At 43.8% G+C, this 143,422-nt stretch overlaps 8 protein-coding genes across 16 annotated transcripts in view; 3 read left to right on the plus strand and 5 right to left on the minus strand.

Moving 5' to 3' along the window:
• The first annotated feature begins 20,177 nt into the window (after positions 1-20,177).
• On the plus strand, positions 20,178-45,818 carry LOC110527410 (heparan-sulfate 6-O-sulfotransferase 3-B). The gene is made up of 2 exons (XM_021608660.2): positions 20,178-21,291; positions 44,800-45,818. The coding sequence occupies exons 1-2, from the start codon at positions 20,723-20,725 to the stop codon at positions 45,569-45,571; spliced, it is 1,341 nt and encodes a 446-aa protein (XP_021464335.2). The 5' UTR covers positions 20,178-20,722; the 3' UTR covers positions 45,572-45,818.
• An 8,897-nt stretch (positions 45,819-54,715) lies between these two features.
• LOC110527411 (2-oxoglutarate receptor 1-like) lies at positions 54,716-72,811 on the minus strand. Of its 2 annotated transcripts, none has more exons than XM_036982834.1 (2): positions 72,581-72,811; positions 54,716-56,044 (listed from the first exon to the last, which is right to left on the minus strand). In XM_036982834.1, the coding sequence occupies exon 2, from the start codon at positions 56,015-56,017 to the stop codon at positions 54,977-54,979; it is 1,041 nt and encodes a 346-aa protein (XP_036838729.1). In that variant the 5' UTR covers positions 56,018-56,044; positions 72,581-72,811; the 3' UTR covers positions 54,716-54,976. The 2 variants fall into 2 exon arrangements, with proteins under 2 accessions (XP_036838729.1, XP_021464337.1); XM_021608662.2 differs by lacking the exon at positions 72,581-72,811 and adding an exon at positions 58,101-58,339.
• On the minus strand, positions 60,980-64,283 carry LOC110527412 (2-oxoglutarate receptor 1-like). Its single transcript, XM_036984414.1, has 2 exons — positions 63,105-64,283; positions 60,980-61,091 (listed from the first exon to the last, which is right to left on the minus strand). Exons 1-2 carry the CDS (start codon positions 64,118-64,120, stop codon positions 60,980-60,982), a joined length of 1,128 nt encoding a protein of 375 aa, XP_036840309.1. The 5' UTR covers positions 64,121-64,283.
• Positions 72,812-74,339: 1,528 nt separating the features above from the next.
• LOC110527414 (kelch-like protein 41b) lies at positions 74,340-77,888 on the minus strand. Its single transcript, XM_021608667.2, has 6 exons — positions 76,641-77,888; positions 76,262-76,419; positions 76,026-76,133; positions 75,483-75,668; positions 75,154-75,300; positions 74,340-74,764 (listed from the first exon to the last, which is right to left on the minus strand). Exons 1-6 carry the CDS (start codon positions 77,748-77,750, stop codon positions 74,653-74,655), a joined length of 1,821 nt encoding a protein of 606 aa, XP_021464342.1. The 5' UTR covers positions 77,751-77,888; the 3' UTR covers positions 74,340-74,652.
• Positions 77,889-79,693: 1,805 nt separating this feature from the next.
• LOC110527413 (collagen alpha-1(XXVIII) chain) lies at positions 79,694-110,012 on the minus strand. 6 transcript variants are annotated; one of them, XM_021608665.2, is made up of 36 exons: positions 109,671-110,010; positions 109,347-109,494; positions 107,786-108,360; positions 105,109-105,129; positions 104,933-104,992; positions 104,113-104,166; positions 103,980-104,024; positions 103,773-103,799; positions 103,638-103,682; positions 103,086-103,130; positions 102,829-102,882; positions 92,398-92,466; positions 92,229-92,297; positions 92,002-92,070; positions 89,798-89,866; positions 86,726-86,794; positions 86,549-86,617; positions 86,366-86,434; positions 86,183-86,254; positions 86,000-86,068; positions 85,795-85,866; positions 85,633-85,701; positions 85,453-85,521; positions 85,236-85,304; positions 85,083-85,151; positions 84,886-84,954; positions 84,054-84,122; positions 83,878-83,946; positions 83,709-83,789; positions 83,542-83,577; positions 83,413-83,449; positions 82,719-83,276; positions 81,904-82,157; positions 81,387-81,624; positions 80,899-81,090; positions 79,694-80,799 (listed from the first exon to the last, which is right to left on the minus strand). In XM_021608665.2, the coding sequence occupies exons 2-36, from the start codon at positions 109,486-109,488 to the stop codon at positions 80,795-80,797; spliced, it is 3,648 nt and encodes a 1,215-aa protein (XP_021464340.2). In that variant the 5' UTR covers positions 109,489-109,494; positions 109,671-110,010; the 3' UTR covers positions 79,694-80,794. The 6 variants fall into 6 exon arrangements, with proteins under 6 accessions (XP_021464340.2, XP_021464339.2, XP_021464341.2 ...); XM_021608664.2 differs by having other exon boundaries at positions 109,347-109,502; XM_021608666.2 differs by having other exon boundaries at positions 109,347-109,502; positions 109,667-110,010.
• A 6,134-nt stretch (positions 110,013-116,146) lies between these two features.
• Positions 116,147-121,738, plus strand: LOC100136600 (ATP synthase subunit beta, mitochondrial). Its single transcript, XM_021608668.2, has 9 exons — positions 116,147-116,364; positions 117,260-117,433; positions 117,658-117,832; positions 118,015-118,136; positions 118,225-118,409; positions 119,803-120,084; positions 120,217-120,429; positions 120,777-120,978; positions 121,294-121,738. The coding sequence occupies exons 1-9, from the start codon at positions 116,262-116,264 to the stop codon at positions 121,389-121,391; spliced, it is 1,554 nt and encodes a 517-aa protein (XP_021464343.1). The 5' UTR covers positions 116,147-116,261; the 3' UTR covers positions 121,392-121,738.
• A 326-nt stretch (positions 121,739-122,064) lies between these two features.
• LOC110527417 (retinol dehydrogenase 7) lies at positions 122,065-129,768 on the minus strand. Of its 2 annotated transcripts, none has more exons than XM_021608678.2 (5): positions 129,620-129,768; positions 123,663-123,977; positions 123,199-123,457; positions 122,854-123,017; positions 122,065-122,613 (listed from the first exon to the last, which is right to left on the minus strand). In XM_021608678.2, the coding sequence occupies exons 2-5, from the start codon at positions 123,973-123,975 to the stop codon at positions 122,390-122,392; spliced, it is 960 nt and encodes a 319-aa protein (XP_021464353.1). In that variant the 5' UTR covers positions 123,976-123,977; positions 129,620-129,768; the 3' UTR covers positions 122,065-122,389. The 2 variants fall into 2 exon arrangements, with proteins under 2 accessions (XP_021464353.1, XP_021464354.1); XM_021608679.2 differs by lacking the exon at positions 129,620-129,768 and adding an exon at positions 124,314-124,463.
• A 2,406-nt stretch (positions 129,769-132,174) lies between these two features.
• abcb11b (ATP-binding cassette, sub-family B (MDR/TAP), member 11b) overlaps positions 132,175-143,422 on the plus strand; it is an 11,831-nt gene continuing 583 nt past the window's right edge. Inside the window, 35 exon segments of one of the 2 annotated variants that reach the window (NM_001124656.1) lie at positions 132,377-132,541; positions 132,643-132,722; positions 132,830-132,848; positions 133,266-133,295; positions 133,374-133,381; positions 133,383-133,394; positions 133,397-133,425; positions 133,909-133,952; positions 133,954-133,980; positions 133,982-133,987; positions 133,989-134,001; positions 134,003-134,005; positions 134,008-134,171; positions 134,590-134,677; positions 134,773-134,906; positions 135,411-135,582; positions 135,904-136,028; positions 136,480-136,654; positions 136,837-136,950; positions 137,073-137,183; positions 137,284-137,409; positions 137,610-137,813; positions 138,204-138,374; positions 138,610-138,811; positions 138,989-139,055; positions 139,247-139,334; positions 139,675-139,848; positions 139,938-140,042; positions 140,250-140,411; positions 140,625-140,828; positions 141,293-141,534; positions 141,695-141,851; positions 141,957-142,154; positions 142,297-142,503; positions 143,011-143,157. In NM_001124656.1, the coding sequence (NP_001118128.1) occupies positions 132,653-132,722; positions 132,830-132,848; positions 133,266-133,295; positions 133,374-133,381; positions 133,383-133,394; positions 133,397-133,425; positions 133,909-133,952; positions 133,954-133,980; positions 133,982-133,987; positions 133,989-134,001; positions 134,003-134,005; positions 134,008-134,171; positions 134,590-134,677; positions 134,773-134,906; positions 135,411-135,582; positions 135,904-136,028; positions 136,480-136,654; positions 136,837-136,950; positions 137,073-137,183; positions 137,284-137,409; positions 137,610-137,813; positions 138,204-138,374; positions 138,610-138,811; positions 138,989-139,055; positions 139,247-139,334; positions 139,675-139,848; positions 139,938-140,042; positions 140,250-140,411; positions 140,625-140,828; positions 141,293-141,534; positions 141,695-141,851; positions 141,957-142,154; positions 142,297-142,503; positions 143,011-143,157 (3,798 nt within the window). In that variant the 5' untranslated portion in view covers positions 132,377-132,541; positions 132,643-132,652. 2 annotated transcript variants of the gene reach the window in all.

Genomic DNA, 143,422 nt, shown 5'->3' on the forward strand with positions numbered 1-143,422 from the left:
GGCATCCCAATGAAGCCTCCCACAGTTCAGCAAAAGGACAACATGTTGAAGATGATGTGTAGAGGTCCAAGTTTCACCCAAAGGCGCCTGACCAGAGGCCCATTAGATGCTTACTCCAAAGGTCGATATTGGTGATGTCTGGGGCCCTTTGGAAGGTGAAACCATCAGAGCCACTTCAGCAACTATCAAGCTGAGTGACAAGGAAAATTGCAAGACAATTGAGTGCTACACTGTCGTCACTATTCATCTTATACTCCAATTTTCTTCATATCTGGAGCCTAGTGAACGTGGTATAACAATTGTGCAGTATCTCAGAGCTGACATTTCTATAGAAATGGTCATTTTCCTTTCATCCAAGCCACTTTGTTGTCTATTTTTGACAGGCGAGCCAAGGAGTGTTTAGATACAGTGTAGCGAGGTGACTTGGCCTCGTAGGAAGAGAACATGAAAGGAAATAGTGACGAGGACAGAGGCAACCCACGGATCCTTTTATTGTCTACCCACAAACACATGTTGCTAAGTTCACTGGGAACCGAGGACTCTGTGTTCACAGGTTGTACTTGATTTGTTGCTGGAGCTAGGAAGAAGGAGGCTCTAAGAGTGTGAGAGAGAAGGAGTTAGAAGTAGAGAGATTACCAAGAATCTCAAAAGTAATAAGAGGTAAGAGTCAGGGAGAGGTACCTGTATGCTGCATGTGGACTAGGACTGTGCTTTAGTGCTCTAAAATCAAATCACATTTATTTATATAGCCCTTCTTACATCAGCTGATATCTCAAAGTGCTATACAGAAACTCAGCCTAAAACCCCAAACAGCAAGCAATGCAGGTGTAGAAGCACGTGGCTAGGAAAAACTCCCTAGAAAGGCCAAAACCTAGGAAGAAACCTAGAGAGGAACCAGGCTATGTGGGGTGGCCAGTCCTCTTCTGGCTGTGCCGGGTGGAGATTATAACAGAACATGGCCAAGATGTTCAAATGTTCATAAATGACCAGCATGGTCAAATAATAATAATCACAGTAGTTGTCGAGGGTGCAACAAGTCAGCACCTCAGGAGTAAATGTCAGTTGGCTTTTCATAGCCGATCATTAAGAGTATCTCTACCGCTCCTGCTGTCTCTAGAGAGTTGAAAACATCAGGTCTGGGACAAGTAGCACGTCCGGTGAACAGGTCAAGGTTCCATAGCCGCAGGCAGAACAGTTGAAACTGAAGCAGCAGCACGGCCAGGTGGATTGGGACAGCAAGGAGTCATCATGCCAGGTAGTCCTGAGGCATGGTCCTAGGGCTCAGGTCCTCAGAGAGAGAGAAAGAAAGAAAGAGAGAAAGAGAGAATTAGAGAGAGCATACTTAAATTCACACAGGACACCGGATAAGACAGGAGAAGTACTCCAGATATAACAGACTCAAATCAAATCAAATTTTATTTGTCACATACTCATGGTTAGCAGATGTTAATGCGAGTGTAGCGAAATGCTTGTGCTTCTAGTTTCGACAATGTAGTAATAACCGACGAGTAATCTAACCTAACAATTCCAAAACTACTACCTTATACACACAAGTGTAAAGGGATAAAGGATATGTACATAAATATATATGAATGAGTGATGGTACAGAACGGCATAGACAAGATGCAGTAGATGGTATCGAGTACAGCATATACATATGAGATGAGTAATGTAGGGTTGTAAACAAAGTGGCATAGTTTAAAGTGGCTAGTGATACATGTATTACATAAAGATGCAGTAGATGATATAGAGTATAGTATATACATATACATATGAGATGAGTATTGTAGGGTATGTAAACATTATATTAAGTAGCATTGTTTAAAGTGGCTGGAGTAGTAGTGATAAAGTAGTGATATATTTTTACATCAATTTCAATCAATTTTCATTATTAAAGTGGCTGGAGTTGAGTCAGTGTGTTGGCAGCAGCCACTCAGTGTTAGTGGTGGCTGTTTAACAGTCTGATGGCCTTGAGATAGAAGCTGTTTTTCAGTCTCTCGGTCCCTGCTTTGATGCACAGGTACTGACCTTGCCTTCTGGATGATAGCGGGGTGAACAGGCAGTGGCTCGGGTGGCTGTTGTCCTTGATGATCTTTATGGCCTTCCTGTGACATCGGGTGGTGTAGGTGTCCTGGAGGGCAGATAGTTTGCCCCCGGTGATGCGTTGTGCAGACCTCACTAACCTCTGGAGAGCCTTACGGTTGTGGGCGGAGCAGTTGCCGTACCAGGCGGTGATACAGCCCGACAGGATGCTCTCGATTGTGCATCTGTAGAAGTTTGTGAGTGCTTTTGGTGACAAGCCAAATTTCTTCAGCCCCCTGAGGTTGAGGAGGCGCAGCTGCGCCTTCTTCACGACTCTTTCTGTGTGGGTGGACCAATTCAGTTTGTCCGTGATGTGTACGCCGAGGAACTTAAAACTTACTACCCTCTCCACTACTGTCCCGTCGATGTGGATAAGGGGGTGCTCCCTCTGCTGTTTCCTGACGTCCACAATCATCTCCTTAGTTTTGTTGACGTTGAGTGTGAGGTTATTTCCCTGACACCACACTCCGAAGGCCCTCACTTCCTCCCTGTAGGCCGTCCCGTCGTTGTTGGTAATCAAGCCTACCACTGTCGTGTCGTCCGCAAACTTGATGATTGAGTTGGAGGCGTGCATGGCCACGCAGTCGTGGGTGATCAGGGAGTACAGGAGAGGGCTCAGAACGCACCCTTGTGGGGCCCCAGTGTTGAGGATCAGCGGGGTGGAGATGTTGTTACCTACCCTCACCACCTGGGGGTGGCCCGTCAGGAAGTCCAGTACCCAGTTGCACAGGGCGGGGTTGTGACCCAGGGACGAGTTTGGAGGGTACTAAGGTGTTAAATGCTGAGCTGTAGTCGATGAACAACATTCTCACATAGGCATTCCTCTTGTCCAGATGGGTTAGGGCAGTGTGCAGTGTGGTTGCGATTGCGTCATCTGTGGACCTATTTGGACAGTAAAGCAAATTGGAGTGGGTCTAGGGTGTCAGGTAGGGTGGAGGTGATATGGTCCTTGACTAGTCTCTCAAAGCACTTCATGATGACGGCAGTGAGTGCTACGGGGTGGTAGTCGTTTAGCTCAGTTACCTTAGCTTTCTTGGGAATAGGGACAATGGTGGCCCTCTTGAAGCATGTGGGAACAGCAAACTGGGATAAGGATTGATTGAATATGTCCGTAAACACACCAGCCAGCTGGTCTGCGCATGCTCTGAGGACGTGGCTGGGGATGCCGTCTGGGACTGCAGCCTTGCGAGGGTTAATACGTTTAAATGTTTTACTCATGTCTGCTGCAGTGAAGGAGAGTCCGCAGGTTTTGGTTGCGGGCCGTGTCAGTGGGACTGTATTGTCCTCAAAGCGGGCAAAAAAGGTATTTAGTCTGTCTGGGAGCAAGACATCCTGGTCCGCGATGGTGCTGGTTTTCTTTTTCTAATCCGTGATTGACTGTAGACCCTGCCACATACCTCTTGTGTTTGAGCCGTTGAATTGCGACTCTACTTTGTCTCTATACTGACTCTTAGCTTGTTTGAGTGCCTTGCGGAGGGAATAGCTACACTGTTTGTATTCGGTCATGCTTCCAGGCACCTTGCCCTGGTTAAAAGCAGTGGTCCACGCTTTCAGTTTCACATGAATGCAGCCATCAATCCACGGTTTCTGGTATGGGAATGTTTTAATCTTTGCTATGGGTACGACATCGTCAATGCACTTTCTAATGAACTCGCTCACCGAATCAGCGTATTCGTCAATGTTGTTGTTGAACACAATGCAGAACATATCCCAATCCACGTGATCGAAGCAGTCTTGAAGCGTGGAATCAGATTGGTCGGACCAGCGTTGAACAGACCTGAGCGCGGGAGCTTCTTGTTTTAGTTTCTGTCTGTAGGCTGGGAGCAACAAAATGGAGTCGTGGTCAGCTTTTCTTAAAGAGGAGGGCCTTATATGCGTCGCGGAAGTTAGAATAACAATTATCCAGGGTTTTACCAGCCTTGGTTGCACAATCGATATGCTGATACAATTTAGGGAGTCTTGTTTTCAGATTAGCCTTGTTAAAATCCCCAGCTACAATGAATGCAGCCTCAGAATATGTCATTTCCAGTTTGCATAGAGTCAAATAAAGTTTGTTCAGGGCCATCGATATGTACGGCTGTGATTATAATCGAAGAGAATTCCCTTGGCCGACATTTGATTGTGAGGAATTCTGAAGTCAGGTGAACAGATGGACTTGAGTTCCTGTATGTTGTTATGATCACACCACGTCTCGTTAATCATAAGGCATTCCCCCCCGCCCCTCTTCTTACCAGAAAGATGGTTGTTTTTGTCAGTGCGATGTGTGAAGAAACCAGCTGGCTGCACCGACTCCGATAGAGTCTCTCGAGTGAGCCATGTTTCCGTGAAGCAAAGAACGTTACAGTCTCTGATGTCTCTCTGGTTTTCAGTCAAGAGACTGGACTGACCCTAGCCCCCCGACACATAAACACTTCAGCATAAATACAGGAGGCTGAGACAGGAGGGGTCAGGAGACACTGTGGCCCCATCCGATGATACCCCCGGACAGGGCCAAACAGGCAGGATATAACCCCACCCACTTTGCCAAAGCACAGCCGCCACACCACTAGAGGGATATCTTCAACCACCAACTTACCATCCTGAGACAAGGCGAGTATAGCCCACAAAGATCTCCGCCACAGCACAACCCAAGGGAGGGCCGCCAACCCAGACAGGAAGATCACGTCAGTGACTCAACCCACTCAAGTGACACTCCCCTACTAGGAACGGCATGGAAGAGCACCAGTAAGCCAGTGACTCAGCCCCTTAGAGGCAGAGAATCCCAGTAGAGAGAGGGGAACCGGCCAGGCAGAGACAGCAAGGGCGGTTCGTTGCTCCAGAGCCTTTCCATTCACCTTCACACTCCTGGGCCAGACTACACTCAATCATATGACCTACTGAAGAGATGAGTCTTCAGTAAAGACTTTAAGGTTGAGACCGAGTCTGCGTCTCTCACATGGGTAGGCAGACCATTCCATAAAGATTGAGCTCTATAGGAGAAAGCCCTGTCTCCAGCTGTTTGCTTAGAAATTCTAGGGACAATTAGGAGGCTTGCGTCTTGTGACCGTAGCGTACGTGTAGGTATGTACGGCAGGACCAAATCAGAAAGATAGGTAGGAGCAAGCCCGTGTAATGCTTTGTAGGTTAGCAGTAAAACCTTGAAATCAGCCCTTGCCTTAACAGGATACCAGTGTAGGGAGGCTAGCACTGGAGTTATATGATCACATTTTTTGGTTCTAGTCAGGATTCTAGCAGCCGTATTTAGCACTAACTGAAGTTTATTTAGTGCTTTATCTGGGTAGCCGGAAAGTAGAGCATTGCAGTAGTCTAACCTAGAAGTAACAAAAGCATGAATTAATATTTCGCCATCATTTTTGGACAGAAAGTTTCTGATTTTTGCAATGTTACGTAGATGGAAAAAAGCTGTCCTTGAAACAGTCTTGATATGTTCGTCAAAAGAGAGATCAAGGTCCAGAGTAATGCCGAGGTCCATCACAGTTTTATTTGAGATGACTGTACAACCATCAAGAGAAGATCTCTTTGTTTCTTGGGAAAATATATAGTGAATACAATAGTGGTCCTAAAACGGATCCTCGAGGAACACCGAAATTTACAGTTGATTTGTTTGAGGACAAACCATTCACAGAGACAAACTGATATCTTTCCGACAGATAAGATCTAAACCAGGCCAGAACTTTTCCGTGTAGACCAATTTGGGTTTCCAATCTCTCCAAAAGAATGTGGTGATCGATGGTATCAAAAGCAGCACTAAGGTCTAGGAGCACGAGGACAGATGCAGAGCCTCGGTCTGACGCCATTAAAAGGTAATTTACCACTTCACAAGTGCAGTCTCAGTGCTATGGTGGGGTCTAAAACCAGACTGAAGCATTTCGTATACATTGTTTGTCTTCAGGAAGGCAGTGAGTTGCTTCCAAACAGGAAGGTTATATCCTATATTGGCCCTCTCCGGGGGTGCCCTAGGACCATGCCTCAGGACTACCTGACATGATGACTCCTTGCTGTCCCCAGTACACCTGGCCGTGCTGCTGCTCCAGTTTCAACTGTTCTGCCTTATTATTATTGGACCATGCTGGTCATTTATGAACATTTGAACATCTTGGCCATGTTCTGTTATAATCTCCACCTGGCTCAGCCAGAAGAGGACTGGCCACCCCACATAGCCTGGTTCCTCTCTAGGTTTCTTCCTAGGTTTTGGCCTTTCTAGGGAGTTTTTCCTAGCCACCGTGCTTCTACACCTGCATTGCTTGCTGTTTGGGGTTTTAGGCTGGGTTTCTGTGCAGCACTTTGAGATATCAGCTGATGTACGAAGGGCTATATAATATAAATACATTTGATTTGATTTTGATTTGATTTGAGTTGCTACGCAACAGCTGTTTCTCAAATTTTTGAGAGGAATGGAAGATTCGATATAGGCCGATAGTTTTTTATATTTTCTGGGTCAAGGTTTGGCTTTTTCAAGAGAGGCTTTATTACTGCCACTTTTAGTGAGTTTGGTACGCATCCGGTGGATACAGAGCCATTTATTATGTTCAACATAGGAGGGCCAAGCACAGGAAGCAGCTCTTTCAGTCATTAAGTTGGAATAGGGTCCAGTATGCAGCTTGAAGGTTTAGAGGCCATGATTATTTTCATGATTTTGTCAAGAGATATAGTACTAAAACACTTGAGTGTCTCTCTTGATCCTAGGTCCTGGCGGAGTTGTGCAGACTCAGGACAACTGAGCTTTGGAGGGATACGCAGATTTAAATTAGCTTTCTAATGATCATGATCTTTTCCTCAAAGAAGTTCATGAATTTAGTACTGCTGAAGTGAAAGCCATCCTCTCTTGGGGAATGCTGCTTTGCAACAGCATCAAAAATACATTTCGGATTGTTCTTATTTTCCTCAATTAAGTTGGAAAAATAGGATGATCGAGCAACAGTGAGGGCTCTTCGATACTGCACGGTACTGTCTTTCCAAGCTAGTCGGAAGACTTCCAGTTTGGTGTGGTGCCATTGGTGCCATTTTCTGGAAGCTTGCTTCAGAGCTCTGGTATTTTCTGTATACCAGGGAGCTAGTATCTTATGACAGATATTTTTAGTTTTTAGGGGTGCAACTGCATCTAGGGTATTGCACAAGTTTAAATTGAGTTCCTCAGTTAGGTGGTTAACTGATTTTTGTCCTCTGACATCCTTGGGTAGGCAGAGGGAGTCTAGAAGGGCATCAAGGAATCTTTGTGTTGTCTAAGAATTTATAGCATGACTTTTGATGTTCCTTGGTTGGGGTCTGAGCAGATTATTTGTTGCGATTGAAAATGTAATAAAATGGTGGTCCGATAGTCCAGGATTATGAGGAAAAACATTAAGATCCACAACATTTATTCCATGGGACAAAACTAGGTCCAGAGTATGACTGTGACAGTGAGTGGTTCCAGAGACATGTTGGACAAAACCCACTGAGTCGATGATGGCTCCGAAATCCTTTTGGAGTGGATCTGTGGACTTTTCCATGTGAATTTTAAAGTCACCAAAAATTTGAATATTATCTGCTATGACTACAAGGTCCGATAGGAATCCAGGGAACTCAGTGAGGAACGCGGTATACGGCCCAGGACGCCTGCAAACAGTAGCTATAAAAAAGTGATTGAGTAGGCTGCATAGATTTCATGACTAGAAGCTCAAAAGACAAAAACATCGGGGAGGGGGGGCGGGGGGGGAGGGGGGGGGGGGGGTTGTAAATGTAAATTGAAATTTGGTATCATAAATGTTAGCAACACCTCCGCCTTTGCGGGATGCATGGGGGATATGGTCTCTAGCGTAACCAGGAGGAGAGGCCTCATTTAACACAGTAAATTCATCAGGCTTAAGCCATGTTTCTGTCAGGCCAATCACATCAAGATTATGATCAGTGATTAGTTCATTGACTATAACTGCCTTTGAAGTGAGGGATCTAACATTAAGAAGCCCTATTTTGAGATGTGATTTATCATGATCTCTTTCAATAATGGCAGGAATGGAGGATGTCTTTATTCTAGTGAGATTGCTAAGGCGAACACCGCCATGTTTAGTTTTGCCCAACCTAGGTCGAGGTACAGACACGGTCTCAATGGGGATAGCTGAGCTGACTACACTGACTGTGCTAGTGGCAGACTCCACTAAGCTGGCAGGCTGGCTAACAGCCTGCTGCCTGGCCTGCACCCTATTTCATTGTGGAGCTAGAGGAGTTAGAGCCCTGTCTATGTTGGTAGATAAGATGAGGGCACCCCTCCAGGTAGGATGGAATCCATCACCCCTCAACAGGTCAGGCTTGGTCCTGTTTGCGGGTGAGTCCCAGAAAGAGGGCCAATTACCTAATTAGTCTAATACTGTGGGTAATGGAGTCGCCAATGACTAGGGTTTTCAATTTGTCAGAGCCAATGGTGGGAAGCGTCTCAGACCCCGTAACGGGAGGAGTAGAGACCAGAGAAGGCTCGGCCTCAGACTCGCTGCGTAATGGGGAAAACCGGTTGAAAGTTTCTGTTGGCTGAATGAGCAACACCGGTTGAGCATTCATACAGCATTTCCCTCCAGAAGCCATGAGAAAGTTGTCCGGAAAGTTGCGACGGGATTTGTACTAACGTTACTATCTGTACTTACTGGTGGCACAGACGCTGTTTCATCCTTTCCTACACTGAAATTACCCTTGCCTAACAATTGCGTCTGAAGCTGGGCATGCAGCACAGCTATCCTCGCCGTAAGGCGATCGTTCTACTGTATAGTATGAGTACAGGGACTGCAATTAGAAGGCATCATGTTAATGTTACTACTTAGCTTCGGCTGTTGGAGGTCCTGACGAACCATGTCCAGATAAAACGTCCGGAGTGAAAAAGTTGCATGAAAAAATGTTGAGTGAGGGAAAACAAAAAATATAAACGTAAATAAAAAGTAAAAACTGTAGCAAAGTAAGGTTGGCAACAAAACGCACAGCAACACGTAAACAAGTCTGCAAGTTGTACCAGTCAAAAAATGGCTGCTTCTTCTTCTATTTTTTCCTGGAAGGTGAAAGGTCTTGTTGTTTTCACGCATCTCCAACCTGGTTCTATATCACAGGTCATCAAACCAAAGGTCAGATAGGGGGTGCTTATATTTGTCCTGTTTCACACATGTACAAGCGTGTAACCTGTATAAGTGTGTGGTGTGAATTGGAAATGTGATTTTTGCATATCCCACTCCCCCTGAGAAACCCTCGGAGAGTGGGGGCCGCGGTCAGGGATCAGCCATTATTGACAGCGACCCTGGAGAAATTAGGGTTAAGTGCCTTGCTCAGGGGCAAATCGACCGCTTTTTTTTTCACCTAATCAACTCGGTGATTCGAGCAAGTGAAGTAGCAACTTTTCAGTTATTGGCCCAATTCTGGTCAGCAATAAGGAAGGGAAGATAGTTCACAAGTCACAGCTTAAGAGTGTAGGTGGGCTCCGACAGTCATGGAGGAACTGTGAGACATGAGAACTTCTCACCATCTTCCAAGATAGTGCTACACCGAATAGTATGTTAGTGAGTAGCACTCACCGGTTCTGATGGTTATTTTTTACATCAGAGCAATATGCATCTCAAGGTTGCTGCTTACAGCCCTGTGTTCACTAGTTGTAAATCTGGGATGGGGCACGTCTTCTTAATGACGATAGATCCATGTGCTTTATGTCATGTGACATCACATCAAGCTGTGTTTCACTCCCTTTGGCCTGGCTCCAGCACACAAAAAAGTAATGATCTCATTATAACACTACTTATAAGCAGTGGTCATTTCTAAATGGCTCCTCCCCACTTGTCTTCCCGGAATATTCAGTTATACAGCTTTTAATCAATATGTTTGGGTGTCTTCTTGACTTCTGTGATGCAACGCTTTCAGACTTCCAGTCTCTCTACGTAACTCACTGTGTAAAGTCTGTACAGTATCACTCTGGTGTTGGAGGTAGAGAGTTCACACAACTGCAGTGAGCCAAGCATGGCAAGAGGGGAAGTGTTTGAGTACTGGCTGTTGCTATCCAATAGGGAGACGGGAAGTTGACATCGACATATATTAACAGAGATCATAGTGCATATCGATGTACCTTGTTAGGAATGTTAGCAAATACATTGGTTATGGCTCCACTTTCTATTCAATTGAAATACTGGAGTTCTCTATCTCAGTGTGCAGGTGGAGAGCATCAGTAGCTATCTTAATTTGACAGGTTGAAAGACAATAAAGGGCGTAGATCTGAAAGGGCGATATCCGACCTGGTCCCTGGCAACTCTTAGCCTGATTCTCTTCCAATTCTGAGAAGGGATCTCATTCCTGTCAAGCCAGGACAAGAGAAGCACTTAACTTGACATTTAGAAAGGCTCAGAGATTTTCTCTAGAGGCCAGGGGAAAAAGAAAAGAAGAGGATGTTATCGCAGACATGTGTTTAAATGCCAAATGGGCTGGTAGCTCTGTGACCACGGAGATAGCAAAAACCTGTCCTCTGGCCTATTTGGAGTTCACATATTAAGCTTTCTCTACACATTCTCTTGTTTTTATCAAACATTATCTTCCAAGGCTTAGTGCTTAGCGAAAGGTCATCATCACAGAACAATCTTCTTACATAGCATATTAATGCTGCTTCGGCCCTTTCAGATACTACTGCAATACAAATGGATTTGAAACTGTCCACACATTTGGGCCGGATGAGATTTCACTGATCTTCATGACTCACAATTGCAAACATAATAACAGACATATATAGCTGAACAAGGTTAATATACTGCTCTGTTCCAAATGGGACCCCATGCCCAATAGAGTGCACTACATAGGGAGATAGGATGCCATTTGGAACGTATCCTACATCTACTTCAGGTGTCCTTTTGAAGCACTGCTCTTGAAAAATAGAGCACTAGCTGCATCATTCTTTTCATCATTCCAACTGCTGCTTGTTGAAAGAATCCTTACAATGTTATTTAAAATGGTGTTCCTTTATGTTGATATACACTACCAGTCAAAAGTTTGGACACACCTACTCATTCAAGGGTTTTTCTTTATTTTTACAATTTTCTACATTGTAGAATAGTGAAGACATCACAACTATGAAATAACACATCTGGAATCATGTAGTAACCAAATAAGTGTTAAACAAATTAAAATATATGTATTATAAGCCCCGCTTTGTCTTGATGACTGCTTTGCACACTCTTGGCATTCTCTCAACCAGCATCACCTGGAATGTTTTTCCAACAGTCTTGAAGGAGTTTCTACATATGCTGAGCACTTGTTAGCTACTTTTCCTTCACTCTGCGGTCCAACTCATCACAAACCATCTCGATTGGGTTGAGGTCAGGTGATTGTGGAGGCCAGGTCATCTGATGCAGCACTCCATCACTCTCCTTCTTGGTCAAATAGCCCTTACACAGCCTGGAAGTGTGTTGGGTCATTGTCCTTTTGAAAAACAAATGATAGCCCCCACTAAGCGCAAACCAGATGGGATGGTGTATCGCTGCAGAATGCTGTGGTAGCCATGCTGGTTAAGTGTGCCTTGAATTATAAATTGATCACTGACAGTGTCACCAGCAAAGCACCCACACAATCACAGCTCCTCCTCCATGCTTTACGGTGGGAACCACACATGCAGAGATCATCTGTTCGCCTGTTCTGTGTCTCAGAAACACATGCGGTTGGAACCAAAAATCGGACATTTTGACCCATCAGACCAAAGGATAGATTTCTACCGGTCTAATGTACATTGCTTTTATTTCTTGGCCCAGGCAAGTCTCTTCTTCTTATTGGTGTCCTTTAGTAGTGGTCTCTTTGTAGCAATTCGACCATGAAGGCTTGATTCACACAGTCTACTCTGAACAGTTGATGTTGAGATGTGTCTGTTACTTGAATTTTGTGAAGCATTTATTTGGGCTGCAATTTCTGAGGCTGGTAACTCTAATGAACTTATCCTCTGCAGCAGAGGTAACTCTGGGTCTTCCTTTCCTGTGGCGGTCCTCATGAGAGTCAGTTTCATCATAGCTCTTGATGGTTGTTGTTACTTCACTTGAAGAAACGTTCAAAGTTCATTCAATTTTCTGATTGACTGACCTTCATGTCTTAAAGTAATGATGGACTGTTGTTTCTCTTTGCTTATTTGAGCTGTTCTTGCGATAATATCAACTTGGTATTTTACCAAATAGGGCTATCTTCTGTTTACCAACCCTACCTTGTCACAACACAACTGATTGGCTCAAACCCATTAAGAAGGAGAGAAATTACACAAATGAACTTTTAACAAGGCACACCTGTTAATTTATATTCATTCCAGGTGACTACCTCATGAAGCTGGATGAGAGAATACCAAGTGTGCAAAGCTATCATTAGTCAAAGGGTGGCTACTTTTAAGAATCTCAATCTCAATCTCATTTGTTTAACACTTTTTTGGTTACTGCATGTTTCCATGTGTGTTATTTCATAGTTTGATGTCTTTGCTATTATTCTACAATTGTAAATTAAAGAAAAACCCTGGAATGAGTAGGTGTGTCCAAACTTTTGACTGGTACTGTAATTGGCTTCATTAATAATTTAAAGGTCAACAAATGTTTGTTTTGAAGTATTGTTTCTGCTAACCAACAATATATTCTACTAAGGGTTGTTGAGGACACAATGTCACGGATTCCACCGGTACTGCTGCTCATTCTGTGTACCAGTTCCGGAGGTCTACGTCACCGGCCTTCTAGGTGTCGCTGAACTGTCTCATTACGCACACCTGATTCCAATTCCCCTGATTAGTAATTGTATATATGTGCCCTCTGTTCACCATTGTCTTGTGGGTTATTGTTCCCATGTCCGTTGGTCTTATGAGTACCTGTGCTTTGTTGTTTCGGCTTTCGTGCTGCATGTATTGTGTACTCGTTATTACGAATCTTGTCCCGTGTAGTGTATTGTGGGTCTTGTCCTGTGTATTTATTAGAGGTTTTACCTCGCTCTTTTGTTTGGGTTACATCCCTGTGTTTTTGTATACATGTTTGCTTTGGGCTTCGTCCCCATACCTTTTCATGGCATGTTGTATATTTTGGTGGAGTATTAAACCCCCCTATTACAAATTCCTGCGCCTGTCTCCAATCATTTATACTATGTGACACACAACATTCTCTATCTTCTATTTCTGTCAGCTCTCACCATTCTGCATCCCAAATGGCACCATATTCCCTAAAAGTGCCCTACTTTTAACCAGAGCCCTATGGACCCTGCTCAAGGGTAATGCACTATATGGGTAATAGGGTGCTTTTTGGGACGCATACCATGTCACTGTGGAACATGTCACTCAGGGAATGTACTATAAAAGATTCCCTGTTGGCTGCCTTATGGAATGTGCCAAGATGAGATTCACTATATTTACGCCCGGAGGGAGATGACTAATCCATTAGTATATTTTTCTTACCATTTCTGCTCTGCTCACTGAATATTTTGAGGCTTTGATGTACAGTTGTCCAATGCACTTACCTAAGCAGCCCAGGCATATCAAGCTTTCACAGATTTCCCAGTGCAATTCTCCTAGTTTTGTGCAATGTGCATTCTAATATTAAGATATCCGTTTGAAGCTTCCTTGCTCCTCCTCTGGGGAAGGTGTTTTCAGTAGATAATGACTTTCTGTGATTCAGACTGGATCCACAGGCTGTTCACCTTGTTTTCTTCCCCAAGTTGCTTGTGAAAGTCCTGAATACCCACACATATTACTGCATGAATTCCACCATGATTCATTGACATTATTACACATACTGCCTTGGGAAAAACAACAGCAATAACAGCTGTATTAACATAAAATAATTTCAGACAAATACACATTTTGTTTTTATATATACTGTAGTTGGGATATGACTTTAACAACATATAAATACATATTTTGAGATTATATTGAGATTTGAAGCACTATGGAATGATTGAATGTCGGCCCTGGTCTTTAGTGGTGGAGTAATACATTGGCTGGTGAGGGCTAGTCTGGTGCCAGGGTCTGTGTGGCACAGCTCCCACTTCCTCCTTGACTCAGGTGGTACACTGGGTTAACTCAGCACCCACGCACGCACACCCGCAAGCACCCACCCACCCATGCACGCACGCACGCGCGCGCACACACACACACACACACACACACACACACACACACACACACACACACACACACACACACACACACACACACACACACACACACACACACACACACACACACAGATGAAGGTATTTAGCCCTACCATTACCAAGAAAGGCCAGTGAGTCTAGTCTCTATCCTATTCTGCATCCTATGAATGTCCTTCCCTATAGATGGGTTAGCTGATTGTTAGCTGATTGCTAGCCAGCATGACAAGAAACTGCCATGCAGGGAATCGTAAGTGACTCATTTCAGATGTTTTTGTCATGTTCTTCATAACATGTCTTGTTTTGACTTGTTTTGACTGTTTTCATGTCAATTCTATGGCAAAAATGTGTTAGCTAGCAAACCAACAACTGGAACGAAGTATTTAAGAGAAAGTGCACATTGTGAAAATGTATTTGTTTTCAATAAATATTGGAGACGAAATATAGTTTACATGTTGTCAACAATCTAAGCCTGTCTGTTTTTCCCCATAGTTAGTTGCACATGTGTCGGTTTTGTTGCTAAACAACCAACCCGTCTATGCATCCTTCCTATTTACCAGACCTGGGTTCAAATACTATTTGAAATCATTTCAAAGACCAAAACTGCAAACCCAGCCATTTGGCACTCCAGACAGACTCAAATGTTTATATTTGAAAGATTTAAAAAAGTACACATCTATCGGAATCCTATGCTAATCCAAAATACTTTTATGTATACCCAATTCACCCATTACTGAGTCATCTATGGTTTGACTTGAGACCTTCTTTTCAGTGCATCCATTACACAACTATAGCACGATTTCTAATGAACACTGACATATCTTTTAAAGAATTCTATCAGGGCCAAGGAAAAAGGACACCTGAGAATTCACTCTCACAGCTTCACACTTTTGACTCACTTTAAATGGATCCTTTGAAATGTGACATATACAGTAATATACAGTACATGGCTGAAATTCTAAAGAATATGATTAAAATCACTTGTAAGTGGTTGAGTTTTTTTCACACTTTTTTTTCACACTGTTTTTATTTTCTTCTTGAAATCTTTCATCTCCTTCAATTATGTCCATAACTCAATCAATGTAACAGCACCTCACAGTCAAGGAATTACTACAATGGCCCTTGCTGCAATGGATCATTTCCCCTCTGCCCGGAGACTGCCTGCAGAGAGGAGACTGTCTGCAGAGAGGAGACTGTCTGCAGAGAGGAGACTGCCTGTAGAGAGGAGACTGTCTGCAGAGAGGAGACTGCCTGCAGAGAGGAGACTGTCTGCAGAGAGGAGACTGCCTGTAGAGAGGAGACTGTCTGTAGAGAGGAGACTGTCTGCAGAGAGGAGACTGTCTGCAGAGAGGAGACTGTCTGCAGAGAGGAGACTGCCTGTAGAGAGGAGACTGTCTGCAGAGAGGAGACTGCCTGCAGAGAGGAGACTGCCTGCAGAGAGGAGACTGCCTGCAGAGAGGAGATTGTCTGCAGAGAGGAGACTGCCTGCAGAGAGGAGACTGTCTGCAGAGAGGAGATTGTCTGCAGAGAGGAGACTGCCTGCAGAGAGGAGACTGTCTGCAGAGAGGAGACTGCCTGCAGAGAGGAGACTGCCTGCAGAGAGGAGACTGCCTGCAGAGAGGAGATTGTCTGCAGAGAGGAGACTGCCTGCAGAGAGGAGACTGCCTGTAGAGAGGAGATTGTCTGCAGAGAGGAGACTGCCTGCAGAGAGGAGACTGCCTGCAGAGAGGAGATTGTCTGCAGAGAGGAGACTGCCTGCAGAGAGGAGACTGCCTGCAGAGAGGAGACTGCCTGCAGAGAGGAGACTGACTGCAGAGAGGAGATTGTCTGCAGAGAGGAGACTGCCTGCAGAGAGGAGATTGTCTGCAGAGAGGAGACTGCCTGCAGAGAGGAGACTGCCTGCAGAGAGGAGATTGTCTGCAGAGAGGAGACTGCCTGCAGAGAGGAGATTGTCTGCAGAGAGGAGACTGCCTGCAGAGAGGAGACTGCCTGTAGAGAGGAGATTGTCTGCAGAGAGGAGACTGCCTGCAGAGAGGAGACTGCCTGCAGAGAGGAGATTGTCTGCAGAGAGGAGACTGCCTGCAGAGAGGAGACTGACTGCAGAGAGGAGATTGTCTGCAGAGAGGAGACTGCCTGCAGAGAGGAGATTGTCTGCAGAGAGGAGACTGCCTGCAGAGAGGAGACTGCCTGCAGAGAGGAGATTGTCTGCAGAGAGGAGACTGCCTGCAGAGAGGAGACTGCCTGCAGAGAGGAGATTGTCTGCAGAGAGGAGACTGCCTGCAGAGAGGAGACTGCCTGCAGAGAGGAGATTGTCTGCAGAGAGGAGACTGCCTGCAGAGAGGAGACTGCCTGCAGAGAGGAGATTGTCTGCAGAGAGGACACCCCAGCACTGGATCACTCCTGTGAAATCAACAGCAGGAGACAGAGGGAGGTAAAACACCGTCGGAAACACTTGATGACACATCTAAGCTCTTTATCTCACACAGCAGCACTTGTAATTATCATATTTTGAGGTAAAAAAAACATGGATGCATTAATTCACAGGAAGGATTCTGATGCTTGTGCGTTCATGGATTGCACCATACAGTATGTCAAAGCTGCCAGTACATGTGTTTCAACTAGTTTAATTCTAGCTTTAAGTAGACAGGTAGGACAGCAATTACTTGTGGGCCTTTTCACGTGTGATTTTTCCTCTGCAGAGAGGTAGAGAGGCCTTACCCTGGGATGTTGCAGCGGTGAGTACTTCCTCCCCCAGCACTGGCCCGATGGCAAAGCGCTGGTAGGCTGAGGTGACAGACTCCTGTCGGAACCCAACAGTCCTCCTCCAACGCCCCAATTTCCTTCCAAATCACGGAGACAGGTTCTGTATATTTCCTGTTTGGACAGGAAAGTGGGTAATGGCCCTCCTGGCACACAGAGCAATCATAGCTGCCATGGTAACCTTGGTGGGCAGAGCATGAGCGAGAAGGCTTTTATACAGGCCCAAGAGGAAGACATGGGAGCTTTACCATTGTGTAGTTGGACCATGGGGGACAGTGGGGGGCGGAAGCTTGGCACTGGAGCTCCACAGGGCAGTGGGTCTCTACAGAAGCAAGGGCTTCTATCTAACTCATTTATGTGTTGGACACACACGCACACACACACACACACACACACACACACACACACACACACACACACACACACACACACACACACAGCCAGTTATATGCAGTCAAGGCGAATGGCACAGTGTGTGATTCATGCACCTATGGAGTTAGATGTCACTTCCTGTCCAGAAAGTGTATTGATTTGGAGGGCCATCTCAGCTCTCCAATGAGGAGTTCTCTTGGACCTCTTCAACCAGAACTACTTCTACCTATTGAAACTGAGAGGAGATGTTATGTACCCCTTCAATGTGATCCAGTTCTAGGACAGAAATACAACACATACACAGAGCATGAACGCAAACAGTCACATGATCTGTCCTCACATCTCAGGACTCCAGGGAATGTTTAAAAAAAGGTTACGTATAAAAAATATCTAATTTCCTGTAGTCACCTGTGTCCGTCGGGGCTGTATATCAGCGGTGAGGTGCTGAGTCTGCACTCGGAGGGGTTGTTCCTCATACCGCTGCCTGTTTGTCTGAGTCTCAGTCCCTATAAACATCACAGCCACAGGATTACAAGACTCTTTACCACACCTCACTAACTGGGACTGGTGCCAAGGGGGTAGCCAGCTAGCACAGAAGATTCCCATAACGATTCTGAGAACCAACATTTGTTGGCCGGGACGGCTGATGTTGATGTTTACAGTCACCAGGACTGGAATTTTTTATTCTGTTCCTGATTAGACTGGATTCAATTGAATAATAAGACCCCAACCTTATTGAGTAATGTACATTAGCTCAATCGTATGGCTGTAATCAATGATTGTAGTATTGGGAATGGCTCCAACTACCAAACATCTTTTCAAAGGTGTCCATGTGACCATCAAACAGTTTGGCAAGTGCGATCATGTTCAACCAACGAGGAGAGGAAAATGGAGAGAACTTATCTGTATAGTTTTTTTACGGTGTTATGTTTGAACTTATTCAACTGCGTGTGGTCCCTTGACAGTGGAAAGCTTGAGGACACAGCTGTTGTCTTCATCCCTTTCCACAACACAACTTCTGCTGTATTATCCACAGTCTCTCACCACTGAAGCTCTAACACTCACAGCTTATGGCTTTGTTCTCCTGGCTGCAGTGACACAAACCACAATGTCACATTTTCCGATGCTGATCAAAGCTGTGATTATGTTACCGCAGAACAGGACAGGGCAGGAGTCATGTGCTGGAGCAGTCACGGCAAAAAGACGATGGAATACTAAAGCGTTTCACCACATCGTTATAAAAGCCTTTGATGGTGAGGGTTTCAGGCAAATCTCAACAAAAGCTTGAGATCTATATAAAAGCTTAAGAAACATGCATTTGTTAAAAAGCTTAGTGGAAGCACTTACAGTCTTTATGATACAGATTGAGAACAGCATGAGAGTGGACTATATTCATGCACACTGTCCTGCAAGGCCATGCAGGTTATGGTGTAATTTTGGAAAAGGCAGTAATGTTGGAGGTGCATTGCAATGAAAATCCTCAGCAAATGATTACACACATGCACTTGCGCTCGCACGCACACGCACACGCACACGCACACACACACACACACACACACACACACACACACACACACACACACACACACACACACACACACACACACACACACACAAGGCTGCTGGCCCAGACGGCATCCCTAGCCGGGGCCTCAGAGCATGTGCAGACCAGCTGGCTGGAGTGTTTACGGACATATTCAATCTCTCCCTATCCCAGTCTGCTGCCTCACTTGCTTCAAGATGTCCACCATTGTTCCTGTACCCAAGAAAGCAAAGGTAACTGAACTAAATGACTATCGCCCCGTAGCACTCACTTCTGTCATCATGAAGTGCTTTGAGAGGCTAGTTAAGGATCATATTACCTCTACCTTAACTGACAACTTAGACCCTTAGACCCGCTACCTTCCAGAAGGCGAGGTCAGTACAGGTGCATCAAAGCTGGGACCGAGAGACTGAAAAACAGCTTCTATCTCAAGGCCATCAGACTGTTAAGTAGCCATCACTAGCCGGTACCACCCGGTTACTCAACCCTGCACCTTAGAGGCTGCTGCCCTATGTACATAGATATGGAATCACCAGTGACTTTAATAATTGAACACAAGTCACGTTAATAATGTTTACTTGCTGCTTTACTCCTTTCATATGTATATACTGTATTCTATTCTACTGTATTCTAGTCAATGCCACGCAACATTGCTCATCCTAATATTTATATATTTCTTAACTCCATTCTTTTACTTTAGATTTGTGTATATTGTTGTGAATTGTTAGATATTACTGCACTGTTGGAGCTAGGAACAGAAGCAATTTGCTACACCCACAATAACATCTGCTAAATATGTGTTTGTGACCAATAACATTTGATTTGATTTGATTTGACACACATACACACACTAATGCACTGGTTACAAAGGTGCTTTGCTTTCCTATAATCTAGGTACTATCTGTCGCTATTGGACCTGTCCAAGGTTCTGAAACGCTATAGCCTAGTATAGACCGTTCAGGTCAGCACAGGGCTCACTTTAAAACCAAGAAGACATACGACATTTGTATAAAAGTAATGCAGTTACTATTGGAAATTTGATGAACCAGAAGTTTGACATCAGAAACTCATTTGCAAGCTGCCCGCGAAGGAATTTGATTTCCATTAATGGGGATGGCCGGTGTAGGTCTGTAGGCATAATCAAGTATCCCCTGTTTGGATTGGCTTAAAAAGTAATGTTTTACTGCGAACATTGGTATGGTGGCCAATGGGTATTTCACGTAGGCTATGTTCATGGATTGGTTGATTTTGCAGCAAGTGATAATAAATAATTGGTTCATATGCAGAGGGTTCTCTATCCTCCGCTTTCAATGTACTGCCCTGCGCACAGAAGAACAATTGTTGTTGAGATGCTGACTTGAAGAGCCGGCCTTAAGCGACACACAATTATTATTTAAAAACATTGTCGCGGTGACGCAAAGGTTTCAAATGAACAGTGGACTGGTTAGGTTATAGAGAGATGCATGAGTAGTGCGTGTGCGCCTGGTGGTTATGCTACTAATGACAGCGTGATGCATTTATGCGAGCTTGCAGTCGCCGCCTCCGGACAGAGCCGTTGTAGAAGAAGATGCTGAATCAGCTGCGCGCTCGTGAGATAGACTACCCCGGATAGGCTATGTCTCCTTTTCCAATTTCACAAATTTCTCCCTTGCTTCTGACAATAGAAGACGATACATTGGCACAGCGTTGGGAACAGTTTATTATTACATTTTGCTGCTGGAAATAAATAGGCTGCCTGTCTAGAGAGATGTGCATCGCTCCAAAGGAGACATCAAGTTTGACAACTGTAACCATCTAGGCTACGATGAAGCAGGTTGCACGAGGAGTTAGAGCATTTGGTTTGGCTGGAGACTTTATGTTACCGCTTATATCAATGGCATGACTATTTCACCACGCACAATGGAGGATAAATCCAACAAACTAATTTTGATTCCGATACTGGCCGTGGTCTTCTTGATGATAGGCTATCAGTACATTTGTTCAGCCGGCAGTAACTCTTGTCGCTTTCTAACTGGGGACAAGTTGAGTGGAATGTTCCGCCAATATCACTCGGGGGACGACATTTACGCGTACCAAGATGGGCTGGACGAGGAGGGTTCCTCAAAAATTCTGTCTAAATTCAATTTTACTGACCGAGACCTTGAGCGACACGTGGATTTCAACATCAAAGGAGATGACGTTATAGTGTTCCTCCACATCCAGAAAACCGGTGGGACTACTTTCGGACGGCACCTTGTCCGAAACATTCACCTCGAACAGCCCTGTGATTGTATGCCCGGACAGAAGAAATGTACCTGTCACCGCCCGGGCAAAGCGGAGTCCTGGCTTTTCTCCAGGTTCTCTACTGGCTGGAGTTGTGGTCTCCATGCGGACTGGACCGAGCTCACTAACTGCGTGCCTGCAGTGATGAACAAGAAAAGCAAGAAGGATGCTCAGAGGAACGGACGGTAAGGGGTCTCAATTTGATTATTGCTCCTGTACCTAATCAGTAGACCCTAAACTGTTTGTGGCCAGGAGAAACAGTGTGATGTGCAAGTGTACATTGACAGAATTCAATTCAGTGATCAGATAGGTTTGAAAGAATAATGTAGCCTATACTACATTTCTATAACAGGAACAATAGCATGCAAAGGGTGGAAAACCCCGACTCTCAGGGGCTGCAGTGGGCAGGCTTTTCTTCCAACTCAGCATGAACACTGATTAAAGTCGTTATGGTTTGTATTAAAATACTATGATTAGCCTCTCTTTTGAATAGAGCTAAAAGCTTGATTAAAAGAATAGAAGGCAAGGAGCTTGACTAAAGATGTGAAAAATGTCCCCCCTTGCACTCATGTTCCCGTTGAAAATGAATTTGCACTTTTCTGAAGGCTTTAACAGGCAATAGTTATCCTCACAGAGGGCTACTTACTGTACATGACGCCTTTATACATGGCTATAAACACATTATAAACACCTTATAAACTGCATCTATGTCAGGGTTATTCCACTCTGGGGTAGAAAGGCTGAAACACTTCTAGTTAAAACATTTTAAAAAAAAACTTGTTCCCTTTTTACTTTTTGGGTTCTGCTTGACATTACAATCATTTAATCTTCTTGTATTTTGGTTGGTGCATTTGTCCTCTTGTTGGTCCTGATCCCATACTTCTTACTGTAGATTTAGGATGTACTGTAACCATAGGGATAATACAAGAAGAGCACTGTAGATTATCCCCATGGTTTTTATTGGTATCAAGAGTTCAAAGATAATCAATGATTATGAGGGTGTTATAAAATACCATATAGACTGAGATAGTAAAACCTGAAACAGTAAATCTGGTAACAATGCAGGTAAGTATCCAGAAATATGATCTGCTTGTATAGGAACAATAAGCATGGAAATGAAACGGATCAAACGGTCAGACCAGAACCATGGCACTGGTTTGTTAAAGTTCCAATGCAGTCATTTTAATCTCAATATCAACTCATTTCTGGGTAGCAATTAATTACCTTCATTTGAGAAAAAAATCTAAATGGGAAAATATAAACAAAAATAGCTTGTCAGCAAAGAGCAATTTCTCAACAAAGATATTTGCTAAGCCTGTCTGGGCGTCATCTGAGTGGGGAGGGGGAAACTGAAAACAAGCTGTTATTGGCAGAGAGGTTTGGAACTTTCTTTCTTATTGGTCTAGGCAAGCCAGGCAAGCCAAAATTCCATCCCACCAAAACAGACTGAAATTTCAGGCGGCCTTTTCAAACAGCTCTTACTATAAAGGGCACTATCATCATTTTCACAATTTTACAGTATTATTCCAAACTCATAGTGGGGAAATATATAAAACACATGAAAAACATGTTTTTAACTGCACTGGGCCTTGACATTGGAAATTGAGAGGTTGTCACTGAGAGTCTCCGTGCCTATAGGCTAGTATGGAGCATCTATGTGGACATGTTGGTCTTTAGTGGAGCCAAAGCTGCCATCTGTCTATTGTTGCCCTCGGGTCAACTCACAGACACCCCATCATCTGGTCTCCCCTGGTCGAGGCTGTGTCAGGGCTGGTGCCAGAGCTCTGACAGCGTTGGCATTTCCAGGCAGTCCCCATGCAACTCCAGAGCATGGGACGCTTCAGTCAGGCTAACGCATGAAAGGTCACATCCATCCCAGCAGATCCTGTCACATCAGACTACTTTCATTGGAATGCCTACCGTGGGTGAATGTGGATGTATCTCCTGTTCCTAACCAACATGATCAGGATTAGGCTCTGCACTAATGCTAAAATGCCTCCCTCCCTCCCTCCCTCCCTCCCTCCCTCCCTCCCTCCCTCCCTCCCTCCCTCCCTTCTTGACTTCCGTCCTACTTTCCACATCATTTACCTTCACTTGACCAACCCCATCAGTGAGTCATGCGAGGTTACTGCCAATTACTAATAAGAGCACCGTGCCACAGAGTCCAGCATGGCGTGCTCCTCACAACAGCAACACACTGCTCCAACCTTAGAACCTCCTTAATTTGTCACTTCTGCTCTTCCACGGTCAGCTGCAATGGTAGGAAAGAGAGAGAGAGAGAGCGAGAGAGAGAGAGTGAGAGTGAGAGAGAGAGAGAGAGAGGAGGCAAACCTCACTGTCTCACCCAAGTAGAAAGATAACATAATTAATGACCTGTTCTGGGGTCAATTCCATCTCAGAACAATCAAATTTGAATGGCATTGAATCACCGGCTATGAACTGGAAAACTGACCATTATCTTTGACAGTTTTTTTTTCTTCAATTCATTGAAAATGAAAGTCAAACCCTGAGGCTGACGGACAGGGCTTTTACTCAGAGCCTGTGAACATTGGCTAATGTGTTTCTTCCGCAAAGAGACACCACTACTAGAATAGACAAATATATTATTAACATTAACACAGAGATAAAACATCCTACCCAGGACCCACAGCAGTCTAGTAGTCTAATAATATGGGTTTTGTGCACAAAATCCAGTACACTGATGATTCAGCGTTGTCTTCCTCCTCCACGTTTCACTGGCACTGGGACCCAAAGCACACCATGAGAAAATGAGAAAAAACCCATCTGGTGGTAAATTTCTGACATTAATCTTGTCCTGCACTTAAGTCAATTTCTCATCCGTTAAATCCCTCAGCTCAAGATTCCCATCTGAGGAGAAGGCTGTTTTATGTAAGCTCCTCTCACAGTCAGTTCAGAGGGTAGATTGAATTTCTAACTGTATTTACAGTGAATTTCACATGATTGTCACAACCCATTTCACACACACACATATAACAAGGAAGTCACATCAGATAGGACCAAAATGAATAAGAACATGTCAATAAAATGAAATAAAACGGATAATATATGATCAGAAGGTGATTATCAGTGGAGGTGTAGCCCAGGTGTATTCATGTACAGCAGATGTCTCACACTCCGAGGTGTGTGTGTGTTCCAGACACTCTGTGTAGATCAACCACACGCACGCACGCACACAAGCACGCACACACACATGCACACAGAGCTCGGAGCATGCTCTTCACACATCATTAGGACACAGCATCCCGGTTCTGACACTCATTACCCTTTTTTTCTTCACAGAAGGCAGGAGAGAGAGAGACGTATGATTTCCGACCTTAATTAGCCAAGTTGGTATAAGGTAATTCTGTCATTAGTGTGTTCCCTCTGTGTAGTTTCTATAGACCTGGAATTAACTGGACCAGGGCTTCCCAAACTCAGTCCTGGGGCCTCCCAGTGGTGTACATTTGGGGTTTTGCTCTAGCACAACACAGCTGATTCAAATAGTCCAAGCTTGATGAAGAGTTGGCTATTTGAATCAGCTGTGTAGTGCTAGAGCAAAAACCAAAACCTGCACCCGGGGGGGGGGGGGGGGGGGGGCCCAGAACCGAGTTTGGGAAACCCTGAACTAGACCAAAGGTCCATTCAGTTATTATTTCCCATAGAAGTTGGTGAATGGATCATATGCCTTAATAAAGTCTTGTGTCAGCAACACCTTCTCCCAGCAATTGCCTGGGAAGTCTCTCAAAAAACCGAATGTGTCGTTGGTTTGGATCATATTCCCAAAATGTATCAGTCCCTAATCAGAACGTAACATGTTCCATTGTAACGTAATATCATGTATTCTGCAGAGGCATTCAGAGGATAGTAGTAATCTCCACACTCCTTTACAGGAGATTAGAGATTACATTGTTTTATCATCTGGAGGCAGATTAAGGAGCAGATCCCGATTTATACACAAACTTGTCGCTCTTCACGTGCATACAGCACGTCACTAAAGCCCCGGATACAAGCCTCTTTCTACTTGTGCCTTTCCCCTCTCATTTTCTGTCTTATCGAGAAGTGTTTTGAGTACACAGGTTTCACGACAGAGAATCTGTGTGAGTGGTATTACAGTAACAGCTGTGTGTGTGTGTGTGTGTGTGTGTGTGTGTAGCTCACCCAAGACAACCCAGAGGATTGGAAGTGACTTATTTAGAAGAAAACAACTGCTAAGATGAACATGTCAAGATCAATTCATGACTAATACCTCAAAGCTACTGTAAATACTAACACTCCAGGTTTGAGTATTAGAGTAGTAGCTGTGTCAAAGAATTTCAAAATACTTTTGTTTGACTCTGAATTTCTCTAATATAAGGTCATTTGAAACAGTGACATAACTTGACTGTTTTCATGTCGCCATGCCAAGTTATTTTCTGAGAAACAATCAGGACATGCTCATGAGTGACATGTGATTGCATCATTACCTGTTTGGCCATCTGTGTCTGTAGGCCATTGATGTGGTTCCATGTATTACTGTATGTAGTTCCATAAGCAGTACATGGTCTTTCTGATAACTGTGTTAAAGAGAAAGGTGACATGCTAACTACAATCCTGACAGGCTGCTGTGCTCCTGACTTGTATAGTTTATCTTTAGGAAATGTACAAATCTTTGCAACAAAAGCAGGTTTCTGTCAATTGAGAAATATGCGCTGCTCTGTGCTGGGGGGAAAGTGAAGGCTGAAATACATTGTGGTCCAAGTAACTCACTGGAGAGTCCATTATTCTTTGGTGTCTCCCCCCCCACCCACCGTCCCTCTCCCCCGCCCTCTCACGCTCGCCCTCGCCCTCCTTCTCCCACTCCCCTCTCTCTCTCTCTCTCTCTCTCTCTCTCTCTCTCTCTCTCTCTCTCTCTCTCTCTCTCTCAATCCAAGATCTACCCAGTAAATCTCTCATTTTATTCCACTGTCTCTGCACCAGTATGTATCCCTAGGGCTTTCCTGTAGCTCCCGAAATAGCATCCCAGATCTGAGACCATCAGAGAACCACAGTTAGCCCCCCCTCTCTCTTTGTCTACTCAATCTGAAATGGATCTGTGCCGTATCGAGTAACATTCCTTCTCTGCCTATTCTCCCGTGGTCTTGTAATGGACTGCACGTTGTACTGTGTGTGTGTGTGTGTGTGTGTGTTGGCACGTGGGCGTGTACGTGCGAGCACTGTAGGAAGGTATTCTATTATCACCTCATGTAACAACTGGCAGAGAACTCCAGTAGAGGAAGTGATCTGTTCAGTCACATCAACTAATTGCTCAATTAATATGCACAACTCTATTTAATCCAACAGCATCAGCCAAACAAGTGGTGTTAAGTAATCACAGCATCTCTAAAGGAAAAAAGGATTTCACACACAGCTGTTCATGCTTGGCTAGCGCGTAGCATCTTTCCCTTCTTTAAATGAGTGTTGCATCAGCATTCACGCTTCATCTGCGGAGAGAGACTATACACGCTGTCGAACAGACGCCGTTGAACAGGAGAGAGTGCAGAAGTGATCTGATTGGTCCCTAATACATGGTGACAGTCATATACATCCAGGAAGAGAAACAGTGGTTCTGTCCCAAATGTATCTCTAATCCCTATATAGTGCACCACTTTTGACCAGGGCCCATAGTGCTCTGGTTAAAACTAGTGAACTTTAGGGAATAGGATGACATTTGGGACTCACCCACTGAGAGAGATACAGTGACAGTCCCATTCTGCCCAGTGTGAGCTCTGATGTTACTTGCTCTGTATCAAACGTTCTCAGTGAGGACTTAGTGAGCTCAGTTGTCATAATTGGGGCTAGTTCCATTTTTTTTACCTGACCATGATGATCTCTGAGTGCGAGTCATTACAAGTTAATTACCCCAACAACACCTTAATATCCTGGAACTGGCTTGAGCAGCAATCAGTCAATTAACAAAATCAATCACACACTAGAGTGAATGGGTCTGTCCACTCCCACACTTGGTTGTACGGGCCGGAGACAGTGCTGAGAGTGTGAATGGACAAGAGGTCAGTCTGACCCATAGAACTGGAATTAGTTTCAATCTATTTCTAGGATCTGAGCTTACTCTACAGACAGCTCTCGCAGGTCTTTCAACTCTTGTGGAGTTGTCCTCCCTGCAGTCTCTAAGAAGGGGCTTTGTATATGTAGTATCTATGCTCTTTTTATCTTACCATATCATTCCCTGCCTCTTTTTTGTCACTTCTCCATCTCACCCTCTGTTTGTATTTTTCTGAGACCATGTGGTGCAGCTAGGGTTTATAATGCAGAGCTCCAGCTCTTTGTTTTGTTCTCTCTCTCTCTCTCTCTCTCTCTCTCTCTCTCTCTCTCTCTCTCTCTCTCTCTCTCTCTCTCTCTCTCTCTCTCTCTCTCTCTCTCTCTCTCTCTCTCTCTCTCTCTCTCTCTCTCTCTCTCTCTCTCTCTCTCTCTCTCTCTCTCTCTCTCTCTCTCTCTCTCTCTCTCTCTCTCTCTCTCTCTCTCTCTCTCTCTCTCTCTCTCTCTCTCTCTCTCTTCTCTCTCTCTCTCTCTCTCTCTCTCTCTCTCTCTCTCTCTCTCTCTCTCTCTCTCTCTCTCTCTCTCTCTCTCTCTCTCTCTCTCTCTCTCTCTCTCTCTCTCTCTCTCTCTCTCTCTCTCTCTCTCTCTCTCTCTCTCTCTCTCTCTCTCAGTGAGGATTCATTAAGTAGATCTCTAGACCAGACTGGGGAGGATATCTCCCACAGTCTGGCTGTTGGCAGTAGTCACACAGCTCCACATGGCTCTGGCTCAATAGACACACTGATGATCCAACTCCCATCTGATCGTTTCCCACACTAATATAACTCCCATACTGACATTCTAATATTCGGAAAGAAATGTTTAGGTGATTTGTTATGTTCAGTTCCCTGTTTTGACAATCTTTCAGGCCCCTACAGTAAGTATTGAATGAATCTGCCACTAAGTATAGTAACATTACCAGTGGTTGGTTGGTTAATGGTTTATGGTGAATGTTTAATTGCCGGTTAGTGATCATTTAGTTAGTGGTTAGCTCTGATATGTCTTTATTTTGGGCTCCCGAGTGGCGCAGTGGTCTAAGGCACTGCATCTCAGTGCTAGCGACATCATAGCAGTCCCTGGTTCAAATACAGGCTACATCATTTCTAGCTATGACTGGGAGTCCCTTAGGGAGGTGCCCAGCATTGGCTGGGGAAGGCTGTCATTGTAAATAAGCATTATTTTCTTAACTGATTTGCCTAGTTAAATAATATATATTTTTAAAAATTGCATCTCTCACTATCTTTCTATTTCTTGTCTAACTGCACGGTTCAAGGACACAACCTCCATTCCCAGCAGGAAATTCCACCTCCTGTAGGGGGCCGGGGAGCAGGAGGTCACAAACTCACACCCTCTGTGTCTCCTGCAGGGAAGCTAATTCACACACCAGAAAGGGGTGTCGGAGAGTGTTTGAGGGTGTTAAGTTTGGGAATAGGACAACCGATTGGGTTATTGTGAAGATGAAAGAGTATGATAGAAAATGGTACGCCTCGTGTAGCCTATGTGGGTGAATGTTGCTTCAGTGTGGTGTTAGTGACACCTTTGAATTGGATTTGCACTGGTTGTGTGGTTCACTCCCCAAGAATCATCAACACCCTAGCTTCAGTGTGAAGTAGAAACATCCACAACTTTCAAACCTCTTATCTACCAGTATCACACAATATGGCGGAAGTAAGGGTAGGGTAGGAATGCTAGTACACAAGTACCAGGTCAGGCAACCGTGATTTATTGAAATGTCTGATGGACTTATTCACCTCATTCGATTGGAATCACAGACAGTAGTCTCAGTTTGGCCAAACTTCCTATGGGGGGACTTCGTGCACAGACTTAGAACAGTCAACACAGCAGAAGAGTAAGAGATGGTGCTGCAGTGGATAGCAGCCATTTTACGGGCCCCGGACCAATTCTGCTTTTTGAGAACGTGTTCGTGTTCGCCATAATTTCCTATGAACGAAAACAGCTTCCGGACAGAACAGCGACCACTAACCTTGATTTGGATGACAATTTATACTTCAATGATTCAACAGCTCTGGACTTGCTGCTTACTCCAGACCAGGCGCTAATCCCCGGGACTCGAAAAGAGGAAGCGTCAGCCCAGGAAAGGCAGAAGAGCCGCCATCCTGACAAGGTTATGCTGATGAGCAAATAAACCGCCTCTACCCTCTGTTCTGTTGGCGAACATACAATCACTAGAGAACAAACTGAAGAACTGTAATGTTCTATGTTTCTCCATAAAATATTACAGGCCTTTATGGTTGAGTGGCCAAGCGGAAGCCATTCCACAGTAAAAGGCACAGAACTGCCCACTTGGAGTTTGACAAAAGGCATCTAAAGGACTCTCAGACCACGATAAACAAGATTCTCTGGACTGATGACACCAAGATTGAACTCTTTGGCCTGAGTGCCAAGTGTCACATCTGGAGGAAACCTGGTACCATCCCTTCGGTGAAGCATGGTGGTGGCAGCATCATACTGTGGGGATTGTTTTCAGTGGCAGGGACTGGGAGACTAGTTGGGACTCTAAGATAAAGTCTCTGAATGTCCTTGAGTGGCCCAGCCAGAGCCCGGACTTGAACCCAATCGAACATCTCTGGAGAGACCTGAAAATAGCTGTGCAGCAACGCTCCCCATCCAACCTGACAGAGCTTGAGAGGATCTCCAGAGAAGAATGGAAGAATCTACCCAGATACAGGTGCGCCAAGCATGTAGCGTCATACCCAAGAAGACTCGAGGCTGTAATCACTGCCAAAGGTGCTTCAACAAAGTACTGAGTAAAGGGTCCACACCTCTCTGATTCACAGGGCTTAAATGCGGAAGACACATTCAGTTAAATACATTCAGTTGTACAACTGGCTAGGTATCCCCCTTTCCCTTTCCTTTCCTAATACATATTTAAATGTGATATTTCCGTTTTTTTATACATTTGCAAAAATGTCTAAGAACTTGTTTTTGCTTTGTCATTATGGGGTATTGTGTGTACATTAATGAGGGGGAAAAAAACTATTTAATACATTTTAGAATAAGGCTGTAACGTAACAAAATGTGGAAAAAGTCAAGGGGTCTGAATACATTCCGAATGCACTGTACATCTCGCTGGTTTTTCCATGCAGCCTCAGGTAGGACAAAATGTCTCTTTGGTAACAACAGCTGGTGCATGATCTTTAATGTTAAGGAAGTCTCAAGTTTTTGTTTGCCTGAGTTAGAATACCTCATGATAATCTGCAGACTATACTATTTACCAAGAGTTTTCATCTATATTTTTCTAATCTATTTTCCACCACAATCCGATGCTGGCACTAAGACTGCACTCAATGAGCTGTATAGGGCCATAAGCAAACAGGAACATGTATAGACAGTACATACTGCGGTGCTTCTCATGGCTGGTGATTTTAATGCAGGGAAACGGAAATTAGTTTTACTTCATTTTTACCAGCATATCACCTGTACTAAATGCAATAAAACTCAACATCACGTTTACTCCACACACCTAAACTCATACAAGGCTCTCCCCTGCCCTCCCTTTGGCAAGTAGGACCAAAACTCTATACCTGCTTACAAGCAAAAATTCAAACAGGAAGTACCAGTACCAGTACCATACATTTTTCCATTATTAAAGTGGCTGGAGTTGAGTCAGTATGTTGGCAGTAGCCACTCAATGTTAGTGGTGGCTGTTTGATGGCCTTGAGATAGAAGCTGTTTTTCAGGCTCTCGGTCCCTAATTTGATGCACCTGTACTGACCTCGCCTTCAGGATGATAGCGGGGTGAACAGGCAGTGGCTTGGGTGGTTGTTGTCCTTGATGATCTTTATGGCCTTCCTGTGACATCGGGTGGTGTAGGTGTCCTGGAGGGCAGGTAGTTTGCCCCCGGTGATGCGTTGTGCAGACCTCACTACCCTCTGGAGAGCCTTACGGTTGTGGGCGGAGCAGTTGCCGTACCAGGCGGTGATACAGCCTGACAGGATGCTCTCGATTGTGCATCTGTAAAAGTTTGTGAGTGCTATTGGTGACAAGCCGAATTTCTTCAGCCTCGTGAGGTTAAAGAGGCGCTGCTGCGCCTTCTTCACCACGCTGTCTGCGTGGGTGGACCAATTCAGTTTGTCCGTGATGTGTACGCCGAGGAACTTAAAACTTACTACCCTTTTATGGGATATTGTTTTGAGTTAGTGCACGTAGCACCTCTGTAGTCACGGTTTGTTGTTTGTTTCGTTCTTTCTTTGTTGTTTTGTGCGTTTTTAAATAAATATTAAGTGGAAACCATATCGCGCTGCAGTTTGGTCCGATAATTATTCCAGCGAACGTGACAGAATATCCCATCAAATCAGGACCAAGCAGCGTGCCCAAAGAGGGAAGGATTTCCGGACAAGGGAAGAAGTGATGGGGAGATGCGAAATCCTTCCTTGGCGACAGACGGAAGGAGATTATGGAGGACAGCGATGACGAAAAGGTTTGCGGCTACAGAACGCCTAAGGACAACACCAAGTTTTTATTTGGGGGGTGGCACATGGAGCTTGCGGCTGAGCAGAGGGAAGAGCAAGAGACTGTCAGGGAGGCAATGACAAAGTTGGGAGAGAGTGAGATGAGAGAGATGTTGTGCAAGTGTGTTCTGCTCAACGTCTGACCAGAGGATCCGGTTAGCAGCCTGGTGCAACCTGTGCCGGTTCCACACTTCTGGCCTCAAGTGCACCTCTCCAGTCCGGTACGTCATGTTTCTCCTCCTCGCACTCTCCCTGAAGTGCGTGTCCCCAGTCCGGTAATTCCTGTACCTGCTCCTCGCACTCTCCCTCAAGTGCGCCTTCCCAGTCAGGTACGTCCTGTGTCTGCTCCCAGCACTCGCCCGAAGTGCGTGTCACCAGTCTGGCGCCACCTATGCCGGCTCCAGGTACTAGGCCTCCAGTGCGCCTTCCCAGTCCGGTGCGTCCTGTGCCTGCTCCTCGCACTCGCCCTGAGGTGCCTGCCACCAGTCCGGTGCCACCTGTGCCGGCCCCACGCATCAGGCCTCCAGTTCTCTTCCCCCGTCCAGAGCTTCAGGCGACGGTCCCCAATCCAGAGCTTCATGCGATGGTTCACAATCCAGAGCTTCCGGCGACGATTCACAGACCATAGCTTCCGGCGACATTTCACAGTCCGGAACCTCAAACGGCGATCCACAGTCCAGAACCTTGAACGACGGTCCACAGTCCGGAACCTCCAACGACGGTCCACAGTCCGGAACCTCCTGAGACGGTCCACTGTCCGGAACCTCCTGAGACGGTCAACGGTCTGGAACCTTCCTGTGATGGTCAACGGTACAAAACCTCCAGCTCCATGGCCGGAGCCTTCCCCTGCGCAGATGCCCAGTCTTAGCATGGCGTCCAGTCCAGCTCCAAGGCCAGAGTCTTCTTCTGCGTTGGTGCCCAGTCCAGGCACAGCGTCCAGTCCCGCTCCATGGCTGGAGCCTTCCCCTGCGCCGGTGCTCAGTCCAGGCACGGCGTCTGGTCCAGCTCCATGGCCGGAGCCTTCCTCTGCACTGACATCCAGTCCAGATCTGGTGTCCAGTCCTGCTCCATGGCAGGAGCCTTCCTTGACACCGATGTCCAGTCCAGGCACAGTGTTCAGCCCGGGTCCATGGCTGGATCCACGGCATGAGCGGGTTCTTCGTCCTGCACCAGAGCTGCCCCCGATGCTGGCGGATCCGCGGGATGAGCGTTTTCTTCGTCCCGCACCAGAGCCGCCACCGATACTAATCACCCCCCCTATCCTCCCCATTTGGTTTCAGGTTTTGCGGGGGGGGGGGGGGGGGGGGGTACTATCATGCCCTGACCATAGAGAGCCTTTGTTTTTCAATGGTATAGTAGGTCAGGACGTGACTGGGGGTATTCTAGTTATTATTTTCTATGTGGGGTTCTAGTTTCGTTTTTCTATGTAGGTGTTTGGGTATGATTCCCAATTAGAGACAGCTGGCTATTGTTGTCCCCATAATTTTTTTCCACCTGTATTTTATGGGATATTGTTTTGAGTTAGTGCACGTAGCACCTCTGTAGTCACGGTTTGTTGTTTGTTTCGTTCTTTCGTTTGTTGTTTTGTGCGTTTTCAAATCAATATTATGTGGAAACCATATCGTGCTGCAGTTTGGTCCGATAATTATTCCAGCAAACATCACAACTAGTGTTGTCACGATACCAGCATTTTGACTTCAATACCAGACTTAGTATCACAATACTCAATAACATCACAACACTCAATACCAAAACAATTCCAAAACGATACCACAGCAAAAAATAAGGCATATTAGCCAATGCCACAGAATGGCACCTCATCCAGACAGATTAACTCAGCTACTGCTCTGTTAAATTGTTGGGCATCTTTTGAGCGCATTTTATTACATCAACATATTTCAGAGACAGTCATGTATACATTAATGAATCAATTAGACATGAATGAATCAATTAGACAATAATCAATCATTTATTTGAATGGTAAATCTCTGTCGAAAAACTGGGTAAATCAACATGTAGGCTTATCCACAATACAGGTGAATACATATTCAATAGGAGTGTGTACATGCATTGAGTTATTGAGCTTGTTTTGGCAGATTTCACGGGACTACAGATGACAAACAATCTGTTTCCCTTCCATTTTGGACTTATTTAATTGTACTGATCTATCACGTTTCAGTTATGCCCCAGATGCAGACAGTGTCGAAGAAACAAAAGTTTATTTCTAATACAGGGGCAGGCAAACGACAGGTCAAAGGCAGGCAGGGGTCAATAATCCAGAGAGGGTAATAATTTATGGTAAAGGGTCCAGAACAGCAGGCAGTCTCAGGGTCAGGACAGGCAGGGGTCAATAATCCAGTAAGGTGGGGTCAGGTACAGAACGACAGACAGTCTCAGGGTCAGGGTAGACAGAATGGTGAAAACCCGGGAAGAATTAGAAAACAGGAGCAAGAAACAGGCAGGAGCAGGGGAACAAACGCTGGTAGGTTTCACAAACAAAAGAAAGTGGCAACAGACAAACAAAGAACACAGGTATAAATACACAGGGGATAATGGGGAAGATGAGTGACACCTGGAGGGGGAGACAAGCACAAAGACAGGTGAAACAGATCAGGTTGTGACAGTACCCCCCCCCCCCCCTCTAGAAGCGCCACCTGGAGTCCTACCTGGGTGCCAGGTGGCGGAAACAGGAGACAAAGGACTGTGAGACATGGGTTTAATTCTGGACACATGAAAGGTGGGATGTATGCGAAGGGTACAGGAGCCGGGGTCCGGTGGCAATCCGCTTGTCGTCGATACCTGGAGGTGGTCTTGAGAAGGGCCGACCGGGCTCTCCTCCAGGTACGCCGATAGCGGCGGATAAACATCTGGGCAGAAGGTATGACGACCTCTTCTTCCTGCTCAGGCAAGAGCGGGCTGATACCCCAGGGAACTCTCAAAAGGTGATAGGCCCATGGCAGAGCAGGGAAAGGTGTTGTGGGCGTATTCGACCCACACAAGCTGCTGGCTCCAGGTGGTGGGGTTGGCGGAGACCAGGCAGCGCAGAGTAGTCTCTAGGTCTTGGTTGGCTCACATCGACTGGCCTTTGGACTGGGGGTGGAACCCGGAGGACAGGCTGGCCGACGACCCAATGAAGGTGCAGAATGCCTTCCAGATCCGGGACGAGAATTGAGGACCCAGGTCGGAGACCATGTCAATGTGCAGTCTATGGATCCGGACATGCTGACATGCTGCACCATGAGTTGGGCCGTCTCCTTGGCAGAGGGTAGCTTGGGGAGAGGAATGAAGTATGCGGCTTTGGAAAACCGATCCACAAGGGTCAGGATGGCGGTGTTGCCATCAGACAGGAGGAGACCCATGACAAAATCTAGGGAGATGTGGAACCAGGGACGGTGAGGGACAGGCAGAGGTTGGAGGAGACCAGCCGGAGCTTGCCGAGGAGCCTTATTCAGTGCACAGACCATGTAAGCGGCGACAAATGCGGAGACGTCAGGAACCATGGTAGGCCACCAAAAGCATTGTTGCACAATAAGCCAGGGTCCGCTGGGAGCCCAGGTGGCAGGCAAGCCTGGAGGAGTGGGCCCACTCCAGGACCTTCGAGCGGACTGCGTCAGGAACGAACATCCGGTTTGGCTGGGAACGCTATGCCTCCCAAACCTGCTTCGCTATTCCCCAGCTGGGTGCTGTCGCCAGGCATGAGGTGGGTAGGATGGTCTCAGGTTCTGCGGTACAGCCCCTCTGAAGTCAGCGCAGCCTGCCCCAGGACGTCTTCCTGGGGCCTGGGAAGTTGCCCCGGACCTCTCCGCCATTCCCGTGGAGTACCAGGACCTCCAGGAGGTGTTCAGTAAGGCCCGGGCCACTTCGCTGCCGCCGTACCAACCATTTGACTATGGGAATTATCTTTTCCCAGGCACCACTCCGCCCCGGGGGACGACTGTACTCTCTTTCGGTTCCGGAGACCAAGGCTATGGAGACCTACATTGAGGACTCCCTAGCAGCTTAAATTTAGAGAGGGAGATATAAAACTCCAGCTTCAGAGATTTTTGCAATTCGCTCCAGTTATTGGCAGCAGAGAACTGGAAGGAAGGGCGGCCAAAGTAAGTGTTGGCTTTGGGGATGACCAGTGCAGTATACCTGCTGGAGCGCGTGGGTGTTGCTATGGTGACCAGTGAGCTGAGATAAGGCAAGGTTTTACCTAGCAAAGACTTGTAGATGACCTGGAGCCAGTGGGTTTGGCGACGGATATGTAGTGAACCAGACACCTAGGTATTTGTAGTTGTCCACATATTCTAGGTCAGAACCGTCCAGAGTAGTGATGCTAGTCGGGCAGGAGGGTGCGGGCAGCAATCTGTTGAAGAGCATGCACTTAGTTTTACTTGCATTTAAAAGCAGTTGGAGGCTACGGAATGAGTGTTGTATGTCTTTGAAGCTCGTTTGGAGGTTTGTTAACACAGTGTCCAAAGAAGGGCCAGATGTATACAGAATGGTTTAGTCTGCGTGGAGGTGGATCAGAGAATCACCAGCAGCAAGAGCGACATCATTGATATATACAGAGAAAAGAGTCTGCCTGAGAATTGAACCCTGTTGCACCCCCATAGAGACTGCCAGAGGTCCGGACAACAGGCCCTCCGATTTGACACACTGAACACTATCTGAGAAGTAGTTGGTGAACCAGGCGAGGTAGTCATTTGAGAAGCCAAGGCTATTGAGTCTGCCGATAAGGAAGTGCTGATTGACAGAGTTGATAGCCTTGGCCAGGCCGATGAAGACGGCTGCACAGTACTGTCTTTTATCGATGTCGGTTATGATATTGTTTAGGACATTGAGCGTGGTTGAGGTGCACCCATGACCAGCTCAGAAACCAGATTGGATAGTGAAGAAAGTGCGATGAGATTCGAAATGTTCGGTGATCTGTTTATTAACTTGGTTTTTGAGGATTTTAGAATGTCAGGGCAGGATGGATATATGTCTATAACAGTTTGGGTCTAGAGTGTCTCCCCCTTTGAAGAGGGGAATGACCGCGGCAGCTTTCCAATCTTTGGGAATCTCAGACGATACGAAAGAGATGTTGAATAGGCTAATAATAAGAGTCTTAACAATTTCGGCGGATAATTTTAGAGAGAGGGTCCAGATGAGAGGGTCCAGTGCTGAGATGTTGGCCGGGGTAGGGGTAGCCAGGTGGAAAAGCATGGCCAGCCATGAAAAAATGCTTATTGAAATGATCGATTATCGTAGATTTATTGGTGGTGACAGTTTTTCCTATCCTCAGTGCAGTGGGCAACTAGGAGGAGGTGCTCTTATTCTCCATGGACTTTACAGTGTCCCAAAACGTTTTGGAATCAGTGCTACAGGAAGCAAATTTCTGTTTGAAAAAGCTAGCCTTAGCTTTCCTAACTGACTGAGTATATTGGTTCCTGACTTCCCTGAAAGTTGCATATCGCGGGGGCTAGTTTATGCTAATGCAGAACGCCACAGGATGTTTTTGTGCTGGTCAAGGGCTGTCAAGTCTGGGGTGAACCAAGGGCTATATCTGTTCTTAGTTCTACAATTCTTGAATGGGTCATGCTTATTTAAGATGGAGAGGAAAGCACTTTTGATGAGCAACCAGGCTTCCTCTACTGACGGGATGAGGTCAATATCCTTCCAGGATACCTGAGCCAGGTCAATTAGAAAGGCCTGCTCGCTGAAGTGTTTTAGGGAGTGTTTGACAGTGATGAGGGGTCGTTTGACCGCGGACCCATGGCGCATGCAGGTAATGAGGCAGTGATCGCTGAGATCCTGCTTGAAGACAGCAGAGGTGTATTTAGAGGGCAAGTTGGTAAGGATGATATCTAAGAGGGTTCCCATGGTTACGGATTTAGGGTTGTACCTGGTAGGTTCCTTGATAATTTGTGTGAGATTGAGGGCATCTAGCTTAGAATGTAGGACGTCCGGGGTGATAAGCATGTCCCAGTTTGTGTCACATATGGTGTCTAGGGCACAGCTGGGGGTTGATGGGGGTCTATAACAAGTGGAGAGAGAGAGACGTGTTCCTGGAAAGGTGGATTTTTAAAAGTAGAAGCTCGAATTGTTTGGCACAGACCTGAATAGTATGACAGAACTCTGCAGGCTATCTCTGCAGTAGATTGCAGCTCCGCCCCCTTTGGCAGTTCTATCTTGACGGAAAATGTTATAGTTAGGGATGGAATTTTCAGGATTTTTGGTTGCCTTCCTTTTTGGCGGAGTGTGCATAAGCAGTGAATTAAACAAACTTAGGGAGGAGGCTTCTAATCTTAACATGCATGAAACCAATGCTTTTACGGTTACAGAAGTCAACAAATGAGAGCGCCTGGGGAATGGGAGTAATGCTGGGGGCTGAAGGGCCTGGGTTAACCTCTACATCACCAGAGGAACAGAGGAGCAGGATAAGAGTACGGCTTAAGGCTAAAAGAACTGCTCGTCTAGTACATTTGGAACAGAGAGTAAAAGGAGCAGGTTTTTGGGTGCGGAAGAATAGATTCAAGGCATAATGTACAGACAAGGGTATGGTAGCATGTGAGTACAGTGGAGGTAAGCCTAGGCATTGAGTGACGATGAGAGAGGTTTTGTTTCTAGAGGCACCATTTAAACCAGGTGCGGTCACCGCATGTGTGGGGGGTGGAACATAAGGGCTAGCTAAGGCATATTGAGCAGGGCTGGAGGCTCTACAGTGAAATAGACAAAAAATTACTAACCAAAACAGCAATAGACAAGGCATATTGATATTAGGGAGAGGCATGTGTAGCCGAGTGATCATAGGATCCAGTGAGTGAAGCCCAGGAATTATCTGATGGATTTCTTTGGCTAAGTTGGGAGATGGGCCTAGCTTGAGGCTAGCTCCAGGCTAACTGGTGCTTGCTTCGGGACAGAATCCCCCTGGGAATCCCCCTGGGACGGTTACGTCGGTAGACCAGTCGAGATGGATCGGCGGGGCTCCGTGTCGGCAGCAAAGGATCCAGGCTAATTGGCAAAAGAGGTATTGAAGCCCGGGAATTATCTGATGGATTTCTTCGGCTAGCCCAGAGATGGGCCTAGCTCCAGGCTAGCTCCAGGCTAACTGCATCACGGCTTGGTATGGCAACTGCTTGGCATCAGACCACAAAGCACTACAGAGGGAAGTGCATACTGGGACGAGCTCCCTGCCATCCAGGACCTCTATACCAGGTGGTGCCAGAGAAAGGCCCTAAACATTGTCAAAGACTCCAGCCACCCAAGTCATAGACTGTTCTCTCTGCTACCGCACGTCAAGTGGTATCAGTGCATGAAGTCTGGAACCAGCAGGACCCTGAATAGCTTCTAACCCCAAGCCATAAGACCGCAAAATAGTTACCCAAATAGCTACCTGCACTATCTGCATTGTCCCTTTTTGAACTAACTCTTTTGACTCATTACATACACTGCTGCTACTATCAACCCTGTTGCCTAGTCACTTTACCCCTACCTATATGTACATATCTACCTCAATTTCCCCTGTGCATCAACAGTATTTATTCCTCTTGTTGTTCTTTTTTATTGTTAAAAAAATGATATCTTTCCTTTGTTGGGAAGGGCCCGTAAGTAAGTATTTCACTGTCAGTCTACACCTGTTGTTTATGAAGCATGTGACAAATACAATTGTATTTGATTTGAGCCATTTTCCACGAAGTGACTCAATTCCACCTCATCAAGCCAGTGTGTGTCCTTAATAGTAATGAATGAGAATTGTCTTGGCTAATATTGATCCCATGTTCCACATTTCCTCTACGGCGTGAGTTCCTTTAAAGCCTAAGCAAGCGAGGGGAAGGTGAGGGGAGGCAAGGGGGAGACAGCAATAGCGTCAAGTTCGCCCCACACACTCCGGGAAATCAATGAGAGGCTGTCTGCACTGCAGATGAAGGAGACTTGGAGATCAGGCCATAAGAGGGGCATAGACATAGAAATTCTAGGTCTATGGCAATACAAGGTGTTTCAACAACAATTGCTCCTGTTTTGAGTATCCCGTCCATTCATTTAAGTTAGTCATTGAGTGCTTTGTCTGTTATAGCAGCATACTGTTTTCTTAGAGTTGTATTTTTTTTATCATATGAGTTTGTGTCCAAGTATCTTCCCGACTACCATGGGTCCGAGTACCCATAACACCCTCTGTTCCCCTCAGACATTTCTAAACCAGAGAACTATGTCTAAAAGGTCAGCAGACACTGTATAGCTTACTGAAGGCCAGTGGATACAACTCCAGTCGTGTTAAATGCCATAAGCCAACTTCGCCCATTTAGTTAAAAAAAAAAAATCTTTGACCAATTATCTTTATTCAACCATCCATCAGACAGACACTGGGAGTCGTGGCAGGGCAGTATTGATTGCTTGTCCAGAGTGCTCCTATGCACTGTTGAAATGGTCAGTTATGAATGATTGAGAGGCACTCATCTTATTAGGGTGGATAGAGGCCTCTCTGCCACTGGGTCAGATGCATCTGAAATGGCACCCTATTTCCTATAACAATTCACTACTTTTGTCAAAATAAGTGCACTACATGGAATAGGGTGCCATTTTAGACACAACCATTGCATTGACCGTGCCAGGAGATGAGGAGGGGTGTTCCTCTGAATGAAAATGATTATGTAGTAGTGAATTACGTTGTTGCTCATTTACTTACTTTCCCTATATTGCTTGGTTTGCTATTTTATCTCAATAAATATTAGTGACTTCGTGGTTATGAATATTAAGTTATTTCGGCTTCTTACAGTACATGTTCATATTCCTTGTTGTAACACAACTTGAATTGAAGTTACACATGGATTTTGTGAGAGCAACACAGAGAGGAGCTGGGCTCATTTCAATCAATCAATCAATCAATCAAGTGTATTTACCTGAACCTCTCTGATTGAGCTCTGTGCGAATAGTAGTTTGTTTCTCAATGAAGTCATCAGACAGGATCAGTCCTCCAGCCACGCTAATAGAATCCGAGCTGTCTCATTCCATTATGGAAACCCAGTAGAATTCACACATATTTATTAGAGGAGTAGCAGCCCGCTACAGCTGTTGAAACAGTGGGAGGGAGTTGTAGTGTAGACGGTCATCTAAGGTCAGGGTTAAAGTACCGGTTTGAGGATGGTAAGCTAGATCTGTCCATGTACCTGCAGCATTTAACCTTTTACTGCAGTGGGCTGAACAAGGGTCCCACACAGAGTGTTTCTTGGTAGTCTTAAACAAATCTTCTTTGAAACTAAATTATACACACATGGTTATGGGCTTCAAAAATAGAAGACACATGTACCATGTCAGTTATAGAGTTGAAATGGATTACATTTTGAGTTTGCATCCCGATATTACACTTTATGTACATTTACATACAAAAATATAAAAACCATTTGACATAAACCCACCAGATATTCTGTGATAAAAAAAATAATTTATATCAATTATGAAATGATGAAAAATATGATGGACCCTAAGCATTGTTTGAGTGTCATTTATAAGGGATTGTAATATATGTATAAGCACACAGAGTATATACGATTTGCCGTTAGAAAGTTTGGTGTACAGTTTCACAGCTTGTTTTATTTAGATTTCATCCCATTTTATAGATGACTGGCACTAACACAGTAAAACAAGCCCTCAGGCTCTGGTCAGCTTCAAGTGATTGGAGTTCTTTCTGTGCTGTAGAAATGAAACTAGTATAATGAACAAAAAATATAAACACAACATGCAACAATTTACAGTTCATATAAGGAAATCAGTCAATTGAAATAAATTCATTAGGCCCTAATCTATGGATTTCACATGACCACCCACTGGGGAGCCAGGCCTAGCCAATCAGAAGGGCTTTGTTTTATCAGCTGTCCGGGGGGCTGGTCTCAGATGATCCCACAGGTGAAGAAGCCGGATGTGGAGGTCCTGGGCTGGCGTGATTACCCGTGGTCTGCGGTTGTGAAGCGGGTTGGATGTACTGCCAAATTCTCTAAAACGACATTGGAGATGGCTTATGGTAGAGAAATTAACATTCAATTCTCTGACAACAGCTCTGGTGGACATTCCTGCAGTCAGCATGCCAATTGCACGCTCCCGCAAAACTTGAGACATTTGTGGCATTGTGTTGTGTGACAAAACTGCACATTTTAGAGTGGCCTTTTATTGTCCCCAGCACAAGGTACACCTGTGTAATGATCATGCTGTTTAATCAGCTTATTGATATGCCACACCTGTCAGGTCGATGGATTATCTTGGCAAAGGAGAAATGCTTACTAACCGGGATGTAAACAAGTTTGTGCACAAAATGTGAGAGAAATAAGCTTTTTGTGCATATGGAAAATGTCTGAGATCTTTTATTTCAGCTCATGAAACATGGAACCAACACTTTACATGTTGCATTTATATTTTGGTTCAGTATATATGTAAATGCATGGAGTGTAGCCAGTCTGTAAGTCAACATCCATCCTGTTACAGAATATGATGTTGTCCCAGGTCAATTACATGCCAAACGTGTGCATGTTGAAACAATGTGTGTGTGCACTGTTGTTTTGCACAGTAAGATAAAGCTGAACACTCCATTGTTTGATGACGGACTCTATTAACTGTTGATTGATGCCCTGACCTTCCCAACCACTCTGTCGCTCGAACACACACACACACACACACACACACACACACACACACACACACACACACACACACACACACACACACACACACACACACACAGACGAGTAATCGGAGTGCTTTGACGTTCGCCCATTCATGTCAATAGGTCACTATTGAAGAATAGGAGGATGGAGCTAGAATGTCTGGATTGTGTGGAGACGTATTGATGGGCCTGTCCTGTGGTTAGCGGCCCAGATGTAGGATCTTAATTGGGCCTCTAACCAGGTAGCCTGCTGGTTAGAGCGCTGAGCCAGTAAACGAAAGGTTCCTAGATCGAATCCCCGAGCTGACAAGTTAAAAGTCTGTCCCTGAACAAGGCAGTTAACCCACTGTTCCTAGGCCGTCATTGTAAATAAGAATTTGTTTCTTAACTGACTTGCCTCGTTAAATAAATTATATTGTCACAGCAAAATAATCCTGCAGCAACAGGATTTGAACATTTAGTCAATAATGTCGCTTGAACAGTGGTTAGGCTATTAGCTGGTCAAAATGTAGTAACATGAAAAGTAATATACTCTTAATAGAACTGTGGGTTTTCAGTGAATTTATGCAAATCATTCTTGCGCTGAAGGAAAATGCTCAGCAACAAAAGGGTGATCAAATAAAGGTCCTACATCTGTAGGTAATGGAGGTCTAAAATGCCCCCTTCCCTGAAACACTGTGTAGGCAGCAGCTGTGGGAGTGTGTCCATCTCTATGTACAGCTCTGGGAGTGTGTGTCCATCTCTCTGTACAGCTGTGGGTGTGTGTCCATCTCTCTGTACAGCTCTGGGAGTGTGTGTCCATCTCTCTGTACAGCGGTGGGAGTGTGTGCGTGTGTATCATGAGAAAAAACTTTGTTAGGATCTATTTCTGCTGACACATTAAAATCTCGGTCGATGGTAGTCTGCCACCTCACAAATAATCTCCTAATTACCTTTGAGGGTGGTGTGTGTGTCCCCTGCACCAAAAGGTCAACAGTCAGGTGGTTCTTTAAATGGCAGTCACAGAGCCATTATTACCACTTCAGTGGTGCAGACTGACATTTCACTTTTCTCAATTACCCCTAAGAGGTTTGGTAGAAATCAATATTTGTTCATCAGAATAGAGACAACATCAGACATACTCTGACTACTCAACGCCATTGCTCACCGTTGAGAAAATCCTGTTCAAGCAATTCAGTTTCTGATCAGGCAAAATGTTAAGCAACTCAAGTTTCCTTTCCGGCAAAATGTTAGCAACTCAGTGTTGACTATGGCATCTATCTTATAAAGTGTCTGTTCCTTCTCCATCAGAATGTACAAGTGAATGCTTCGTGAAGCTCCGTCTCCTCTGACAGTCTACTCTTTTCCTACCCGCTCCTCATAGATCTCTAGCAGCTCGCCGTTAGGAATCTCAAAGTGGAAACAAGCAGCGCTCTATGTTTGACACAGTCTGACTCCATGTAGCTGCAGCTTTCAATTCTCAAACTCCCGTCACTACCTGTCAAGGGGGGTGCTACTATTTTTTCCCAGTGCCCAAAACGGTTCCCTTACTTTATTTGACTATGTAGAAAACGAATGTAGAAAATACTGCAATGCGAGTTGATCTGTGTTAGAAGAAGTGATTCTATATACATAGAAGGGGATCTCTCTGACTACACGCTCATCTTTAGCCTATATTCCCTTTTTTGATTTATGAGAAATCCTCTAGGGATTGGATGTTCGATAAATTGATAATCTTCCTGAAAAAGTACAGTAGAGCACAATGAAAAAGTACAGTAGAGCACAATGAAAAAGTACAGTAGAGCACAATGAAAAAGTACATTAGAGCACAATGAAAAAGTACAGTAGAGCACAATGAAAAAGTACAGTAGAGCACAATGAAAAAGTACAGTAGAGCACAATGAAAAAGTACAGTAGAGCACAATGAAAAAGTACATTAGAGCACAATGAAAAAGTACATTAGAGCACAATGAAAAAGTACAGTAGAGCACAATGAAAAGGTACAGTAGAGCACAATGAAAAAGTACAGTAGAGCACAATGAAAAAGTACAGTAGAGCACAATGAAAAAGGCTTCTTAAATGTAGCTATTTGTTATGTAGTGAAAGGAAGGTACCAAGTTATGCATATTCAGGAGCTAGGGAGGCCTAGCAATAAGATGAGAGATATCTCTTATTCCGTATTAAAAATGAGATAGCCCACTGTGCTCTCAGCTCATTAGGATCACTGTTTAGAGAGAGCGTTATCAGAGTTCTAGTGCTGGCTATTTTTAAATGTGAGAAATATAATATTTTCTTCACTCTTTTCATCGCCCCATTTCCACCTTTTTTTCTCTCTCACATGGTCAAATAATTATAGCTCATTGCCACCCTCTAGCTCATCAGTGAGTGTTAGATAGAGGGAGGGAAAGTGAAAGACGTGTGCCAGTCTCACTCTCTCTAACTCTCCCACTTCTCCCTCTTCCAAGTTCTGTCATTACAGATTGGAGAGCGCGGAGGAAAAAAGATAAGGACAGGAGACATGGAAAGGAAGCAAGTATTGAAACTAATGTCTCTTTCTGTCTTTTCTGCTGCAGGAACTTCTACTACATCACCATGCTAAGGGACCCTGTCTCCCGCTACCTGAGCGAGTGGAAGCACGTGCAGCGCGGCGCCACCTGGAAGACAGCCCTGCACATGTGTGACGGCCGCTCTCCCACCCAGGACGAACTGCCCGCCTGCTACAGTGGCGACGACTGGACCGGGGTCACGCTGACCAACTTCATGGACTGTCCTTCCAACCTGGCCAACAACCGGCAGGTCCGCATGCTGGCCGACCTCAGCCTGGTGGGCTGCTACAACGTCTCCACCTTCACCGCCGGCGCCGAACGGGAGCGCGGCCGCGTCCTACTAGCCAGTGCCAAGAACAACCTCCGCAACATGGCCTTCTACGGCCTGACCGAGTTCCAGCGCAAGACGCAGTACCTGTTTGAGCGGACGTTCGGCCTGCGCTTCATCCAGGCTTTCACGCAGATCAACAGCACGCGGGCGGCCAGCGTGGGGGTGGGGGAGGGGGCTCTGCGGCGGCGCATCGAGGGGCTCAACGCCCTGGACGTGGAGCTGTACGAGTACGCCAAGGAGCTGTTCCTCCGGAGGTACCAGTACAGCCGCCAGACACAGCACCGGGAGCAGAGGCTGAGGAGGAGGCAGGAGAGGCAGGAGGAGAGGCAGCGGCTACACCAGCACACAGCCTCTATCTCCAAAGCCAGGAGGGAGGAGGAGGAGAGGGAGATAGAGGGGGTGGAAGGGGAAGAGGTGAGAGGTGTAGCCACCACAGAGGACTACAGCAGCCAGGTGGTGAGATGGTGAGGCCGTAACATCCATGTAAGGACTAGTACTTCCTGTCAGTTTCTCTCTCTCTCTGCCTTGGGCTGCCCAATGGTGTCTTAATCTTTCAGATGGATGTATTTATTATTACTATGTATTATGATGTGGTAAACTTTAGTTTCTCCTCTCATGCAGAGTTTATTGTGTGTTCATTTTCTAATGCTTGTCTGTTCTTCAAAGTTGCTGAACAACTCTAGGACTGTACGTAAATAAAATGAGCGCCTCAGGATTCTTGAAAAGTAATGTGGTTCGCTTAGGGTTGCAAAGGGAGGGTGCAGTACTGTGCAAACATTTTAGGCAGGTAAGCTAACAAGGTGAGGTTGCTGAAGACAGTTTACTGTCAAAAGTCATACACCATGGCAAGACTGAGCCCAGCAACAAGACACAAGGTAGTTATACTGCATCAACAAGGTCTCTCCCAGGCAGAAATATCAAGGCAGACAGGGGTTTCCAGATGTTTTTTGAAGAAGCACAAAGAAACGGACAATGTTGAGGACCGTAGATTCAGTGGTCGGCCAAGGAAACTTACTGCAGCAGATGAAAGACACATCATGCTTACTTCCCTTCACAATCAGAATTGGCAGAAAACAGAGGGACACTGGTACACCCATCTACTGTCCGTAGATGTATGCTCAGAAGTGCCCTTCCTGGAAGACTTGCGGCCAAAAAGCCATACCTCCAGGCCTCCCGGGTGCCACCAGAGACTCTGGGTTCGCGCACACCGGGAGGTCCGTGGGGCGACGTACAATTGGCCTAGCGTCGTCCGGGATAGGGAGGGTTTGGCCGTTAGGGATGTCCTTGTCCTTGTCTCATCGCACACCAGCGACTCCTGTGGCGGGCCGGGCGCAGTGCACGCTAACCAAGGTCGCCAGGTGCACAGTGTTTCCTCCGACACATTGGTGCGGCTGGCTTCCGGGTTGGATGCGCGCTGTGTTAAGAAGCAGTGCGACTTGGTTGGGTTGTGTATCGGAGGACGCATGACTTTCGACCTTCGTCGAGCCCGTACGGGAGTTGATGAGATAAGATAGTAGCTACTAACAATTGGATACCACGAAATTGGGGAGAAAAAGGGGCTACATTTTTTAAATAAAAATAAAAGCCATACCTCTGACGTGGAAACAAGGCCAAGCGACTCAACTATGCACGAAAACACAGGAACTGGGGTACAGAAAAATGGCAGCAGGTGCTCTGGACTGATGAGTCAAAATGTGAAATATTTGGCTGTAGCAGAAGGCAGTTTGTTCACCGAAGTGCTGAGAGCGGATCACGAATGTGTGTCTGCAGGCAACAGTGAAGCATGGTGGAGGTTTGGGGCTGCATTTCTGCAAATGGAGTTGGGGATTGGGTCAGAATTAATGGTCTCCTCAATGCTGAGAAGGACATGCAGATACTTATCTATCATGCAATACCATCAGGGAGGCATCTGATTGGCCCCAAATGTATTCTACAGCATGACAACGACCCCAAACATGCTGTGAAAGTCATTAAGAACTATCTTCAGCGTAAAGAAGAACAAGGAGTCATGGAAGTGATGGTACAGAGCCCTGATCTCAACATCATCATGTCTGTCTGGGATTACATGAAGAGAGAAGCACCTGAGGCTGCCTAAATCCACAGAAGAACTGTGGTTAGTTCTCCAAGATGTTTGGGCCAACCACCTGCTGAGCTCCTTCAAACTGTGTGCAAATGTACCTAGAGGAATTGATGCTGTTTTGAAGGCAAAGGGTGGTCACACCAAATATTGATTTGATGTAGATTTTTCTTCTGTTCACTCACTTTGCATTTTTGTTAATTGATAAATATAATCTATTAACATGTCTATTTTTGAAAGCATTCTTACTTTACAGAATTTTTCACACCTGCCTAAAACGTTTGCACAGTACTGTATAATACTGGAAACTTTCAAAGTTTACCAGTAAACTACCAGAATTTTGTTAGCTTTTTTTTTGTATTTTATCAGATGACATCTACAGGTCATTTTGGGTACTTCAGTTTATCACAGGTGTCTGTAAGTATATATGGCCCTCTATGTGGCCTTATCACATGTAAAATTTATAAAATAATCACATAAGATTTTAAAATAAGAAATTGAATGAAAAATCTGTAAAATATTATCCAAATATAAACCATCAACTTAGTGAATGCCATTGGTGTTTAATATGAGGGTTTCAGCATAAAACACCTTTATATTTTTTTTACACACTTTTCTGTCTTTGTTGTAACTGTTTTGGCGCCAAACTGGTAGCAGTTGTGAAAAAAGTCAATAGTTGGAAGAGTTGCAGAGTTAAATGAAAATAATGCCATTCTTGATTAGATGCTTTTTTTCATTAATTAGGCTATTTATTTCCTCTTGAACGATATGGTCTATACACTAGAAAGTCATGGACAATATGGACACAGATATAAAAAATGTATACATATATGAATATATATTTTTTAAGTTATTCGAGTAAATGACCATATTTACCAAAGATTACATTTTAATTACCAAAATGACTGAAAATTCCAGTAACTTTGGTGAATTAGCGGTAGCTTTGCAACCTAGGACTTGCTCATGATATCTAAAGTAAGATACGATAGTAAATAACACAATAAAGGATTCATTAACCACCCTCCCATACTTTGGTTATTTAGGACAGGACTTGTATTAGTTTACCTTGTAAGTTTGCTTTCCAACTATGAGTTAGTATGTTCAGTATGATGGTATTCAAGACGTTCACCTGTAGGAAAGCTGTTCATTAAATGTACGCAGCATACCACTGATTTCCAAGCTTTCCAAAATCTGTCTTTTTTTCTGCTTCTGTTCACATTGTTATTCATGACAAAGAGAAGTCTTGATGACATCCAGTTCTCTTCGCACGCCTTCCCTGTCAAATCCACAAACGCGCACACACAAACACTCACACAAACACTCACACAAACACGTAGACACACTCACACAAACACTCACACAAACACACACACAAACACACACACACACACACACAAACACTCACACAAACACGTAGACACACTCACACAAACACTCACACAAACACTCACACAAACATGTAGACACACTCACACAAACACTCACACAAACACACACACAAACACTCACACAAACACGTAGACACACTCACACAAACACTCACACAAACACACACACAAACACACACACAAACACTCACACAAACACACACACAAACACACACACAAACGCGCACACACAAACACACACACACACACACACACACAAACACTCACACAAACACACACACAAACACACACACACACACACAAACACTCACACAAACACGTAGACACACTCACACACACACACACACAAACACTCACACAAACACGTAGACACACTCACACAAACACTCACACAAACACTCACACAAACACTCACACAAACACTCACACAAACACTCACACAAACACACACACAAACACACACACACACACACAAACACTCACACAAACACGTAGACACACTCACACAAACACTCACACAAACACTCACACAAACATGTAGACACACTCACACAAACACTCACACAAACACACACACAAACACTCACACAAACACGTAGACACACTCACACAAACACTCACACAAACACACACACAAACACACACACAAACACTCACACAAACACACACACAAACACACACACAAACGCGCACACACAAACACACACACAAACACGTAGACACACTCACACAAACACTCACAGAAACACTCACACAAACACTCACACAAACACACACACAAACACTCACACAAACACACACACAAACACACACACAAACACTCACACAAACACTCACACAAACACGTAGACACACTCACACAAACACTCACACAAACACTCACACAAACACTCACACAAACACATAGACACACTCACACAAACACGTAGACACACTCACACAAACACTCACACAAACACGTAGACACACAAACACTCACACAAACACGTAGACACACAAACACTCACACAAACACGTAGACACACTCACACACTGTGTGATGGAACTCTGTTTAAGATGTTAGAAATAAACACCGGGGGGGGGGGCACAATAGGCTGGCTGTCTGAACCAATTAGAGCCTTCTTACGTCATGGTGGTGTAGAGCAGCTGTTAGCCATTAGTTTTGGTTACAGGCAGTTCAGGGTGAAATGAAGTGTTTAAAGTGCCATTGAGCTTGACTCCAACACAGCACAATAAAGAGTAGGCTGTCTGAATACCGTTCTCCTTCATCTGGGTACATAGTCACCCTGGGGATTTCTACACACCAGAGAGGCTGGTGTGATGTGATGAAGAGAGAACAGAACCAGTGATCTACAGTTGAAGTCGGAGGTTTACATACACTTAGGTTGGAGTCATTAAAAGCCATTTTTCAACCACTCCACAAATGTATTGTTAACAAACTATAGTTTAGGTAAGTCGGTTAGGACACCTACTTTGTGCATGACGCAAGTAATTTTTTCAACAAATGTTTACAAACAGATCATTTCACTTATAATTCACTGTATCACAATTCCAATGGGTCAGAAGTTTACATACGCTAAATTGACTGTGCCTTTAAACAGGTTGGAAAATTCCAGAAAATGATGTCATGGCTTTAGAAGCTTTTGATGAATTTCAAGGCCGACCTTCAAACTCAGTGCCTCTTTGCTTGACATCATGGGAAAATCAAAAGAAATCAGCCAAGACCTTGAAAATAATTCTAGACCTCCACAAGTATGGCTCAACCTTGGGAGCAATTTCCAAATGCCTGAAGGTACCGTGTTCATCTGTACAAACAATAGTACGCAAGTATAAACACCATGGGACCACGGAGCCGCCATACCGCTCAGGAAGGAGACACGTTCTGTCTCCTAGAGATGAACGTACTTTGGTGCAAAAAGTGCAAATTAATTCCAAATCAAATCAAATTTTATTTGTCACATACACATGGTTAGCAGATGTTAATGCGAGTGTAGCGAAATGCTTGTGCTTCTAGTTCCGACAATGCAGTAATAACAAGTAATCTAACTAACAATTCCAAAACTACTGTCTTGTACACAGTGTAAGGGGATAAAGAATATGTACATAAGGATATATGAATGAGTGATGGTACAGAGCAGCATAGGCAAGATACAGTAGATGGTATCGAGTACAGTATGTACAAATGAGATGAGTATGTAAACAAAGTGGCATAGTTTAAAGTGGCTAGTGATACATGTATTACATAAGGATACAGTCGATGATATAGAGTACAGTATATACGTATGCATATGAGATGAATAATGTAGGGTATGTAACATTATATAAGGTAGCATTGTTTAAAGTGGCTAGTGATATATTTACATCATTTCCCATCAATTCCCATTATTAAAGTGGCTGGAGTTGAGTCAGTGTCAGTGTGTTGGCAGCAGCCACTCAGTGTTAGTGATGGCTGTTTAACAGTCTGATGGCCTTGAGATAGAAGCTGTTTTTCAGTCTCTCGGTCCCAGCTTTGATGCACCTGTACTGACCTCGCCTTCTGGATGATAGCGGGGTGAACAGGCAGTGGCTCGGGTGGTTGATGTCCTTGATGATCTTTATGGCCTTCCTGTGACATCGGGTGGTGTAGGTGTCCTGGAGGGCAGGTAGTTTGCCCCCGGTGATGCGTTGTGCAGACCTCACTACCCTCCAGAACAACAACAAAGGACTTTGTGAAGATGGTGGAGGAAACAGGTACAAGAGTATCTATATCCAGAGTAAAACGAGTCCTATATCGACATAACCTGAAAGGCCGCTCAGCAAGGAAGAAGCCACTGCTCCAAAACTGCCATAAAAAAGCCAGACGACAGTTTGTAACCGTACATGGGGACAAAGATCGTACTTTTTGGAGAAATGTCCTCTGGTCTGATGAAACAAAAATAGAATTGTTTGGCCATAATGACCAGTGTTATGTTTGGAGGACAAAGGGGGAGGCTTGCAAGCCGAAGAACACCATCCCAACTGTGAAGCATGGTCGTGGTAGCATCATGTTGTGGGGGTGCTTTGCTACAGGAGGGACTGGTGCACTTCACAAAATAGATGGCATCATGAGGAAGGAAAATTATGTGGATATATTGAAGCAACATCTCAAGACATCAGTCAGGAAGTTAAAGCTTGGTCGCTAATGGGTCTTCCAAATGGACAATGACCCCAAGCATACTTCCAAAGTTGTGGCAAAATGGCTTAAGGACAACAAAGTCAAGGTATTGGAGTGGCCATCACAAATCCCTGATCTCAATCCCATAGAAAATGTGTGGGCAGAACGGAAAAAGTGTGGAGCAAGGAGGTCTACAAACCTGACTCACCAGCTCTGTCAGGAGGAATGGGCCAAAATTCACCCAACTTATTGTAGGAAGCTTGTGGAAGGCTACCCGAAACGTTTGACCCAAGTTAAACAATTTAAAGGCAATGCTACCAAATAAGTATATGTAAACTTCTGACCCACTGGGAATGTGATGAAAGAAATAAAAGCTGAAGTAAATCCTTCTCTACTATTGTTCTGACATTTCACATTCTTAAAATAAAGTGGTTGTAACGGTTTTCCTACTTTTCTGAGGAGGAGTAGGATAGAAATGCAGCGTGGTACGTGTCCATGTTTAATTTATTACAACGTGAACCAACAGTTTTGTAAGGTGAAGAAACACAAAACAACTACCCACAACCCATAGTAGGAAAACAGGCTGCCTAAGTATGGTTCTCAATCAGAGACGACGATAAACAGCTGCCTCTGATTGGGAGGCATACCAGGCCAAACACAGAAATACAAAAACATAGAACAACACATAGAATGCCCACCCCAACTCACGCCCTGACCAAACTAAAATAGAGACATAAAAAGGAACTAAGATTAGGACGTGACAGTGGTGATCCTAACTGACCTTAGACAGGGAATTTTTACTAGGATTAAATGTCGGGAATTGTGAAAACTGAGTTTAAATGTATTTGGCTAAGGTGTATGTAAACTTCTGACTTCAACTGTATGTATGGAGAAGTAGGAGGGAGGGGAGGAAGAGGAGGAGGAGGAGGAGGAGGAGGAGGAAGTCCGTGTGTTCTTACTCCCATAATTGTACAACCATCATTATGTCTTATCAAGGGAACCCAGCAACAGTGAGATAAGTTGTTTTTCTCCATAACTAATACCATGCACTACTGTGAATAACACTTAGGATGTGAAGCTTTTTTTGAAAAGCAGTGTGATCCCAGTAGAAATCCATTGTTGCAAGAATTCAGACCAAAATTAACCTCAGTGTCAAGTCCATTGCTTCCCCAAATGGCACTTGTTCTAACCATAGGAGCTCTTTCACTTTTAGAATCATTAACATGAGAGAGCACTGTGAAATGGTTAGTGACTGTCACGTATACTCCTTCTCCGGCCTCTAGGTCATCAGGCTGCTGATTATCCCGCACAACTGTCACCATCGTCAAGCACACCAGCGCCTCATGACACTCACCTGGACTCCATCACCTCCTTGATTATCTTCCCTCTATCTGTCACTCCCCTTGGTTCTTTCCTCAGGTGTTTTTGACTCTGTTTCGTGTCAGTGCGTTGTTTGTGGTTTGTTTATTTATTAAAACACTCACTCACTCCCTGTACTTGCTTCCCGACTCTCAGCGCACTCGTTACAGTGACGCATAAAGGGATATGACATATGGCACTCAGTAGAATCGTTTGGTGACATCATTTCTAAAGAACAAACAATCCAATCACTCCTCATTTCTGAAGAAGATCTCTCACTGTTGATTGAAATGGGCCATTCCGGTTGTTCGGGTTGACTAATTTACCTTAAATATACATTGAAATGAAGACAGCCCTGAACCACATGGAGTCCTTATACTCAGTACACTTATGTCATATTCAACATATTATGTAGAATTGATGTTTGGGAATTATATATATATATATTTTAAATAGAAAAGTAGCTGTGGCCTGTAGAGACACCTCTAAAACAGTGGCTTTGTCAACTTACATTCCAGTTGACTTATATGGGAAGGGCGTGTGCTAATAGAAAGACAAGTGGTTAATCGAGAAACATGAAATTATACAGATAGAGAGGGAGGTGTGGAGGAAGGAAGAGACAGGTTTACCAGACAGGAGAGGGTTTACCAGACAGAGACAGTTACTTCCTGGTTCCCAGTCAGTGTGCAACACAGCACTAATCTGTACATCTGAACACCTCTGAATGACAGTAGATACTATGATAGGAGACCACATGCTCCTGTTGGAATACGCCTGTGCATTCTCGAAAGGTTCAAATGCATTAAACACTGCTTCTAATGACATGGGGTATTCATCAAAGGAACTTCTCAACAATGTTTACCGGAACGGTAGAGGAAGAGATTGAAAAGTTGACAAGAAACAACAGCCGGCAATCAATTGCAGCTAGAGACAGGAGGAACTTGTTACACGCAAAGGCCTACTCATTTATATTCATATTCACGTTTCTATCCTAGCCTATCACTCCTCTATATTGTTCTCACTGTGTTATGGTAGCAAGATACTATACAGAGGTCTTTTTTTACTGTCAGAGAGTTCACTCAAGTGTTTCTTTGCGTTAGATAATTGCTTTCAGCTTTGAATCTGAAATGAGGTCTGGGCTCCCACAAGGTAGGGTGGACAGTGGACATTACCACCCTTTGATGTGGGATTCAAATAGTACAGCCTCAAATTAACATTTAAGCACCTCTAATCTGACACTAGTTTGTTAGCTATTTGATACTATCAAATGATGAAATTAGTTGAAATCAAATTAGATGAATAAAATATTATAGTAAATAGCCTTCAGAGGAAAAGCAGGATCATAGAGTTGATTATCAGTGACCTTATTAGGAAGTGGTTCTGTGATTCTCCATAATGTAAGATGTAAAACAGACGTCGCTTAACAGCAGGAAATCTTTCTGCCCAGCCACTCCTTTTCGTCCCTAGCCAACCTGTTCCTTGTTCCTAGACTCTAATTTCATTTTTGCTTGCGTTAAGTACGTGAGAAACACATACCTGAAAGAGTGCCAACACTGGGTATAGAAGTGAAAACATTTGGTGTCTGAATCATATTGACATGTTTCTGGTCCTGGGTCAAGTGTATCATGTTCTTGTTTCTCTCAAGTCATGCATCAAATGTGTTGAACGTTTATTTATAATGAAGTGATATGGCAATAGCAATTAGACTATACAGTACATATAAAGTCACTCTTTACAAGTATATAATATTTTTATAGAAACCACATCAATGTTGTAAACCTCATAATGGCATAATAAAATCTGATAAAAGGTTTTCTATTTACAGGATCACAGTGCAGTATATAAACTATTGAAGGAAAATATATTGCCATGATAGTAATGTCCACACAGAATTAAACAGAACACTGTACTATATTTCATGCCATATCTGTGGCTGCTGGCCTTTCGGCTGAAGCTGTGTTACTGGGCTTACTGACGACAGCCAGGCTGAGTTTGAGGTGAGTCCTGAACTTGGTCCACCAGGAACCCCAGGGGAACACACTGAGGAAGGCCTGCTGGAACTTGTCCCCGGCCAAGGTGTACAGAGCCAGGTTAAAGAAGGTGTTGAGCCCCGCTATGGGCCTGGACACGATATAAGCGGTGTGGACCCAGCGCACCAGCATACATGACGACTCAGGCTTCATCCTGGTGTCTACTCTAAGGATCCTCAGGATGTGGTATGGCAGGAAGCATACCACGAACACCACCAGGATCAGTACGTTGAGGCGGCGTGCCCGTACCCGGCAAGGGTTGTGGGTGTGGGGCCCCTTGGCTAGTTCACGGACCACACCGGCGTAACACACCACCACCACCACCAGGGGCAGCAGGTAGCCCAGCACGGTCAGCAGCCAGCCGTACCACCACAGGACAGCCGGGTCGCCGCTAGCAAAGTCCAAACAATGGGTCTTGTTGTTTTTAGTCTCCATGGTGATCATGGTGAGCATGGGCACAATCTCTGCCACAGCTATGGCCCAGACCACAGCGCACGCCAAGATACCCCACCTCCTCTGCTGCACCTGCGCCGCCCTCAGAGGATGCGCCGCCACGACATATCGAAACACAGCCAAACAGGTGAGAAACAGTATACTACCATATAGGTTAAAGTGGAACCCGAAACGCAGAAAGCGACACATGAAGTCGCCCAGGGTCCAGGATTCACCGTTGGTGTAGTAGTAGACCATGAAAGGCAGACTCAGAACATACAGAAGATCCGTCAACGCCAGGTTGAACATGATGATACTGCTGGACTTCCAGGGTCGTAGCTTGATCAGGTAGATGGCGATGGAGGTGACGTTACCCAGCAGCCCCACAACGAAAATTATGCTGTACATGACGGGCAGGTAGTAGCGTTTCATCAGGGTGTCCACATTGGTGCAGTTATCGTCGGATTTGTTCCCGTTGTAGATGGCGCTAGACATGACCGTGCTGTGAGTGTTGTTATAGGCCTAGAAGAGGAACCCAAGTAGAGACAAACAGTTATATAATTATATACAATACAAGTCAAAAGTTTGGACACACCTACTCATTCAAAGGTTTTTCTTTATGTTACTATTTTCCACATTGTAGAATAATAGTGAAGACATCAACACTATTAAAAAACACACTGAATCATGTAGTAACCAAAAAGTGTTAAACAAATCAAAATAAATTGTATATTTCAGATTCTTCAAATTAGCCACACTTTGCCATGATGACAGCTTTGCACACTCTTGGCATTCTCTCAACTAGCTTCATGAGGTAGTCACCTAGATTGCATTTCAGGTGTGCCTTATTAAAAGTTAATTTGTGGTATTTCTTTCCTTCTTAATGCGTTTGAGCCAAACAGTTGTGTGTGACAAGGTAGAGGTGGTTAACAGAAGATAGCCCTATTTGGCAAAAGACTGAGTACAAGTTAATGTCAAGAACACCTCAAAAAGGCAAAGAGAAATGACAGTCTATCATTACTTTAAGAAATGAAGGTCATTCAATCTGAACATTTTCTTCAAGTGCAGTCGCAAAAGCCACCAAGCGCTATGATGAAACTGACTCTCATGAGGACCTCCACAGGAATGGAAGACCCAGAGTTACCTCTGCTGCAGATGATAAGTTCATTAGAGTTACCAGAGGATAAGGTCATTAGAGTTACCAGCCTCAGAAACTGCAGCCCAAATAAATGGTTCAAAGAGTTCAAGTAACAGACACATCTCAACATCAACTGTTCAGAGGTGAATCAGGATTTCATGGTCAAATATCTGCAAAGAGACCACTACAAAAAGGACACCAATAAGAAGAATAGACTTGCTTGGGCAAAGAAACACGAGCAATGGACATTAGACCGGTGGAAATCTGTCCTTTGGTCTGATGAGTCCAAATTTGAGATGTATTTTTCCAACCCTGTGTCTTTGTGAGATGCAGAATAGGTGAATGGATGATCTCTGCATATATTGTTCCCGCCGTGAAGCATGGAGGAGGAGGTGTGATGGTGTGGGGGTGCTTTGCTGGTGACACTGTCTGTGATTTATTTAGAATTCAAGGCACACTTACAATTTTGATGAAACTATCCAGGACTGTAGAACCCACCAACAGTAACTTTCACTGCTTTTAGGCCTACTTCTACCACAGTCAACACTATTACTACTACTATTACTACTACTAATACTGCTTCTGCTACTACTACTGCTACTACTACTAGTACTGCTACTGCTGCTACTACTACTACTACTACTACTGCTACTACTACTAGTACTGCTACTGCTGCTACTACTACTACTACTACTACTTCTGCTACTACTACTGCTACTACTACTACTACTACTACTATTTCTAAAACAGTCACTTACCCTCACCTTTTCAACACTAGCCTCTAACAATTTCAACTTTAAAACTTATACTACTAATACTAATTCAAAATGATTATTTCTAGTTCCCTCTGGTCCCATTATCACAAAAGGTGTGAGGCAGTGTCAGGTTTGTCTGGCAGCCTACACAAACAAAAAAATCCACACCATGCCAGTGCAAAGTTTACATCTCAGGTCTGATTATTCCTTCTCATTTTGTTACTTACATTTTTACTCTGCACTTCATGTATTCTTTCTTTCAGAAAATAATGTAACATGTGCAGCCACCTAGTAAGTATGATCAACGCCAGACTAGAATCTAAAAAATCATCCTTAGAGTTTCTTTGTACTATACACATTGAGTCAGAAGCCCCGTTTATACCTTGTTCTAACATGCGTCCTTTGTCCTGGTCTAAAATAATTGACAGGTAACACCATGTCTTAAAATAAATAAATACATTTTTTTTTTAAATGTGTCAAATAATCTGCATACTGGGAGGCACCAGCGAATCTGGTCACAATGCAGACACAGTGGAAGGATAGGAGACACATTTTAATACCGTGTGTAGATGCAACGTTAACAATTTGGGCACATTCAGAATATGGATAAGATCAGAAAAAAAGACGCATGTTAGCACCAGGTATAAACAAGGCTAGAGACACAGTTAGTAATATGGAAACTTACTGTCAGTCAGTCAGTCAGTCAGTCAGTGCTGTTCCCTCAGTCATCGATATCCTGTCTGAGACTTTCCTCCTCCTCCTCTCGCTTATACATCAGCCACCTCTAGTCCCTCCTTTCAGCTCCATTAAACCTCCTACAGCTCTGTCTGGGCCCCACTACGGGAAAACACAAGCATGTCACGCACTGTGCCTTTGTTGGGCCTTACCTCATTGGCTTCTGCATAGAACCCTTATTCACAAAGAATTCAGATCCTATTTCAGCTGTATTTGACATGAAACTATTGAAAATATACGGGAAGTACAGTACTACTTCCTCTTCACTATGGGTACAGTACATCATTCCTGTGCAGCAGTTAAATAAAGGGAGAAATAGCGTGGAGTACATCGAGCTGCGTTATTCCCCCTCAGTTCAAGCCCTGACCGTAGATTGCTTTGTATGTTTCTATTTTTAGTTTGGTCAGGGTGTGATGTGGGTTGGTATTCTATGTTGTAGGTCTAGGTTTTCTTTTTCTATGTGTTTGGCCTGGTATGGTTCTCAATCAGATGAGGGTGTCTATCGTTGTCTCTGATTGAGAGCCATACTTAGGTAGCCTGTTTTCCCATTTTGAGTTGTGGGTGATTATTTTCCGTTTCAGTGTTTTCACCATACGGGAAACTGTAAACTCCACACTGTTTCGGTTTTCCTTTATTCTTCTGTTCGTTTGTATTTAGTGTTCAGTTTATTAAAGGCATCATGAACACGTACCACCCTGCGCTTTGGTCTACTCCTTCTTCCACCAATGAAAATCGTTACAGGTTTAGTGGCTTAGTGTTACTGTACTGATTTATGTCACATGTCCTGCATTTGGCATCAGCCTGCAGGTTGATATGCTTGATATATGTTGATGACAAACATTAGTGAACTAGAAATGGATGCCGGTGAAAACGGTCAAAAGCTGTGGTGGTTGTAAGTATTTAGTAATGTTACAGTGCAAGTTCAACTCATGAATGTAAAGGGTATCTAGAGGAAGTTACGATCTAGTGAAAATGCCCACATTTACAATAGTACAACATATGCTCCTAATATTCTTTGTGGTGAATGTGGAATTTGTTTCTTGAGTTTTGGTGTAAAGTTCACCTACATTTAATCTCTAGGACAGACTAGGTAACATAGAGATTTCTAGTTCGGGGTCACCAGGGGTGTAAAGTACTTAAGTAAAAATACTTTAAAGTGCTACTTAAGTAGTTTTTGGGTGTATCTGTACTTTACTATTTATATTTTTGATAACTTTTACTTCACTGCATTCCTAAAGAAAATAATACACTTTTTACACACCCAAAATTAATCATTACATTTTGAATGCTTAGCAGGACAGGAAAATGGTCGAATTCACACACTTATCACGAGAACATCCCTGGTCATCCCTACTGCCTCTGATCTGGCGGACTCACGAAATAGAAATGCATTGCTTGTAAATTATTTCTGCGTTTTGGAGAGTGCAACTGGCTATCTGTAAAGAAAGAGGATTGTACCATCTGGTTTGCCTAATATAAGGAATTTGAAGTGATTTATACTTTTACTAAGGTATGACAATAGGGTACTTTTTCCACCACTGTGGGTAACGGAGATCAACCTCCTGTATGTCAAATCTACTGTGGAAATCTTTAGGGACCTACAGTGTTGGTATGACACATACTGTGGTGTACATTGTGTATGCATAATGCAGGACAGTTGTTTAAACCTGCCAATGAGTTGATGTTTAACCTGTTTGTTTTTACTTTACGAACCGGCTCACACCTATATTTATTTTCCTTATTTACCATATCTTAGACTTGAATCTAGTATAAAATGTGTGCTATTCGCAGACAAATATTTAATCGGGATCGGTGTCCCTTCCACGGGACGGATGAGCTAACATAGGCTAATGTGATTAGCATGAGGTTGTAAGTAACAAGAACATTTCCCGGGACAAAGACATATCTGATATTGGCAGAAAGCCTAAATTCTTGTTAATCTAACTGCACTGTCCAATTTACAGTAGCTATTACAGTGAAAGAATACCATGCTATTGTTTGAGGAGAGCACACAATTTTGAACATGAAAAGTTATTAATAATCAAATTAGGCAGATTTGGGCAGTCTTGATACAACATTTTGACCAGAAATGCATTGGTTCTTTGGATCAGTCTAAAACTTTGAACCTACACCGCTGCCATCTAGTGGCCAAAATCTAAATTGCACCTGGGCTGGAATAATACATTATGGCCTTTCTTTTGCATTTCAAAAAAGATGGTACGAAAAAAACATTAGAACAGTTGTTTTTTTCATTGTATTATCTTTTACAAGAACTATTGTGTTATATTCTACTACATTCCTTTCACATTTCCATAAACTGCAAAGTGTTTCCTTTCAAATGGTACCAAGAATATGCAAATCCTTGCTTCAGGGCCTGAGCTACAGGAAGTTAAATTTGGGTATGTCATTTTAGGTCAAAAATGGAAAAAAAGAGGTTAATCCTTAAACTAAACTAGCCATGAAAAATGGCGACTACTGTTACTCCAAATTCAAATCAACCATAACAGGAGTATTTTAACAAATGTTTATTTTACAAAAAAGCTAGCTAAATACACATTGTGGGTTACTCTATAGTGAGGGAAACTAATATACTGATGCGGTCTTCACTGACGCAAAGTAGATGTTGTTTATATTGTACCGAAATTCACCTGAGATCATAAATAGACTATTTGAAACTCAACACAATCAACCAATAAGAGTCCACATTTGAGTTGTCATGTGACGGTGACACCCCCTCTATTACTGAAATGGAAAGACAACCCAGAGAAGATGGTGGTAATCCAGGCAGACAGAGGGCATCATGGGGAAATATGACAGGGCAACAAGGGTCTAGAGTTTGGGCATCTTGGCAGCATTGAGGCGCATGGCTACGCAGGAGGAGCCAGCGGCGTAAAGCATCTCCCTCAGCATCCCGCTCCATTCCTTCTTGTCCTCCTCGTACCTAACACAGGGAAAATGAAGATACAGTGATGAGGAACAAACCATGTGTTTGATACCATTCCATTTACTCCATTCCTGCCATCATTATGAGCCATCCTCCCCTCAGCAGCCTCCACTGCTCACATGTAACCCATAGAAAACATTATTTTCACTACGGTCACGCTTGAATAACTGTTTACTTAACCATGTGTAGTTCCATAATCAAAATAATGACTTCTACACTAGCTCTATGGTCTGACATGCTCAGGTCTTAGAATGATAGACTACAAACAGCTGCAGCTCACACCATATCTTTAGCACGACGCACGCACGCACGCACGCACGCACGCACGCACACACACACACACACACACACACACACACACACACACACTTGATTTTCTATTGTCGATGGGACCTAAAATGTATTTCCATTCAAAATCTTATCTTCCCTAAATAAGGAGCTTTTCAACAATGTTTACCGGAACGGTAGAGGAAGAGATTGAAAGGTTGACAAGAAACAAAAGCCAACAATCAATTGCAGCTAGAGACAGGAGGATCTTGTTACACACAAAGGCCTACTCATTTATATTCATATTCAAGTTTCTATATTGTTCTCACTGTGTTATGGTAGAAAGATACTATACAGAGGTATTTTTTTACTGTCAGAGAGTTCACTCAAGTGTTTCTTTGCGTTAGATAATTGCTTTCAGCTTTGAATCTGAAATTAGGTCTGCACTCCCACAAGGTAGGGTGGACAGTGGACATTACCACCCTTTGATGTGGGATTCAAATAGTACAGCCTCAAATTAACATTTAAGCACCACTAATCTGACACTAGTTTGTTAGCTATTTAAAACTATCAAATGATGAAATTAGTTGAAATCAAATTGCATTAATAATGTATTATACTGTAGTAAATAGCCTTCAGAGGAAAAACAGGATCATAAAGTTGATTATCAGCATACCACCCTGCATACCACTGCTGGCTTGCTTCTGAAGCTTAGCAGGGTTGGTCCTGGTCAGTTCCTGGATGGGAGACCAGATGCTGCTGGAAGTGGTATTGGAGGGTCAGTAGGAGGCACTCTTTCCTCTGGTCTAAAAAAATATCCCAATGCCCCAGGGCAGTGATTTCGGATGGGAGGTTAAACGGGTGTCCTGACTCTATGAGGTCATTAAAGATCCCATGGCACTTATTGTAAGAGTAGAGGTGTTAACCCCGGTGTCCTGGCTAAATTCCCAATCTGGCCCTCAAACCATCACGGTCACCTAATAATCCCCAGTTTACAATTGGCTCATTCTTCCCCACCTACTCCCCTGTAACCATTCCCCCGGTCGTTGCTGCAAATGAGAACGTGTTCTCAGTCAACTTACCTGGTAAAATAACAAATAAATAAAATCAGTGACCTCATTAGGAAGTGGTTCTGTGATTCTCCATAATGTAAGATGTAAAACAGACGTCACTTAACAGCAGGAAATCTTTCTGCCCAGCCACTCCTTTTCGTCCCTAGCCAACCTGTTCCTTGTTCCTAGACTCAATTAAATTTTTGCTTGCGTTAAGTACGTGAGAAATACATACCTGAAAGAGTGCCAACACTGGGTATAGAAGTGAAAATATTTGGTGTCTGAATCATGTTGACATGTTTCTGGTCCTGGGCCAAGTATCATGTTCTTGTTTCTCTCAAGTCATGCCAGAACAATGCATTAAATACCCACTGAGCTCTGAGACAGATATTGGATTGTTAAACATTTATTTATAATAAAGTGATATGGCAATATCAATTAGACTATACAGTACATATAAAGTCACTCTTTACAAGTATCTAATATATTTATAGATACCCCATCAATGTTGTAAACCTCATATTGGCACAATAAAATCTGATAAAAGGTTTTCTATTTACAGGATCACAGTGCAGTATATACAATATTGAAGGACAATATATTGCCATGGTAGTAATGTCCACACAGAATGAAACAGAACACTGTTTTATATTTCATGTCCTTATTTTATGCCATATCTGTGGCTGCTGGCCTTTCGGCTGAAGCTGTGTTACTGGGCTTACTGACGACAGCCAGGCTGATTTTGAGGTGAGTCCTGAACTTGGTCCACCAGGAACCCCAGGGGAACACACTGAGGAAGGCCTGCTGGAACTTGTCCCCGGCCAAGGTGTACAGAGCCAGGTTAAAGAAGGTGTTGAGCCCCGCTATGGGCCTGGACAGGATATAAGCGGTGTGGACCCAGTGCACCAGCATACATGACGACTCAGGCTTCATCCTGGTGTCTACTCTAAGGATCCTCAGGATGTGGTATGGCAGGAAGCATACCACAAACACCACCAGGATCAGTACGTTGAGGCGGCGTACCCGTACCCGGCAAGGGTTGTGGGTGTGGGGCCCCTTGGCTAGTTCACGGACCACACCGGCGTAACACACCACCACCACCACCAGGGGCAGCAGGTAGCCCAGCACGGTCAGCAGCCAGCCGTACCACCACAGGACAGCCGGGTCGCCGCTAGCAAAGTCCAAACAATGGGTCTTGTTGTTTTTAGTCTCCATGGTGATCATGGTGAGCATGGGCACAATCTCTGCCACAGCTATGGCCCAGACCACAGCGCACGCCAAGATACCCCACCTCCTCTGCTGCACCTGCGCCGCCCTCAGAGGATGCGCCGCCACGACATATCGAAACACAGCCAAACAGGTGAGAAACAGTATACTACCATATAGGTTAAAGTGGAACCCGAAACGCAGAAAGCGACACATGAAGTCGCCCAGGGTCCAGGATTCACCGTTGGTGTAGTAGTAGACCATGAAAGGCAGACTCAGAACATACAGAAGATCCGTCAACGCCAGGTTGAACATGATGATACTGCTGGACTTCCAGGGTCGTAGCTTGATCAGGTAGATGGCGATGGAGGTGACGTTACCCAGCAGCCTCACAGCGGAAATGACGCTGTACATGACGGGCAGGTAGTAGTGTTTCATCAGGGTGTCCACAGTGGTGCAGTTATCGTCGGATTTGTTCCCGTTGTAGATGGTTCTAGACATGACCGTGCTGTGAGTGTTGTTATAGGCCTAGAAGAGGAGCCCAAGTAGAGACAGACAGTTATATAACTGTATACGTATATAGTGAGCTCCAAAAGTATTGGGACAGTGACACATTTGTCGTTGTTTTGCTCTGGACTCCAGCGCTTTGGATTTGGAACGTAACCTCCCCTGTAATTGTAATGGTGAGAGGTTAGCATGTCTTGGGGGTATGATATTTGTACGTCTGTAATTTTCTCACTCTTCGTTATTCATGATTAATTCAGGATTGTCCTTAACCACGGTGCCGTGAAGGTGTGCGCACACATCACTGAAGACCCTTCATTGCATGAGGAACACAACAGCGCTGTTGACAAACTTGCTAAGCAGGGTGATACTGGGGATTTCACTCTGACAGATGCAACACCTGTCAGTGCAGTTCGTGTTACTGCTATGGATCTTAAGGAGTATCAGAAATAGTTGTGGTCTCTGATGGGGAATTAGAGGCTAACTTGAAGTGGGATTCACTGCTGACTGTCACGTTCTGACCTTTATTTCCTTTGTTTTGTCTTTATTTAGTATGGTCAGGGTGTGAGTTGGGGTGGGCAGTCTATGTTTGTTTTTCTATGTTGGTTTTTGTGTTCAGCCTAGTATGGTTCTCAATCAGAGGCAGGTGTCGTTAGTTGTCTCTGATTGAGAATCATACTTAGGTAGCCTGGGTTTCACTGTTGGTTTGTGGGTGTTTGTTTCCGTGTGAGTGTTTGTCGCCACACCGTACTGTTTGGGTTTTTGTCACATCGTTTATTGTTTTGTATTTCAGTGTTCAGTTAGTTTTTATTAAATCGTCATGAACACTTACCACGCTGCATCTTGGTCCGATCCTTACTGCTCTTCAGACGAAGAGGAAATCTGCCGTAACAGAAACACCCACCGCAAAAGGACCAAGCGGCGTGGTAACGGGTAGCAGCAGCGAACACAAGACTCCTGGACTTGGGAGGAGATTATGGACAGTAAAGCACCATGGGCACAGCCAGGGGAATATCGGCGTCCCAAGGCAGAGCTGAAGGCAGCGAAGGCAGAGAGGCGCTGGTATGAGGAGGCAGCACGGCAGCGCGGCTGGAAGCCCGAGAGGCAGCCCCAAAAAAGGCACACGGGGAGTGTGGTGAAGCCAAGTAGGAGACCTGCGCCAACTTCCCCGGGCTTTCCGGAGAGAGAGGGACCGGGCAGGCACCGTGTTATGCGGTGGAGCTCACAGTCTCCCCAGTGTGTGTGCATAACCCGGTGCGGTACATTCCAGCTCCTCGTATTGGCCGGGCTAGAGCGGGCATCGAGCCAGGTGCCATGAAGCCGGCTTTATGCATCTGGTCTCCAGTGCGTCTCCTCGGGCCGGCGTACATGGCACCAGCCTTACGCATGGTGTCCCCGGTTCACCAGCAAAGCCCAGTGCGGGCTATTCCACCTCGCCGCACTGGCCTGGCTACCGGGAGCATTCAACCAGGAAAGGTTGGGCAGGCTCAGTGCTCAAGAGCTCCAGTGCGCCTGCACGGTACGGTCTATCCAGTGCCACCTCCACGCACCAGCCCTCCGGTGGCAGCCCCCCCGCACCAGGCTGTCTCTCCGTCTTCTGCCTACAGGTGCTCCTGCCTGTCCAGCGCTGCCAGAGCCTACCTCCTGTCCTGAGCTGCTAGAGTCTCCCGTTTGTCCTGAGCTGCTAGAGTCTCTCGTCCGTCTGGCAGTGACGGAGTCTCTCGTCCATTCGGGACCCATGGCGTGGGTCCCCAGTCCAAGGTCGGCGGCGAGGGTCGCCACTCTAAAGAGGCCACGGAGGCGGGCTAAGAGGCGCACTAAAACTATGGTGGAGTCCACGTCCCGCGCCAGAGCCGCCACCGCGGACAGACGCCCACCCAGGCCCACCGCTATAGGTTCAGGTTTTGCGGCCGGAGTCCGCACCTTTAGGGGGGGGGGGTACTGTCACGTTCTGACCTTTATTTCCTTTTGTCTTTATTTGGTATGGTCAGTGCGTGAGTTGGGGTGGGCAGTCTATGTATGTTTTTGTGTTCAGCCTAGTGTGGTTCTCAATCAGAGGCAGGTGTCGTTAGTTGTCTCTGATTGAGAATCATACTTGGGTAGCCTGGGTTTCACTGTTGGTTTGTGGGTGTTTGTTTCCGTGTGAGTGTTTGTCGCCACACGGTACTGTTTCGGTTTTCGTTTTCATCACATCGTTTATTGTTTTGTATTTCAGTGTTAAGGTCGTTTTTGATAAATCGCCATGAGCACTTACCACGCTGCATCTCGGTCCGATCCTGCATTCTCCTGTTTCCTCTGATAAAACAGCTCAACTCGTGAAGCAGTTCTATTGGTGGCCGGGTTTGGTTTCTAATGTGGACCACTGGTGTAAGACCTGCTTGGTGTGTGCTTCTGTTAACCAGGGGTGGCCTGGCCATACAAGGCTCGCCAGGTCAGACCCACCGAGGGGTACCTGGGAGTCTTTGCAGATCGACTATATCGTCCCCCTTCAACCTGCAAGGTTGCATCCCCACAAGGAACACATCTGTGCACACGACAGCACGTGTGTTGGCTAACCAGATCAATCTTTGCGGGGTCCCAAACTGCTTCAAATCTGTTTTTTTTTTCTATTTCTGTCTGAACAGGCTGGTGGTAGTTGTCCCCTGGACCACAGAGGCCAGGAGAGTGATGGGACCAACCTACATTTAGTTCGGACAGTGAGTAGAGCTTAACCATGCTCTGGTATGGAAGCATAGTGGGCCATACACAAACAACCAGATTCCACTTTATCCATAGGAGTAACAGGAACAGATAGATACATGGCCCTCTGTGGTTATCTCAGGACCAAATTGTGCCACACAGATCTGCTGTAACATAGGACCCAGCCATCTTCCCGCCTGCATAGACAATGACTTTCTGTTCATTCACATAGATATCAAGTTTAATCTTGGCATTTGTTTCCAACACAAAATAACAATCTGTTTCCAGTTATTGAATAAAACAAATTCACCCAAAGGCATACTGAACACACTTCATTCTGTTTATAACAATGAATCCCAAGAAGTGTTACCACATGACGAATCTGCTTCCTGTCACATATAGGTGCAAGCATGATGCACATCATAACAGGACACATCAGCACATTGTTATTGTATAATCAGTCTTTTCCCATAGGTGACCTCTGCAGACCCAGACCATTCGTCTGGACAAAACTGCAGGGAGGGTATATACTGTGTTGGTTCGTGTGCTGCTAATTTCAACAGCCTGGACAAATGTAAAGAGTTGTTCATGGTCAACAAAGTATTGTTTTAACTTCATTACATGTCAGTGGAGGCTGCTGAGGGGGAGACGACTCATAATAATGTCTGAAACGGAGCTAATGGAATGGCACAAAACACATGGAAACCATGTTTGATGTTGTTGAGACTTTTCCACTCATTCCGCTCCAGCCATTACCAAGTGCCCATCCTCCCCAAGTAAGGTGCCACCAACCTCCTGTGCTACATGCGGTTACCACAATCCAACAGTGTCCATAACCATATCCAGTCCCTAAAGTTGGTCCTGTTAAAAAAAACATTAACACAACCCTTTTGCATGATACTAGTCTAGTTACGATTCATGTGTTCTACAACATATCTAATATTCTGGCAACATTCCAGGTTCATTGTAGCAGTAATGGTAGAACACACATGGTTGAAGACACGTATTGAGGATTTGATTTCAGGTTACAAGGGTAGACTTAATCACAGCTTTGACTGGCCTCTTTGGGCTGGAATTTCCATGTCTAAGACATATCAGCTGGCTAAACAATGACAATATACTGCATGGATTTCAAATCAAGTAGTTACTGGTTTTCAGCACCTGACGCTTGGTGTTGATAGTATCATCAAGGCCATCAAGTCAGAAGCTGAGACATTATTGAAGCTTAGTCTCATGGTTTTTGTCTAAACCCACACTGTGGAACACAACTTATAGAACTTACACACAGGACTTGTTCACAGCTGCACGGCAGGAGATATTGGATCTCTGCCTGGGTAAGGCACCACGCCATGCGCTGAATAACCTTATTGTTTCACTTGAACTAGAGAAATGGTTCAAGTCAGACAATATTCAGAATATTCTATATGCAGAACTGTTAGCTGCTGTGATGTACAATTCTAGAGGATATTTTGGCTGTATTTGTTTTTATTTAACTTTCCCTTTTATTTTTCCGGACCAAACATTTCCAACTCGAGCTCCACCCTTTGTGGGTGGTCATTAAAGACCAAATCATAAAATGTGATCACTTTGCTGGCTATTTTTTTGTGAATGGTACCAATACGTTGTTAACAACTTAGTCTTGTTGTCCTGAGACTTCAAGTTATGTAATTTGCACCTGTAATACATTGTCACGACTTCCACCGAGGTCGGGCCCTCTCTTTGTTCAGGCGGCATTCGGCGGTCGACGTCACCGGTCTTCTAGCCATTGCTGATCCATCTTTCATTTTCCATTGGTTTTGTCTTTATTTTCTACACATCTGGTTTTCATTATCCAATTACATGTTCATGTATTTAACCCTCGTTAATGATTATTTGCATGATTATTTCTATGTTCTGTTCAGTTCATGATGGCTGGTTTTTCAAAGGGTGCTGTGTTCACCCGTGCGTAATATTTACCGTTGGTTATTGGTCAAATGTATTTGTTTTACCTTGTGCCTTTATTTTTTGAGTAAAGTACGTTGCTCCCTCATTTTGCTATCCTGCGCCTGACTTCATGCACCAGCTACACTAACCTTCTGACATACATTGCAATCTATAACTTTTAACGATACTGTATTGATGAACGTATGATCATTGCATGCCATCCTAGTGTCTCATAGCCAGTGGCGTGTGATAAGCGAGATTACTGTAATTATTTCTTGACCTGTCCAGCTAACCACACTTTCTGCTTGGAAGTGACTGAAGATTTCACAATAGGAGAGCTGAATATTCTAGGCAGGGTAACCATGAACACTATTGCACCCTGGTGGGAGGATACCTATGAGATGAGCACCAGGTCTCTGATGGAGTCTATGGCCATGGTTCAGGAGCTTCTGCAGGATTCCAGCTACCATCTTGCACACTCCCAGGTCATAGTCAACCTGGCCAAGAAGACCTCAACTATCCTGACCAGTGCCTCCCTTGCCTCAGCCATATACGCATACACGTGGTGGGACTGGGTGTACCGCCCGTGCGTCTTGGCAAGCCAGCTTGTGGTAACTATAACTTTAGTACAGTGTTGCTATTGCAGACATTGGATCACCTCTCTTCGAAAGACCACTTCAACTTCTTTCGCTATGGCACCTCTGGTTCTTTCCCAACCCAGAGGTTCCAAACAGGGGATTATTGTAGTCGAAAATAGAGAGAGTAAACTAATGTGAACGATGATGAAGGCCAGTGATGAAGCGTCTAGCGACTTGCTGGCCCGGAGCCCAGTGTGATGACTCAATCACGATTTATGGCATTGTTTGAATGACAGACCATCTGTGGACTACCACAAGGGTCAAACACACCTTATCCGTGGCAATCTCAATGAAGAGACATTCCCACAGAAGTCCTAGGGTCACTGAAGCCAGGAGAGGTGAAGACTAATTCAACTTGAATCTATGAAATGAATGTTACTGTGTGAATTACATTCATGTTTGCATTGTTTCAAGAGTTCACAAAGAGCTATGAATTATGGTATATGTTATTGTACTGTAAGTGCTATGGATTTACAGAGACACTGTGTTACTCTGTTGGTCGGACGGCAGATAGTTAAAGGAGCGACACAGGGGTGTGCTCTTATCATACAGTGTTGAGCTGTGGTGATTAGATTAGAGAATGGGTGTTGAGTTTCATACCTTTTGTTGTTATTGTTTTGGGCAATGCAAAGTGACGGTAATTAGATGATGGGAGATACTGGGATTTGCCACTCTTGGGAGAGTAAAAGATGGGTTTAAACGTTGATCATGGAGTCATTGGTAAACCGATCTCCTGATGTACGTTTGTATGTAATAGTAGTGAATTTTCTATGCCGTTAAGACTTATTTTGTATTATTTTTATCATGAGGATTTCTGGTGTGTACCATTTTCTAATTAAACTCCTATTGTGTAACTGTAATACATCTGATTACTATTAAATGGATACGATCCGTAGTCCTCACATTTCTGAGTATGCTACTGCTATTACTATTACTATTCCTGCTACTACCGCTACTGCTATTACTATTCCTGCTAATGCTGCTGCTGCTACTGCTCCTGCTATTACTATTACTATTCCTGCAACTACTGCTACTGCTATTACTATTCCTATTCCCGCTGCTGCTACTGCTACTACTACTAATGTTACTGCTACTACAACTACTGCTATTACTATTACTATTCCTGCTACTGCTATTACTATTCCTATTCCTGCTGCTGCTACTGCTACTACTACTAATGTTACTGCTACTACAACTACTGCTGCTGCTGCTACTGCTACGACAACTACTGCTACTGCTATTACTATTCCTATTCCTGCTGCTGCTACTGCTACTACTACTAATGTTACTGCTACTACAACTACTGCTGCTGCTGCTACTGCTACGACAACTACTGCTACTGCTATTACTATTCCTATTCCTGCTGCTGCTGCTACTGCTATTACTATTACTGTTCCTGCTACTGCTATTACTATTCCTATTCCTGCTGCTGCTGCTACTGCTATTACTATTACTGTTCCTGCTACTGCTATTACTATTCCTATTCCTGCTGCTACTGCTCCTGCTACTGCTATTACTATTCCTATTCCTGCTGCTGCTGCTACTGCTATTACTATTACTATTCCTGCTACTGCTATTACTATTCCTGCTGCTGCTACTGCTACTAATATTAATGTTACTGCTACTACAACTACTGCTGCTGCTGCTACTGCTACGACTACTACTGCTACTGCTGCTACTGCTACTTCTACTACTGCTACTACTCCTGCTACTGCTACTACTGCTACTACTCCTGCTACTGCTGCTACAGCTACTAATGCTGCTACTACTAATGCTACAACTACTATCACTACTTATGCTACTGCTGCTGCTGCTACTACTACTACTGCTAATGCTACTGCTGCTGTTGCTACCACTACTACTGCTGCTACTACTGCTGCTGCTACTGCTACTACTGCTACTAATGCTACTGCTAATGCTACTGCTGCTACTACTGCTGCTGCTACTAATTCTACTGCTACTACTACTGCTACTCATTCTACTGCTACTACTACTGCTGCTACTAATTCTACTGCTACTGCTACTAATTCTACTGCTACTACTGCTACTGCTACTAATTCTAATGCTACTAATTATACTGATACTACTGCTACTGTTACTGATTATATGTGCTACTACTGCTGCTACTACTGCTACTACTGCTGCTACTACTTCTGCTACTACTTCTGCTACTGCTGCTGCTGCTGCTACTACTACTAATGCTACTGCTAGTGCTACTACTGCTATTACTACTGCGACTGCTACTGATACTACTACTGCCTCTACTACTGCTATTACTTCTGCTACTGCTACTGATACTGATACTACTACTACTATTTCTAATACAGTCACTTAGCCTCAATTTTTCAACACTAGCCTCTAACAATTTCAAATTCAAAAATTATTCTACTAACATAAAAATACTAATGAAAAAGTACCCTTTCTACTTCCCTCTGCTCCCATCATCACAAAAGGTGTGAGACAGTGTCAGGTTTGTCTGGCAGCCTACACAAACAAAAAAATCTACACCATGCCAGTGCAAAGTTTACACATCAGGTCTGATTATTCCTTCTCATCTTGTTCCTTACTTTTTTTACTCTGCACTTCATGTATTCTTTCTTTCAGAAAATACTGTAACATGTGCCGCCACCTAGTAAGTATGATCAACGCCAGACTAGAATAAAAAAAGTCCTCCTTAGAATTTCTTTGTACTATACACATTGAGTCATAAGCCCCGTTTATACCTGGTTCTAACATGCGTCCTTTGTCCTGGTCTTGTCCACATTCGGAATGGGCCCACATTTTTAGACAGGTGTGGACAATTGAAATACGCATTGTGATCTGTCTGTGATCAGATCTTCCTGACCACCTCCGGAGGTAGTCAGGGACCCAGTGTATTTGGATATTATCATTCGAGTATAAACCGATCTGGATGGTCAAATAATTTAAATCATCACTATACCGGTCTCTAAAATCATTGACAGGTAACACCATGTCTTAAAATAAATAAATACATCTTATTTTGAAAAAATGTGTCAAATAATCTGCATACTGGGAGGCACCAGCGAATCTGGTCACAATGCAGACACAGTGGAAGGATAGGAGACACATACCGTGTGTAGATGCAACGTTAACAATTTGGGCACATTCAGAATATGGATAAGATCAGAAAAAAAGGCGCATGTTAGCACCAGGTATAAACAAGGCTAGAGACACAGTTAGTAATATGGAAACTTACTGTCAGTCAGTCAGTCAGTCAGTGCTGTTCCCTCAGTCAACGATATCCTGTCTGAGACTTTCCTCCTCCTCCTCTCTCTTATACATCAGCCACCTCTAGTCCCTCCTTTCAGCTCCATTAAACCTCCTACAGCACTGTCTGGGCCCCACTACGGGAAAACACAAGCATGTCACGCACTGTGCCTTTGTTGGGCCTTAGCTCATTGACTTCTGCATAGAACCTTTCTGAAGAAATAATTCACATCCCATTTCAGCTGTATTTGACATGAAACTATTGAAAATATACGGGAAGTACAGTACTACTTCCTCTTCACTATGGGTACAGTACATCATTCCTGTGCAGCAGTTAAATAAAGGGAGGAATAACGTGGAGTACATCGAGCTGCGTTATTCCCCCTCAGTGCTAGTGGTTTAGTGTCACATGTCCTGCATTTGGCATCAGCCTGCAGGTTGATATGCTTGATATATGTTGATGACGGACATTAGTGAACTAGAAATGGATGCCGGTGAAAACGGTCAAAAGCTGTGGTGGTTGTAAGTATTTAGTAATGTTACAGTGCAAGTTCAACTCATGAATGTAAAGGGTATCTAGAGGAAGTTACGATCTAGTGAAAATGCCCACATTTACAATAGTACAACATATGCTCCTAATATTCTTTGTGGTGAATGTGGAATTTGTTTCTAGAGTTTTGGTGTAAAGTTCACCTACATTTAATCTCTAGGACAGACTAGGTAACATAGAGATTTCCAGTTCTCGGTTACCAGGGGTGTAAAGTACTTGAGTAGTACTTTGAAGTATTTTTTCTGAAGTCGTTTTGGGGGGTATCTGTACTTTACTTTTTATATTGTTGACAACTTTTACTTCACTACATTCCTAAAGAAAATGATATACTTTTTACTCCATACATTTTCCCTGACACCCCAAATTACTCATTACATTTTGAATGCTTAGCATGACAGGAAAATGGTCCAATTCACACACTTATCAAGAGAACATCCCTGGTCATCTCTACTGCCTCTGATCTGGCGGACTCACGAAACAGAAATGCATTGTTTGTAAATTATTTGGAGTGCCATCTGGTTTGCATAATATAGGGAATTTGAAGTGATTTACACTTTTGATATGGAAGTATATTTAAAACCAAAACTTTTTGACTTTTTCTCAAGGAGTATTTTACTGGGTGACTTTCACTTTTACTTGCGATATTTTCTATTAAGCTAAGACAATGGGGTACTTTTGGTTGCGGAGATTAACCTAGTGTATGTCAAATCTACTGGGATCTACAGTGTTGGTATGACACATACATTGTGTATGCATAATTTTATTTATTTTACCTTTATTTAACCAGGCAAGTCAGTTAAGAACAAATTCTTATTTTCAATGACGGCCTAGGAACAGTGCCTGACGGCCTAGGAACAGTGACGGCCTAGGAACAGTGCCTGTTCAGGGGCAGAACGACAGATTTGTACCTTGTCAGCTCGGGGATTTGAACTTGCAACCTTCCGGTTACTAGCCCAATGCTCTAACCACTAGGCTACCCTGCCGCCCCAAATAATGCAGGACAGTTGTTTAAACTGGCCAATGAGTTGGTGTTTACCCTGTTAGTTTTTACTGTAACAAACGGCTCACACCTATATTTAATTTCCTTATTTACCATATCTCGACATGAATCTAGTTATAGTAAAACATGTGTGCTATGGACAGACAGATGTTTAAACTAAACTTAACTTACTCCAAATTCAAATCAACCATAACAGTAGTTTTTGAACAAATGTTTATTTTACAAAAAAGCTAGCTAAATACACATTGTGGGTTACTCTATAGTGAGGGAAACTAATATACTGATGCGGTCTTCACTGACGCAAAGTAGATGTTGTTTATACTGTACCGAAATTCACCTGAGATCATAAATAGACAAATTGACACAATCAACCAATAAGAGTCCACATTTGAGTTGTCATGTGACGGTGACAACCCCTCTATTACTGAAATGGAAAGACAACCCAGAGAAGATGGTGGTAATCCAGGCAGACAGAGGGCATCATGGGGAAATATGACGGGGCAGCAAGGGTCTAGAGTTTGGGCATCTTGGCAGCATTGAGGCGCATGGATACGCAGGAGGAGCCAGCGGCGTAACGCATCTCCCTCAGCATCCCGCTCCATTCCTTCTTGTCCTCCTCGTACCTAACACAGGGAAAAGGAAGATACAGTGATGAGGAACAAACCAAGACATTGTTGATTGTTTGTACAGTACCACTGACCAAGTAGGGCGCTCTCATTTATTTTTTCATTTAGCTTTACTTTTATTTATTATCATACATTTATACAACAAATTATTATAATTGAACTAAGATGAATATGTTCTACTTCTTTGTCCACAGGAATGGAAATGCAAGCCATCTAAAATAACAAACCCACATCAAACAGGGCTGAACAAGGTGAACTTGTGTTAGCTCACTGAGTTACTGCCTAGGCTTTAGCATAATGGGCTAACACAGTCCACAGTATTTATGAAGAAGACCTTGGTTCAAATCCTGGTTGATGACATAACAACGTTAAAAGAGGGGACTTACTGCCAAACATCTGTGACCTCTGCGGGGACCACCTCCTTGTTGTCATTCTGGATGATGGTGAAGCCCCCCACGGCGTACAGGACCCCCTCACTGCTCAGCAGGTTCACTGAGCTCCTCTCCTGGGGAAAGTCTGTGAACGTCTCCCATCTGCGAAAGAAGGTCATTAGGGATAGCATCAGGGGGACTCTTTATAATTAAGGCCATCCTGACTCAAGATGACTAATAACGTTCAACATCCAGAACCAGCAAATGGTATTGTTATGGTGAATGATATTAAAAGGTGTAACACATTCTTAAACTGATTTATTACCAAAGTAAATGCTACATACTTGTTTGTTCCAAAGTCGTAGACTTCAGATGCAGCAGTGAGGCCTTCCTCGTTGACTCCACCGGCCACCACAATCTTTCCGTTGTAAACGACGGCTCCGAACATGGCTCTGGCTGTCTTCATGGCAGCCAGCTCCCTCCACTCTGACTGCTTGTGGTTGTATACAAACATCTTGTTCAGGGCTTTGCTGCGCAGGAGAATGATAGACAGAGTTGTCAGATCTCAGGAAATGTCCTAGATCTAATGTCTTAGAATGATAGACTAGAAACAGCTGCAGCTCACACCATATCTTTAGCACACGCACATAAACACACTAGATTTTCTATCATCGTGGCGACCTAAAATTGATTTTCATTCAAAATCCTATTTTCCCTAACCTAAGCCTAATTGTAACCCAAACCCTAAACATATTCCCTAAGCTTAAAATAGCCTTTGACTTTCCCCATGAATTTTCCTTGTTTTACTATCCTCATGTGGAATTCAGGTCCCAACAAGGATAGAAGAACAAGACCACACACACAGACACACACACACACACACATACTTGTCATCAGTCTTTCCTCCAATGCAGTACACCAGGCCCTTATGGGAGACCACAGAATGGCCGTGGATCTTCAGGGGAAGCTTTTTGGTCTCACTCCACTTCATCTTCCTGGGGAAAGCCATTACAGAACAGGAGGGTCAAAACACACACTTCAAATGGTAGAGAGAAGCGCTGAGAAGTCCTATATCTTTCTACTGTACTGAGTGAATGAGTGATATGAATGCTATTCCACTCACTGGACATCATAGCACATCACAGAGTCCAAACACTTGTTGCTTTGGAGGTCTTTTCCAGCAATAGCGAACAGCAGGTTCTCACACTCTCCCATGTTGAAAAGAGCTCTAGGGGAAGGCATGGGGGGCAGAGCTACCCAGTCAGCTGCAAGAGTGTCCAACTGAAATACACAGGGTTGAATGAATGAATGATTGAATGACTGCACTCATCTATTACGAATAAGTGTTATGAATAAAAACAGTTTATTCTAACAGCAAACAAAGACTTTGTCGATGTAACTTAGGGAGCTAACGTAAATTCTGAAAGGCAAATATTACCAATAGAAGATTTGAAACCATCAAAAGAAGTGACCCAAACTCTAAATGAACAATGATTGGTTACCTGATAGAAGTAGCACTGTAGGGGAGCGTCCTTGTCCTCTTCGTCCACAAACAGTCCTCCGATGAGGTAGAGCTGGTTCTTCTGTGACGCCAGGCTGACGTGGTTCCGGGGGATCTGTTCCGACATGGCCGCCAGGAAACACTCGTTCTCGTTGACGTCGTACGCCACTGCTGCCGTGTCGTTGATCATCAGGATCAGGTCGCGGACGTACATGCCGTGGCGACGGTTATCGTTCAGGAAACCTGGGAAAACCTCCTCTGTCTCGCCACCCTCACCATCCGCCCCCTTATCCCCAGCTACCTTCTCCTTCTTCTCTGGGAGCTTTCCCTGGAATGCGTCTTTGATCATCTGGACCTTCTTCAGGAGTTCTGGGTCGGCCTTGATGATCTCGTCTGTCTCCACTTTGTCGTGGAAGTATTTCTCGGGCATGAGGCGGAAGCGGATGCACTCAAAGGCGTCACCCAGTACCTGGACACGTTTGTCTTTGTCGTTGCGGACCCATTTCATGAGGGCTTCGAACACCATCTCCTCCTTCTCCACATTGAGCGAGTCGCCACCGATGACAGCGAACAGTTCATGAGCGGCCAGCTGGAGGAACTCCTCGTCTTTAGAGAGGATATCGAAGCGGTCTGCGATGTAGTCACGGGCGGACACCGCCAACCTGGGCACGTTGAGGACCAGACCCATCCTGAAGATTGCCAGACAGTTGGTCACGGAGAGCTTCTTCTGAAGATAATTAACACACACGGTGAAGACTGAAGGTATCTGGAAACGATTGGCTACGGCAAATATGTCCTGCACATTTTCGTCGGTGAGGTCAATCTCGGCCGAGTACAGATATGTGATGATCATGTCCAAGATGGCGGGATTGACATCGTCCAGGACCACCTCCTTGTTGGCCTCCACCTCCTTGCCGTCCTTGGAGAAGAAGATCTCTCTGAAGTATGGGCTGCAGGCAGCCATGATGAGTTTATGGCAGGGGAAGCTCCGATCGCCCACTTTCAGAGTGCAGTCCACAAACTTGTTTTCGTTCAGCAGCTCCTTGAGGCCATCCTGGAGCAAGGTGCTCTGGAAGAGGCGCAGCTCCTCCTTCATGGCTTTGGGGTCCATGGTGTTGGGAAATCAGTGGCTTGCAGAGGGGAAGAAATGGTGGCCACAGGTCCTCTTGGCACCCAGTCCAGGCTAGAAAAGGCTGAGCAGAGAAAAGGTTCCCAGCCTGAATCCCCCACTGCCTACTGCAATTTAATCCTATCCCCTCTAAATATAGCTGCCTGCCTGCCTGCCTGCCTCAGTCGGTAGGAATCTCAGCACTGCCAAATCTGAATGCGGAGACCGACTCATACAGCTGTCACAGACTGAAAGAAGCAACTGGGGTGTTCCGGGCTATAGTCCACTACCATGATTCAGCCTCAACACTGTCATTGGTTTAGTAGTGGCTAAAGAGGGATAATGCTGTCAATGCTAATGGTTAATAACCCAATATTGGTTGTTTTGACCACTGGCTCCACCCTGTATCTCAGTAGCTTTAAATAATTTGAAAGGATGTTACATGATCTTTCATTCCTTCATTCCCATTCCTTCATTTCCAAACAGCCATACAAGCTACGGTAATGCCTCTCAATTAAACTTTTTAAAGTGGATTCTTGGATAATATGTCCCTATGCTACTGTACAAAATACAATGTACTGTCATTTTGCTTGAATTTAGCCCTAAGACTGACAAGGCTTGGATTCTATCTACTGAGGAAGGTTGAGAAAAGTTGAGTATGGTCAAGCAGCAGCAGCTGGCCTCTCCACCTATCAACACTCCTCATTTTCCCTTCATTGTTCTGGGGGTCATAGGACTGCTGACAGGGGGCGAGGCCTTCAACTTCAAGCCCTGAAAATAGCCACTTTGTCCTGAATTACACTGTACTATCAGAGTAGGCTTTAATCTCTGTAAAACTCAGATGACTACAGATAAAATATATAGCAGGTAAACTTAGCTTAATTATAAGTCAAAGTGTTTGGAGTTGGGTGGCAGTGTGGACACTAAATATAGACCATTTGGACAGGAGTGGAGTGTCTCACAAGTAATATAAATATAGTGTAGTGCACAGACTAGTGTCACCTCGCCAATATTAGAAATGGATCCCTATGGAGTGCTGTGGCTACAGGAAGAGGTTCCTAAGTCCATAGAAAGTGGGATTTAGAGAATACTTTCAAAGTACATTCATCTTGTTAGTATTGATGAAAATATTAAGTGGTTTAGTTAAACTCACAGACGTTTATTTACTCTCTATGAAAAGTCATTTTCTCGGAGCATGATACATTTGTAGACAGACACCATCCATATTACTAGGACAAGCTCCACAAATGGTTGACATCTCATTACAGGCTCTCAATCAAATAGATTGTCGTTTTAACTATGACCATTTCTTCTGACAATGTGTGATCTCTGTCAAACTTGATTGAATTTGCAACATGTGCACATATTATATTGTTACAGTTCTATAGGCGTTATCAAGTGAGCTACCACTGGAACAGCTGGGGGTCCCTGATGTCCCTGATGAGAGAATTGAGAACCACTGACGGATTCAGTCAACCATTCTCAATGGACACAAGGTCATTCGTGAGTCTTTCACAAGACACTGCACTGGCCATAGACATATACAATATTTAATAGCATAAACACAGATGACAAACTGGATTGACACACTCATTCAAAAAGAGGTGTGAGCAAACCGCGCAGCGAAATATTCTAATGAGCCGGCGCACCTACATTTGAATTATCACTAAAAAGAGCAAAGAACCCTTTTGTGAACTGTAAAGAACCATTGAAGAGCTCAAAGGATTTTTTGAGTCATTATGGTTCTACATAGAACCATCACCTTTCCCAAAGAACCTTTGACGAACCCTCGTTTCTGGTGTGTATCAGGCAAGGCAACTTTTCACCAGTAGAGGACACCATACAACTATAATATAATCCATGTGAACCAGTGTGAAATAAATGGCAACAATTGTAATGTAGAAAACTGTATGGTAATGTACTTGAATGACAAACATCGCAAATTCAGACGAACAAAACAAAATCATCATTTTTATTCATAAAAATCTTGGTAAAAAAAAACAAACAACACATTCAAATGCACAAAACTATCCCTAGACATGAACGGTAGAGCACCGTTGTCATTTCCTAGCATGGTTTGTTGACAGCACAGTGAGTTGATACAGGGTTGGTTCTTCTTGGAAATAAAATGACTTGCTCATAGTTTCTGTAAACGTGTTAATACTGGGTCACAAGCTAGATGAATAGCATTATTGCAGGAACATGTTGTGGCACCAATGTTAATATTCCTCAATTTGAACAAAGCCGATATTATAATTACGCTAGCAATATAAAATCAGTGATCAGCATAAAATAGTTATGACATGAGATATATACAATACATACTGATTCTATCGAAACAAATCTATAGACCATTCTGATTTGGCACTGGAACCATGTATGTATTAATTCATCTGTGAATCAGTGTCTAATACAGAAAGTGGTATTTTCTATTATATCTTGACTACATTCCTGAGTGAGATTGACTGAATTGTGTGTTAAAATGATGTTATATGATGAGCTATCAATTCATTTTGAATGAAAATGGTAATGTTAAGTTAAAGGCCCAGTGCAGTCAAAAACGTGTTTTTATATATATATATATATATATTTCCACGCTATAAGGTTGAAAAATGACTGAAATTTCAGCCTGTTTTGGTGGGTTGGAGGTTTGGCCTTCCATGGTGACATCACCAGATGGTAAATTAGTTAATGGACCAATACGAAAGAGAGTTCCAAACCACAGTAAGGTACTTAACTGTTACCCAGAAATGATTTGATATTGAGATAAAAACGGCTGCATTGGACCTTTAAGGAAACATTATACAGAGATTGGCGGTAAAATTAAAGTTCAAATCAGTCACTGGAATTAGTTTAGGAATATTTATAATAAGTGCGTAGAGTTTTAGATCAAGGGTAGGAGAGAGGAACTAGGGAGTGTCAAAGGAGCATTTATTCAATAGTTGTGTCATAGTGTCATGACTTGACGTCCTTCCATTGTGAAGTACACGGTGCCATGGAACATCAGTTTAAAGACTGAATTGAGCGAGACAACGACAGATGTCTTCTCAGCCTGTTGTGAAGAAACCACATGACAGCATTCACAGAAAACCCATACTTGATGAATATTCAACCGAAACCAAAGATCATTGAAAGATGAGCTATACAATACCGGCTCGTTCTTGCACACATGTCCTCTTGCACTCCTCCTCTGTGTCGAAGCGGTTCTGGTTCCCCTCACAGGCTCCGTACCAGAACTGGGCGCATGCGTTGGCCTGCTTGTCGTAGTACCAGCGCATTTTGTAATCCCGACATGGGCCCTGGTCTAGGACCAGTGCACAGCGAGGGTCCAGAGGCACAAACTCTGACCGGGCAGAACACACGAAGAAGATTGTTAGTGAAGGCCCACTAAATAAACAGACGTATATAAGGATGTAGGGGCCATGGCACACTAGTATACTGATTCTGTTCATTGGCAGATATAGCTAAAGCATCAACAAAATTAGGGTCAATTTCAGTTGGAATCATTCAGTAACTGATTTCGACAGGCTTTGTAGTAATCTGAACGGCTCATATGAATCAACAGACACAGGGTAGACTGCCATGACTACATAGATATAGCACAACGCTCAGCTGTTGTTGGCAGTGGGTCCAACATACCTTTGGGAAGTTTGGGTCGTGGTGCAGGCACTAACTGGACAGAGCCTGAGGACCCAGAGGATGAAGATGACGTTCCTGATGACGTTCCTGATGAGGAAGAGGACCCTCTTGTATTTGAAGATGAGGATTCCCTGGAGGAGGAGGACGTGTTGCGCTTCAACGTGGGAACGTCCCCGCGACCAGTCTCCCAATCTGAGGTGTAAACACTTCCATCCTGGCCTCCCTTACGCTGCCCTTTCTGGAGCCGGAGGAATAGAAAACACACACGGAAGAATGAGGACCAACAAAGTCCTTACCCTATTGTCAATTAGTAACAAAACACAAATACACCGTTTTAAAGCCTGAAACAGAGTAACAAGACCAGTGTTACTATAGTGAGATAATGTACAGCAGACTAAGAGGAGACAGTGTTTTCATTAGTTCAATGAAGCATGCAAGTCAGGTCAACTATACATTGACAGTAGATTGTTTTCTGGCAAGTGCCTCTGCTAAATGTCTGTTAATGTGCTGTAAAGACCTGTACTGTGGCAGTGCCAAGGTCAATAGGCTGGGTTAGGTCTACCCTGCCACCCTGACTTTGAGTGCTGGTAGTGGTGACTGTTCGCCTCCCGTTGTTGAAGTCCTCCTGGTTGGTGGTCCCGTAGCCATTGCCATAGTTCCCGTTGCCATAGTTCCCATTCTTCCCGTTCCTGTATCCATTGGTGACACGGTTGTATATCAGATCACCGTTCTCGTCTTCACAGAACTTGCTGACTAGCTTGGACTCCAGAGCTGAGAGAGAGCGACAGAGTAACATGAGTTGTGATGACTGGGAACAGGTGATGAATCACATTGTACCGGTATTAGCCTTGGAGACTTTGCAGCAACTTGATGCAGTTAACTTGGTACATTAGGTCAATTTACAGACTACACCGTATAATAACAGTAGACCTACTGCTAACGAAGGGGCAGGAGTTTTTCTTCACTATGTCAGCTGACCAGGAACAACTCTAGAGGACAAATATACCAGGGCCATTCAACATTCAGCTAACAGTGTAATGACCTAAAGCATCATATGACACCACCTACAGATAAGACACCATAGTGTTTTAAAGGAGGCCTGGGTAAGGCAAACATTTTATAAATATTTCTCATTTTTGCTTTTCCATAGAAATGTCAAATATATGTCAACAGTCCTTCCTGCAAAGGACTATTCTACTGATTATATTGAGTGATAATCCCAAAAATCATGAACTTTTTTGTTTGGGTTTCGTGAGGAATCACTTATGACTACACCAACACGATAAACCAAAACCAACTGAATGTAACACCAACCTGGCGTTTTAACCTTACCTGGCAGCGTGTTAAAGTCATCAATGAGGTACATGTGTTCACTATCAGGATCTGACGCGATCAGGTTGAGCTCCCTCAGGAACTCGGACTGCGTGGGGTCTGACGTATTCACGATCCCCAATGCGTACATCTCGATGTTGGCTGCGTGCGCCTCCCGCACCGCAATATCCAGCTTCACCGGCTCCCGCTTATCCGTCTGTCCGTCCGTAATAACTATAGCCACTTTACTCACCCCTTTGCGAGAGCTGTAGAAGGCCTCCTGGGTGGCCTTGCGGATGGCGGTGCCTGTGTGGGTGCCCTCACCTATATAAGGGATATTTCGTATGGCCTGTTTGACGTCCTGCTTGGTCATGTGGCGCGCCAGGTTGAACTCTAGCTTGACCTCCAGGCTGTAGAGGACCAGGCCGATGCGGGTGGCGTTGCGGCCCACCGTCACGCGGTCCACCAGGGCCGCCACAAAGTCCTTGATGATCTCAAAGTTCTCCGGCCCCACGCTCTCCGAGCTGTCAATGACGAACACCAGCTCCATGGGCCGCTCCTTGCATTTGATTCCGCAACCTGGAAACAAGGCAGAGGTATACGATTCGGGCGTAGAAAGGATGTTTTCCAATGCACTCTCGACAAAGGCCTACTGTATGTTGCAATCAATGTTAAATTATACGACACAAGCACAACAAATAAATGCTTTATTTACCACAAATCTCCTTGATCATTTTAATGATGTCTTCTCTCTGTGGGTCAAAATCCAGATTGACATGGTGACTAAATGGAATAAAAAAAGACTAATGTGAACTCAAAAGACGGCTAAAGACTGAGAACTTACTGTGAGGCCCATGTCACCTTTGAACCCTGGTCTGCCCTAAAAGGAAGCAGTAAAACATTGGTCTGATCAGTTTCTACTCTGATTACAGTTAATTGTTTATTACAGTATGTATCCCTGCTATCGAATGAATCGCCCTGATTATAAAAGTGACCCATGACATGACTCACTGATTGGCCAGGAACTCCAGGGTCACCCAAATCACCTTTGACCCCTTTCAGGCCCCTCTCCCCTCCAGAGCCGCGGTCACCCTGTCATAGAGCCAGATAACACAAGGTCAAAGGTCACAAAAGTTCAAATACACTGCCATATGTTTCAAACCACTGTGTCTATCATCACCTTGGCCCCTGGGAATCCTTCCCCTGGTGGCCCCCGAGGACCTGTCACGCCCTGAGACCCTGCCTCGCCCTGAAAGGGTCCACAAAATACAGAGAAGATTTGTCATGCTCAACTCAACATTTGAAAGAAACAAGAAAATGTTTATTTGCTTGCTTAGTTCAAATTACTAGACCTACCTTTGGGCCCTGAATACCCTGCCCAGGGGGCCCCGTTGGCCCTGGTGGGCCCGGTCGTCCAATGCCACCCTAGAAATGAGCAGAAGTTATAACCATATGTACAATAGCAATTAAAAAGTGTCAGCACAACACAACACAGCCCAACCACATTGCACTACCTGTGTCAAACCTAGCTAGTCACACAAAATAAGCTAAGCCTAACAAATCCTTAACTTTTCACTTAACAAACCTAGACTTAAAAAGTGACCTGATCTCACAGGGCAGCCGTTTCACGAGCAGGCAATTTCACAGCTTGAGTGTTTCTGGCTTTACTGTTCATAGTCTGACACACATTAGCAAGCTTACTGTAGGATACCAGACCTACTGATGTGATGGACAGGGCTACCTCAACCCTCAGGTCTGCCCGCTCCCTAGGGCTTCTGGGGCTATAGGAGATGAAAAGCCTGGAGAGAAACCTGGATGTAATATTATAAGCTAGACTGCCGGCTCTGGGTATTGTGTTGGTTATAGGCACCCTGGCCCCAATGGTTCTCATTAGACCATTATGTTGGGATATATTCACATGTTCTTGGAAGTGTGTGAAAATGATATATGTCCTGTAAGAATGAAACGCTGATTATCGCAGCCTTTGAATACAAGGTCCCTGGGGATATGTGTTCACACGTACAAGGTGGATCTGCCAGCATGAGGTAATACTAGTATCGATCACCATGACTTAGTGGGTTTATGATGGCGCTGAACAAGGCTAAATCGGTTTCGCATCAGAACTGGGATTGATTCTTTGCCAACTGTTTAGCAGGTCAGCTTCTTCATGTCAGACTACAATACATACCGGTAGACCTTGTAGCCCCTCGCCGGGGGGGCCTGCTAAACCTGGCAAGCCCCTGAAGCCAATATCGCCCTAAATGGGAGAAAACACACGGCTATCATGATGTCCTCTGCTAATTGAGGTATTCTGTTCACCCAGGGCTGTTGTCATTATCCAAAATAACCCAGATCCGACACCCTCACACAGAACCATATCTTTACCTTCGGTCCAGGGATGCCCAGCCCCTCCAGGCCTGGTTCACCAGGAAGCCCCGGTAGACCAGGAGTTCCCTACAAACCACAGGTAAACACTGGGATCAACACTGGTACAACTCATGCAATAGCAACACATGAATAAGCAGCAGTGTTGCTCACCGTAGGGCCAGGATAACCATCACCTTTGGGCCCAAATGGACCAGACGGACCAGGACCTCCACGATCACCCTAAAAGTTTGTGATTAAATAAAAGTACATCAAGATTCAAGTAAATAAATATCAGTACATCAATTAATTACGCTGATTATTCCAATAAACATGTAAATCCTATGAATTATTCCCTATTATTCTAGTAGTGTGGCATAGTGTGTCTCACCTTAGGACCAGGCAGCCCGTAGCCTGTCTCCCCTAATGGTCCAGATGGACCAGGTGGGCCAAGATCGCCCTGAGACAAGAGTTATAATATGGTTAAGAGACAGTTATAACATGGTTATGATATGGCATAAACCTCATCTACATGGTGAATTGTAGGCATTTTGGGACAGAGGGCTGTTACCTTAGGTCCTATGATGCCCCGCCCTGGGAGTCCTGGCATACCCAGTCGACCTGGTGTCCCAGGCTCCCCCTAGAAGAGGTCAGAAGTCAAAGGTTGCAGTGTGACCACATTACACTACAATACAGAGTGTTGACTGATAATAATTGAGGACAATGTCCTCACCTTTGCTCCAGAGGGCCCAGCAATTCCAGGAGGCCCACCCAAGCCCCGAATGCCCCTCTGGCCCTGGTCTCCCTATGTGGAGAGACATCATTTGTCAAAGAAACAGCACAGAAAAGCAACCTCGGAATATCACAGCTGTCCAGATTAATGAAGATTAAAATCTTGAAGCAGCGATGTGAGGAGAAAAACCTGGGAATCTTCTTACCTTCTCACCCTGGGTGCCAATTCCAGCAGCTCCCTCTGGTCCCCTCAGACCACCAACACCTGGTTCACCCTATATAGACACACACAAACAGACACACAAGCAAAGCATATGAATCCAATGGTCACATTCAAAGAGGTACAGTATCAACCTATGGTGACGGAGAGATGGCAGAAGATGAAATACCTTCTGTCCCGGGGCCCCATCCTCTCCTGGGAGGCCAGGAAAACCAGCCAATCCTGACGCTCCTGGCTCACCCTGAAGAGAGATCGTTGGTTGTCTGTCTCACATTGCATCGACTACATATCCAAATGTGACACCACAACGAGGACAAACTACACATTGCGTTTCCATTGGAGGAGGACTCACCTTAGCCCCAGGTTCACCAGCCCCTCTCTCTCCTGTTGAACCTAGCTCCCCTGGTAAGCCCTGGTCACCCTGTGGATGAGAGGAGCACCCATACACAGTCATTAGCATTAGCGATCGCCTAAACATACCATAACCACAATTGATCCAAAAGTAAAGTCAAGGAAGAAGCATTCAGACACAGACCTTGGGCCCTGGATATCCATCTCCTTGTGGACCCCTGCCCCCTGGTGGCCCCCGAGGCCCCTCCATACCCTGGTAGGACAGGAAGCACAAAGTAGGCAAATTAGGACAGTAATCCATGAACTATGTATGGGTGATATTTGGTGAAACCTGTAATAATGAATAGGTGGGCCTACATACCTTCTCCCCCTGAATGCCCAGCCCTGGCAGGCCGAGAGGCCCTGGAAAACCTGGAGGGCCAAAGCCACCCTGAGGGTCACAAAGAGAGTCATTGTTGGCATCATAGCTATAATTACACCAACACAAGCTTGTGAATGTGTTACAGGAACAGTGAATGAAATAAATATAGAAAAAGTACATATACATACATATATATTAGTTTGGATATTCACCCTTTCATTAACTGTTATTAAATGAAGGGAAAGTAGTCAACATTACACAAATACTGTGCTAAAAATCCTCCTGCTAGTCACCTTGCTATTAAATATTGAGAATGTTCATGCAATTTACTATTTTGATAGGCAATAAAGTAAACCAACTCCAGATCCAATGACCCAATAATACAGTGGGGCAAAAAAGTATTTAATCAGCCACCAATTGTGCAAGTTCTCCCACTTAAAAAGATGAGAGGCCTGTAATTTTCATCATAGGTACACTTCAACTATGACAGACAAAATGAGAAGAATTCTTTTTTTTTTTAAATCACATTGTAGGATTTTTAATGAATTTATTTGCAAATTATGGTGGAAAATAAGTATTTGGTCACCTAAAAACAAGCAAGATGTCTGGCTCTCACAGACCTGTAACTTCTTCTTTAAGAAGCTCCTCTGTCCTCCACTCGTTACCTGTATTAATGGCACCTGTTTGAACGTGTTATCAGTATAAAAGACACCTGTCCACAACCTCAAACAGTCACACTCCAAACTCCACTATGGCCAAGCTCAAAGAGCTGTCAAAGGACACCAGAAATAAAATTGTAGACCTGCACCAGGCTGGGAAGACTGAATCTGCAATAGGTAACTTGGTTTGAAGAAATCAACTGTGGGAGCAATTATTAGGAAATGGAAGACATACAAGACCACTGATAATCTCCCTCGATCTGGGGCTCCACTCAAGATCTCACCCCGTGGGGTCAAAATGATCACAAGAACGGTGAGCAACAATCCCAGAACCACACGGGGGGGGACCTAGTGAATGACCTGCAGAGAGCTGGGACCAAAGTAACAAAGCCTACCATCAGTAACACACTACGCCGCCAGGGACTCAAATCCTGCAGTGCCAGACGTGTCACCCTGCTTAAGCCAGTAAATGTCCAGGCCCGTCTGAAGTTTGCTAGAGAGCATTTGGATGATCCAGAAGAAGATTGGGAGAATGTCATATGGTCAGATGAAACCAAAATATAACTTTTTGGTAAAAACTCAACTCGTTGTGTTTGGAGGACAAAGAATGCTGAGTTGCATCCAAAGAACACCATACCTACTGTGAAGCATGGGGTGGAAACATCATGCTTTGGGGCTGTTTTTCTGCAAAGGGACCAGGACGACTGATCCGTGTAAAGGAAAGAATGAATGGGGCCATGTATCGTGAGATTGAGTGAAAACCTTCCATCAGCAAGGACATTGAAGATGAAACGTGGCTGGGTCTTTCAGCATGACAATGATCCCAAACACACCGCCCAGGCAACGAAGGAGTGGCTTCATAAGAAGCATTTCAAGGTCCTGGAGTGGCCTAGCCAGTCTCCAGAACTCAACCCCATAGAAAATCTTTGGAGGGAGTTGAAAGTCTGTGTTGCCCAGCAACAGCCCCAAAACATCACTGCTCTAGAGGAGTTCTGCATGGAGGAATGGGCCAAAATACCAGCAACAGTGTGTGAAAACCTTGTGAAGACTTACAGAAAACGTTTGACCCCTGTCATTGCCAACAAAGGGTATATAACAAAGTATTGAGATAAACTTTTGTTATTGGCCAAATACTTATTTTCCACCATCATTTGCTAATAAATTAATTTATAATCCTACAATGTGATTTTCTGGATTTTTTTTCTCATTTAGTCTGTCATAGTTGAAGTGTACCTATAATGAAAATTACAGGCCTCTCATCTTTTTAAGTGGGAGAACTTGCACAATTGGTGGCTGACTAAATACTTTTTGCCCCACTGTACATGCATGCCTCATCTATAAAATGCCAGCTTGGCTCATTTTATAGTGTCAACTGAGCTGTTATAAAGTTACATGGCGTAAACACAAAATGTTAGCTAACTGCATTCTTGCTGAAGGATTGCACTCATTATATGATGAAAGCACTTGCCAATATCCCAAGGATGAATTTCACCACAAGGCTAAACTTGCCAAGACTAATCTGACCAAGAACAAACAACATTTTAAGGTCAATTAATGTTTAAATCTGTGAGAATGATCATCAGCTACCGGAATTCTATCGCTGTTTGCTTCATTCATAATGGTGTAATTAAGCAATAAGGCCCAAGGGGGTGTTGTATATGGCCAATAAACCATGGCTAAGGGCTGTTCTTGTGCACGACACAACGCAGAGTGCCTGGACACAGCCCTTAGCTGTGGTATATTGGCCATACATCACAAACCCCAGAGGTGCCTTATTGCTATTATAAACTGTTTACCAACGTAATTAGAACAGCAAAAATAACTGTTTTGTCATACCCGTGGTATACGGTCTGTCAGCCAATCAGCATTGAGGGCTCGAACCACCCAGTTTATAAACGTCATCAATTCATATCCCATAATCAGTGTGGGACCGTGATTCTATTTCTGACAGTACACACGTTCAGGTAGAATGAGGATGCATCCCAATAGTGTTAAGTAGCTTCCTCTCCTTGTCTCCTCCCCTCTATCTGAAAACACAGACTAGGTGAAAGCAAAAGACAGGAACCCTTCTGAACCAGGACTTTCCATCCACCTGTCCAGACCTTTAAAAAACAATGAAGGAAAAGAGATGAGGAGAGGAGGCCACTTTAGATAATTGACATGAACCCTTTACATCAGCCTTTACTTCACCCATTAACTTTCTCACAGCACAGCGTCCAGGCCTTGACCCCTGTGTGATTCATCACCACACAGATTCAATAGAAGCCTCATATATAACCTCAGTCTGAATGAGACCCAGACACCAGTGCTTCTGGCCACTCCTTACCCAAGGCTCTTTATGTGTTCCTGGGGAACACTGCGTGTTTGTATGAAGGCCATTCACCCAGATGTAGTTTTACAGTCTATACTGTACCTCGTCTCCTTTGATTCCAGCGCCAGGCTGTCCTCTGGGCCCCCTCGGCCCCTCCAGGCCCCGGTCCCCCTGCGGAGGGACAAACACAGCTCTTTAAAATTATTTTCAACTCTGCAGTCTCTCACACACCCAAGAGAGAAACTCACACCAGCCATACAGTGAAGGCAGAATCCCAATTTGAGATCTGTGCCCATAACTCAGACTTTCATCTACTGATGTCAATGAGTGATATAGATTTCAGATTAGGATTCTGCTCTAAGAAAGATAACAGCAACACAGACAGTTATTAATTGATGGGAAAACAACCATGATCCCGCTAACCAACAACCACAAGGCTGATGGGAACAATGGAACATTATGAAAATGTTAAACTGAGCTTTTCCTTACGTCTTGGCAAAAGGTTCAAGCATTCCGTTGTAATTTGTGTTTACGTCTATCTATGTGCCACGCCGAGGATGGTTCGCAAGGTGACAACGGACGTTCGTTTACTGTGTCTGTTCCTGCGTGAGAGACAGGAAGTCTAAACAGGAATGTGAAAGGGGTTCTGGAAACTTCTTCAGATATCTTCACAGCCTTGCATGCATCCACTCTGGACCGCCAAGGAAAGTTCCAGGGAGACCACACAGTCGAGGCGGGTTCTGACAGATGTTGAGATGCTGGAGGACATGTTTAGTGTTACTCTCATTTTTCCAGCGAAGGGCTTTGGCACTGAGCGTGAGTAGATCAGCACTGGGGGAGATGGAAACCACAGCGACCACCTGAATGTCGTTGAGTGTTCTTTGTACTTAGTTACTGCAGGAGTCAGGCTCCGACTTGAAATGATAGACTAAAATAAATAAACATGGTGAAGGACTTTACACAATAATCAAATTTGAAGCAGAGAGAGGTGTGTAAAACATGTCCATTACCTCAGAGGTTACCTCAGGTCTGGGGAGAATACACTCTGCAGCTACAGCATTAGCAATACATAAGGACAAACCAGCAACATACCTGCAACGGAGCTTAGATATAATGTACTCATAAATCCCCCATTTCTTCACCCCAGCAGGTGTTGATGACAAGGGTAGCAGGAAAAATCTTTTCAGCTCTCATGAATCTGGAACTTGTCAGAACTTGTGACTAGCAACCAGAGCACTGCTGCTCATAACCAGAGCTGTGTGTCTGGGGTCAGCCTCAATGCAGGAAAGTAAAAGCCTTGAGGCCATCTCTAACGGTAGACGCTTCTAGATGACTGGTGGAAACTCACACCGTCACTCTCTCCAGGGTAAACTGCCAGATAAATATCTCTAATGATAGGATCTGAGTGGACTGAGGTTTCAATGAAAAACATGCAATAAAAAGGATGCATCTCCTCAGTCAGTTGACTAGACTATTATGAGTCAAAGTTGCAACTTCGCCAAACAGAGATTACATTTGGCATGATGTTACTTAAGTGCGTTCCCAAAACGTAATCAAGCGTTGTTTACACAGGCCATTCAGGAATGATCAAAACAATTGTTGATCTGTGTTACCTCACTTGCCACTGGAAGCATAATGTTTTCCTTGTCGCGAAGTAGGCAATATATATCTATAAAAAAAAAACTGTCATTACCATAACACAGCTCTCTCTCTAAAGGAATGGCATGTTTGCATTGCATTTACAACCATTCTCTTACAAGTCGCAACAAGGGCGTAAGCTACAGTATAACATAATATCTTTTGAAGGCAACACTCACTGCAATTCAAATAGCATAGCCGTATCCTGGTAACACTTGAGTTCAGAGGATATATGTTAGAGCAGGGAGAAAGAGAGCGGTCTGGTTTGGGCAGATGTGGCCCATGTGTGCCTGAGCAACCCAGTGAAAAACAGATGGACTCATTTCTTCCTTCTGGTCTCAGTTGAATGACTCACTCCTTTCATGTTCTACAGGGATTCTGAATAGCTTCTGGGTGTTTCCCAGCCCAGGGCCTGTATGGGTTCACCTGACATCCTTTTGAACTCTGCCTACCTGCATGCTGGAAGTTACTCCGTAGTAGAACAAGAAATCACTGATCGATAGATCCATTGCATGTGACACTGTGATACCAAATAGAGGTGTAATTCAGATGGACTTTTATGGCGCTGCGTCTTCTCCTATAACAATAATCCATGTGATGTTGCTGGTTTTACAGTCACATATCTGGAGCCCAGACCGGGACACATCTCTGCAGACGCTCAGTCATACCTTTGGCCCGGCGAAGCCTTCTCCTATAGGACCCTTCTCTCCTTGGACGCCCTGTGGCCCTTGAGGCCCCTGTGAAACAAATCAACCAATGGTGAACAGACTTGAATAACCATAGACTCCATACACAGGTACATGAACACCCATTTCACTGAGTCATTTATGAGTATTCATAAATGCAAGCGTACATTGTGGTCAAGTATGCGTACATTGTGGTCGTGCTAACTCACCGGTAGTCCAGGCTCCCCTAAGCCAGGTGGCCCTGGAGGCCCCAGTCGCCCCTGGAACCCCACATCACCCTGCAGAGAGAGAGTGGAACACCCGCGAGGTGAGATACAACAGGTGGTTGGGGGAAAATGTAATTCCCTCATTTTTCAAAACAATGGGATGGAGTGATACCTTGGGTCCAGGAAGCCCAATCCCAGTTTCTCCTTGGATTCCAGGTGGCCCAGAAAGTCCCCGCTCCCCCTATAAAAACACACACACACACACAACCATGCAGGAACAGACACACACACTTCAGTATACAGGAAATTCATATAGAAAAGTGTTTGGCACAACAGCAATTCATAACTCTGTGTCTCTCCCTCCTTCTCCTCCACTATGGGCCATCAAGACCAGAACTCTTCGAATGAGGTGACATCATTTCCTTTGAATTCCTCTCATCTCTAACCTCACACCATCTCCATCACTAACCCAGCCATTACCTCACCACATAAACCAATACACACACACCAAACAAATCACACACACTGACCTCAACCTTAACTTTTTTCCCCTCACACATCTTCCATCAATCAAATTCTACTGGGGGTACAGGCTAGCACTAGGTGTTCTGAAACTCCTGGATAATTCCCTCATAGTCAAATCACTATTGTTAAAAGCCATTATTCTAAACAGTGCCCTCTGTAATTATTGGGACAGTGAATACATTTTTTATCTTATGGCTCTATGCTCCAAAAGTTTGGATTTGAAATCAAAGAATGACTGAGGTTAAAGTTCACTGTCAGCTTTAATTTGAAGGTATTTTCATCCATATCAGGTGAATCGGGTTTTTTTAACAGCACTTTTTGTGCCCCCCCATGAGAAAGTTAGACACATAAATGTCATACAGAAAAATGTTAACCTTCCCTGTTACTGTTATGGTGAGAGGTTAGCATGTATTGGGGGTGATATTTGTGCATCTTTCTCACTCATCATTATTGATGATTCACTCAGGATGATCCGTAATCATGGTAGCATCTGCATTAATGTATAAGTGTTTAGAAACATATTCTATTCTTAATTACAATAAAAGTGACTCCAAAATTACTCAATACATTACTTAGCATTCATTTTTTGGGGGCTCAAAATAATCTGAAACACAACCAAAACAAACAGCAAATGCATTCAACAAATGTGTAGAGTCACAAGCTTGATGTAGTCATTGTATGCTATGAATATGGGACCAAATACTTAACTTTCTACTACTTTAATACACATAAGTGAAATGGGGGGGGGGGACTATGTACTTAAAGTGCTGTAATTTCAAAACGGTTCACCCAATATGAGTGAAAATACCCTCAATTTTAAAGCTGACAGTCTGCACTTCAACTTCAAAATCATTGTTTGATTTCAAATCCAAAATTTTAGTATAGAGCCAAAAGAAGAAAACATGCTTCACTGTTCCAATAATTATGTATGGCATTCTAATAGCAGTGTGAGAAGACTGATAGTCTACATACCACACATTTTTTTCTGTTCCATTTCCAACATGTCGTGCGAAGCTAAATGTCAGACATTAGTCTGCCATTCATTTGATCTTGGATGACAGTCAAACAAGCAACATGAAGAATCTTTCGAAACAATTAAGCCTCTGACTGCCTGACTGAGTGTGGGCATATGTCAGACTTGGCAGTAATGTCGCTGAGAGAAGTTTGAAAAACAAACTGACAAGATAATAACATGATTACAAATCCCTCAAAGGGTCTGTGGCGTTCGTGCAATGACTGATGATACTTAGAAAGTAATGTATCCATTCAAAACATTAATGTACACACACTTGGTCAATCGTCTGCCATCTGCTTTTGGGCCACACTTAAATCTGTCTTTCTGTGGCTCTGGTCCAGGGCATGACGTGTGGCTTGCAGAAGGCTCAGCATCGGCAACCCGCACGGAACACCCTGGACCAGAGCTAGTCAGTCTACTCAGTGGGACTGATACCAGCGTAGTACTCAATACCGAGGTCTCGAGAATAGAGGTCGACCGATTATGATTTTTCAATACCGATTATTGGAGGACCAAAAAAGCCGATACCGATTTAAATCGGACTATTTTTATTTATTTATTTGTAATAATGACAATAACAACAATACTGAATGAACACTTATTTTAACTTAATATAATACATCAATAAAATAAATTTAGCCTCAAGTAAATAATGAAACATGTTACATTTGGTTTAAATAATGCAAAAAAAAAGTATTGGAGAAGAAAGTAAAAGTGCAATCAATATGTGCCATGTAAGAAAGCTAATGTTTCAGTTCCTTGCTCAGAACATGAGAACATATGAAAGCTGGTGGTTCCTTTTAACATGTCTTCAATATTCCCAGGTAAGAAGTTTTAGGTTGTAGTTATTATAGGAATTATAGGACTATTTCCCTCTATACCATTTGTATTTCATTAACCTTTGACTATTGGATGTTCTTATAGGCACTTTAGTATTGCCAGTAACAGTATAGCTTCCGTCCTTCTCCTCGCTCCTCCCTGGGCTCGAACCAGCAACACAACGACAATTAGCACGCGCTAACTAGCTAGCCATTTCACTTCGGTTACACGAGCCTCATCTCAGGAGTTGATAGGCTTGAAGTCGTAAAAAGTGCAATACTTGACACACAACGAAGAGCTGCTGGCAAAATGCACAAAAGTGCTGTTTGAATGAATGTTTACACGCCTGCTTCTGCCTACCACCACTCAGTCAGATACTTGTATGCTCAGTCAGATTATATGCAACGCAGGACATGCTAGATAATATCTAGTAATATCAACCATGTGTAGTTAACTAGTGATTATGATTGTTTTTTTAATAAGATAAGTTTAATGCTAGCTAGCAACTTACCTTGGCTTACTGCATTCGAGTAACAGGCAGTCTTCTTGTGGAGTGCAACGAGAGAGAGGCAGGTCGTTATTGCGTTGGACTAGTTAACTGTAAGGTTGCAAGATTGAATCCCCTGAGCTGACAAGGTGAAAATCTGTCGTTCTGCCCTTGAACAAGGCAGTTAACCCACCGTTCCTAGGCAGTCATTGAAAATAAGAATGTGTTCTTAACTGACTTGCCTAGTTAAATAAAAGGTATTAAAAAAAATTGAAAAGAAAAAAAAGGCAAATCCTCACCCAAAAATACCGATTTCCAATTGTTCTGAAAACGGCCCTAATTAATCGGCCATTCCGATGAATCAGTCGACCTCTACTCGAGACTACATATTGAGTATCTCGGTCTTGTCTCGGGTGTTGGATACATGTGAACTCGGTCTTGACTGAGTAAAAAAAACATTGAATTATCAGCTTCCAGTCAGTCAGCCAGATACAGTCCTATCTTGACACATTCATATCCTAATAGCCTTTATATCTATTATAGACATTTTTGCACAGTCACAAACCTATTGGACCCAGGCCAGTGTGTGACAGGTTGGTGATTCTGAAAGAACAGCAACCGCAAGACCAGCCCACTCATGTAGGAGAGTGTATATTTTGTAAAACACGAATGGTCAGTGGTGTAGTGTATATGCAGGTACTGTATAAGCCTTATACCCAGTTTTTTTTCCCCAGTGGGCATTGCGTATAGTTACTTCTTAATCCCCACTGAGCGTACCAAAGTAGTGTAGTTAAAAAATATATTATATATACACAGTGGGGCAAAAAAGTATTTAGTCAGCCACCAATTGTGCATGTTCTCCCACTTAAAAAGATGAGGCCTGTAATTTTCATCATAGGTACACTTCAACTATGACAGACTAAATGAGAAAAAAAATCCAGAAAATCACATTGTAGGATTTTTTATGAATTTATTTGCAAATGATGGTGGAAAATAAGTATTTGGTCAATAACAAAAGTTTCTCAGTACTTTGTTATATACCCTTTGTTGGCAATGACAGAGGTCAAACGTTTTCTGTAAGTCTTCACAAGGTTTTCACACACGGTTGCTGGTATTTTGGCCCATTCCTCCATGCAGAACTCCTCTAGAGCAGTGATGTTTTGGGGCTGTTGCTGGGCAACACAGACTTTCAACTTCCTCCAAAGATTTTCTATGGGGTTGAGTTCTGGAGAGTGGTTAGGCCACTCCAGGAATTTGAAATGCTTCTTACGAAGCCACTCCTTCGTTGCCCGGGCGGTGTATTTGGGATCATTGTCATGCTGAAAGACCCAGCCACGTTTCATCTTCAATGTCCTTGCTGATGGAAGGAGGTTTTCACTCAAAATCTCACGATACATGGCCCCATTCATTCTTTCCTTTACACGGATCAGTCGTCCTGGTCCCTTTGCAGAAAAACAGCCCAAAAGCATGATGTTTCCACCCCCATGCTTCACAGTAGGTATGGTGTTCTTTGGATGCAACTCAGCATTCTTTGTCCTCCAAACACGACGAGTTGAGTTTTTACCAAAAAGTTATATTTTGGTTTCATCTGACCATATGACATTCTCCCAATCTTCTTCTAGATCATCCAAATACTCTCTAGCAAACTTCAGACAGGCCTGGACATTTACTGTCTTAAGCAGGGGGACACGTCTGGCACTGCAGGATTTGAGTCCCTGGCGGCATAGTGTTACTGATGGTAGGCTTTGTTACTTTGGTCCCAGCTCTCTGCAGGTCATTCACTAGGTCCCCCTGTGTGGTTCTGGGATTTTTGCTCACCGTTCTTGTGATCATTTTGACCCCACGGAGTGAGATCTTGCGTGGAGCCCCAGATTGGGGGAGATTATCAGTGGTCTTGTATGTCTTCCATTTCCTAATAATTGCTCCCACAGTTGATTTCTTCAAACCAAGCTGCTTACCTATTGCAGATTCAGTCTTCCCAGCCTGGTGCAGGTCTACAATTTTGTTTCTGGTGTCCTTTGACAGCTCTTTGGTCTTGGCCATAGTGGAGTTTGGAGTGTGACTGTTTGAGGTTGTGGACAGGTGTCTTTTATACTGATAACAGGTTCAAACAGGTGCCATTAATACAGGTAATGAGTGGAGGACAGAGGAGCCTCTTAAAAGAAGAAGTTACAGGTCTGTGAGAGCCAGAAATCTTGCTTGTTTGTAGCTGACCAAATACTTATTTTCCACCATCATTTGCAAATAAATTAATTAAAAATACTACAATGTGATTTTCTGGATTTTTTCCCCTAATTTTGTCTGTCATAGTTGAAGTGTACCTATGATGAAAATTACAGGCCTCTCATCTTTTTAAGTGGGAGAACTTGTACAATTGGTGGCTGACTAAATACTTTTTTGCCCCACTGTGTGTGTGTGTGTGTGTGTGTATATACAGTGCCTTGCGAAAGTATTCGGCCCCCATGAACTTTGCAACCTTTTACCACATTTCAGGCTTCAAACATAAAGATATAAAACTGTATTTTTTTTGTGAAGAATCAACAACAAGTGGGACACAATCATTCAGTGGAACGACATTGGATATTTCAAACTTTTTTAACAAATCAAAAACTGAAAAATTGGGCATGCAAAATTATTCAGCCCCTTTACTTTTAGTGCAGCAAACTCTCTCCAGAATTATTCAGCCCCCTTAAGTTAATACTTTGTAGCGCCACCTTTTGCTGCGATTACAGCTGTAAGTCGCTTGGGGTATGTCTCTATCAGTTTTGCACATCGAGAGACTGACATTTTTTCCCATTCCTCCTTGCAAAACAGCTCGAGCTCAGTGAGGTTGGATGGAGAGCATTTGTGAACAGCAGTTTTCAGTTCTTTCCACAGATTCTCGATTGGATTCAGGTCTGGACTTTGACTTGGCCATTCTAACACCTGGATATGTTTATTTTTGAACCATTCCATTGTAGATTTTGCTTTATGTTTTGGATCGTTGTCTTGTTGGAAGACAAATCTCCGTCCCAGTCTCAGGTCTTTTGCAGACTCCATCAGGTTCTTCCAGAATGGTCCTGTATTTGGCTCCATCCATCTTCCCATCAATTTTAACCATCTTCCCTGTCCCTGCTGAAGAAAAGCAAGCCCAAACCATGATGCTGCCACCACCATGTTTGACAGTGGGGATGGTGTGTTCAGCTGTGTTGCTTTTACACCAAACATAACGTTTTGCATTGTTGCCAAAAAGTTCAATTTTGGTTTCATCTGACCAGAGCACCTTCTTCCACATGTTTGGTGTGTCTCCCAGGTGGCTTGTAGCAAACTTTAAACAACACTTTTTATGGATATCTTTAAGAAATGGCTTTCTTCTTGCCACTCTTCCATAAAGGCCAGATTTGTGCAATATACGACTGATTGTTGTCCTATGGACAGAGTCTCCCACCTCAGCTGTAGATCTCTGCAGTTCATCCAGAGTGATCATGGGCCTCTTGGCTGCATCTCTGATCAGTCTTCTCCTTGTATGAGCTGAAAGTTTAGAGGGATGGCCAGGTCTTGGTAGATTTGCAGTGGTCTGATACTCCTTCCATTTCAATATTATCGCTTGCACAGTGCTCCTTGGGATGTTTAAAGCTTGGGAAATATTTTTGTATCCAAATCCGGCTTTAAACTTCTTCACAACAGTATCTCGGACCTGCCTGGTGTGTTCCTTGTTCTTCATGATGCTCTCTGCGCTTTTAACGGACCTCTGAGACTATCACAGTGCAGGTGCATTTATACGGAGACTTGATTACACACAGGTGGATTGTATTTATCATCATTAGTCATTTAGGTCAACATTGGATCATTCAGAGATCCTCACTGAACTTCTGGAGAGAGTTTGCTGCACTAAAAGTAAAGGGGCTGAATAATTTTGCACGCCCAATTTTTCAGTTTTTGATTTGTTAAAAAAGTTTGAAATATCTAATAAATGTCGTTCCACTTCATGATTGTGTCCCACTTGTTGTTGATTCTTCACAAAAAAAATACAGTTTTATATCTTTATGTTTGAAGCCTGAAATGTGGCAAAAGGTCTCAAAGTTCAAGGGGGCCGAATACTTTCGCAAGGCACTGTAACATACACCCATTACCGTTCAAAAGTTTGGGGTCACTTAGAAATGTCCTTGTTTTTGAAAGAAAAGCACATTTTTTTGTCCATTAAAATAATATCAAATTGATCAGAAATACAGTGTAGACATTGTTAATGTTGTAACTGACTACTGTAGCTGGAAATGGCAGATGTTTTATGGAATATCTGCATAGGCCCATTATCACTCATGTATTCCAGTGGTACGTTGTGTTAGCCAATCCAAGTTTATAATTGTAAAAGGCTAATTGATGATTAGAAAACCCTTTTGCAATTATGTTAGCACAGCTGAAAACTGTTGTCCTGATTAAACAAGCAATAAAATTGGCCTTCTTTAGACTAGTTGAGTACCTGGAGCATCAGCATGTGGGTTTGATAACAAGCTCAAAATGGCAAGAAACAAAGAACTTTCGTCTGAAACTCATCCGTCTATTCTTGTTCTGAGAAATGAAGGCTATTCCATGCAAGAAATTGCCAAGAAACTGAAGATCGCGTACAACGCTGTGTTCTGCTCCCTCAAAACACCAGTCTCAACTCCAACAATGAAGAGGTGACTCCAGGATGCTGGCCTTCTATGCAGAGTTGCAAAGAAAAAGCCATATCTCAGACTGGTCAATAAAAATAAAATATTAAGATGGGCAAAAGAACAGACACTGGACAAAGGAACTCTGTCTGGAGCCGCCTCTTCACTGTTGACGTTGAGACTGGCGTTTTGCGGGTACTATTTAATGAAGCTGCCAGTTGAGGACTTGTGAGGCGTCGGTTTCTCAAACTAGACACTAATGTACTTGTCCTCTTGCTTAGTTGTGCACAGGGGCCTCCCACTCCTCTTTCTATTCTGGTTTGAGCCAGTTAGCGCTGTTTTGTGAGGGGAGTAGTACACAGAGTTGTATGAGATCTTCAGTTTCATTCTCGGTAACAAGGAGGGTAGGAAAGACGTTTCAACTTATATCTACCAGTAAATGCTAACTAAGGCAACGTTGGGTATGCAAACCAAGTTTGGTCCGAAGTGTTGGTTAGTAGGCTATTTGTAATGCCCAATTGTCATCATGTGCTGTTTGCATCTGGGGTGCAGGCATGGGTGGACATAGTCCCACACGCTGGGGAGCCAGGACGTGCCAGGCCAAGCGGTGTGTAATCATGTTTGCCAAGGGAAGCCAGAAAAAACATGTCTGTTTCTGGTCTGCCTCTGTTGATGTCCTGCAGTAGCTAGACTGCTAAATCGGCCCTTTGGCAAACCATGGATGGAGACGGGGATTTGGACTTGTGGTTTTGAATGAACTGTCTGCACAGGCCAATGATTATGACAGCAATTCTGATCTAACCATAAATGAATGTTGTTCCACAGGCCTGAGATGATTGAAGTTCAATATGTAGACTAGATGTAGCCTAGTAGGCTCACGTTAACTAGCTAGAAAACTTAGCTGGTTCATTGTTGCCCATGCAAGGAGGTCAGGCTAGCAAGCATTCTAGCTAGGTAGTATATGACAGCAAAAGCTAAAAGTGTACTGTATGACAGAGCCATAGACTGTTTTGCCAACATGAAAGAGAGGAGGATGGCATTGGTGTTCAACTAGTGTGAGTGCAAAAAATATGCACACAAAAATCAGAACCAGGGACAGCCACATGATATTTCGCAACATTGATTGGACTAAATTGCTTTTGGTATCTTTACATTTGTTTTCAGTATATTAAACTAAGCATATATAGCCTCGTTGATTTGATGATGTTTAAATGTTTAAGTTGAAATGGTGCTGGAATAGCGGAGGCAGTGCCCCTGTGGTCTTTGTGCTGACCTGCGGTAACTCTGTGGTTCTAAATCAGCAGCTGTTTAGTAAACTGGCAAAACATTAACTTGCTTGACCATGCTGCAGGTGATAACTGCAATATTAGCTTTCTGGACTTCACTGGACAGATGTAGCTCCCCGCCGGTTTTGTGATGAAAAAAACGTATGTGTGTAGCTGAATTTATGGCACCACTGTGTGACTTGTCTTTTTGTTGTCACAACCTTATTGTATATATTGGTGGCACATGAATTAATGGGTTATAGAGCAAACAACGCAATTATCACAACATAGGTTGTAATTTGGCTTTTTTTACTGGCTTGCTCAGTGATTTTTTTCCCCACCCACTGCTACTGGCCAGGCCCACCCAGATATGATCTGGTTTAAGCATTGTTGTGGACTTAGATGTTATGTTCTTGATATTTTTTCTATACAAAAAAAATTGATGTTGAGAGTGAAAATCTGAAAAACCTATAGGAAAACATAGGATTTTCCGCACAGGGCGCCTTTCCTTTTTTTGGGGCAAAATTAGAGTATTCCTGCTTCTTCAGTCACTACTACATAGGGCCGATGGAAAGACAACAGTCACACACAGCATGATGTTAAAGGATAACTAGTCCATTCACTCAGATATAATAAACCAGTGGGTCCCAATCATAAAAGCATACAAAAACACAACCATTAAGCATTTCCCAATCAAACTTATTTCCCATTGCAAAAACATTTGACGTTTAGCACAAAGTAACTGGTAAACTAAAGTTAAAATGCAACAATGTTTCATACACATAAGTTATTTTCAAAGAGATGGCTAACAACAGCAAGCGCGCTGCAATAAATAAAACAATTCCACTCACCAGATGACGATTATTTGAAACATAACTTCTTGTTGAAGTTATTATTGAAAAGGGGGAAGCTAACAAATTAGCAACAACACTCCTCTTCAATAACACCTGCTGCTGCAACCTAGCCTACAACAAAAGCTAGCTAGGCCATGGGAAAACTACAGCACAGTGACCTCTTGGCCTTCGAGAAGGCTTTTGTAAAAAAAAACGGTCCCACACAATAAATCAACATGTGATTGGTTGAATCCACTGTTATTCCAAAATGTTGCCAAAATACAGTTTAACGGCAAATGCCTTCTATCGCGCTTCTGATGGCCTAGCCAATGGCTGACTTAGTTAGCTAGATTGATCTCCCCAGAGACCAGCAAAATAAAAATCCTGATTGGATGTTTTTTTTTCTCACTTCAGTGTTAACCCTTTCCTTTCCAACAAAAACTGAAGAGATTAAATCAGAACATCATTGAAAATAATAATATAATTATAATAATGATTTTATAAATCCTTAGCCCTTCTTTCATGTTATAGAAGGCATATTTTTCCCCACTGTAATAATTTGTAGAGTGGCTCTATTTTCTCTCAGCATGCATTTTTCCACTATTCTGAATGTCTAAAGAATCCATATGTTGTTCTGAAATATGAACACAGAAACACTCTTATTATGGTGGTGATTTGACAAAATTACTATCTTCTGGTCTCGGTCTGGACTTGGTGTCAGATCTGATCCAAACCAGATTCCATAAACCCAGACAGAACTGATGTAGTCCTGCCAATAAACTGTGATGTAGTTGATTAGTTATCCATGTGGATTTGAGATAGTTTCAACCCATTGATCAAATGTGACCTAAGGAGTGGGGGATATTCTGGCACGTAAGACAGACCAGTCATTCAGTCAGTCAGTCAGTCAGTCACAAAGTAGTTGCTTTCTCTTCCATCCTATGGGCAGATGTGGTTCATCTAACTAATGGCTTTCTGTGAATGATACTGTTAATGAAAGGTATTGGGTTTTATTAAGTAAAACTCACTTTTTTCCCCATGAGACCCTCAGGCCCGACATCGCCATTTGGACCAGGTAACCCCTGTGAGAAGACAGAATAAAGTAGTCTACAAATGGACAAGTATACAAACACAATTGAGTTTTAAACTTAGAGGACAGCTTGAAGGACATGTTTTACTTAGATAGTAAACTGGGGTCTGTCAGTGACTAACCATTGAAACTACCTTGCTTGTGACATTCTTAACAAAGATGGCCGACACAAAGGATTCTAGAACAGAGGCTTACCTGTAGCCCTCTGTTTCCCCTGGTGCCAACGGGCCCCTCAGGCCCCTGGAGAAGGAGGGGGTCAGTCAGTTCATGTCAAAACATGACAAACAAACAGGAGGCACAGTCAACACACTGTCTGCATTCATCAGTGCTACATCATAGCCCAGACAAACAAAAACTAGCCAGCAACACAAAAGGTTGGCTAAAGTATAAACAGACTGGTATGTACTGACACTAAAGCTAAACACATAAAATACCATTAAACAAAAATGCACTGCAGCTCGCATTCATGGAGCTAAAGAAGACACTTTGACCCAATGGTCCCTTAGGTCAGGGGTGTCAAACTCATTTCGTTCATTGTTTAAATATGTTTTTTTATTTACTCAAACCACCCAAGGGCGGGATTGGACCCCGTCGCGGGCCGGATCCAGCCCGCATGCTATATGTTTGACACCCCTGCCTTAGGTCCTTGGTAGGGGTGCGATTGGGACGGGGGCAGGGGAGTTGTAACTTAATTTGACTAAATAAAAAAACATTTGATGAAAAAAACAAAAGAAAAAGACACTGTACCCTGTCTCCTTTGATTCCAGGCGTGCCACATTCTCCTCTCTCCCCCTACAAGGAAAATGAGGTAGGTACATTGTGTCACATTTACAAAATACTAGGACACCCAGAGGGATATTGATCTGGAGATTCATACTCTACCTGCTCTCCTTTGTAGCCTGGCTTGCCCTGAGTAGAAACAATCTTGATTAGCGAGGAGACAGTGATCAAAACATTGTCACAGACCTCAGAACAGAATCCTTGTCTTTATAGTTAGCAATGCTGAGTTGTTGAAGTCTGTGTCAACAGCTGTGTACATTCATCTAATAATATAACAGCAGGTGTTTTGGTTATGCCCTCTGTACTGACCTCTTCCCCATCTCGACCAGGAAGTCCACTGTGCCCGCTCTCACCCTGTAAGAAAGAGAGAATTAAGGTTTTGAAAACAGAATGACAGACTAATTGGAAGAAGACACACACAGACAAAGCAAATCACCAGTACCTTCGATCCTTTAACACCTGGGTTCCCATCATCTCCAGAATTCCCCTTCTTGCCCTGTGGAGGGAAGGGAAATCACATCAGCATGGTATGGAGGGAAACATCTCATTTGTGGTGTGTGTGTGTGTGTGTGTGTGTGTGTGTACTCCTTAACAGCATCTGATCAGTGTATGGCAGCTACTTCTGGTTTGGGAAACTGCTCTTTTGGGCTGTTGAAGGATAATGGCGGTGATTACTGTGTACAGGCCCTAATACTAAAGTACATCAAAGTCCATCCAGTGGGGCTTCCTGGTTTTGACCCTCTAGATTATGATAGTCGACAATGTCTGGTCACCAAGGGAACAGTCTACAGTAGTAATTGTAAGTTCGGTAAAATGACTACAATTACCTATATACTGGTGAGGATATCGTGACTGCCTTTGTCTTCAAAAAAACGAATGCATCCTTATTAGATATCTTGGAAACATACATTTTTATGTAACCTACAACAGCAGAATTCTGCAGATTTTCCCAAGCCAATATCTGTACCGGTTTGCTGATCATAAAGTGAAGTAGGAATGTTCAGCATTTGCTACACTACCACTGCTTCAGGGAAGCAGATATGAATTTCCTCTAACCACGCAAATCAATAAAGCCTTCCAAAGCCCCTCAATTATCTCACGTGTAAGCATCAAGGCAGGCTTTGTGTGTTGGTACTGTACAGTCCATCAAATTGGAAGTAATCGTCCACTACAGGATGTTCAATTCGAAAGGGGTCTGTGATCTCAATGTATTGATGTCGAGGGGAGCTTGAGGGTGATGCTGGTCATGTTCAGACACTTACCTGGAGGCCAATGGGTCCCCTCTCTCCCTTGTCACACGCACACTTCAGGGCCAGAGGACACTTAAACCACAGGGACACAGCATAGGGGGTCAGACAGGAGTTCAGACTCCTAAAGAGGAGAGTTCATTGACTAATGTGTGAAAAGGATGCAGTATGTCTAGATAACTGGGACTTACCCCCTCATCAGCCAACTCCGTCTGTGAAATGAGAAAAACAAATCATTGGTCAAAATGTAGTCCACTTCATATTTATTCTACACATATCTCATGGCGAGAAAGTGATTGTTGAACAAAGTCAGGACATTCCTCTCCCCACTTGGTGCAGACATAAGTCTAGTTTTGATTTACGTTTGGTTGAGATTGTCATGGATTCCCCCGGTACTGCTGCTCATTCTGTGCAGGTCTACGTCACCAGCCTCTAGGCGTCACTGAACTGTCTCATTGCGCACACCTGATTCCAATTCCCCTGATTAGTAATTGTATATATGTGCCCTTTATTCACCACTGTCTTGTGGGTTATTGCTTTTGGACTGTGTATATTGTGCACTTGTTATTATGGGTCTCAGACTGTGGTTTAACATCGCTCTTCTGTTTGGGTTACATCCCATGTATTTTATATACGTGTTTGTTTTGGGCTTTGTCCCCATACCTTTTCATGGCATGTCTTTTTGGGTGGAGTATTAAACCCCCCTATTACAAATTCCTCCGCCTGTCTCCAATCATTTATACTACGTGACTGATGTCAACTAGTGTGAATTCAATGTTAAATCAACAAAGAAATGTCACTGGGTATTAAAAAAATACATGACTTTAAAAAAACATCCTATCAGTTTTCCATGCTAACTCAACGTCATGTTGAATTGTATTGTTAAAATGATGTGGAAACAAATTTGATTCAACCAGTTTTTGCCCAGTAGTTCCTTTCCATAGTTTAGGCCACAAACAAACAGACTGATAATGTTGGCTTATGTTTATTCATGTTGCTTGCGATTTCAATCAAATTCCTACTGCTAGACATCTCATATTGTTATACAGAAGATTAAACACAAGTAGCCTAGCTTTAATGTTTAACAACGTTTATTAGAATTTAAAGTTACATTGTATCACCGACGTGAAGGCTACGCCGATGTGGATTGTGTGTAGACTGGTTATTTTAATGTTGATTGCTGAAATACCTGTTTAGGTGCATTTTGGATTATCCAAGTGATATGGGATTGGTTCATGTAACCTGTTTAACGTTGCTCATTTCAGGAAAGTTTAGGCTGGAGTGGTACGTTTTCCCAGGGTTCTCTAAACTCAGTTGTGTGACTAGTTCTTAGTCCATCTCAACCTCTGCCCCCATCTCACCGTACAAGTCTACTACAACCTCCAGCCCCTGATCCTGTCAGCTGGAGACCTAATCCTAAAAAAAACTGGCACAAAAATTCTTCTGTTGCCCAAAACTTGTTATTGCTTTTCTGTCTGGACATGAAAGCCAGACACATTCTTTATGGTGGGAGAATGGTTGAAATTCCACAGAAACAAACACAAACCACATGCAATGGTCAATATAACGTCTCGGCGCAGCCAAAGTATATTTCTGCTTGCAGAGAAGCACCTGAAGCCACCACAGAAGGTCTGCTTATTCTTACTGTGAGCGGGTTGGAGCTGAACCAGCCGGAGACAGAAGCATACAAGAGATAAAAGACAAGCTAATGGGACAGACAGTCTTATGACATACAGATGCTGCCTGAAACAGGATGAAAGCCTCTGTGTGGACTGGGTGCTATTGGGTTCCCGACTGAAACTCAAACCAGTCCAGAAGGATCTAGCAGTAGAGCGCTTAACTAATGCAAGTGCTGCTGGTTAATGTGGATTTGATGACCAGATTTTCTTGATCATGTTATGTCTAACGCCTGTGTCGACAGTTGGTTTAGAAGTCGAGTGGTGTGCGTGAGACTCATAGAGCTACTTAGCCATGCATGATCTTGCTGAGCTTCCTTCCTACTGCACACAGCAGTTTTCCACAAAGAGTTTTAATGTAGATTAATAGATTTTATAGTTAAACAGGTCCTGAACTCATTGTGTCTCTAGACCTACTGTACTGTTTCATGCCCAAATTAGTCTTCTTTGAGAGACATCAATGGGTTAATTTCCATGACTACTTCCTTAATACTTACACCTGAGGTTTTAGTTAATGTGGTTAAAATAGTTTGAAACACCAGAATGGTTTCCAACAAAATGCCTCAGGAACACCAGCCAGAGGCCATGTCAAGTTTAGACTAAACAAGGTGCTAGAGCGATAACAGTATGATCATAAAGGTACTGTGTCTGCGATGACAGAGGGGGCCAAATCACCAGGAACTATGACAACAACTTAGCAGGTGCAGTGAGTTGAAACCACACAGGATGCCCCCAAAAAGTATATCAATTATTCTCAGTCCTAAACTGAATGCTTAAACACTAAATATACATGAGTCCTTTCCAACCGGCAAAGAAAAAGCATGCGAGTCTTGACATGAGTAAGCCTACATAATATTGTGTAATCCAAATATATTTGCATCCATTTCTTCTCAACACATTGCCAAGGCCCAGCTTGTTGAAAACATGGTAATATCCAAAGAGCGATGAGCAAACTATGGCCCGGTTTTGACAAAGCCTGATTTGTCCTTCTGATGGTGGATGCTAATTCCCAAGAGGGAGGAGTCCACACAGATTTAAAATGCTCTACCTTCAGTAGTTATAGAGCCATGAGACACATGCAGCAAACTACAGAGAGACTTCTTCTTTAGACACCTAAAAATGTGGACTGAATTTACATCTCAACAAACCACAACCTGAACCAGATGATGAAACGTGATGACGTTGCACTTACAATCTCTTTGATGACCTTGTCCACGATGCCCCTGTCCTGAAGGTTATGTAGGTAGCGATTGGCTGGGGAGCTGGCCAGCTGGCGAAGCTGTGCCACGTTGGAGGCGTCATTGGCCGCGGGCGTGATGCCCACCATGAAGAACTTCACGCCCTGGTTTTTGGCGTCTGCCACGGCGGAGAAGATGTCTGGGTTCCTGGGGTGGGGGATGCCGTCCGTCAGCAGTATGGCCACCCTGATGCTCCCTGGCTCTGACTCTTCCATATAGATCTTGGTCAGGTTGGTGATGGCGTAGGTGGTGTAGGTGCCGTGGCCGATGTATCTGATGGGTGCGATGCGAGTCTTGAAGTTGGCCACCCCCCTCCACTGCTTGAAGGTCTGCTCGATGATCACATGGCTGCTGAACTGCAGGAGGGCGGCTCGCGAGCTGAGAGCCCGGCCCGTCTGGAGCTTGACCACCTGCAGGCGTTCAACCACATCTGTGGCGAACATCTTCTCCTGGGCGTGGTTGTCCTTGGCGCTCTCCGAGCTGTCCACCAGGAAGGCCAGTTCCAGGCCACAGCCCTCGTTCAAAAGTGCTGAGAACATGAAAAAAGGATTAACCAATTGTTAATTTATCATGTACCGTGCACATTACACAAGAGGTACTGCTAATTTGTCAGTCTTTGGTTGGCAGAGGGCAGAGCTTGGGTCAATCCCATTTCAAAGCAGGAGATCCGATATGGGTAAAACTGGGTACTTTCTTACGTTAACCGTTAACACCAAAGAAGGTTAATTCATCCGTTCAATCATCATGTACGTACCGGGTACAACATTAGCTAGCTACATTACATGGTTCACAGAGATGAGGTCACTACCATTTCAAAGCAGGAGATCAGACCTGGGTCAAACTAGGTACTTTCTCACATCCAGCTCAAGACCAACATTGGCCAGCAACTGATCACAAGTCAGAAGGTTAAGTTCTGAGATACTGAACCTTAATGACAGAGAGAAGATTGAACCCAGAAAAGGTCTGATGTGATTTATTGATCAAGGTGGAAGTGAAGCTTGGAGGGGCGCCATGACTTGAACTGTGAACTGATGTTCCTGATTCCTGTCTGATATCTAAAAGGCTCTAGGAGACACGACTCACACGAGGCATCCTAACCTACAATATTTTTAAAGGAGCTAGGGCACAGATCCAATATAAACCGGGAATAAATCACATTTATGTTCAAAGAAACATGTCCGAGAGAATGTGCCCGGGGATACATAGCTCTTGTTCTGTTCAAAGAACAGAACAGTTGCCACTGAGATGGATGGGTTTCTAAAACTGGCTGTGAGATATAATCATTTTTTAAGTGGGTCCCATCTTCTGCCAAAGACTCTTTAAAATGAGATGATTGCAAGTTTTTCTTGTAGCCACACATTCTTTCAGTGATGGAAGCTTAACCTATGTATTTTCTGAGGTGAAGGTATCCTACCATTTCTAGCCAACACTATAACTCAGAAAAGCTTTTCTGTGTCTCTCCTTTCAAACTAAGAAACAAACTAATAAACAATAAACCATTTTTTTGACCCTTACATTGGCCATTCTTGGGTATGACGTTGGTTGTCAGTAGTTTGTTCTTGCCTCTCCTGTCCACGGTTCTCTCATCATAGTCATTCTGAGCCCAGAGACTGTGGAGTCTACAGAGCAGCAAGAACCAGTACAGAGAGGGGGACATCACCACCTGTTCTCCTACAGAGAGAGAGAGAGAGAGAGAGAGGGAGAGAGAGAGAGAGATTCATCTTGTGTTCAGGTAGAAACTCACATGAACATCTGCACACCAACACAGAGGTGCAAAAGTCCACCATTGACTGAAACCCATAACCTGTATCATTTTAACTTGATCCTGCACATACTCACGATACAGTGCTGCAGTCTCAGGTCTCCAATATACTCAGCCCAGCTCAGTGTTCAGGACAGGGTAAGGTGAACGTGAGCGAAAGAGAGAATCATAGGGAAAAATGAAGACTGTTTCAGGTGTTGTTCAGGTTAAGTTCCACTTAGACTCTGGATATTGTCCTGCTCCTGTGGTGGTGATGGTGTCCAGTCTGCAGGATGGGAGCTGGTCAGGCCAGGTAGGATGTCTGCAGTACGGCAGCAGTGAGGGGAGGGTCTGTGAAAGGGCTCACACACTCTGGCTCACACTGGGTTCCCTGAGGTCTCTTTAGTTGCAGCCATCCTCACACAGACACAGTGAATAACAGTAGAGTCAGAACCAGCCCCTTTTCACTCACAACCACTCCATGTTTGGAGAGGGGTGGGGCAGGGAGCTCTCGAGGGGCAGGGCTAGGCTGTGGGAGAGAGTGGGGGTGAAATGTTATTTTTTATAATAGTTTTTGTTTTTATAAATAGGGGATGGGATGGCACATCTGGGCTGTAATAACAAAAACCATATGTATATGCATATATATATATTATGGGCCTTTGTCCATTCTTGTTTGTTGCCTTGTAACTTTTACTATTATCCACTGGTGAACCAGGGTAAATTCCCGTTTCTGACCTATATTCACCTGATGTCTCATTCTGGGAATAATGGCTTCCGGGAAGCCTCACCCACAGAACAAAGCAGAGCTTTTTGGAAGGAGACTGGTATAGATTTACTTCTAGGGCTCTAGGCAGCACACCTTGCTTGCACAGTTTTCCATGATTCACATTAATGTGAAGGCACTAGTCTTTGGCTGCAGCTGCAGGGGGTGAGGTAAGACTATAAAATTTTTAAAGAATAGCTGTAGCTTCTCCTCCAGAGAATTTAGCACTCCAACAATCAGTTTCAGTTCACAATACCCCGTTCACCTTGTCTTTATGGATTGGCATTTTTAAATAGGAAGATTTTTAAAACTTTTGATTCACTCCACTGTGTGAAACCAAATCTGAAATATAGAGCTCATGCAAAGGTAGTGAAAATCCAAACCCATTTCCCTGGCCGCCAGACTTCTGGCCGCCAGAAAGAGAATCATGCAGCTCTGCTCCAGCTGTGCACTTGGTGGTGACAGCGTGTTTTTTTTTATAGCCCACAGTATTCCAAACCTGGAGGCAGAAAGCAATCAGAGGTGAGCTGCCACTCAAGAATGCCATTGTGAGAAATAGGCCTGCTCAAATCTGGTTCAGATACCTCCCCCTTTCATGGTGAGAGAAATAAAACATGGTGAGGATCTCGCTGACACTTATTATATGGTGCTGATCAGCCCAAAATGATCTCTGCTCAGTTCAATTCAACCATCAAGGAACTATAATGTTTCACGGTTTGGTTCATTTCAAGTTGAATTCATGCTTGATGACAAGGTGGTGATCTGACGTCTTTTCCCAGTGGGATATACATATTGTATATTACAATATATTACAATACATATTGGTGCATGTACACCTGTACAGTAAATTGAAAAGGGGTTTGGCAAGGACATCAATTCACCTTTTCCTGATAACTGATGACATGATTTTGACAGTAAGTCGAGCAGCCAGGTGGTTAATCTAAAGCATCTTTGTACATTCTCAACACACACTTAATGCAATTCACAATGTGCTTGCAATCTGTACAGAGTTGGCGTTCTCTTTGATTTCCTAGCAGGTTAGAACTTAGTGTAGGGATGTCCCAAGGATCCCGGATAGCACTAACCAATCCAGAACGTGTCTGTGAAAGGTCAAAGGTCTCCTGTAGACCGTCTTCCATCAAAGTGGTCATGTCACGGACTGTCATGAATCGCAGTACAAGCTGCTTTCATTATGATGAATGGCCGAGGTGTCGGCTGAAACCGCCACGAACATTGATGTGAAGAAGAGCATGAAACAGCCAGTGAAGGATTTCCAGAGAGGTGTGGCCAACATGTGAAAACATAAATTGTAGTTGACAGGGAAAGTTGGATGTTGTAGCATCCAATCTAGTCCAATGTCTGTCTTCTGATCCTATACGTACTTATGAAACTAAGTATCTGTGTTTATTTCAGTAACACTTTCAGGTATAATGAAATTGATTTATAAAGGGTTACAAATGCTTAATTATCAGTTTATAGATACTAGATATACCAAATACCAGATAGATAGCCCCATAGAAAAGACACAAGGCCACTGAAAATAATTTACGCTGAGTGTACAAAACATTATGAACACCTGCTCTTTCAATGACAGACTGACCAGGTGGATCCAGGTGAAAGTTATGATCCCTTATTGATGTCACCTGTTAAATCCACTTCAATCAGTGTAGATGTACAAGTTAAGCCTTGTGATAGTTGAGACATGGATTGTGTATGTGTGCCACTCAGAGGGTGAAAGGGCAAGACAAAAGATTGAAGTGCCTTTGAACGAGGTATGGTAGTAGGTAACAGGCGCACAGGTTTGTGTCAAGAACTGCAACTCTGCTGGGTTTTTCACGCTCAACAGTTTCCCGTCTATATCAAGAACGCTTTCGACTTCTTGTAGAGTCCCCCATGCCCAGACGAACTGAGCTATAGAGTGTGTATGTCTTTCTTAACCAGACAAAACCATCTTAAGAATGTTGAAAAACCCTGACTCATGTGTAGACAAAGCCTGAGGAGACAGGGGCATGGAAATCATTACCACAGTACTTCAGTAACGTTCATCCATTTTCGTATTTAAAGACAGAAGAATGTTTAGTTTGTAAGTTGGTGTGACAACCTTGTCATATAAAAGGCTTAAAAGAGGAACTGAGAAATAAATTGTAATAAAATTACTCATTTTAAAAATGCAGACTTACAAAGTAAACGCACATGGCTGGTGTCTAAAACCAATGGCTCTTCCACACAGTCAGGAAACACCTTTTCAAGAAAACAGACCCGATTAAACATTGTAGGCTCCTGTGCCGATTAGCCACTCCCACAATTTAGGCAATACAATGAGCAATGCAATTTAACAGGAAATGTTTGGAGATGATAGAAAGTGCAGGTTATGGATTAAATTAATTATGAATCGATACAGAAAATAAATAACATTGCATCACAATAAATTACATTTTAAAAATGTCAATAAACAATTTAAATCTATATATTCAAAAATAGTAATGTAGTCCATAGTGAAGGCTCTCCTTCAAATTTGGCATGTATTCTTCTTCACTTTCCATAACAGAGGATATTCCAGCTATTCCATACTGGAATACTAACACTGAGTGGTAGCATTCACGATCACACTTAATTCCACGTTGCAACAATAAAGAGAGGATTTTAAATTATTTTTCAAATGTCATTCAATCAATCAAATGTATTTATAAAGCCCTTTTACCTCAGCCGATGTCACAAAGTGCTGTACAGAAACCCAGCCTAAAACCCCAAACAGCAAGCAATGCAGATGTAAAAGCATGGTGGCTAGGAAAAACTCCCTAAAGGAAGGAACCTAGGAAGAAACCTAGAGAGGAACCAGGCTCTGAGGGGTGGCCAGTCCTTTTCTGGTTGTACCAGGTGGCGATTATAACAGTACATGGCCAAGATGTTCAAACGTTCATAGATGACCAGCAGGGTCAAGTATTAATAATCACAGTGGTTGTAGAGGGTGCAACAGGTTAGCACCTTCATTTAACTAGGCAAGTCAGCTAAGAACAAATTCTTATTTACAATGATGGCCTACCGGAGAACAGTGGGTTAAGTGCCTTGTTCAGGAGCAAAACGACAGATTTCTACCTTGTCAGCTCAGGGATTCAATCCAGCAACCTTTCGGTTACTGGCCCAAAGCTCTAACCACTAGGCTACCTGCCAAGGATGAGGATGGAGAGGAAGGACCAACATTTCTAGTGCAACCCCACACTCTAGTGGAAAGACAGTGTACGTGCTGAAATTGAGCTTGTGCACAGTGTACATACTGTTCTAAACACAGTCGGGGGTGTGGAGCTGTGTATGTGTGTGTTGCTGTGTTTTGAGAAAATTAATATTCACTTGCTGCATTATGCAGACTCAAATCAAATCAAACTTTATTTGTCAAATGCGCCCGAATACAACATGTATTACCTTGAAATGCTTACTTACAAGCCCTTAACCAACAGTGCAGTTCAAGAAAGAGCTAAGAAATTATTTACCAAATAAACTAAGATAAAAAATAATAAAAGATAACACAATATAAAAATTTGGACAAGTACAGTCGTGGCATAACGTTTTGAGAATGACACAAATATAAATTTTCACAAAGTCTGCATCATACGATGGCAATTTGCATATACTCCAGAATGTTATGAAGAGTGATCAGATGAATTGCAATTAATTGCAAAGTCCCTCTTTGCCATGCAAATGAACTGAATCCCCCCAAAAAACATTTCCACTGCATTTCAGCCCTGCCACAAAAGGACCAGCTGACATCATGTCAGTGATTCTCTCGTTAACACAGGTGTGAGTGTTGACGAGGACAAGGCTGGAGATCACTCGGTCATGCTGAATGAGTTCAAATAACAGACTGGAAGCTTCAAAAGGTGGGTGGTGCATGGAATCATTTTTCTTCCTCTGTCACCCATGGTTAAGTCAAGGAGAGTGGTTCAGTTGTTGTGAAGAAGGCTTCAGGGCGCCCAAGAAAGTTCAGCAAGCGCCAGGACCGTCTCCTAAGGCTGATTCCACTGCGGGATAGGGGCACCACCAGTACAGAGCTTTCTCAGAAATGGCAGCAGGCAGGTGTGAGTGCATCTGCACGCACAGTGAAATGAAAACTTTTGGAGGATGGCCTGGTGTCAAGAAGGGCAGCAAAGAAGCCACTTCTCTCCAGGAAAAACATCAGGGACAGACTGATATTCTGCAAAAGGTACAGGGATTGGCCTGCTGAGGACCGGGGTAAAGTCATTTTCTCTGATGTATCCCCTTTCCGATTGTTTGAGGCATCCGGAAAAAAGCTTGTTTGGAGAAGACAAGGTGAGCGCTACCATCAGTCCTGTGTTATGCCAACAGTAAAGCATCCTGAGACCATTCATGTGTGGGGTTGCTTCTCAGCCAAGGGAGTGGGCTCACTCACAATTTTGCCTAAGAACACAGCCATGAATAAAGAATGGTACCAACACATCCTCCGAGAGCAACTTCTCCCAACCATCCAGGAGCAGTTTGGTGACGAACAATGCCTTTTCCAGCATGATGGAGCTCCTTGCCATAAGGCAAAAGTGATAACTAAGTTGCTCGGGGGAACAAAACATCGATATTTTGGGTCCGTGGCCAGGAAACTCCCCAGACCTTAATCAAATTGAGAACTTGTGGTCAATCCTCAAAAGGATCATTAGGCAAACAAAAACCCACATATTCTGACAAACGTCAAGCAATGATTATGTAAGAATGGGCTGCCATCAGTCAGGATGTGGCCCAGAAGTTAATTGACAGCATGCCAGGGCGGATTGCAGAGGTCTTGAAAAAGAAGGGTCAACACTGCAAATATTGACTCTTTGCATCAACTTCATGTAATTGTCAATAATAGCCTTTGACACTTATGAAATGCTTGTAATTATACTTCAGTATTCCATAGTAACATCTGACAAAAATATCTAGAGACACTGAATCAGCAAACTTTGTGAAAATTAATATTTGTGTCATTCTCAAAACTTTTGGCCACGACTGTAGGTAGGGGTGAAGTGACTGTGCATAGATAATAAACAGCGAGTAGCAGCAGTGGGGTGGGGGGTCAGTGTAAATAGTCCGGTGGCCATTTGATTAATTGTTCAGCAGTCTTATGGCTTGGGGGTAGAAGCTGTTAAGGAGCATTTTGGTCCTATGCTTGGCGCTCCGGTACCGCTTGCTGTGTGGTAGCAGAGAAAACAGTCTATGACAATTTTTGGGGCTTTCTTCTGACACCTCCTAGGTATATATAGGTCCTGGATGGCAGGAAGCTTGGCCACAGTGATGTACTGGGCCATATCCACTACCCTCTGTAGCGCCTTACGGTCAGATGCTGAGCAGTTGCTATACCCGGCGGTGATGCAACTGGTCAGGATGCTCTCAAGGGTGCAGCTGTAGAACTTTCTGGGGACCCATGCCAAATCTGGGGACCCATTCCAAATTTTTTCAGTCTCTTGAGGGGGAAAATGTGTTGTTGTGCCCTCTTCACATGCTACACACACACACACACACACACACACACACACACACACACACACACACACACACACACACACATGACTCCAGACTGATTGTTATTGGTTAAACATAAATTACACCAGATCCTTCCAGAATCCTCACAGTGTTCTCCCATGTAGTATCTCTATTCTGTAGTGACCTTGAGTTTGTATCTGTTGTTGTCTGGGTTGTTAGAACACTGTGCATTATTATTCTTGCTGCATTGACATGATAAATAATTTGTAACGTTTGAAAGACAATCACAATGTATTGTAGCTTATGACAGTCATATCAATGCAATACTAATCAGCTGGACGGATGTCACGAAGTGCGCCTGCTCAGTTTGCCTGCGCGCACGCTCAGTTCAGCTCACATTCATTCATTATAAAGGCACAAGTCGTTTCGTCTCTTTCCACCTTCAGCCATTTTGACAATGTTAGGAGCTGTGGGACGCTGCTGCACCGGGGCTCTCCAGGCACTTAAGCCTGGGGTCCAGCCCCTGAAGGCCCTTGTTGGGTCGCCATCTGTCCTTGGACGTAAGTTTTGCAGGGGTAGCTAATTCATTGAAAAAAAAACGCTGTTTGGCGCGGACCTGGTATTAGGCTAACTGCTAGTTAACTTTAGCCTAAAGCAACAAGCTGGCTTCCTTCAGTGTAGCAGGCCTCACTTTTTTTTTTAGATCTATAATTTCGTCTACTGATTTAATATTGAGCGTGAAACGTGTGTCATGTATTCAATTTAATTGCTATAGTCCTATGTGACCCAAGTACATATAGCTGCGTGGCATGATTTTTGTGCAAATAGAGATGACCTTAGTATGTCATGACATGAGGTTTGGAGGCTCGCGCTAGCGAGTGCGTACTGCGGCTGGCCAGCTAACTGGCATTGAATGACTGTCACTGACGCTAACTAGTCAAATAGCGTTGGAGTAGAAATTCATTTCTAAATGTTTTGCTTTAACTAGGTATAAATTTGCCCATTTTGTTTTCGTCATACGTTGTCTGGCTAACGTATCTAGTTTGCTAGCCATCTGTCACCTAGCTAACGTTAACTGATTGGGCCAAGTTGCAGAAGTATAACTATCACTTTAGCTTAACGTTACTTGGTTGCCTAGACATTTTGTCGTTTTTCGAAGGGAGTCGTTTAATATGAATTTGGTAACAAGCTGACGTTAGTTGATGACTTTAATGAATGAGCTGTGACTGATTATCCTACACAACATGGCCGAAAATACATGACATTGAGTCAGTCTGGTTCTTTGCTCTTGCGCACATAGCTAGCAACACAGGTGATATTATTAAATGTATATCTCATCATTTTGTAGGCTAGCTTGACAATGGTCAGCAGACATCACTGCGTCTTATTAGTTCATTCACTGCAAGGTCATGTGGTTCTGGGTCAATGCATTCTTACATTGGTTTACTTTTACAGGCAGAGACTACTCTGCACCTGCTGCTGCTGCCGCCTTCGCCCATGGCAGGATCGTAGCGGTCATCGGTGCCGTCGTCGACGTCCAGTTCGATGAGGGCCTCCCACCCATCCTCAATGCCCTGGAAGTCGCTGGGCGTGAGTCCAGGCTAGTGCTGGAGGTGGCACAACATCTTGGTAAGTAATAAATGTTAGCCTGCGTTTAGAGGCAGCATAATTCGTATCTTTTTCCTGGTCTTTTGAACAATCAGATTGACCCTTTTGCTAATAATTGGGCAAAATATCATAATTGTGTAAATGCAGTAATCGTTTTGCAAAGGCATTGTACCAACATTGCATAATTGGTAACATCCAGCTCAGATATTTTTTGAATTGCTCCCCAATAAGTTGTCAACTTTCAGGTGAGAACACTGTGCGTACCATTGCCATGGATGGTACAGAAGGTCTTGTCCGTGGACAGAAGGTTGTGGACACTGGCGATCCCATCAGAATCCCAGTAGGTCCCGAGACCCTAGGCAGAATCATGAATGTCATTGGAGAGCCCATTGATGAGAGGGGACCAATCTCCACCAAGCAGTAAGCACTTTGTCTATCAGCCAATTCTTAATAGGTTTAGAAATGGTAAATACAACAATTAAGGAAATCAATATGTTTTTATGCACGATGCAAAGAACGGTCTCGAGTCTGTCTGAATGATAAGCAATTGGAAATTGCTTGTTCAGGTCAAGTATTGTCTCTAATCTTTATATTTATTTTAGGACTGCTGCCATCCACGCTGAGGCCCCAGAGTTCACTGACATGAGTGTGGAGCAGGAGATCCTGGTAACTGGCATCAAGGTGGTAGATTTGCTGGCTCCCTACGCCAAGGGAGGCAAAATTGGTATGTGGGACAACTGACATCATTCTTTCACATATTTGCAAATATTTAGCTAATGTTTAAGGAAAACAAATTGTGCCCTTTTCTATAGGTCTGTTTGGTGGGGCTGGTGTAGGCAAGACTGTGTTGATCATGGAGCTGATTAACAATGTGGCCAAGGCCCATGGTGGTTACTCTGTGTTTGCCGGAGTGGGAGAGCGTACCCGCGAAGGAAATGACTTGTACCACGAGATGATTGAGTCGGGTGTCATCAACCTGAAGGACGACACCTCCAAGGTGAACAACTGGCTACATTTGACAGTCATAAGCAGGTGCCTCTATTTAACCCTTAAGATGAGGTTTTTAATTATTTTTTAAAAACTTAATGTCAGCTCCCGCATGGGAACTAATTAGCATTTAAAATCCCCATAATCTCTCCGTTTAAGCTAGAGATCTGTTTTTTTTGCATTAGATGTATCAATCCACCTATGTAATACTTCTGCAACTGCAGTGAAGGGTGACAAAGCTAGAGCGGTGTTTGTCAGACCATGAGCCATCCTGAAAATTGGTCTTCTCACAATTGTCTGTAGTGTCCCGACTGGTTTGGCCTGCATACTATTATGACCCCTCTATTGAAAGATGAGACTAATGAACACTATGTTTTGCCCCCATACACACACACACACACACACGTCTTGGGACTTGTCTAAAGTTGGTACAGCAGATCTGCTAACTGTCTGTAGCGTCATAACAGTTTGGGATACGCACTAGTATGACCCCTCTGTAAGCGTGACTCTCACAAACACGTACATGGTTTGCTCTAGGATGGCCTCGAGACTCCTCTGAAGGTCCCCTGATACCAGTCAAATACAGTTCTGGTAGTGTATATCTGGAGACAGTCCCGAAAACTAAACAATCTGTTTTTCAATGCGTTTGTATAACCCAATAGCAATAAGGCCAACATTTTTCATCTCTTGTTAAAAAAAATATATATATATATATATATATATATATATATATATATATATATATATATATATATATATATATATATATATATATATATATATATATATATATATATATATATATATATATTACACACACTTCAAGGAGTTACAATTAAAAATCAATTTGTCTGGCATGACCATAAAACATTTCCATATAGCTTAGCAGTCCCCTGGCTTGGACTCCTATGGGAGTCTTATGCAGACTGATGGTATTTTGAAGTTGTCAGTCACAAGAAAGACAACCCACTGTTAAATGTCAAAATTGAAGGTGCAATGTGCAGAAATCACTGTTTCCTGGCTGTATAAATTTGAGTAGTCGTCTAATTTCAGTTTGTGACAAAATAGCATAGAATCATGGTGCCATCTAAACCACTATGAAATATGTTTTCCATAACAAAAACATTTTCAGCTGTTTGACGCTGGTGTACCAAAGTATGATGCAGAAACTTAACGTGAAGCATTGAAATGGATCATATCTACTGCTTCTTAGACTTGCTTTCAATGAAAATGGCTAGTCTCTTATTCACATTTCTATGAATTGTCACCCAAAAAGTTACGTTGTAGCATATCACCAGTCTGGAAAGTTGACCTCCTTACCCACTTGATGTTCACATCAGCCTTTCCCCTTTAGTTTCTATTAGATGTGTTTTCTAATGGTGCCCTCTCCTCCAAACCCCTAGGTGGCTTTGGTGTACGGACAAATGAACGAGCCCCCAGGCGCCCGTGCTCGTGTGGCTCTGACTGGTCTGACTGTGGCTGAGTATTTCCGTGACCAGGAGGGTCAGGATGTGCTGCTCTTCATCGACAACATCTTCCGCTTCACCCAGGCTGGCTCCGAGGTATCTGCCCTGCTGGGTCGTATCCCCTCCGCTGTGGGTTACCAGCCCACCCTGGCCACTGACATGGGTACCATGCAGGAGAGAATCACCACCACCAAGAAGGGTTCCATCACCTCTGTGCAGGTAAGCTGGAGTTCAAGCAGCATAGGCTTGTTGGAGGGCCATGCTAACATGGCAGTCTGTAGCACCCAATAGTCTGACATGGCTTCAAGACTGAAACGCTACCTGTGAATGTAACAACCTGTCTTCTCTAAGGCCATCTATGTGCCGGCTGATGATTTGACTGATCCTGCCCCTGCCACCACCTTCGCTCACTTGGACGCCACCACTGTGCTGTCCCGTGCCATCGCTGAGCTGGGTATCTACCCCGCTGTGGATCCCCTGGATTCCACCTCCCGTATCATGGACCCCAACATTGTCGGCGCTGAGCACTATGACGTTGCTCGTGGCGTGCAGAAGATCCTCCAGGTTAGTGTCTTAAGCCACCCTAGTGTACCAGTCACCCTGACCTTTGAGTTGCACATTAATCAATGTTTTGGGGAAAGAGCTGGATTTAGCCACCTGAAATTTTCAGCTGCACACCCTGTGCAGGTTATTAAAAACAATTCCCATAACAATGAGCAGGGAGCACATGCAGAGCAACATAAGACAATCAACACGTAGCATGCAGACAGCGCATTAACAATAGCGTGAGATGCTTAAAAGCAACTGTTACACACTTCACAAGCTAGACATGGAAAGCGGCACTACACCGTTTCTAATGATGAATGACTGACCTTGCCCCTAACATTATGCCTACAACTCTCCCCTCTCAGGACTACAAGTCCCTGCAGGATATCATTGCCATCCTGGGTATGGATGAGTTGTCTGAGGAGGACAAGCTGATTGTCTCTCGCGCCCGCAAGATCCAGCGTTTCCTGTCCCAGCCCTTCCAGGTGGCGGAGGTATTCACTGGTCACGCTGGCAAGCTGGTGCCACTCAAGGAGACCATCAGTGGCTTCCAGAGCATTCTAAATGGTACGTAGTACTTGTGATTAGGTTTTAAAGGTGGACTCTGCGATATGATGTAGATGTGTGAAGTAAACAGCTTAGTGGGTCAACTTCTGCAACTACTAAGAGTGTTAACGCACAAGGTTGAAGTTGGCTGTTTTGGTGCCGTGGCTCCCATGTAACAATCGAGTCATGTGCCTAGTCTTGCATCTCACTCGTTGCAATATCTGCAGTTCTGCTCGTGGCAACATTTTGGTCCGTCTACCTTTTTAAAACTGATGAATATCCTTGGTGTTGCCTGTGACATTCTGATTGGAGCGTATGGTCATTCTTTCCCTCTAGGTGAGTACGATGCCCTGCCTGAGCAGGCTTTCTACATGGTCGGACCCATCGAGGAGGTGGTTGAGAAGGCCGCACAGATGGCGAAGGATCTCGCATAAGTTCATCTTTAACTGTGAGGAGAGAGAGAGAGAGAGAGAGAGAGAGAGAGAGAGAAGCAAAGAAATGGGAGGGTTGTGTAGAAGGAGCACTTGATTTGTAATGTCACATGCAACAATTCCCTGTCATGTAAAGTTATAGGTAATCTTTCCAGTGGAAGAAGATGGAATGAAGATTTGTTTTTGGTTTGGTCTCTACTGTATATTTTGGCATTTTTCAATGTAATGTTGCAATGCTATTCCTGTCTGGGTGCTGTCAGACTGGTTGTAGAATGTCATCCTACAGCAATGATCCACTAGATGGCGTTCAAAGGCTTTGAGTGACTAAATAAAACCTCTGTTAAAGTTGAGCTAAGTTTGTCATTCTTTGTGCAGTGATGTAATTTATAAGACCTACCTACAGTAATTGTAAAATGCTTCAGTATAGCTTGCTGCTGACATGTGAAAGGTGCAATATGCAGAAATCAGACCTTGATCTTAATCCCCATTTATCTTGTAAAGTTTTCAAAGACCAACCCAACATGGCCTGTCATACTGGCCAGAGATGGAAGAGGAAGTGAGACATCCCACAAATGTTCTGTTTCAATGGAAGTCAATGAATTAAGTAGACCAGACCCAGCTGCGATTGAATTGGTGTCCATGGTAGAGCCATTCCCTTAAGTAAACTGTAACTGAATTTTTTTTTTTTTTTTTTTTTTTTTTTTTTTCCAATGACGAATGGCCTGAGTGAACTATCTTCAGTTATCCACCATCTTTGATACTGGCATAGAGAATACACTGAATAAAAGAGGGGAAACAAGTGCAACCAAATATCAATTATGGCTTTTATTTTTTTGTTACAGGTCAGAGGTTAAACAATGTCTAGCAAAGCATACATCATACTGTATTTTGCCCTGCAGACCGTAGGGTACAAAAGTGTTATATTCATTAAGACAATCAGTAGCACAGCACAATCAAGTATTTGTTCTGACAGCATAAACACTGACAATCTTGAATCAGCCTTAGTTGACAGCCTTGGCTGGTAGGATGGCTTCCTTGAGCAGTAGCCAGTCGGCAAACCCGGTTGGCATGTAGGACATAGGGATCCAGAAGAGCTTGGCGTCCCACCCTGGTGAGTAGCGGGTGCGAGGACGGACTGCAGAGATAGCATGCTCCATACAGCTCACCACCTTCATCAGGTCAGCGTCAGACATCTTGGCAAGCTTCTCCCTCATCATCACGTCCACTAGAAGGGACAGGGAAGGTTAGGAACCATGTTACATGTTTGTCTTTAGCTATTCAAGATGGCCACTTTCACTAGAACATCGGGTGAATAATGCTTTCTGAATAGATCAAATCCTTTGAAAGACGGTGTCACAGTGGGCAGACAGAATAAAAAAAAATGGCCACATTTTGCATAGGATAAATACAACATTTGTGTAAATGAATACATTCCAGAATGTAAGAAAATAAAACTCATATTTACCCTTGTCCAAATAATCAGGTCCATAATCATCTCTGACTTCTTGTGGCATCTTCTCCCACAGCTGCTTGATGCTTTTCCCCAGAACTATCGAGTCAGTCACGGTGGTCTTGAAAAAGCCTGGCTCAATGCAGAGGACTTTGACTCCGAAAGGTACCATGTTTCTCCTAAAAAACAAGGTAACAAAACTTCTGTTACAGGTTTTTATAGTTTCATCAAGTCAAACAGTCAAAGTTGTATTGCTTATGGTTCACCATTGCTAGATTACTGAATATATGTAAAACATTTTTTTTAAAACACTGATAAAAAAAAATCTGGCATGGATATTTTTTTATGTTCTTGTTTCACCTGAGACTGTCATTGAAGGCCTCCACTCCATACTTAGACACAGTGTAAGGTCCTCCGACTGGACTGATCCTGCCGAACACACTGGCTACGTTGACCACGCGACCCCTGGCCTTCTTGATGAGGGGTAGCACACTCAGGGTGACTGCGATGACCCCGTTCAGGTTCACGTCCAACATGGACTTGTAGTCATCAATGGTCAGCCAATCACAGGGGGCCGAGGGGATGGCCACACCTGCGTTGTTCACCACAGCCCACAGGCCTGGAAGGTGACAGGCCATTAGGTAGCTCTATGAACAGCCATTATATTCACAGGTGTTTTGTAAGAAAAGGACAGAAGGACAAAGATTCCGGCACTAACATGAATGTCAACTGAACTGGTAATATTGCATAATTTGACTGGTATAACTTGAAACAAATGATGATGATAGGACTGTTTGCTTTTCAATATAAACATTGACACTCACCCCTAGCCCCAACTTTGTCTTTAATCAAAGCGGCTGCTTTGTCGACACTCTCGTTCTTTTTGACATCCAGGTGGAGGGTGGTGAATCTGCCTGAACAGGCCTTCCTCAGATCTTCCTCTCCCTTCTCTGTGAAGCAGGATGCGATCACACAGAAACCCAGCTCGTCCAGATGTCTGGCCAGTAGGTTGCCGAAACCAGAGTCACACCCCGTGATGTAGACATATTTGTCTCCTTTGTCTGGGACTCTGGGGATCTCCCGGAACCAGCGGTACAGGTAGTAAAACACCACCAGTCCAAGGAGGTACAGAAACATGTCTGGGACAGGATGAGACAGACAGCCTTTTAATAGGTCATCGCTTGTTTATCAACATTTTAAGCTAAAGGTTCTGATCTGTTGTGTCAGCCACATTGCATAATTTTTTTGTTGTTGTAAATACTAGTGGTTGTATTAATTTGGGATCTATCGCATCCCACAACTGTTCCAGACTATGTTTTGAATATTCATTTCTCGCACAGAATTGAATAGTCGACTTTTGTACTATGGGGGATAGTAGACATAGGCTAGTGATTTTGCTGTTCGTTAGGCCTACTCATCTTGTTGGCTGATGAAAAGTAAATGTGTACAGTTCTTCCAATATCTTCAATATTCACCTCGGAATTGGATAAGGATGCACACAGTTGCGTCCCTGATGAGTCTGTCTTAACTTGTAGCCTGTGAGAATGACCCGATCAAGTGACAGGGAGAGCCGTGTAGTTTGCGCAGCACACTCAGGGAGAAGGGCACAACGCAGCACTCTGGGCCTCAAAAAGCATGGATTTTTTAAAGGTGCATTACAGTCACAAAGAGGATGCCGCTGTGAAATTCGAGGCATTATCAAGTGCTTGTCATATTGGGAATGAGTTACTATTGGAGTGTGTACTCCCTGCGTAAAAAACAAAGCAGAGCTCATGCCTTTTAAGCAACTTTTTTCAACTCATCATTAGAGTCTCATTATGCAACCTTACAATGTATTAAAAATCTAAACAAATAGCCCAACATTTGTAGAACAACTAAAGTTACATTAATAACTCTAAATTAACAATATAGGAGTACATATTTCTTTGTTAACTGCTCAACATGTGTGCACTCTGTCAAATAATTTGGAAAAAATATTTATACTTTCTAAATGAACTAGCATAGCCCACATCCAATTGGCATAGCCTCAGGACCTAACATGCATGAAGGGACCCTTGCGTTATCTCCCATATGATCGATGAGGATTTCCATATGGCAAATGGACAGTCCCTTACTAGACGTCCGCAGGGGTTATGTTAAAATAGGCCGACAGTCTCGGGTCGCCCTCCGGGGCCCGGTCTTCCGAGAAATCCAAAAATAAAGTTTCCAGGACACTCGGTTCCGCAATATAATTTTGTTTTAATAGAAAATGTTCTCTTGTACTGGAAAATTCCACTAGATGGCGACTGGCTGTATATTGCAAATGGATATTTCATAACCAAATGGACATGGCCGTTTCTCGTAAATGGAAAAGACTTCAAAGACGAAACTCGGTGAGCACAGTGGTGGAGTTGAGGCCACAACGCTCTTTGAGTTAATGCACATTAAAGGTTGAAAACGGTAATACAGCACTAATTTGACCACTTTACGTCAAAGTACATAAACCTACGGTGTAAGGAAAAATAGAACCAGCCATTTATCTATCGTAGTTTATGAGAAATCGTACAACGTCCATTTCATGATGCTAAAACAAACATGGTGAGACACAGTGTGGGGCTTACAGACACACAGAGCCTGCAATAGTTATCAGCATTCGAACCATCAAAGAACCACTAGACCTAGAGCTCTGAAACTTTATAAACCTGTTCTAGAGCTTAAGCCAGTAGTGCACAGTGAGATATGTAGCTCTTTGCAATATCTTCAATTCGAAAATGACGACATTTAGAAAAGTCCCAGAATCACAGGACTTGGTGCATTGAAACCGCCTCGGCCCATAGAGATGGACCATACAAGTTTCTGGCCGATAGCTCTTTCAGGGACTACGTAGCAATGAGAAAGTGCATTTTCAGCACTAATTAAGGTCACTGCTCGGGCTCTGAATGACCTATAGATCCGAAACTCAGGATTCAGGTCGCCTCAGCTAGGCCTACACATAATGTCAGAACTGGACCCACAGCTCGAATGTAACTATGTTTTTTATGTTTTTTTATGGCTTTAACAGAAGGAGCAACGAATTGTCGGCTCTGAAATATGTGATAGTTGGCTTCTAAAAGATTTGGACAAAGTGAGTTTGGTGTCAGTATGTATAAGTTTGGTGTCAGAATGATATCTTATTGACTGATGGCTGACTTGATGGCAGTATAATATATTGGCATTGTACATTTTATATTGCAAATGGACAGTGTAACTTTCCAATGTATTTAATGAGGGATATACCATCACCAAATGCACAGGCTGAAATCAACACCAACAAGCGATGAAGTGGAACCACTATCACTGCTAGGCCATCCCGAGTTCAACGAGCCAGACAATTGGGCATTTCAGCAGTATATTAGAGCATGTCCAATTTGTGACGGTAAATGCCTATCGTAATACATTGCAAGTGGACAATGTACATTTGTACATTTCCAATGTTTTTAATGAGGGATTTACCATCACCAAATGGACGGGCTGAAATCAACAGTGTACATTTGTACATTTCCAATGTTTTTAATGAGGGATTTACCACGAGAGAATGGACTGTGTACATTGCACATATGCTATAATGTCAGTGTGAACATGCTCTTCTGCAAGTTGACAGTGTCCATTGCCAATGTATATCCATAAGGACTTCCCATGACCAAACATGACAAATAGACCTTATTAACATATATCATTTGATATTCAATCTCGACATTATATATGCCATTGGTTCACTGACTTTTGGGTTCGGAAGCCGACTTCCTGCTGTGGACAAAACCACACTTATGAACAAAACATAAACAAACTCAATAAAATAAGACTGCACAGTTGAATTCGGAAGTTTAAACTACAGTTTTTATTTTTTTTATTTTTTATTTTTATTTTTTTTCGCCCCAATTTCATGGTATCCAATTGTTGTAGTAGCTACTATCTTGTCTCATCGCTACAACTCCTGTACGGGCTCGGGAGAGACGAAGGTTGAAAGTCATGCGTCTTCCGATACACAACCCAACCAAGCCGCACTGCCGTGCATCCAACCCGGAAGCCAGCCGCACCAATGCGCCAGAGGAAACACCGTGCACCTGGCCACCCTGGTTAGCGCACACTGCGCCCAGCCCACCACAGGAGTCGCTGGTGCGCAATGAGACAACCCTACCGACCAAGCCCTCCCTAACCCGTGCATCGCCCCACGGACCTCCCAGTCGCGGCCGGTTACGACAGAACCCAGGGACTCTGATGGCACAGCTGGCGCTGCAGTACAGCGCCCTTAACCACTGCGCCACCCGGGAGGACCTCTTAAACTCAGTTTTTGACAATTCCCGACATTTAATCTGAGTAAAACTTCCCTGTCAGTTAGGATCATTACTTTATTTTAAGAATGTGAAATGTTTGAATAATAGTAGAGAGACTGATTTATTACAGCTTTTATTTCTTTCATCACATTCCCAGTGGGTCAGACGTTTACATACACTCAGTTAGTATTTGGTAGCCTTTAAATTGTTTAACTTGGGTCAAACATTTCAGGTAGCCTTCCACAATTTTCTCACAATAAGTTGGGTAAATTTTGTCCCATTCCTCCTGACAGAGATGGTGTAACAGAGTCAAGTTTGTAGGCCTCCTTACTCGCACACACTTTTTCAGTTGTGCCCACAAATTTTCTATAGGATTGAGGTCAGGGTTTTGTGATGACCACTCCAATACCTTGACTTTGTTGTCCTTAAGCCATTTTGCCACAACTTTGGAAGTATGCTTGGGATCATTGTCCATTTGGAAGACCGATTTGAGACCAAGCTTTAACTTCCTGACTGATGTCTTGAGACGTTGCAAGCATCCCCCTTTTCCTGCCAGGACAGGAAAATGGTCTAATTTACACACTTAAAGAGAAAATACCTGGTCATACCTACTGCATCTGATCTGGAGGACTCACTAAACACAAATGCTTTGTTTGTAAATTATGTCTGAGTGTTGGAGTGTGCCCCTGGCTATCCGTAAATTTAAAAAACAAGAAAATAGTGCCATGTGGTTTGCTTAATGTAAGGAATTTGAAATGATTTATAATTTTACTTTTGATACTTAGATATATTTTAGCAATTACATTTACTTTTGATACTTAAGTATATTTAAGTATACTTTTACTCAAGTAGGATTTTACTGGATGACTTTCACTTTTACTTGGGTCATTTTCTATTAAGGTATCTTTACTTTGACTTATTACTCTATTACGTGGATTTATTCGGCTTTTTAAAATGTAAGGAAGCCAGGAGATGCTAAATGTGTTTATGTTTATTTAATGGTCAATTACTGTGAGACCAATAGTTATTTGCTTAACAATCACTGGCTGACGAAATGTCGTGACCGCCACAGCCCTAGTCACATCTACCCAGCTCCACCCCCCATTCCTCAGTATACCAAACAAAGTGCCAGGGTCATCACGGGAAGTTACAGAAATACGCACATTACACAATATGAGGTTAGACATAAATCAAGTGGGATGATAGCACCTTCCTTTTACAGTTCATCACTAATATGCATTTTATAACAGTAGATTATAGTAATAACATTATTGTAGCTATAAGATAATCAGGAAAATACTTTTAAGATCAACCACATTCAGGGAGAGTTCATTGAAGCGCATGGAATGACAGAGACAGGATTGAATAGAGCAATGATCAACAGTTATTAATGCCGGTGTTGTGCCTAAGATCTCCCCCCTGCCCGAATCGCCCCTTATTCATTGCTGCGACTTGCTTGTGTAACAGATGTGAAACGGCTAGCTTAGTTAGCGTGGGCGCTAAATAGCGTTTCAATCAGTGACGTCACTTGCTCTGAGACCTTGAAGTAGTAGTTCCCCTTGCTCTGCAAGGGCCGCGACTTTTGTGGAGCGATGGGTAACGATGCTTCGAGGGTGACTGTTGATGTGTGCAGAAGGTCCCTAGTTCGCGCCCGGGTATGGGCGAGGGGACGGTTTAAATTTGTACTGTTACACTTGCTAGTTGAGATTTCTGCTCTTTCACTTCGTTGTCAGTTAAACCTACATTTCATACATAGTAGCAGAAAGCATTTTTTGTCAACAGTTTTCATTTAGGCTATTTGTTTCAAGTGTATGTGGCGGTTCTGGCTTGTATGGCGCCCTGGTCGAACCCCTCCTTTAGCGCCCGCCCGCACGCACCCGGGGACGCCCCGTGCCGTCCCCGGCAAGGTCCCGCCCTGAAATGTTTATTGCTTGCCAACATTTTACTCCCTCTGTTTAATATAACACAGATACATTAATTATTCATTTCGGTTGCCTATCCTGACGTAAAGTTTGTCCTATAGAAAGTATTTGACTCTGATGTGTGCAACAGAAAGTATTTGACTCTAGCCACAAAATTAAGGAAAATAGAAATGGGGAGGGGTTCTGGCACAACACCGGTTCCAAAGTGCACTGTGGGCTATCTTGTGCAATTGCTATTTGTAATCAATTGCAAAACTTGCCAAAGGTCATTTAAACCACAACCAACAAATAGTATTAAAAATGTGGTTCAAATAAACTGGAAGGAATATGTGCAACACTCCTACATTCCCATTTGATTGTAATGTGAATCTCATGTTAAATGCAAGCTTTCGATGTTTCAAATAACACAATATGGAAAGTTAGGGCGCATTATATAATTGAAAGCCCGGCACATTACATAATAATAAACATTTGTTCGATCAATTATGATAGATTGTGATTGATAGCCTATCCTCAAATTTTGCATGTTCAAGAAGATTACAGTCTGGTGGAATATTGAAGTCGTACCTGTTGGAGAGGTTCCTTACCAGCGCAACAAAGTAACAGTTTTCAGAAACTACGCAAGACCAAACTCTGCCCAAGGACGTCACATGTCTAGCACTGGCCAATCGGAGCCAAGTTATGTCATTAGAGTTAACAAGGTCAACAATGATTTGATTAGATATCGTTTGGTAGGAGCTTCAAACTTCTTAACATACTCTTGACTCTTGACATACTCATGTAAAGTGTTGGTCTCATGTTTCCTGAGTTGAAATAAAAGATCCCAAAATGTTCCATATGTACAAAAAGCTTATTTATCTCAAATTTTGTGCATACATTTGTTTTCATCCCAATTAGTGAGCATTTCTCCTTTCCCAAGATAATCCATCCTCCTGACAGGTGTGTCATGTCAAAAAACGGATTAAACAGCATAATCTTTACACAGGTGCACCTTGTGCTGGGGACAATAAAATGTCATTAAAATGTGCAGTCTTGTCACACAACGCAAGTTTTGAGGGAGCGTGCAATTGGGTGCTGACTGCAGGAATGTCCACCAGAGCTGTTGCCAGATAATTTAATGTTAATTTCTCAACCATAAGATGCCTCCAACGTCATTTTAGAGACGTTGGAGGCACAACTGCAGACCATGTTTAACCACGCCAGCCCAGGACCTCCACATCCGACTTCTTCACCTGCGAGATCGTCTGAGACCAGCCACCCGGACAGCTGATGAAATTGAGTTGTATTTCCGTCTATAATAAAGCCCTTTTGTGGGGAAAAACTAATTCTGATTGGCTGGGCTTTGCACACATGGCTACTCCCCTGCCCAGTCATGTGATATCCATAGATTAGGGCCTAATGAATTAATTTCAATTGACTGATTTCCTTATATGAACTATAACTCAGTAAAATATCTTGCATGTTGCATTTCTATTTTGGTTCAGTATAGTTCAACTCAATACTAACACAAGGTTATGCCTTGTATTACAATGATCACTAGATGGTGGCAAATACTTGTAGGCTATTGAAAATGGGCATTATCAATAATATAAATAGTTTCTGCTCATCCTAGGTTCTTAATATGAGGCTGTTTGCCACAGCAGGAAAAGGATCCCACAGCAACAAGAAATGTTCATTATTATGTGGATTATAATTAATGTACATTTTTGTAGGGCTTGATACATTTTTCGTATGTGAAAATCAAGTCTGAAATTTCAAAGTGGAAATTACAATCTTCAGAAGCCTTTTTAAACCTCCAATACACTACAAGTTGTACATTTCCTGCATTGCAGGAAAGTTCTCCTGCAACAGGGTGATCAAATTTAGATCCCACATCTGTACATTCATTGACCACATCCAAATCTGTGTCAGTCAATTATCTATCACCTTATCTACCACTCTAAGTACATTTTTGTATTAGGCTTTTAATTGACAGATTATGCTACATTAATTGATGAACTACTATAGATGTAGGTCTGATCTAGGCAAGCTGTATTAGTAGTCAGTAAACATGACTATCTGCCAATCCATTTGAATAGCCATAGTTTACAATAGAGCAGGAACAATGCTTGCAGTGGCCTGTAATGGTCTGCAGTGGCAATTATCATAATGTTGCTACAATGGGCAACACTACTTACTTTGGGAGTTAATCATTACGTAACAAACTGTTCGCTTATTTGGGCATGTTTCACAAGCATGTTTCCAGAACCTTTCCCTCACCTGTCAGTAGCCTTCACAAGCACTGTGTCACAGGTCTATTCACCTGCTTCCCAATGGTGAGAGAAAACATACCATTTACAGTTGCAATTCACAAACAAAAAGGAAAATTGGTTTGAGTTAAAGTACTACTCCTTGAATAAGGTTGTGGTCTCAAATTGGAAGTGTTGTTGCTTGTTAGTAATGGCTTCCCAACCCCATGAAAGCAAATAAAAGCAACAGTGTTAAGGTGAAACATCCCAGTTAGGAGAAAACCTGTTATGACAAGACTGCTAAAATGCAAATGAAACAGAAATGTATGACCACAATTTCAGACAGATCATAATGGCTTGTTTAGGACTGAAGAGGACAGCAGCCCTGAGGGTGATGACCTGGAAGTTGTTTGACTTAGCTTCAACTCTTGGAAAGTATTCTGTCTTCACACACGGTTTGTGTTTACATGCAGAAGGGTCGATAAACCGTAATATCTTTAGAAGTAATCAATGTGATATGATGAATGTGTAACACTGAGCCCAATCATCAATGGATGTCTTATATATTTTGCCATGGTCTTTGATCACTTAAAAAAAAATCCTAGAACAAAAGTAGGCGTAACTCAGATTGTGATGGTGATTGTGGCTTAATATCATGACTTGTCATGTATTCTTGAAAATGATTATCTGACATTCTCATAACATCCATTTAGCCCTAATTTATGGTTGAAAGTATGAAAAACACACATCACCGTGTGTGCAATTGCAAGTGTAAAACCCTGATATGCAAATGATTTGACCTGATTCATTTTCATTGCAAGGAGAGCTATGTAGTTTGGATTGTTTTTTGTACCATGCTCTCTCCTACTCTTTGCATAGCTGGGTCATCGGCCCCTTGGGCAGTGCGAACCGACAGGACACTTACCTCTAAACACGATCGTATGACCCCAAGTTCCAGCCTGGACCTGGCTTGTTTGTTCAAGAAGTACGTGGTGCAGAGGGCCTCAGCCTCTTCCAGCCCACAGTCACCCTATCAGTCTACTCTTTACCTACTATCAGTGACCACCTACCATCTCTACAAACACACAGTGGTGGCACCAAGCTGTCAGGTGGACTCGGCAGCACGTCTTAGTACGGACTGGAGACTAGTAGTGTACTGTACAATTGGATCGACTATAATGTAAAGAAGCAGAATCCAAAAGGATTTTAGTGCAAAGAGGAGATACGTTGTTTTTTATTGGATTTGGGAAACAACAAGTTGGTAGGTATCTCAGTGACAATACAATACATTTCAAATGGGATGTATTTTGGCTTTGTAATTCATTTTTATTATATATCTTTCCTCTCATGAATGTATTGTAGACAGTCCAGGATGCCTGCTGGATCAGTGAAATTACACAGCATCAAAAAGCTGGGAGAAGAAAACAATGGTTTTGATGAAGGTACACCTGCATAAATATGATCATGTTCAATGCATCATTTTGATGTCATTTTCCTGACATAAACAATGCTTTTGAAAAGTATAATATTTCTTTATCATCTATTACAGAACCGAACGACGCATACATGTAAGTGCATCTTCCTCAGACTAAAAAAACAAACACTTGTCATGACTTATATTCTGTGTGGTTTGTGTTCATGTTGGTCAAATTGATAAATTAAACAAAATAAGTTTATGGATTTTTTAATTTAACCTTTATTTAACTAGGCAAGTCAATTAAGAAAAATTCTTATTTACAATGATGTCCTTCCCTGGCCAAACCCGGGCGATGCTGGGACAATTGTGCGCCACACTATGGGACTCCCAATCGGTTGTGATACAGCCTGGAATCGAACCAGGGTCTGTAGTGACGCCTCTAACACTGAGATGCGGTGCCTTAGACCACTGCGCCACTCTGGAGTCCATTTCTTATAATGTTTCTCAGAATTGTGACACATAAAAACAAGGTCACATTAATAGTATGTTCTTTTTTTCTTTGCTGCAGGATGATGGGGAACACGAAACAGGACACAAAGTAAGTCTCTCTTCTCCCCCTACATTATTCCCCCTCATGTCCTTTAGGCTTTGACTAATTTCTCTGTGATTGTCCCAGGTCTCCAAACAAGAAGAAGGAAGCTGCTATTAGGATTGGCTTCTTTCAGCTGGTAAAGTATTTTATTTGTGTTTCTTTTCATAGAGATGAAACAAAACCGTACCTAACTCTAGGGTTCCTTCAGTGAATTCACTGTGTGGTTGTGTTGTGTAGTGTTGTGTGAAGGTCACATGAAGACGTTTTTATTTTATCTCATGTGTGGGAGAGCTGGCTCATAACTCTTGTACATAAGAACTTTAAACCACAACTGGACTGGAAATCTTCAGAAACGGGTATAAGAATGGTAGTACAATATGAGAATGGAGCATCATGGGCCAGACTTATCACACACAGGCAGGTTCCAATGGGGTGCCTTTGTTGTGGCAATGACAATATTAAAATCTACATGGTTACAATGATTAAAGCATGCGTATTTTGTCCAGGTAGTACATTCTGAGATGGTAGGTCAGATTATCAGAACACCTGTTGTGATGACTGACCCATTGGTTGGTTGTGTGTGTGTTTGTGTGTGTTTGGTGTGTGTGTGTATTTGCAGTTCCGTTTCGCCACATGCCGGGAGACCCTGATGATGGTGGGGGGTAGTGTGTGTGCCTTCCTCCACGGTTCCGCCCAGCCTCTCATGCTGCTGGTGTTCGGGATGCTCACAGACACCTTCATTGAGTACGACATCGAGTTACAGGAGCTCCTGGACCCCAGGAAGGAATGTATCAACAACACCATACAGTGGAAGAACCAGTCAGCATGGACAGACTGGCTGGACAGCAATAACACTGATAAGATGAAGAATTTAACATGCGGGTAAGTCCTATTTGTTGCTGCACACAAGAGTAGGACGTTGCTGTACATGGAATTTCTATATCAAGGATTAAGGATAGAAAAATGTATTTTATTTGACAACTATAGTAGCCTACTGTCATGGGCACAGGGAAAATTGTCTCTTTATGTATTTTAGGGTAAGGTTAGGGTCTTCTTGTTGTCTTGCATGACATGTAAAAGCTGTAGTATATTCAAGGTTTAATAAAGCTTCTGATGATAATTCCACTTTGAAATGTCAGACTTGATTTTCCCTTACAAAAAATGTAACAACCAATACAAAAATGTCAATTAATTATAATCCACATAATAATTCACATTCCCTGTAACTGCAGGATTATTTTCCTGCTGGAGCAAACTGCCTGAAATTATGATCCTACATCTGTATGACACTCATTTTCAGGCTTCTGGACATTGAGTATGAGATGACCAATTTTGCTTACTATTACGTTGCCATTGGATCCGCAGTTTTCTTGCTAGGATACCTTCAAGTAAGTATATAGTTTGCATCAACATACTGAGTTCAAGCAGTTTGATGACAGAGCGCTAGATCTCGATTGCTTTGACTGCCTTATTTCTCTTTTAGATCTCGTTGTGGGTGACGTCTGCAGCGCGACAGATCCAGATCATCAGAAAGATGTACTTCAGGAAGGTGATGAGGATGGAGATCGGCTGGTTCGACTGCAACTCGACTGGAGAGTTAAACACACGCATGTCAGAGTAAGAGAAAAACACAGACCAAATTCCCCTGTTAGGTTTTAATAGAAAAAGTTCTGGGAACATTTGCATTTCCTATCATGCTTAGGACCAGTACAGATGTAGGATCTTAATTTGATCCCTCTTTAGTTGCTGAGCATTTTCCTGCACAGCAGGAAATGTAAACTTGTAGTGTATTTGAGTTTTAAAAAGAACTGTTAGGGAAATTCTGCAGTTCTATAAAGTATAAGGGTACTCGGATCCAATCATTTTGTTCCCTGGTTGGGCGTTGAAATTTCAGACTTTATTTGCCCTAACAAAACGTGTATTAATTCCTACAAAAATGTCCATTAATTATGGTCCACATAATAATTCACATTTCCTTTTGCTGCAGGATTATTTTTCTGCTTTAGCAAACTGGCCCAAATTAAGAATATACATCTGTAGTTGTTCTTGAATTTGACCTGAACTGGAAAAACGCTAATGACTCTCATGTCTCTGTCTGTGGTGTGCTCCGCTATTTCACAGTGACATCAACAAGATCAATGACGCCATTGCGGATCAAGTGAGCATCTTTATCCAGCGCTTCACCACCTTCGTGTGCGGTTTTGCGATGGGTTTTGTGAAGGGATGGAAGTTAACGCTCGTCATCATCGCAGCCAGCCCTCTCATTGGAGTCGGGGCCGCCCTCATGGCTCTGGTAGGATGGTCAACGTCAATCAATGTGGTCACTTCCTGTCCCAATAAACTGAAACGGTCCCTTTCCTTTCCTTCCCTCCTCTCCGTTTAACTCTGTTAGGAATGGATAGATGAAAGCAATTTACTAGTGGTCACTTAGTAAAGGAGACAATGAAAGTTAAAGGCGACAAGGAAAGCTCATTTATGAGTATTAGGACTAGGCCTATAATTTACACTGTTTATTTACTATGTGTCGATTCTCATTGAGCTCCATTGAGGTGGGAGTTAGTAAGTGTACTGTACTGACTGCACCTTTCTACTTACCACCTCTGCTCTCGTCTAGTTTGTGGCCAAGCTGACGGGTCAGGAGCTGCAGGCCTATGCTAAGGCTGGAGCCGTGGCCGACGAGGTGCTCACCTCCATCAGAACAGTGGCTGCTTTCGGAGGAGAGCTAAAGGAAGTGGAAAGGTAATATAATAGCATGGCAGAAACTGACCTAACAATTTCTCCTTTAGCTATTTGCTGAATTTCTAAGTGCCAATACTCGCCAGACAGATTTGACATTCTTTACCTTGATCAACCTCACTATATACTGTTAAATTCCATTCATTGTTTTCTCCTTAAGGGGCAACTAGTAGCACCACCTTACATATTATATTGAGTGCTGGGCCTCTATCCCAGTTTAAAGGGACTTTTGTATAATTTTGTATAATTTCAGCCAGTAGTTTTGAAAGTAGTGCTCACGAGCCAAAACGGGCCCCTGCTTTTTGTGTAATACGTCATCCAATTGTGTAATTCCAATCCTGCAACAAAAAAAATCACAATTGTTTGTTGGATTTTGTATGATATGTTACGATTTTGTTGTGCTTAAGATCCCGGATTGCATCTTTAACCCTCTGTCCCTTTCTCTCTCTCCCAGGTATGACAAGAACCTGATCTCAGCTCAGCGTTGGGGCATCAGGAAGGGCCTGATCATGGGCTTCTTCACAGGCTACATGTGGTTTATCATCTTCCTGTGTTACGCCCTGGCCTTCTGGTACGGATCCAGCCTAGTGGTGGACACACAGGAGTACAGCCCCGGAACACTGTTACAGGTACTATTTTGTAACCATACGGCCAACACCATGAAGGTATACTTTATAAAGAGTCCATATGTAGTTCAGCTATAGACTGTGAATCAAATTTCTTTGGTTTGTGAATGAATAATAAACAGTAAGAGCTTAAAAAATAATGATCACCTCATCTGTCCTGTGCACTGTCTTGTCTGTCATCGTAGGTTTTCTTTGGTGTGCTGATAGCAGCCCTGAACTTAGGGCAGGCATCTCCATGTCTGGAGGCATTTGCTGCAGGAAGAGGAGCTGCTACCATCATCTTTGAGACCATCGACAGGGTGGGAATCTCAACATTGTTGGAGAATTTCATTGAGCATTCAATTTCCTGTGTGTGCAAGCTCACTTTACACAGCCCTGGGGGTTAACACTGCCATTTGTCTGGCTGTGTCACTGTGCCTAGGAGCCGGACATCGACTGCCTCTCAGAAGCAGGGTACAGACTGGACAAGGTCAAAGGGGACATTGAGTTCCATAACGTCACCTTTCACTACCCATCCAGACCTGAAGTCGTGGTACTGTGGCTTAGTATTTCCTATAACGACGACATGCATCTGATTATTGTGGAATATTTCCTTAAAGATGCAGTCTGTAATTTGCTTTGTGTCTTGCCAGATCCTGGACAAGCTGAGTGTAGCAGTGAATTCTGGCGAGACGACCGCCTTTGTGGGGCCCAGTGGAGCTGGGAAGAGTACCGCCGTGCAGCTCATCCAACGTTTCTATGACCCCAAGGAGGGCATGGTATGTTATCTTCCCTGACATATATTTAACATGATGTAACACATTAGTAAAATAATACTACTTCTATCAGTACAAAAGTGCACCTCCACTAAAGTGTATCACTGAGAGAGTCTTTAGAGGAAATAGTGTAGAGACATTTTAAATGTCCCTTTTTTTCTCCCTTCCATTCTATCTTTCTCCTTGTTCATGCCTTGTCTCAGGTGACCTTGGATGGCCATGACATCAGAGGCCTGAACATCCAATGGCTACGCTCGTTGATGGGCGTCGTGGAGCAGGAGCCTGTGCTGTTTGCCACAACCATCGCCGAGAACATCCGCTACGGTCGCACCGGAGTCACCCTGGATGACATCATCCACGCCACCAAGGAGGCTAATGCCTACAACTTTATCATGGACCTACCACAGGTGAGGTTGACAGCATTTAGCGCGCTATACATTGAGGGCTAGTGTAACCGGTGTGAAATGGTTAGCTGGGGGAGACCTTGAAGTAGTTGTTTCGCGGCTTTTATGGAGCGATAGGTAACGATGCTTCGAGGGTGTCAGTTGTTGATGTGGGCAGAGGGTCCCTGGTTCAAGCCCATGCAGGGGCGAGGAGAGGGACGGAAGGAAAACTGTTACACTAACATGACAACGATAGTCCGATCTGGAACCCAGACTACTTATTTGTGACTTTTGTCTCCAGTGTTTTTCAAAGGCTTAAAAACGTTCAACATTACTGACTCAACATCGACTGTCTATCTACTGTCACATGGCCTTTCAGTTCAATGACATAAAGACTTGTGATTGGTGAAACAGAAATTTGATACGCTGGTGGGAGAGGGTGGAGGTCAGATGAGCGGCGGTCAGAAGCAGCGCATCGCCATCGCCCGGGCCTTGGTCAGGAACCCCCGGATCCTACTGCTGGACATGGCCACCTCCGCTCTGGACAATGAGAGTGAGGCTGTGGTACAGGAGGCACTGGACAAAGTGAGTGGGTTGCATCCCAAATAGCACCATATTCCCTAAATAAAGCAGGAAGTGACCAGGAAGTATCTCTGCTAGGATCAATTTATTATAGTAATGATAGATTGTGTTCCTGTATCATCTTTCATACAACATGATCAGACCTAAGTACGTGACAAATGGTAGAAAAACAACCATGAAAATAACCATATTTACAGTAGCCAGGTAGGATAACGGTCTCGTGTTTATCTCCTATAAGGTACGCAATGGCCGCACCACCATCTCCATAGCCCATCGCCTGTCCACCATTAAGAACGCGGACGTGATCGTGGGCTACGAGCATGGGCGGGCGGTGGAGAGGGGCAAGCATGATGAGCTGCTGGAGAGGAAGGGTGTTTACTTCACTCTGGTCACCCTACAAAGCCAAGGAGACAAGGCTCTCAACCAGAAGGCCAGACAAAGTAGGTCCCTATGAGATCAATGCATCCCCATCCTATGCCAAAATTCTAAAGTTGACTTGCACACACTTTTGTCAACATAAAAAGTATTAAGAGAGAAATGAATGCTCAGGAACACTTTTAACAAAACATTTCTTATAACATTTTGTATAATAACCTCCTTCCTTTTGCCTGTGTCAGTGGCGGGCAATGACGAGCCAGAGCAGAAGAGTTTATCCAGGGCCGGGAGTTACAGGGCCAGTCTCAGGTACTGTAGAACTACGTCTCTCATGATGCACTTCACATCCATTTCACAAGGCCTCACTCATATCTGGTTACAGTGAATCCGACACACATCTGGGTGAAGCACGGCAGACATTTTGTGCCAGAATGCTGACTGACGGTGTCATTTTGCATCTCGGTAGTGCATTGACTTGGTGCTTGTCTGTTGTTGTGCAGATCCTCTATCAGGAAGAGGACCCGCTCACAGCTGTCCAACCTCATTCCAGAAGCAGAATCCTTCATATCTCAGGCAGACGCGGGCAAGGTCTGTGTGTGTGTGTGTGTGTGTGTGTGTGTGTGTGTGTGTGTGTGTGTGTGTGTGTGTGTGTGTGTGTGTGTGTGTGTGTGTGTGTGTGTGTGTGTGTGTGTGTGTGTGTGTGTGTGTGTGTGTGTGTGTGTGTGTGTGTGTGTGTGTGTGTGTGTGTGTGTGTGAGAGAGAGAGAGAGAAGGGGGTTGGAGTCATCAACAGAGTTAAACGGGGTTACTTGCCACTTACTCTTTCCAGGTAATCTACAGTTTACATGTGTGCATTTGTTATGCATGTATCCATAGTCCATACATGTGTGTGTATGTATATATAAATATATATGTCTTAATGTGTCCAGAGTGCCTTTGTGGAGGAGGAAGAGGTGGAGGAGCAAGTTGAGCCTGCTCCAGTGACCAGGATCCTGAAGTACAATGCCCCTGAATGGCCCTACATGCTGTTTGGAACCATCGGAGCTGCTGTCAACGGAGGAGTCAACCCAGTGTACTCTCTGCTCTTCAGTCAGATTCTGGCGGTAAGGTGGAGGGCTCTAGTATTGACCAAGACAGTCTTCATTGAATATTGGTTCATTAGCTTTATCAGTGTATGTGTGTGTTGCTGTAGACATTCTCCATACCAGACCCAGAGGCTCAGAGGAGGGAGATCAATGGCATCTGCATGTTCTTTGTGCTGGTCGGAGTGACTTCCTTCATCACCCAGATGCTCCAAGTACATGTCCCTCCCTCCCTCCCTCCCTCCCTCCCTCCCTCCCTCCCTCCCTCCCTCCATCCTTTATGTTCACCTTTCTTAATCTTCACATCAACCGGATCCTTTCTCCTGCTTCTCTAAACTCTGCGACAAGTGAAGCCTATTTCTCTGTGTTTATTGTCATTCATTTCCCTTAACCTGATGTGATGGTGTCGGTGTCTCCCCCAGGGCTATGCCTTCTCTAAGTCTGGGGAGCTGCTGACAAGGCGCTTGAGGAGGATGGGTTTCCACGCCATGTTGGGTCAGGAGGTGGGCTGGTTTGATGACCACAGGAACAGCCCCGGGGCTCTGACCACACGGCTGGCCACTGACGCCTCCCAGGTCCAAGGGGTCAGTATGGACCTCATATAGTCCTCATAGAGGGCAGTTACCAGACCCCAGACCAAGTAGTACTGGTGTCTTTCAAATACTTGATTTAATGGAGTGCTATGGAACTAATGCAGCAGACCCAAAAGACAACCTCACCCGTCTGGCATTCTGGGTAAATAACCTATTCCGAACCCAAATTGATTGATTGATTACCGCTCCCTCATTCTCTCCTAGGCCACTGGCTCTCAGATCGGAATGATCGTTAACTCTCTGACCAACATTGGCGTTGCCGTCATCATTTCCTTCTACTTCAGCTGGAAGCTCAGCCTTGTCATCCTGTGCTTCCTGCCATTCCTGGCTTTGTCCGGAGGCTTCCAGGCTAAGATGCTCACTGGCTTCGCCAAGCAGGACAAACAGGCCATGGAGGATGCAGGACGGGTAGGCTACAGAACTCCACCGTACTCCACCGACTCACTGGCCAGGGCTGTTTGTAACACAGGTTGGAGTCACATAGTGCTACTGTGACTGGAAGTGAATTGTCATTGAAGCAAGGCTGTACACTAACTTCTCACATGAGTTATCAATACGTTATCAACATGTGTCTCGAAAGCTTCTTTCAGGGTCATTCAAGCAAAGTCACTTCCACAGAACTTACCTTGTGTCAGATTGTAAGATATTTCAGCCTGTAACTATTGTAATGTCTGTTATAGACATCATGCTAGGCACAGTGACATCAGGCTTCCTGAAACCTCGTCACAGTAGACCCACTGGAGAGCTTATCTTACAGTGTGGTAGAGATAATGCGTGTAGTCCCTGTACTGTAGACAGTTCCTACTTCCTGTTCTAGACTTACAAGGTGGTAGTGGTGGGTGGTTGTGACATCTCTGTGGTATCTTTTGTAGATCTCTGGCGAGGCCCTGAACAACATCCGCACCATCGCGGGGCTGGGGAAGGAACAGCGTTTTGTGGAGATGTACGAGGCTCACCTGGAGGCTCCGTACCAGGCCGCCAAGCAGAAGGCCAACGTGTACGGCGCCTGCTACGGCTTCGCCCAGTGTGTCGTCTTCATGGCCAACAGCGCCTCCTACAGGTTTGGAGGGTACCTGGTGCGCCAGGAGGGCCTCCACTTCAGCCTGGTCTTCAGGTGAGAGAAACTGTCTGCCTGTCTGCCTGCATACCTGTCAACAATATAATCAGACCATGAAATCACATTGTCCAAGATGTATTCTACTACCTCCACCACCTTTGTTTATTTCTTTATATGAACTTGACTAAACCCCATTGTCTCTCTGTGATTGGTTCAGAGTGATCTCAGCCATAGTGACCAGTGGCACAGCGCTGGGCCGAGCCTCTTCCTACACCCCAGACTACGCCAAAGCCAAGATCTCAGCTGCCCGTTTTTTCCAGCTCCTCGACCGCGTGCCAAAGATTCGCGTCTACAGCAACGAGGGGGACAAATGGGTACATGTCACCCGCGCACGCACACACAAACACGCACTCACTCTCTCTCTCTTGCTCACGCCCCCTCTCTCTCTCTCGCTCACGCCCCCTCTCTCTCTCGTCCAGCCTGATTTCAGAGGGAACTTAGAGTTCATTGACTGTAAGTTCACGTACCCGACCCGGCCAGACATCCAGGTGCTGAACGGCCTCAACGTGTCGGTAAAGCCCGGCCAGACGCTGGCCTTCGTGGGCAGCAGTGGCTGTGGGAAGAGCACCAGCGTCCAGCTACTGGAGAGATTCTATGACCCCGACCAGGGCAAAGTGGTGAGTCCTCAGTTTCTCTCAGCAGCACGCAATATCCCCATATATGTCTCTAGAGGTATAAAGACTGTAAGAGGGTGGGGGTATCCTGGGAGCTGGATTAGTTCACAGGAAAGTTGACTGGATTTTCCACGTTGCATTGCAGATTATTGATGGCCATGACTCGACTCAGGTCAATGTCTCGTACCTGCGCTCCAAGATCGGCATCGTATCCCAGGAGCCCATTCTGTTTGACTGCAGCATCGGAGACAACATCAAGTACGGAGACAACCTGCGCGAAGTCAGCATGAATGACATCATCTCCGCATCCAAGAAAGCCCAGCTCCACGACTTTGTCATGACACTACCTGAGGTAATGCTGCTGTCAGTGTACTAACTTAAAACAACAGTGTCAGTGTACTAACTTAAAAACAACACGGTCAGTGTACTAACTTAAAAACAACACGGTCAGTGTACTAACTTAAAAACAACACAGTCAGTGTACTAACTTAAAAACAACACAGTCAGTGTACTAACTTAAAACAACACAGTCAGTGTACTAACTTAAAAACAACACGGTCAGTGTACTAACTTAAAAACAACACGGTCAGTGTACTAACTTAAAACAAGACAAAATTGCAAGTTTGTAGCACCATTAGGAAGGAAACGCCAACGATTTAGATATGACATTTAAATCAGTTGTGGCCAGTTACTCTAACATCTTCGTTTCTATCAAAGATACCTGCACACTAAGATCCAAATACAAATGTCCAGTTTTTGTGCCAAACTTCTAGTCACAAAAACTCTGTCACAGTATACCCTGCATCTGTAGCCCTTTGTCTGACACAGTAGTCTTTAAAGTTAGAATTTCCCCCTCTAGAAATACGACACCAACGTAGGTTCCCAGGGCTCCCAGCTCTCTCGGGGACAGAAGCAGCGCATAGCAATCGCCAGGGCGATCATCCGCGACCCTAAGATCCTGCTACTGGACGAAGCCACTTCAGCCCTGGACACGGAGAGCGAGAAGGTAATGTCTCCATGACAACCGCCTGTCATCACCACAAGCAGTAGAAGAAATCCTGAACCTGATAAGGATAGATTCAATTTATACAGATCTTTCAATTCCAAATAGCTTTAGAATCGGTACGAGGCGAGGCAAGCATGCAATTTGCCTGAATGGGGCAGAGGCAGTAATCAAGTAATCATGGTGAGTCATGGGTGATTGTGAAATCAGCTAAAAGCTTTGTGTGTGTGTGTGTGTGTGTGTGTGTGTGTGTATGCGTGCGTGCGTT

The sequence above is a fragment of the Oncorhynchus mykiss genome, chromosome 7 (genome assembly GCF_013265735.2).
Source record: "Oncorhynchus mykiss isolate Arlee chromosome 7, USDA_OmykA_1.1, whole genome shotgun sequence".
Lineage (NCBI taxonomy): Eukaryota > Metazoa > Chordata > Actinopteri > Salmoniformes > Salmonidae > Oncorhynchus > Oncorhynchus mykiss.

Coding starts and splice junctions, on each gene's coding strand:
- LOC110527414 (XM_021608667.2), bottom strand. CDS start 77,750: ATGGACCCCAAAGCCATGAAGGAGGAGCTGCGCCTCTTCCAGAGCACC. Junction 75,301..75,482: donor TACGACTTTGGAACAAACAA/GTATGTAGCATT, acceptor CTTCTTTCGCAG/ATGGGAGACGTTCACAGACT. Junction 74,765..75,153: donor GAGGTCACAGATGTTTGGCA/GTAAGTCCCCTC, acceptor TCCCTGTGTTAG/GTACGAGGAGGACAAGAAGG.
- LOC100136600 (XM_021608668.2), top strand. CDS start 116,262: ATGTTAGGAGCTGTGGGACGCTGCTGCACCGGGGCTCTCCAGGCACTT. Junction 117,434..117,657: donor GGAGGTGGCACAACATCTTG/GTAAGTAATAAA, acceptor GTCAACTTTCAG/GTGAGAACACTGTGCGTACC. Junction 120,085..120,216: donor GTTCCATCACCTCTGTGCAG/GTAAGCTGGAGT, acceptor GTCTTCTCTAAG/GCCATCTATGTGCCGGCTGA.
- LOC110527417 (XM_021608678.2), bottom strand. CDS start 123,975: ATGTTTCTGTACCTCCTTGGACTGGTGGTGTTTTACTACCTGTACCGC. Junction 123,458..123,662: donor AGACAAAGTTGGGGCTAGGG/GTGAGTGTCAAT, acceptor GTCACCTTCCAG/GCCTGTGGGCTGTGGTGAAC. Junction 122,614..122,853: donor ACCTGATTATTTGGACAAGG/GTAAATATGAGT, acceptor TGTCCCTTCTAG/TGGACGTGATGATGAGGGAG.
- LOC110527412 (XM_036984414.1), bottom strand. CDS start 64,120: ATGTCTAGAACCATCTACAACGGGAACAAATCCGACGATAACTGCACC. Junction 61,092..63,104: donor AACACAGCTTCAGCCGAAAG/GCCAGCAGCCAC, acceptor TCCCTGTGTTAG/GTACGAGGAGGACAAGAAGG.
- LOC110527413 (XM_021608665.2), bottom strand. CDS start 109,488: ATGTCCCCCTCTCTGTACTGGTTCTTGCTGCTCTGTAGACTCCACAGT. Junction 92,071..92,228: donor TAGGGGAGCCTGGACTACCG/GTGAGTTAGCAC, acceptor TTTGTTTCACAG/GGGCCTCAAGGGCCACAGGG. Junction 86,255..86,365: donor CTGGTGAACCTGGGGCTAAG/GTGAGTCCTCCT, acceptor ATCTCTCTTCAG/GGTGAGCCAGGAGCGTCAGG.
- LOC110527411 (XM_036982834.1), bottom strand. CDS start 56,017: ATGTCTAGCGCCATCTACAACGGGAACAAATCCGACGATAACTGCACC.
- LOC110527410 (XM_021608660.2), top strand. CDS start 20,723: ATGACTATTTCACCACGCACAATGGAGGATAAATCCAACAAACTAATT. Junction 21,292..44,799: donor GATGCTCAGAGGAACGGACG/GTAAGGGGTCTC, acceptor TTTCTGCTGCAG/GAACTTCTACTACATCACCA.